Source organism: Mirounga angustirostris, unplaced genomic scaffold, assembly GCF_029215605.1.
Source record: "Mirounga angustirostris isolate CCGP_5_RB_7025 unplaced genomic scaffold, mMirAng1.0.hap1 SCAF_12, whole genome shotgun sequence".
Taxonomy (NCBI): domain Eukaryota; kingdom Metazoa; phylum Chordata; class Mammalia; order Carnivora; family Phocidae; genus Mirounga; species Mirounga angustirostris.
In genome coordinates this window covers 26,185,130-26,329,308 of record NW_026991720.1, presented here as the reverse complement: position 1 = coordinate 26,329,308, position 144,179 = coordinate 26,185,130, and the positions used below count along the sequence as shown (strand labels likewise).

Sequence of the window (144,179 nt, the reverse complement as noted above, 5' to 3'; positions counted from 1 at the left end):
TGTAAAAGTTGGGTATTCATCCTTTCTGATGGCTGAGTAATATTCCATTGTATATATGGACCATGTCTTCTTTATCCCTCATCTGTTGAAGGGCATCTCGGCTCTTTCCACAGTGTGGCTATTGCAGACATTGCTGCTATGAACATTGGGGTGCATATGGCCCTTCTTTTCACTACATCTGTGTCTTTGGGGTAAATACCCAGGAGTGCAATTGCTGGGTCATAGGGTAGCTCTATTTTTAATTTTTTGAGGCACCTCCACACTGTTTTCCAAAGTGGCTGTACCAACTTGCATTCCCACCAACAGTGTAAGAGGGTTCCCCTTTCTCCACAACCTCTCCAACATTTGTTGTTTCTTTCCCTGTCCATTTTTGCCATTCTAACTGGTGTAAGGTGGTATCTCAACGTGGTTTTGATTTGAATTTCCCTGATGGCGAATGATGAACATTTTTTCATGTGTCTGTTAGCCATTTGTATGTCTTCTTCAGAGAAGTGTCTTTTCATATCTTCTGCCCATTTTTTGACTTGATTATTTGTTTTTTGGGTGCTGAGTTTGAGAAGTTCTTTATAGATCTTGGATACCAGCCCTTTATTTGTAGAGTCATTTGCAAATATCTTCTTGCATTCTGTGGGTGGCTTCTTTGTTTTGTTGACTGTTTCCTTTGCTGTGCAGAAGCTTTTTATCTTGGTGAAGTCCCAAAAGCTCATTTTTGCTTTTGTTTCACTAGCTTTTGGAGATTAAACAACTTTTCTAAAGGAAAAGTGAGAAAGAACCCTATTGATTATAGTAATAGAATAATCCTTCACAAACAGAATTGAGAACTCAGATCAATTCAAATGGATTAAATAACAGCTTAATACATGCAAAATTAAGTCATTAATAATAATAATAATTTAGTTTCATTCAATCATTCCTCTGTTTTTTTGTTTGTTTTGAGAGGCAGGGGGCAGAGGGAGAAGGGCAAGCAGACTCCACACCCAGCACGGGGCCCAACACAGGGATCGATCTCACAACCCTGGGATCATGACCTGAGCTGAAATCAAGCATTGGACACTTAACCAAGTGAACCACCCAGGCGCCCCTCATTCCTCTGTTAATGGTGGTTATTCATGTTGATTTTTTGTTTTTAATTTTTTCTTCACCATTAACAGTGCTACCATATATCCTTCTACCTAGATTTTTATCTATTGCCTCTTTAATGCTTTTAGGATAGATTCCCAAGAAATGAATTCCTGGGTAGAGAATTTATGTATTTTCATTTCTAATAGATGTTGTAAGATCACTCTGCAAACATGCTACAATTTAAATTTTCACTAGCAATACATAGGTACTACCCATTCCCCAGAGTGCTCTTTTAGATTTTTACAAACTCAAGACACAAATGATATGACTGGGCTTAGGAAGCAGGCAGAACTTGCAGTAAAGGTGATTTGAAACTTAACTCAAGGTTTTTGGCTGGGAAATGTTTATATATATCCTATTTCTGATTGAGATTGGTCCTGAGAGCAGGAGGTTGAGTGTATGACCCACCTTTCCAGTCTCATCTCCAGTTAGTTACCTTAGCTCTAATCCAACCACACTGAGATGTATTCTCCTTGCCATCCTTTCATTGTTCACAGTTTGATTTTCTTCTGCCTGGAATGTTGCCTATTATCAATCTATTTTCATATTATAAGATGATGGAATCAAAGAAGTTCAAAATTTGGTGGGGGGGAGACAAGATATGCATATTTCCACCGAACCCAGTATACATTGCTTTTCTCCTGACTTGTCCTTTAATACCTAAACTTAAAACTGTGCTAGTGGGAAGCTTTCCCTCATTTCTTCAGCTGGTGTTATTTTCACCTTATTGGAATCTATAATGCTTTGCTTGTACTTTTTTTTTTTTTTTTAAAGAAGATTAGTACAGTAAGTACCTTAGAATTTAGATAGTCTTCTTCAAAATTAAAATTTAGGTAGTCTTCTAAATTAAAACATCTCTGAAGGAATGAGTTGCCCTTACATATCTTTATAAACCCCTCTTCCTCCCCAAACAGTATCTTATAATGAATAAGAGATGTAAATATTTATTGAATGAAATGTAAGCCTGTTTATAGTACAAATGTGAAACTATTAGCAGGTATGGCAAACAAAGTAAACAACAACAAAATCCCTAAATCCCACTAATATGCACTTTGAAAAATTTTCTTCTCAAAGGAAACCGTATCTGAGGCAGAGAAACCAAACCTGTAGAATCAGGAGTATATTTATCCGAAGTCAGAAATTCGAATAATTTTGAACAGTCCTAAATTCCTGTAATGAATGTGACCAGTCAGCCTATAACCATTTGTTATAGATTTAATTGCATTCTCCAAAAAGATAGGTTGAAATTCTAATTTCCACTATCTCAGAATGTGACTTTATTTGAATAGAGGATTGTTGCAGATGTAATTAGTTAAGATGCGGTCATACTAGAGTAGGGTGGGCTCTTAATCCAATACAGATAGTGTCCTTATAAGAAGAGAGGAGACATAGAGACAAAGACACACAGAGGGAACACCATGTAAAGATAAAGCAGATATCTTGGAGTGGGTGCCTCTACAAACCAGGGTCACTGAAGATTGTCAGCAACCACCAAAAGCTAAGAGAGAAGCGTGGAGCAGAGTGTCTCCCTCACAATCCCCAGTAGGAACCGAACTTGTCGATACCCTGGTTTTGGACTTCTAGCCTCCAGAACTGTGGGAGGGTGAATTTGTTTTTTGAGATCCTTCAGTTTGTGATAATTTGTTATGCAGCCCTGGAAAACTAATATGCCATTCTTCTCCCTTATCCTTTGTTCACAATAAAAATTTAAATTCAATGTTTTTAATAAGCTGATGGCCAACTGGTATTTGAGAAAAGTTGAGAAGGTGAAAACTATTATTTGTGATTACCTCTTCAGGCAGTGGGTAGAGAAGCCCCTTGAGGAACTGTAATGAGGAAAGCCAAACACAGACAGAATGCTATGTCACAGCCAGGGAAGTATCCAATGGCCAGGTAAGTAGATAAAAGGGACAAAGCAGAGGTCTAAGGTTCCCGTATTAATCAACATCAGGGAGATCTGAAGAAATTGAAGCAGCAGGTCGGCTGCTTGGGTTGGTTCCAACACTGGTGGATCAGAAGTCTTCATCAATTGAAGGAACAAGGGCAATGTAACTCAAGAACAGAAACACAGAGCCAGAGGAAAGAGAAAGAAAAGGAGTAATTCTGAAGTTAAGGCTGTTTGTTTCCCCAAACTTCAACTTCCTTTGTTCTTGCCTCACAAAGACAAGTTTCAGTCTTAAGGAACTCTGTCTTGCCTGGATGCCTATAGAGGTCTTACAATCTAAAAACAAATAGATGAGTACCGCGGGATTGCCAGAGCAGGGCAAAGACACAATTTTCTGGCGGAGGTAGTTCTTATATTGATCATTTAAGCCAGTCTCTTCATAAAATATTAACATTACAAGGCTTGTTAGAAGATGTTAACTGCTGAGAGCTCTAGTGAGGTCTGAGTTTATGTTGGACTGTAACTCCAACATAATATTTTTCTTTTAAATCAGTAAACACAAAGACACGTTTCTTTTTCGCCACAGAGGAAACTTCAGAATATTATTGTGGAACACCCTGCAGGTATTGCACAGTAGAGAAATATTCCTCATTTTAGTCTAGCATCTGAAACTTCACATAGATATAAAAGTATACAAAAATTATTGTCAACATCTCATGCCTCCAACTTTCATTTTCAGCCTTCAGAGTACAGTCAGTGTGATGTTTTGCCCAGAGACTGTTGTTATCCCAAATAAGAAGGAATGTGTGGTGCTATTAGAAATGAATACGTCAAGCTATAGTCAAGCACCAGGAGATAAATAGGGTAAGTATGAGAATTTTTCAAAGATATGTCATTGCTCTAGAGTAATACTTGGGTGCTCAAATGGCAAAGGAGACTCGTGGCAGAAGACCGCAGAGGATGTTTCCCTCCATTTATATAAAATGGGAAATCAAGGTCTGCAAAGACCTTTTGAGGTTTGGGGTTTTGTTTTTGTTTTATACAGGATATTTATTTATTTATTTATTTATTTTATCTTATTTTTTTTTTTAAGATTTTATTTATTTGAGAGAGAGAGAATGAGAGAGAGTGAGCACATGAGAGGGGGTAGGGCCAGAGGGAGAAGCAGACTCCCTGCCGAGCAGGGAGCCTGATGCGGGACTCGATCCAGGGACTCCAGGATCATGACCTGAGCCGAAGGCAGTCGCTTAACCAACTGAGCCACCCAGGCGCCCCTATACAGGATATTTAAATGAAACATTATCTGTGATGTCCTAATCTGCCAGTTAATTCACTTACAGTTGACCCTTGAGCAATGTGGGTATTAGTGGTACTGATGCCCCCCCATGCAATCAAAAATCCCCGTATAACTTGATACCCTCAAAACTAATAGCCTACTGCCAACTGGAAGCCTTATTAATAACACAGTCGATTAACACATATTTTTATTTTTTTTTATTTTTATTTTTTTTAAAGATTTTACTTATTTATTTGAGAGAGAGAGAATGAGAGACAGAGAGCATGAGAGGGAGGAAGGCCAGAGGGAGAAGCAGACTCCCCGCTGAGCAGGGAGCCCGATGCGGGACTCGATCCCGGGACTCCAGGATCATGACCTGAGCCGAAGGCAGTCGCTTAACCAACTGAGCCACCCAGGCGCCCGATTAACACATATTTTTAATGTTATATGTATTACATACTATATTCTTACAATAAAATAAGCTAGAGAAAAGAAATCTTATTGAGAAAATACATTTACAGTACTGTACTGTATTTATATTTTAAAAAACTACCTATAAATGGAACCATGCAGTACAAACCCATCTTCTTCAAGAGTCACCTGTAGTAAAATTCCACAAAACCTTTCAAATATAAATGGGATACAAAGTGATAAATATAGTTCCTGTGCTTTAGGACTATATATAGGGAAAAGACAGATGCATAAAATTAACCATAATTTATGGCAGAATGTGATAAATCAATTATAGAGTCAAATCAAAATCTGTATGTATACAAGAGAGCATAATTCCCACCAGAAAATCAGAGGCGTTTTCTTGGAAGATATGGGATTTGAGTATTTGAACAGAGCTTTAAAAGTTAGGTAAGGTTTCACCAGTCAGAGGCAGAGAGAGAGAGAGGAATTCAGACCAGAGACTAGCAGTGAAGGCTTATAGATGGTAAATGTAGAGGTCAGGTAAGAGTTCTAGTGTGTCTGGACTATAAGGAACGAGGACAGTCATTTGACATTGAGATCACAGAGTGCCTAGAATGCCAAAGTTAAAGTAGTTGTATGATATTCCTTGAGAAATGGCAAGTCATAAAAATATTTTAGTGAGTCAGAGTCTTTTTTTTTTTAAATCACCTTCCACTCAACACATCAACTATACAACTCTTTCTTGATCTCATTACTCAGATGACAGATTGCAAGTTTTAGTCTGTTTTCAGAGATTTACCCTTCTTTCCCTTTTCCCTGACAGCTTTTCTCTTCAGATTCTAACTTTTGACATTTGATACATAGGTCTCTGAACTACAGTGTTTGTGTTGAATTATTTGATCAAGCCATAAGCTTGTATTTGTAGATTATCAATATTTGTTTTGAATCTTGGTAAAACCGAGCTTACCCTGTGACAAAATTTTGGCATGAATGTTAACATTATTAGCTCAGTGCTTCAAAATCAATCTGACTCACTTTACATTAACCTGATTTTTAGCATGAGATTCACAAAGATTACCCATCTAGCATCAAAATATGATGTAGAAATAAGATAACTGAATTGACATGTATTCCTTAGAGCAACTCTATCCACTGTTTCTTTCTCCAGAAGAGTTTTGACAGCTTGTCAAACATTTTCTTACAAAGAGTCATCATATGACTACCTTCATCAAACTACCTGTCTGTTCACACCCATTCAGGCTTAAAACAGAATCAGTGTATATCCATTTGTTTCTAGCGTTGTGAATAAGAATTGCTCAATTCAACACATCCTGAGAGATAACATGGTCTAATGGATTGAGCAACAAATAGAAAGTTTAAAGTTTAGGCATCTATTTCTGGCGGGTTTTTATTTTTATTTATTTATTTATTTATCTATTTATTTATTTATTACAGATTTGTCATATACTTGAGAGGATTTTACTTCATTCTGTCTATATTCTCTTGTCCAGCTCCTAAACTTCTTTTGTGGCATTTGCCATCTGTCATTAAGAAGATGATGCTGATGTACAAGATACGATCTATAGAGGAGAGTATTATTTCTAAAAGCTCTTGGGAAGATATTTATTGAGAAAACACCCTCTCTCTTTTCTTCTCCAGTTATAAGTTCTTGCACCCTGATTCATTGTGCAGCTCCAAATTAAAAAGAGTTCTCGGGGCGCCTGGGTGGCTCAGTCGGTTAAGCGTCTGCCTTCAGCTCAGGTCATGATCCCAGAGTCCTGGGATCCAGCCCCACTTCAGGCTCCCTGCTCAGTGGGGAGTCTGCTTCTTGCTCTCTTTCCTGCCTCTCCCCTTGCTTGTGCTCTCTTTCAAGTAAATAAATAAAATCTTTAAAAAATAATAAAAATAAAAAGAGTTCTCATTCACTCTTGTTAAAATTCTTGTCACATTTTGCCTCTGTTTTTAAGATGTTAGTTCTGTCAAAGTAAAATGTTCCATATTACATTTCTATTTCTTTGGGATAAAAATGAAATCTAAGCTATTTCTAAAGGAAAAAAAAAACTTGGTTGCATGGATGCTTGTGTGCTTTCTGTCTCTCTCTCTTTCTCTGATTCTGTCTTTTTCATTCTTGAGAATGATTACAAAAATATGTGCTTTCATGAACTACCCCTACCCAATCTTGGGGCTTATATATTTTTTGATATCAATTATTATGTTGATAAACCTATTTAACAGTTCAAATTTACTTTTTGAATATGCATGAAAAGTGGAAGACGCACCCTTAATCTGCACACAACTTAATCCTTACTATCATGAAAGCAACTTCATTTAAGTTCTACATGCATCTCAACTTATCTTTAAGAAACAAAATAGTGTATGATATATCAATAAAGACTTTAAAAGGGTATCTGAAAATAAAATATCCAGTGTAAAATTATTTTTCAATTGCATGATGCCACACGTTTTCATTATTAACTATTATTTTAAATAATTCTGTTTTAAGTTTTCCCATGAGAGAAAGAAGTTTTAAACTGGCTGCCAGGATTAATTTTTTATTATTTTTTAATTTAATTTTTTTATCAGGCGTAATTTTAAAACCAGGAAGAAAAAAATAAATAAGAAAACATGAAATGTCAACAACAGTAAATATGGTCAAAGAGGCTTCTTAGTCCTCTTAACTGAATGGCAGGTGACCAATGGAAATGCTTTGCAACCTTTGATGGAATTATGCATCAGTTCCATCCTAGCCTTTTAAGAGAACTAATGGCAAACACTTTATATTTCTGTGATAATCAAATTCTTTCTTTCACTATACTATGCTTAAGCATATTGAGTCCATTTATATCTAAAGTAATACAATTGACTTTTTTTGTTTTGTTTCAAGTTTTTATTTAAATTCTAGTTAGTTAACATAGAGTGTAACACTGGTTTCAGGAATAGAATTTAGTGATTCATCACTTACATATAATATCCAATGCTCATCACAAGTGCATTCCTTAATACCCACTACCCATTTAACCATCCCCCACCCATCTCCCCTTCAGCAACCCTCAGTTTGTTCTCTGTAGTTGAAAGTCTCTTACGGTTTGCCTCCATCTCTGTTTTTTCTTTTTTTTCTTCCTTTCCCTATGTTCATCTGTTTTGTTTCTTAAATTCCACACATGAGTGAAATCATATGGTATTTGTCTTTCTCTGACTGACTAATTTCGCTTAGCATAATATATTCTAGCTCTATCTACATTGTTGCAAATGGCAAGATTTCATTCTTTTTGATGGCTGAATAATATTCCATTATATATATATATATATATACACACACACACACACACACACACATTTGTATATACATATATAATATGTGTATGTATATATATGTATATACATATATACAATATATATATACATCATATCTTCTTTATCCATTCATCAGTCAGTGGACATTTGGGATCTTTCCAAATTTAGTTATTGTTAATAATGCTGCTATAAACATCGGGGTGCATGTGCCCCTTTGAATCAGTATTTTTGTATCCTTTGGGTAAAACCTAGTGGTACAATTGCTGGGTCATAAGGCGGTTCCATTCTTAACTTTTTGAGGAGCCTCCTTACTGTTTTCCACAGTGGCTGCACCGGTTTGCATTCCCACCAACAGTGTAAGAGGGTTTCCTTTTTTCCACATCCTTGCCAAAATCTATTCTTTCCTGTGTTGTTAATTTAGCCATTCTGACTGGTGTGAGGTGATATCTCATCATGGTTTTGATTTGTACTTCCCTGATGATAAGTGATGTTGAGCATTTTTTCATGTGCCTATTGGCCATTTGTATGTCTTCTTTGGAAAAATGTCTATTCATGTCTTCTACCCATTTCTTAACTGGATTATTTGTTTTTGGGGTGTTGAGTTTGGTAAGGTTACAGATTTTGGATGCTAGCCCTTATCAGATATGTCATTTGCAGATATCTTCTCCCATTCCATATGTTACCTTTTAGTTTTGTTGATTGTTTCCTTTGCTGTACAAAAGCTTTTTATTTTGATGAGGTCCTAATAGTTCATTGCTTTTATTTCCCTTGCCTCAGAAGAGTTGTTTAGTAAAAAGTTGCTAAGGTTGATGTCAAAGAGGTTGCTGCCTGTTTCTCCTGGAGGATTCTGGTGGTTTCCTGTCTCACATTTAGGTCTTTCATCCATTTTGATTTTATTTCTGTGTATGGTATAAAAAAGTGGTCCAGTTTTTTCTGCATGTGTCTGTCCAGTTTTCCCAACACTATTTGTAAAAGAGACTATCTTTATTCCATTGGATATTTTTTCTTGCTTTGCCAAAGATTAGTTGACCATATAGCAGTGGGTCCATTTCTGTATTTTCTATTCTGTTCCATTGATCTATGTGCCTCTTTTTGTGTCAGTACCATACTGTCTCAGTGACTACAGCTTTGTAATATAGCATGAAGTTGGCATTGTGATGCTTCTAGCTTTGCTTTTCTTTTTCAGGATTTGCTTTAGGTATTTTGGGTTCCATACAAATTTTAGGATTGTTTGTTCTAGCTTTGTGATAACTTGTAACTATCCTAGAATACAGTGCCCTTTTATATCACTATTGAAAAATACTATCACTTCTGATAGATTTGGCCTATGTTTCTCAATGTCAGTTTTAAAACTTAAAAAACAATTCGATTGGTATCTGGAGAGTAGGTTTCTGAAAAGTCTAGACAGTGAGTTCTTCAGAAAATATTTAAGTCTCAGTAACAGGGAAGCTCTTGATTTTCTTGGATTTGAAGCAACTATTGTAAAATAAATGGATTGTTCACAAGATTTTTGAGCATTTCTTTTTCTGTAAGTATTTCATTCCATTGTATTATGCTTCCCTGAAAACTGGATAACTTTTTCAGATTTCAGAACCTTATCACTATTCTCTTTCAGGGATGGAAATGCATTTCTCTCAGTAAGTGAAAAAGTTGATGGCAAAAAGGTTTGTCACCTTTGAGTATGATTCACTGTCATCCTTTCTCCAAAATCTATGATAATTCAACATGAAAGATATTATTCTTTTAGGCGATGACATAATTCGTACTCACAATGATTCACCTGTATTATATTTGAAACCTGCTTATTTTTCAGCATCCTAGAATAAAAATAATTTGGTTGGTGGGATTCTTTGTGATCTCTAAAGTATTCATTTAAGCTGGTCTTTAGTTATAAAATTTCTCTATGCTTACATTTTTCTAAAGTTCCAAATAACCAAAAGTTCTCAGGGAATAGGAAGATGCCATTACAAGTAGAAAGATTAGCATATCACAAAGACCAAATAACAATACAAAGAAACTGAGATTACTGATTTTCCTCTCAAATATTCACGTAATGTTATTTGAAGACTTTTGTTTAGCAATGCTGCATACACATCAGACACTCGATTAAACCTTGTTCAATAAATGAATGAGCTCCGAATAAAACTTGGATTTAATTTTTTTAGTTAGTTTATTTAATGTGATATTAACATATTTTACTATATCATTTTGCTATGTCCAGATGATTTTATTACTTTGTCAAGGAGAATTTTTTAATAATTAATTTGATTTTATGATACATAGATTTTGAAGTAACCATACTTGGGAGATATTAGATAAATAGCAATGAATATTAAAAAAAAACAACCAACTCATCACTTTCCACAGAACATGTTTTAAACTAGTCCAGATTGTTTCCTTAAAATTTTAATATTTATTTAATTTACTATTTCAAAATTTTCATTGGTACCTAAAGAATAAATTAGGCAATATTTCTGCTATCTGTAAGGATCATAATGACAAAAGTTTGATACTAAAAATATAGAAGAATATTATATGTAAGAAGGAACCCTTCTAGTTAGCCTATATTAGAAGAGAAAGGTAACATACATCTAGGGGGATATATCAGTTATTTTCTAATCATAGATAAAATGTGTTGGCAAAATATTATTCAATATTATGTCTACTTATATATCATTTTGTTTCAGTGATATTGTTATACATACCCTTTATTTCAATAATGTTATATTACGTATTCCTATTAATGTATGACATTTAAAATTTCAGAATAAACATACTTTTCTCAAGAAAAAGGTGACCAGATTTCTCACTTCATAGAACTTAATTATTTTACACTTTAATAAAGCATAATTATTTTACACTTTAATAAGATCTTAAAGACAATATAGCTTAACTCCTATTGTCTCGTTTCCCTTTCTTCCATCCACATTTCACACATGGATATTGAGGATGGATGAAATTATATGTATTTAAGGTCATGCTATAATTATTGACAGGGAGACAACCAAGATATCTGACCTGCAATTTGTGTGTTTTTGCCCACTACACCATTCTATTTCTTCCCAAATTTTGGGCTTTTAAATAGCAATGACTTATGGTGAATCCAAGTCTTTTAAGCCCAATTTTCCATTAGTTCCTTTTAATCTGTGCATAAATAATATGACCAGCAAACCTGGTTGAGATAAGGGGCATTCACAAAGTTCAAGGGACATGTTTAAGACTGTGCATGTCCTTAGTATAAGAGCCAGTATCATAAATCAAACCTAAGACTCTTTTTCACTATATCACACAGTTTTTGGTCTAAATGTGCATTCAAGCCAGAGCATATTACCATGCTGGGGGAAAGGCAAGGGTGGTTATGGCCAAAATATGTAAATGAGCACCTGCTGAAGACCACCAGAGCCATCTGCTGCTTGGATTCTCATACCCATTTGCCGACCTCTTTATGCTAGCTTTTTCTCTCCATTTTTCAGGATGTGAAGGAAGGGCCACGTTCTGTACAGATTTTAAGGCATTAGCAATCATTGAGATTACCTCATAATGAACTTACTAAAAGTACCTGCTTGATTTAGTGTACTAGGGTCCTAAACTGCTTGAAGACTCTGTGGGTCATTCTTAGAATGCAGCTTACAAGAATACTTAAAGCTAGCCTTATAGATTCTCAGTCATTCATTCCAGTATTCATTCCAGCATTGACCATAATTGTTGATTTATGATCTAAATTTTCAATTCAAATCAATGTACTCACTAAATACTTTTCCTAGTCTTATCAGCATCTATAAAAAAGTCCTTTTGAAGATCATTCAATTGATATTAACATTAAAAAAATAAAGCATAGTCAAATGGAAAATTGGAAAAGACAGAAAAAAGAATAAAAGACACAAGTAATCACACAGGCACAACTGTTCAGTTTAGGTATATATTTTTCATTATGAGTGTGTGTATAATTTGCATGTAAATTTTAAAATATAAGTAATATCAGATCAATGTTATTTATGTATATTCAAAACATAGTTAAATCATCTCATGTGTACACATTTTACCATTTAGCAATATCCCATTAAAAATGTATCCTTTCATCCAGTATTATTCTTCAACATCATTTAAAATGGATTCATAGTGTTTCATGATTCATAGTGAATCATGATTGATTTAAACATTCCCCTCTTAAGACTTAGGTTGCTAACAAAATCTTTGTTCAAAATAATTTCTATGAAAATCATTGCATATATATCTTATTATTTCTTTAGGAAAAGCTTCTCAAGGTGGATATTGCTGTGTCAAAGAGTGTGAAACTTACTCCTAACAGATATTCTTAAAGACTTCTGTATGGTGAGACTTTTGAGGTGACTTCATTATCCTTCTTTTTTTTTTAAGATTTTATTTATTTATTTGAGAGAGAGCAAGCATGAGTGAGAGAGAGAGCAGAAGCAGAGCAGCAGAGGAAGAGGGAGAAGCAGAATTTGGGGAATGGTTAAGAAGTGCCTATAGTGAAAATCTAACATGGGGCTCAATCCCAGGACCTTGTAATCATGACCTGAACTGAAGGCAGATGCTTAACTGACTGAGCCATCCAGGCATCCCTCATTATCCTTCTTCTCACTAATTTCCATTCTTGAACATTTACTATGTGCTGAGCATAGTTCACATTACATGGATTTTCTTGTTTATTTTATACAACAAAATCCTTGCTCTTTACTATTATTTTGCACAATTTACTGATTGGGTAGAATATAGCTCAAATTTTATTATATTTTTTAACATGCTTGATCATGTCAGTATCCTTATGTTTTATGTAAGCTGGCTTTATATACCTTTACTTACTACTGTTAATATTCCCTCGTGCGTCAAAGATCTTTTATTTTTATAAGGTAGAGAGGGACAAACTAGAAAACTACCCTGCTAACTCTCATGCACTTGTGACAAAGACCTTCCTTCAATCAAATTGTGGATACAACTACTTCCTACCATTCTTTTCATCATTTCCTTCCTCTCAGGCCATTATTTCCAAGTCAGGTGGGTAATTCATAGGCATGTCTCATTAAGAACCATTGCATGGAGTCATTCTCTCTCCGAATTAGACACCAACAAACAGAACTGACTTCTAAAAATAATTAATGAGAATTAATTTTACTACCAAATAGAGATACTATGGAGGAGAATTTGGGGAATGGTTAAGAAGTGCCTATAGTGAAAAGCGTCCCACTACATATTACATTACATGTGGGTGATGTAATGTTATATATCCCATATTTTATGTAACAACAAACTTTTTGGTAATGAATTACTACACCTTAACTGGTAATTCTTTTTTGACTCATGATACAGAATTAGGCAGAAAGGGACTTCTGGAAATACGGTATTTCAATATTAAATCATTTTATGCAAATAATTTCATTCTATTTTTACTTTTTATGCTTCTAGTTAGGTGTTTAATTCTCCTGTGTTGGTATGTCAGGTTACATATCTATGCTTGTCAATGGATAATAATGCACATTTATTAGTGAGTTCTTTGCCACTAATAATGTTTTAACAAGAATAACTTAATATGCTGTCCTTTCTATATATGGATCAATAAAATTGTAGAATAGATGTAATAAATAAGATTCTTAAATATATACCTAAATTATGAAAAATAGTTAAGTCAATTTAACTTTCTCAAGAGTATTATTTGCTTATAATTTCAAAAAATTATCACTTTTTTATAGTAATTTGAAAGACAGCTAAATATAATTTTAGTCAATTCTCTTGAGGATTCATTTTTAATCATCATGCTTCTCTAATTAAAAATTAAAAAGCTTTGTAGCTCTTAGACCTATAGTTATATTTTGTGGTTTACAATGTTATTTCACTACAAAGAACACTTTTCAAGTTATTTTCAACACTTTCAATACTCTAAACTTTTAATAAGAGTAGTTTTTAGTTTGATAATCTAGATTTGTTAACCAACTGTCCCTGCAAGTGTAACAAAAAGCTTCTGTGAGCTTGGAGAGGAAGAACATGCTGGCCAAGCAATTTATCACTTAGTTTCACAAGCCAAAAAACACTTTGGCTCCCATTAAAGCACTTTTGAGAGCTACAATATTTCCCCCTTATCTGCAGGGCATCCATTCTACGCCCCCAATGGATGCCTGAAATTCCAGATAATACCAAACCCTATGTACAAAAAAACATAGTTTTTTTCCTATACATACATATCCATGATAAAGTTTCATTTATAAATTAAACATAGTAAGATATTAACAACAATAATAATAAAATAGAACAATTATAACAATATACTGTAATAAGAGTTATATGAATGTAGTCTCTCAAAATATCTTTTTTTTTTTTTTAAATATTTTATTCGCTTTCAAGATAGAGAGAAAGAGAACACAAGCAGGGGGAGGAGCAGAGGGAGAGGGACAAGCAGACTCCGGGCTGAGCACAGAGCCTGACATGGGGCTCCATCCCACGACTCTGAGATCATGACCTGAGTTGAAATCAAGAGTCAGAAGCTTACCCGACTGAGCCACCCAGTCACTCCTCTCAAAATATCTTATTGTACTGTACTCATCTTTCTCCTTTTGATGTGAGACGATAAAGCGCCTACATGATGATAAGAAGTGAGGTCAGTGACATAGACATCATGACATAATGTTAGGCTACTACTCACCTTCTGCCCATTTGTCAGGAGAAGGATCATCTTGACTGTAGGTAACTGAACCCACAGAAGGTGAAAATGTGGAGAAGGGGGGACTCCTATACATTGAAAACAACCAGTTTGTTAGTGTCATGGGTGTAGAAATCCCATCTTTTAATTCTGAAGTTTAATTTTGGTTTTCCCAAGGATTTAGCAAAATTTCCAGTTTGATCAGGCTACCTTTTTTTATTGTGGAGTGACTTAATCTCTCCCTCTTTCTTTGAAATTTTCCTGCTAGGAATTGGCACATACCAACAAACACGGTGGCCTCATTTCTTTCCCTAAACCAGTTTTTCATTAGCTTTGTAACAATCAAAACAAATTTCATTTTCACCTTTTATTATATGTGCCATTCATACATTTTTAGTTTAGTACTGAAAACCCAAGGGTACCACTTTATTTTTCACATTACTGACTTTTTAATTGTAACTAATTCATCAGAAGATTTTGGACCATGCAAAATGGCTTATCAGAGTTGAGATCAGCATGCATTCTACTGAAACCTACTGGGTTTGAAGCATCAGCTATCCAAGATCTCTCTCATGAAGCATCAGCTGTGGGCCCTATATTTTCATATTCCCAACAGTTGGTGTAGTCATGGGGAATCAGAGATAACTAAGCTGAAAGAGATTTTTAAAAATCATTTGATTCCATCCATTTGTGCTATATTCCAATGTAATTCTTCCCAATTACCATTAAACCATGCTTCTAAATTCTCCTGTTTTGTTGATCTTGCCAGTGAAATAGCTCTTGCATGTTGCCAACCTATTGTTAACTTCTCATCTTTATCCTACTTCATTTTTCAGCAGCATTAGACATAATTAACCATGATAGCCTTCTTGGGCCACTCTATTCTCTTGACTTCTCTGCTATGACACTATTCAGTGGGTGCTGCTTCTCATCTTACTTTTCTGGTTCCTTCTTTTATATCTGATTTCTAAGCATCCCTTGTGCCCCAGGGATCAGACTTAAGCCCCTTTCTCTTTTCTCCATAGATAATTTCATCTAGTCCTGTGGCTCTAAATACCATCTACATTCTGTTGACTCTCAAATTTGTATCTTTAGCCTTGAATATCCAGGAACTCCAGATCATGTGATATGTCCACTTCCGTCTATTAGACATCTAATAGACATCTGAAATTTTACATGTACAAAAATACTAGTTGGTTTCCACAATCCTTTCCCTTGCACTGTGAACTTACTCAAGCCACATACACAGTGGCAACTTTGAAGTTCTTTATTTTCCCTTAAATCCCATGTGAAGATGCACCAGCAAAACATGTTAACATTACTAGCAAAACTAATCCAAAATTGTAGCAGATTTATTATGTGTAAATTACCCCCTAAATATATCTCCAAAGAAAAGCCACATGACACTCTTTCTCTAGGCCATGGGAAATAAATGGTGAGTGGAGTGCCAACATCTTTCAGAAATGAATTGTGGAGAATTGTTTTCTCTAAAGTAGGGGTACTCATGGTCTTACTTGTTGATGGAAATGAAAATATCAACCAAAAAATATCAAAGCTACTATAGAAGGCAGATGCTTAACCGACTGAGCCCCCAGGCACCCCAACAACTCCCTGATTTCTATGAGAATCTCCGCACCCCAAGGTTGTAGAGAGCAAGGAGAAATACTTAACTAACAGAAACAAATGTAAGTGTGGGTGGCTCAATAGAAAGCAGTGTTGGTGTGGCACCTAGGATAACCTAATTTACAAACTTTTGGTGGTAGGTAATGATGGGATTATGACTGAAATAAATGGGCAGCTCCTTGAATAAAGGAAATGCCGCAACAATAATAAGTATGTCCTATGAATTTCCCTTCTAGTCTTCTGTATAGGGACCGGTGGCCATTTCCACAGAAACTCTATGATGGGAAAGAAAAATACTGAATATCCTTGGTGACTTTGGACACTGAATTTCATCTTGAATGAGCAGAAATGCCACAAAGTCGCTCGTTAGAACAGGAGATTATAGAGATAAGGAAATAAAGCGAGTGCTGACTTTAGTTCAAACATATGTTAAACCTAGTATTCATTTCTGTGCTTTTTTTCTTTTTGAGTGGATAGATGGGAAATAAATATACTGAATAGTTCAATTTGAGTCCCAAGGGCAAGCAGCACACTCAAATTAGGATAATTCTAGTTTTTATTTATTTGCTTTTAAACAAAGGGGCTAATCTCAAAGGCATATGAATGTTATAGAGGAACACAAAGTGAGGGAAACATGGGCTAACAACAGTGCAGTTTTTACCATCCCTAGGCCCAAAGAGATAAGGGGAAGGAGGGATTCCCAGAAACTGAAGGTAAGATGGGAGTTTAGACAAGAATGCTTAAGAACAGCAACTTTCTGTCAAGGGATGTAGCTAGCATGCCTTGAACTCACAGACTGGGTACCAGGGAAAGAAATACTCTGACTTCACTCCTTTGCAAAGAATCATTAGCTAAAGCTACCCAGACATCAGAGGACTCAGAATTTCATGATGTAATCCATACAGGTCAGCCTCCTGGGTAGAGATCAGGATAGAAAAGGATGGAAAGTGAATCTGGAAGGGCAATATCAGGCACATTCAAAAACTGACAAACTCCTCACATTGGTCCCCTGACTCAAGAAGAAAGGGACAGTGTGGAGCAAGGGAAGATTCTAGAGCTTTTTTTTTCTTTACGAAAACAATAGATCAAAAGTAATATTCATACTTTTAAGTTGTAGTTTTGGTGATTCTTAGCACATCCTTATTTAACCATCTGGCTTGTCAGGGGCAGAAGATGGATGCATTTTGGAGAATATTAATAGATTACCATAAATGTAGTCAACTGTTGGTCAAATTATGGTTTTCTCACTGAAGATTTTATTTCTACCTCCGGTGAATGGTAAGCAGATAATAACCTTAAAAATGATGTTTTGTCTTGCCCAACATAGCCGAAAACTCCAGACGTTTGATTACACTGAGCAGGGATAGTAATACAAATTCATAGCCTTGTCTCAAGGATTTATGCCAAATAGAGCCTTGATTATCTTATCATGCCATAGGTTATCACTGGCCCACTGGTGGCACTAAGCTGACAAGACCTAGAAAGCCAGAATTTGTTTGTGCCTTCAATGCCCACGTAGGACAAGTATGTACCGAACGAAGGGTAGGAAATCCATGGAAATACAATTTCCTGCAACCTCATTAGAGCTTTTGGGGGATCAGTGAGTAGGGTGGCTGTCTGCTCCAAGGGACAAGTTGCTTCATCATATATCACTTACTTTAAGAAAGACACACAATGCTTGTTAGACTATTTGCTATTTTGATGCTTTGTGTAATTCAAAAAGGCAAAAATTCAATAAATAAATATAAAAATGTGCATTTATCAATATTTTGAGGTAGAACAAAGGCTTTCTTTGTGCAAAAAAAATAGGCTTTGTTTTTCCTTGCTCAGATTACTAAGAGTATTTTCTTTTTTTTATAACCACATTTAAGCTTTTCTAAACTGGGTGAGAACTTAGAAACACTTGCAAAACAATGTAAGTGCAGAGATCTTTACAGACATAGTTTTTATTATTATCTCACACTTAACTGATCATAATTTTTAAGAATTTAATTTTATTAAATATTTCCATACATTTAACTTAGTTTTTAAAGAATCAACTTTTTTTCACATTCATATTTCACTAGTTTACATAATAGTTAATTAACAAGCAATTTTAGAAGCAAAATATACACAAATACACATTGTATTTATCAGAATAAATACAATGGAATTTTGGCAAGCATATAACAGCTCAATTAGTAGACATAAAAGTGTATGTGTATATAAAAGCATTTGTTAATTCTGCAAATAGGTAAAAGTTAAGTGGAGATGGGTTAAGAGGGCTTTAGTTTACCATATTTTTGTGTGTACTTACCCAAATTATCTAACAGGTGATTTGAAAGATGACTTACTTTTAGCGGGACCAAGACCAAGAGAAGGGTACTGTGTAAGCAGTTTTACTTCTTAGCCCTTATGGTCCAATAGATCCAATGGTGCTAAAATTGTGGCAGCTCAGGATACTGTATGGGCTCTTAAAGAACCCCATATTTTAGTGGTGCAACCAGCTACCTAGTGAGGCTAATTACATTGGACAACTTCTCTCATTCTCATGAGAATAGATATTTATTTTGGAATAAAACAAAACACCCAAAACAAATAGACTTACTAGTACCAATGTGCATATAGGAAAAACATGAAGTGTTGACCTAGGCTATTTAATAGAAAATAGGATATTGATACACAGTAGGAACAGAGAGGAGTATGAACAAAACCCAACTGGTTCCCTGGGGAACCTCATGGTACTTGACCCAATGGTAGAAACTAAAGAAAGACTACTATAACCCTCCAAAGTAAAACCACCAGATCATAGGAATGAAGATATGATCACTACCCTGAAGGCATCCTAATCTTACCATCTTAAAAGTACTAAAGAAGTCTAAGCATCACCCCCAAAATCTGAATTTAGAAATAGATGAACAGATATGATGCTGGCTAGGAGAGTGTAAACATATATTGGGTATATTGGGAAGTCAAAAGTATAAACTTTATTGGATCTTTTTCAAATTTGGCTACCCAACATTCAAACACCTTTTGATTTGGGAGGATCACAAACTAGGCAGAAAGAAAGGTTTTATTTATTCTTTAGTTTCTATGGAAGTTAAAGTGGGGTATATAGCTCCTGGCTTTCTGGCAGTTAAACCTACTTCAGATCTAATTCAGCTATAGAGATGCTCTAGCTTTAGATACTCAACTTTGACGTTGCTGGGAGGAGAAATTTTCTTGTACTACCCTTCAAAGATTCTTTCAGCTGGTCTGAGGATTAAGTTGACAGGAGACAGATAAACAGGAGAAAATCAAAGTTAATTTTGTATATACAGGAACCCCATATATATGAGAGGTTCAAAGACAGAAAGGTAAAATGAGGTACATGTGCCATCCTGAGTTAAGGAATGGGATGGGAGCCGGGGCTTCAAAGGGGAGGAGGGCAATTCACAGGGCACTAAGAAGAACAATATTTGGTAATTAGGTGTTTGCTCAGCCATACAGATGGGCCACTCAGGTAAAATTTATCTCTAGTAATAATCAATTCTGGGAAAGACGCTAAGTTTAGATTTTTCTATGTAGTTAAAGGAGGAGCAAAAGTTTCTCTCGAGCCTACAGGGTCTCAGTTGACTTCAGCTCAAAGTAGTCCACATGCCAATGTGGCACATTTTGGGAATACTTGCTCTGAACCCATTCAAAGTTATGAGGTAAAGACAGGGACACTTGTTAGTGTTTATTTTTATGTCAATGTCCAGTACTTTGAGGCCAATGGTGTGGCAGTGAATGTTCAGTCATTGCCACAGTGAGCAGCAGGAAGTCAGCAAGCGTCTAATTGCAGGGCTCCTTGACCTCCCATGGCCTTTACTTATTTTCCAAGCTTGCTTATTTGCATACCAGCTGATTCTTGGGGGTTTCTCTAAATCCTTTTATAAATTCCTCCTCTGGAATAGTCGGCCAGGGCCAGAACTAGATTCTTTTGTTTACAACCAAGAATTCTGATTTGGTAGTGTATTTTAAACACATACAAACATATTTTGCCTTTCGCAACAGGCATAGATTTAGCACATTTATGTGGCAGGAATGCCAACTAGGCTGAAAACTCTTTAAAGACAATTAAAGCAAGCATAGAATTGTAAGTTTATTTGAGATTTTCTTTTCTTTATTAATGATATTCACCTAGCCCATTCGTATGCTTGCACAACAAATATCTACCCTATACATTAGCTACTATTTTTACAAATGCTTAGAATTAATATTTACAAAGTTGGCTTGGAGTTTTCCCTTTTCAATATTCTGCTAGAATTAAATATATTATAACCTTAAAAATTATAGTACACCTACTATTGCAAAAATAGCATATGGCATACATTTTTTTTTTTTTTTTGCTTATTGATTTTAATTCAGCCTAATATTTGTTGAGCTACTACAGCCTTCTCTTTGGTTTAATTTGCATTGTTTTTTGTCTAGTATATGAAGCTGAACATTGAAAAAAGTTTGTTTATATTTACATTTCTTCTTTTGCAAATAATCTTTAAAGTATGGAAGATTTTGTGTTATACATATTTTCCCATTTTATTAGCCCCTTAAATTTACTTTTATAATTTTTGCCATATCATAGGAAAGTTTTAAGTTGCTATTTTCGTGAACACAGCAATCTTTTCTTGGTATTTTTCTCCTTTATTTTTGATCTGGGCCTTGGTTACACTGCCACTATTCCTTTGTCCCTTAATCACGGGGGAGTCATAACAGCTTCCTGCTGTTGCTACATTTTGCATTACCTTTTTGGTTTTTCACCAATACCATTATAGGAAAAATCAATTTTCTGTATTAAACTTTCTTTGTTTAAAATGTCTGGATGGGGGGGGTATTTTTAATTAACTGGAAAATCTCTGGAATTTGTTTCTCTAAATAGTATAAGAAATGAATTTAACTTGATCATTTTCTTAACAATTTGACCAGCTGTTACAAAAAGTTGTTTAATCATCCGATGTTATACTGAGAATTAGAAATGCCACTTAAAAAAAAAACACTGAATAAGTCTGTTTCTGTACTTACCACCTGTTCCATTAGACTTTCTCTATATGTATGCCCCTCACAGTTTGTTTATAATCTGAAATAATATCTGGAAGTTTAAGATTGTCACTATTTGATGTGGTTTTCAAAATTATCTTTGTTATTTTCTTCCATTTATATTACTTTATTATATTTTTCCATTATATTATTCTCTCAGAAAAATTGCTATCATTTTTGTTAAATTTGATAAAGAATCCTTTAGGATATTTGTAAGAGTGGCATTACTGTAGAAAGAACAAGCATCTTTATAATAATCTATTTTTGTAGCTAGGAACATGAAATGCTTTTCATTTGCTCAAGATTTGTTTTAAATATTCAGTAAAATTTTGTAATTTTAATTATATAGGTTTTGCAGTTATTCTTAGATATTTACTCTTTTTAGCTAAAAATCAAAAATACTTTATTATATCATCTATTAATATTTTAGAAAATATATTATTTTATATTATATATAATATAATATTTTAGAAAATATATATCTATATTAACAAAACACTGCATCTGCATAATTAGGTATTTATTGCAGCATAGCACAAAAACTAGCAATTTTACTAAAATTTTCACTGGTAAAGAAATGGTAAATAAAATCTGATATATATAAAACAGTTAAAAAGATGGGCTAGAAGGGTACCTGGATGGCTTAGTTGGTTAAGCAACCAACTCTCGATTTCAGCTCAGGTCATGATCTCAGGGTTTGAGATCAAGCCCCATGTCAGACTCTGCGCTCAGTGTGGCGTCCGCTGGAGATTCTCTCCCCCCTCTCCCTCTGCCCCTCTTGCTTGTGCTCTTTCTCTCTCTCTAAAATAAATAAACAAATCTTAAAAACAAAAAGATATTTTTATAGCATGGATTTAACCCAAAAACTTATACTAAGAGATATTTTATTTAAAATTTAAAATACGAAAATGTGGAACTCATATGAAAATCTAAAAAACAAAACAAACAAAGACACAAAGAAATAAACCAACTAAATAAACACTCTTCAATGCTGAGAATAAACTGGTGGTTGCCAGAGGAGCTGGGTGGAGGATGGGTGATAATAGATAAAGAGGATTAAGAGGTACAAACTTCTAGTAGTGGACTAAATAAGTCACAGAGATGAAAGGTACAGCATAGAAAATGTAGTCAGTAATATTGTAGTAACATTGTGTGGTGACAGGTGATGGCTACACTTACCATGGTGAGCACTGTGTAATGTATAGGATTATTGAATCAATATGTTGTATACCTGAAACTAATATAACACTGTGTGTTAATTGTACTTCAATTAAATTTTTTTGAACTATGGAATATATATATATACCAACATATATATATAAAATATATAAATATATAAATTTGAAAAAAATTTAAGCAAACTCATTAGCAAATTAAAAATAATACAAAAAGGTATTGAAAATAGCAAACTAACTCTTCCATATCCAGCACTCAAATTAAACAATTAGCAAGGTTTTTTTGCATTTTCCTTATCAATCCCTTTTGTTATTGTTGCCAATACTCACATTTTAAAGCAAATCCTAGACCTAATTTACCCCATGCATACCTCAGTATGCATTAATTGTTAAAAAATATGAGCATTTTCTTAATATGTATTAATGCTATTTTCACACCTAAATATGGTGTTATGTAATATGCCATCCATATTTAAATTTCCCTGACTTTTTAAAATGTCTTTTTACTGTTGATTTGCTTCAGTTAACATTAATGTGTCAAATTAGTGTTTTCTTTTTTTTTTAAGATTTATTTATTTATTTATTTGAGAGAGAGAGAGAGAGAGCATGAGGGGGAGGGGCAGAGAGAGAGGGAGACAGACTCCCTGCCGAGTGGGAAGTCCAACACAGGGCCCCATCCCAGGACCCTGAGATCATGATCTGAGCTGAAACCAAGAGTCGGATGCTCAACCGACTGAGCCACCCAGGTGCCCCCTCAAATTAGTGTTTCTTAAGACTTTTGAAAATCTGGATCAGTCCTAGTTCCCACTGCCCACATCCTCCCAACTTCTTTTTTTAAAACTTTTCTTTATACCTTTGACTTATTGTAAAAACTGAATCAGTTGCTCTTAGCAAATGGATTCTGGATTTTTGTTTTCTTCTTTGTGGCTCATTTAACTTGTTCTTCGTCTAATTATTTCTTCTTTCTTGTTAAAAATGTCTTTTAATTGTATTTTTTCTGATGTAAATATTGTGATAAAGCAATATATTGTCTTTTATTTGTTTTTAATCTGGAATATATTTTATTTAAAAATATTATATATATTTATTAAGAGTACATTTATCTTGATGAGCACTAGTAAATGTAGAATTGTTGAATCACTAGACTGTACACCTGAAACTAATGTAACACTTTAGCTATACTGGAGTTAAAAGAAAAAAGAAAAAAAAGAACCTTTCAGGAGTTGAAACAGACATTTTATTAGTAATCACTGCTGCTCCTTATGCCCTTTCCTCATAACCTGAAGAAAAGAAAATCTAACAAATAATAACAAAATGCCATGTCATTAAAATACAACCTCGGGCACCTGGGTGGCTCAGTTGGTTGGGCGACTGCCTTCGGCTTGGGTCATGATCCTGGAGTCCCTGGATCGAGTCCCGCATCGGGCTCCCTGCTCAGCAGGGAGTCTGCTTCTCCCTCTGACCCTCCCCCCTCTCATGTGCTCTCTCATTCTCTCTCAAATAAATAAATCTTTAAAAAAAAAAATACAACCTCAAATCTGTTCTCCTATCCTTCATAGAAAACTGTGTGTAATAATAGTAATAAAAATTTGTTTTGCCCATACAAAAAATATTAAGAAATTAAATATCATATATATTTATATATTTAAAGACTTTATTTTCTTGAGAGCCATTTTAGGTACATGGCAAAATTGAGAGGAAGATACAAAGATTTTCCATTTACCTTTGCCCTCACACATGCATAAGGCTCCATTATTAACATTCCCCTTCCAGAATGGTACATTGTTGCAACTGATGGGCCTACACGTCATCACCCAAAGTCCATAATTTATTTACATTATGGTTCATTCTTGGTGGTGTACACTTTGTAGTTTTGGGTGAATGTATAATGACATATATCCACAATAATAGCATCTTACTATATATTTTAAATATATAGAACACATAATTTATTCCCAAGTATGCATGAGCCAGCTCTATCAACTCTAACATTCCTCTATTTTTGACTTAAAATTTAGAATATAAAAAAATACATTATATACTACTGAAACGTCCTACAGACCATTTGTCAATCACATTTTCCTTCCTCCTCTGCTCCCAGAAATAGTAACTCACTTGAATTTGTTGTTTATCAATCCTATGCATAATTCATACCATTACTTTACATGTACTTATTCACAATGAATATATTATGTTTTGTGTTTCCACAGTTTTTATGTGACATCATACTATATGTGTCATTTGTAACCTCTGTGTCATTTCTGCTTCTTTTCATTTCAGAAGATGTATCTGCATTTAAGGGGTAATATGTTTTCATTTATGTCTGTGAATAGCTAAGTGTTGTTATTTTTAAAGTTATTATCTGATCTTTCTAATAACTTATATAGTAAATTCATGATCTGATTTTTATTTTCACAGCTGGCTTTCCTCATGAGCGTTCTGTTTTGTCTGCTGAATTATTTGATTGCATTTTTATATTTTTCTCTCTTCTCCTCCCTTCCCCTACCTGTCAGCCCATCCCCTTTCCTCTCCTTTTATCTCTCTCTTCCCTTTAGAGGATTCAGAAAATTGCCATTGCTTTTACCTGGATCTTTGCTTCAGACCAGATCCTGTTGTGCCTCCTAACAACATTTCAACCCACCCACCACCCAACAAGGAGGTATCAGTTATTATTGCTTCGGGCCTTTTGACAGAATCCCTAGAGCAAAGGCCAATGGAGCATGCCAACTACAATGATTTCATCAAAAAGAGATTAATTTTTCTCACATAAGAGAAATTCTGGACACAGGCTATCTGTGAAATCATAGATGTCCAAGCTTTTTCCAACCTTCTGCTTCCCCATTGTTAGGACGTGATTTTCATCCTCAAAGACTCCAGAGAGCTCTATGCTTCCACGCCTCCTGAGGGGGAAAGGGAAGTGAAAAGGTCAATAGAGCATACCAGCTATACTTATACTTGTACAAAAATTGCTGGAAATTCCACTAAGTATTTTCTGTTTATCTTCTTGACCCCATTATGTGTGTGTGACAACTTCATCTCCACGGGATTCTGAGGAGGCAAGTATTTTTAATTGGATATATTTTTTAGCTGAGAAAAATCAGGAACATCTTAGTAAGGAAGAAGGGGAGAGGGAACATTGGGTGGGAAGCTAGCAGTGATTTGACAGAGATGTTGGGGTTACTGCGGATTCATCCTCCAGGCCAGGGACAGCTGGCTAGGTGTCTCTGCTCACTTGGCTATGTCCCCATCCTCTCACCTCTTCCAGGCCTACAGCTTCTTCTTCTTTTCTTTTCTTTTCTTTTCTTTTTTTTTAAGATTTTATTTATTTATTTAAGGGGGAGAGTGAGTGAGAGTGAGTGAGCACCAGCTGGGGAAAGGGCAAAGGGAGAGGGACAAGCAGACTCCCTGCTGAGCTGGGAGCCTGACATGGGGCTGGACGTGGGGCTGGACACGGGGCTAGATCCCAGGACCCTGAAATCATGACCGGAGCTGAAGGCAGACGCTTAACCTACTGAGCCACGCAGGCGCCCCTGGACCTATAGCTTCGTATAAAGGAGGATTGGTAACTCCTGCTGGCAGGATTTTACATTTTTTCAAAGGATTGCTCAAAAATAAAAGAAGAATATGTGATAGAGACCCTCAAAGCCTAAAATATTTACTATTTAGCTCTTTGTAAGAAAATTTCGTGTCCCTGTTTTAAAGCTCCAGGCTCAGGCTCCAGCAGGCTTTCCCCTCATCTTCCTTTTTAGTTAACTCTAGCTACTAGATATTGTGGAACGTTTTCACTTTCCCATTACTCTATAGGATTTATGTTTCCTACTCTCACTTTCTGCTTTAGTTTGGAAGCCCAACATCCTTGCAACTTCATCCCACTCATTATATTATACACACACATACACATCTACACATATATGTGTTTATGACTATATATATATATACACACACACATATATATATAGTAATGACAGTGAATGACTCATGTATCCCAGTTTTGAGTCAATCAGCAGATGGCATTTTGCTAGCTACAGGAACTGCTTTAGTAGGTTCAGGGAACATGAGCTCAAGCTTTTGGTTAATTAAGGTGGGAAGTGTTCTCCCCAGCTAGACATACAAGAGGAAATATAAAGCTCAAATACCTCTTGCAGACCTCCCATGATCAGGGTGAAATCAGTCTTAGAGCAAAACTGACATTGTGAGGGGCAGAGGAGGCGGCGGAGAAAACAGAGGAAACCAATCACAAATTCTTTCCTGCCTCTGGATTTCCGTTTACGTCCTTACTGTTTTAAGTTTTGCCACTCAGAGTGGTCCATGGACCAGCAGCCTTACTATCGTTTGGGAGCTTGTTAGAAGTGAAGACTCTAAGACCCTATCCTAGACCAACAAAATCACAATCTGTATTTTATCAGAATCTCCGAGTGATTAGCAGACATCAAAATTTCAGAAGTATTTCTATAGCCGTGGCTCTCTAGATGTGTTTTGTGGGTTCCTGAGGACTTCCAAGGCCTTTCTGAAGAGTCTGGGAAGTCAAACTGATTTCATAATGATAAGACATGATTTTCCCTATCTACAGTACCAGCTACTAGAGTCTTCATATTCTTAGTGAGAAATAATGCAGAGGGAGTTTTTCTCCCTCTTTACTTTATAGTGGACTTAGCAGTTCCTGATTTTTTAGCTCATTTGTCTCTTTCTTCTTATGCCAGTGATGTGATTATATGTGGAAGAACCCACTCTTAGTCCATGGAGTTTAGGTGTGGATGACTGCCTGCCCTTACTGTTCTCTCTCTGAGTAAGGTAAGGAGAGATAACCTAAGTTTGGCCAATTAACTCATTTAATTCTTTTGGCCAGTGATTGAATCAGAAATTGGAATATGACTCATGTTGGTGCATTCAGAAGAAATCTCAACACTTGTTTTTTTTTTTCTGGCAATATTGGGAACAAGAAGCTCTCTTTACCTTATTTTCTTTTTAAAAAGGTAGTATAGGCTAGCATTGCCAGGAGTTCCCTTTAGAGATGACTTCTCTGTTATAGCCAGGTATAGAATTTAGGTCTAAAATAACTTGGCTTAGAATGTTGAAGCATATGCTTATGTTACTGAAGTCCAAGTCTATTTTGTGAAACAAAGGTAAGGTAGAACATTAACTAAAACTTGAAAATTTACCAGTTCTCATTCATTTCCTTCTAGATACTGGTATTGATTTTTACTCATCTCTGTAATTGATGATATTGAAAACATTATTTCCCCCTCTATTTTCATGAGTTTTTGAATAAAGTTTGGGTAGGCTTCATGAATATCAAATCCAGGTATGTTTTGAATTGAAGGTTCTAGCAACCTTTTTTTTTTTCTCTTTCAATTCTCAGTATCTAGCACACTGCCTACTTCAGAGTCATTGCTGAAATGAAGCAGGAGTTTTGAATATAGGTACTGCAACTTCAAATCCTTCTTTGGCTACAATGTTAATTTTGTAAGGAGTCAAAAACATTTTTTCAAGGTTGACATCCTATTATCCTACAAGAATCCTCAATTATATTTTGACTTCTAAAGCTTCAAAGAATATTATGAAAAACCTTATAGAAAAATGTCCCTTTAATTTAATATTTATTGTGTACCTAATATAGGCTGGGCCTTACCTTGGCTTGAATAAGATACACTCCACAATCTCCATACTCAAGAAAGACCGTGTTTAGGGACGCCTGGGTGGCTCAGTCAGTTAAGTGTCTGCCTTCGGCTCAGGTCATGATCCCAGGGTCCTGGGATCAAGCCCCACATCGGGCTCCCAGCTCAGCGGGGAACCTGCTTCTCCTTCTCCCTCTGCCTGCTGCTCATCCTGCTTGTGTGCTCTCTCTCGCTCTATCTCTGGCAAATAAATAAATAAAATCTTAAAAAAAAAAAGAAAGAAAGACTGTGTTTGCCATATCAAGGAACTTCGACATTATTCAGCTGACCACAGCTACTTACTTTGAAAAGAAATCCACTTGAAAAACATACAAATCCCTCCTAAATAATTGAGATTATAGTATCTTATATCTCCCTCCTTCTGTGGGAATTATTTATATAGACAAGGGGGATCCTTTAAAATGTCTTGCGGAGGACAGAGGCATTCTAAAAACAATGGGAGATGGATCAGATGATAGACTTGAAAGGTAGATTTCAGGAGTGGCGCTGTGAATGGGGAGGTAGATAGAGCTGAAGAATTTGAGGGGTGATAGGATCAAAGGAATTCTATAAGTCAGGGCTTTAACTAACTTATTTACTGATATTTTAGTGAGAAGAAGGAAGCTTTAAAAATAATTACCCCTTAGGGTTTCATGGACATAATCAGTCGACTTTAGATCTGATAATATATGTGATTTAACTTTACAAATATGGAGCCTATTTATAGCCCCTTTAGAGAATGATATTTATAAATGTATTACATAAAGGGGAAGGGGTTACTGCCTCATGAACTGAAATAATGAATTTATAGCTGTCTTTGAGACTTTGACAAAAGATGCCCACTTACTCCTTCACTTTAGATTCAGTGTCATACTCATGTGTAGATTTTTTAAATTAATTAATTAATTAATTAATTAATAGCAGGAGAGGGAGGGGCACAGAGAGAGGGAGAGAGAATCTCAAGCAGACTCCCCTGCTGAGTGTGGAGCCCTATGCAGGGCTCAATCTCATGACCCTGAGTTCATGACCTGAGCTGAAATCAAGAGTTGGATGCTTAACCAGCTGAGTCACCCATGCGCCCTGATGTATAGCTTTATACTCTCTGAAATAGTCTAATATCTGTTGGTTCCAATTTTACACAGATAATATTAGTTTTCATGACCCTGACTGTGACCTTTTCCTAAATTTCTTCTGCTCTTTAATTCTTTACCTTCATTGTAATTTGCATTTTTGATTTTATAACTTGGTTGGTTAGAGTAATACTTCTCAATTTCTTTTACATCATGACATACCTAAAAAATGGTATATGTATACAGTACATGAAAGGCAACAGATAAGGCTGCTTGCTTTAGGAGACCACAAGCCAGATGCTCTAGCCTACCGTACCTTATCAGACCACTCGACACTGGAGGGAATTGCTATCTGCCCACAACCCCATAGCCCATTCACACTGGTTGGAATGCTCTGGGTTATGGAATAGAACTTAAAGTGCTCATGACTATGGGATGCACACCTGCATTGTTCAGCGAGTATTGTGATAGCATTTGACATATCATATAGTACCAATGCCACCTGGCTCAAGGAACAATTGCTAGCGGTCACGTAGGGATCTTGCAACATGGTATACAAAACTCAGGACAACTTACAATCATTACAGAGAACATGACTGAAAGCACATATTTTATTGATGAATGTTCAGGAGCATTTGGTAGGATATTGTAAATACCCAATTCTTTTATTTCATAATGAGAATACTTGAGACTAAAGAAATTATGTGTCTTGACTAAAGGTTAAATGACTGGACTGTAAGCTCTATGAAGTGAGGGATATTTTGTTAACTGCTATACTCTGTTGCATAGTAGAGTTCATAGCAGATGGCAGAAGTTTTCTAAAATGTTGAGTGAATGAATGAACGAATTGGCCAGGGTCACACGGGTAATGACAGCCAAAATGAGACTTACAATCTTCCATCTCCCAGTTCAGTGATTTGATCCAGTGTGTCTAAGACTGTATGTCACATTGTTATCAATGCTTTATGAATAATTCATTATGTGGCACAAAGCACAAAAGGTCAGACACACATTCTAGAATTGAATATTTTAAGGATTACCTTCTGTTTTGTAACAGTTCCTATCCATCACATTCATAAATCAAACATGAAATATTTGGGTTGCCATAAAGCTTATATTTATCTTAATATATTTCTGTAAATAGAGTTAAAAACAACAAAGTAGGTCTTAGAAGAGCTTTCACAAATTTTTTTCTTTTTTGGTAGTACAATATTTTGCCACTTTCTTCAGTAATAGAACATATTTAGGTTTGTCTTTATTTCCCACTAACTAAATAATGAAAGGCAAAGCTTTAAATAAGTAATTATTGATGTATCCTATATGCATTAAACTCAGAGTGAGCACAGTCACTGAAAGGTTATGTCACTCATGAATTCATTAAACATTCATTAGCCTCACCTCAGGTATAGGTGTCCTTGTTTACATATTTTAGATTTGCATACACATGCCCTGAACAAGATTTTAAAAATGTTTATGACCCTATGACCACCTTAATTATGAATCCCCAGGTAGATATTTGTGAAATCCTTACCCAGTGTGGCTTTCCCCCCTCTACCAGGTTTTTAAGCAGTTCAGTATACAAGGTGACACTAAGATAAGACAAGTGAAGTTTCAGTATGGGTGCCTCCATCTTCCTCCTGTGATTCTTGATCTCATGGCTGCCAAAGCCAGAAGAGACCTGGGGTAAAATGCTTGGTCATGGGGAAGGCTGTTATGGTTGGCCTGGCAGTTGGGGAAAGAAGGCTTCAAGTTTTCACAATGAATGACATTCTCATTCTCTAATGTATGGTCTTAACCCACTGTTTGAGAATTGTGTTTCACAGAGAGACCCCCGCCCCCCAGACCGAAAGATATTTAATTCTTTGATAAGGTTTTTGTGAATATTCGTGTAGAAATCCTCCATGTGATCCTGGGATAAGGCTGCACCACTGGAGGTATGTAATCTGTCACCTGGCCTTTGGGCTTGGTGAAATCTTCACTAGTTTTGTTAGTACCAATAGGTCACCAAAATTCCAGCAGTGATAGGCAGAGATGGATGCACAGGGAGGAACCTTATAGATGATATCCAATTCTTCAGTGGAGATCTGATCAATCTTATTTAACACATAGACACAAAGGATATAGATTCTGTTTCCTTCCACCATGTCAATGAGGTCATCTACTGTGGCATCACTATGCAGAGCCACGCCGGCATTACTAATTTTATATTCAGCTGGAATGCTCTTCACAATTTCAGCCTCCAGCTCACTTTGACGGCAAGTGACAGTGAGATTGATGACTCCCTTATCCTTCTTCTTAAAGCCAATGTTAGGGGGTTTGCTGTTCAAGTGAATGCTAAAGACTTTCAGCTTGTTTTCAATGATCTTCTCATGTCCCAATGGTTTCAGGACATCCAGAACAATCAGGATCAAGTTACACACTCAGGCCACTGCAATGACTTCCTTTACTTTTTCCATTCTTGGCACCTTCATTGATAACTGGGAGATCCAGAAGCTGAGTCTTGGCACCTTTGTATCTGATTACACCAGGAACTCTGGTGAGAGTAGTGAACTCAGGCTGTCATGTTGAAATACACCACTGCCAGGTTACTGAGCAGTGTTGACTTCTCTAAAGATGGAAAATCCACAAACCCAGTATTTGAACATCACCTGCTTGGCCACATCAAAATCTCCTAGCCCACTACCACCACCTTCTGGAGTAATGAGTTCTCTGCAAAGCTTAGAAAGGCAAGCCTTAATCAGGCTTATGTGGTGTGCAGTGGCCTTGTTTTTCTTGAGTCTGAGCCATCTCAGCTTCAATCTCTGTGATCTTGGTTAAAGTGCCACTCCTGGTGGCGAATCCCAGGGGGTGCAGTGGTCTCTATACCGTTTCCTGTCACACACCTGATGCAGATTAGCCAGTTCCATCAGGTGCTAATGCAATGCACAGACGAGGTACTTTCTCCTTCTAGTGAGAGTTCCACCTGTGACGCTCACGGAGACACATGGTGTGGAGCATTCTCCTCCCCCCTCCCCCCAGCCAACTCCCCATTTTTTTTTTATTGTTTTTTGTTTTTTTGTCATTTCTTTATTGGGGAAGGGGATGCATCATTCACTATGGAGCTTGGTGCTGGCCCCTATGTGCACACAGATTTGTATTGCTGAACTCTGCACACTGAATAAAACAAAGCAGAAAGATGAGTTTATTACAAGGGTTTTGACCTGCAAACTGGGAAACTCAGGCTATGGGAGCTGTGAGTTCCCAGTTGCTCACAGACTAAAGGGGTTTAAAAAAAAAATGTATTTATTTGAGAGAGCGAGAGAGCACGTGAGTGGGGGGAGGGGTAGAGAAAGAGAGAGAGACTCCTGGAGGAGCAGGGAGGCAGTGTGGGCTCCATCCCAGGACCCTGAGGTCATGAGCTGAGGCAAAATCAAAAATTGGTCGCTTAACTGACTGAGCCACCCAGGCGCCCCCAGACTAATGGGTTTTAATAAGGCAAATGCAGAATATATTTGACTTTTTCAGCTGACTGCCTAGTGGTCTTCTTCCTTATTTGGATCAGGGTAGCCCAATCAGTGGAACAAGGAAGTCCCAAGATGACAAAACAGACTTGGTGTTTGGGGATTGGCTGGCGTCCTTCGCTGATTTTTGAGAAGATCTGTAAATTTCTGTAACTTAGGTAAGTTTGTTTTGTTTTTCTTTAATGGGACTGTACTGGCCAACTTCATCTTGTCCTTAATATATGTGACTCCACTTTTGTTTTAGTTCTACAGTATACACACGTGTGTATACACATCTGCAGGAGGCCGGAGCTCTGACGGGTTGAGGAGCTCTAGCTCTTTTGTAAATGAGGGTATTGGAAAGAGGCTGATTCTAACAGATGGGTGGCTGTACCCCTACCCTGATGGGAAGCCAGCTCTGTCTGCATGACTGGATAAAGCACTGGGGGTTGGGTGGGAGTGGGGGTAACTAGATGGTGAGAGGAGCTCAGGTGGACGTAGCCTCCATCCCTCCCACCCCCTCGTGGAATGGGTGGCCAGGTCTAGCCCTGCCCCTGACGTAGGTCACTGGGCTCTGTGGGGACTGGGCCTGAAGACTCCAAGGGCTCCATGGGAGCTCTTCACCATGCCGTACTTGTCAGAGTCCATGACTCTTCATCTTTCATAATTTATATTAATCAAATGTTTGGGGGAGAGAAATGAGAAATTGAATCATTTATTATAAATAATTAATAGCAACTTGGCAGAGTGATGTGAATTATACTGCTGTCCCTTTCACTCTTTCTCCTATAGGCTGTAGTGTATAGAAAGCAGACACTAAAGTGGTGATTTAGCAACTGCCACATTATGTGATTTGAGATATGTTGGAAAAAGGAAAGGTTACAGAATTTAAAGTAGGGAAACACTAACAATTTGGGTTTTTTAAAGAAGTTTTTATTCTAAAAATTGTGGGGTTTTAAATTTGTAGTTAATACTAGAGAAGAGTTTGAATTTTGTTATGAAAGGGACAGTTTATTCACATAGACAAAAGGGTGTATTGATTAGTAGGAGTTACTATGTGGTGATTTAGAATAAATTTTGCCAAAAAAACCCCCTTAATTTCAGGATTTGGAAGGGTTTGGCTGAAGGGTTACCAGAAACAATGTAACGTGTTCTTAACTAATCACTTAACAGTTTTTTAAGACATGCTTGAGGGCAAAATAGAGACATGCAGACAAGATGATTCTAAAGATGAGCAAACTTTTAGTTGTTACAAAAATGTAACTGAAGATTCCTACATAGCAGTTGCACAAATAATTGACACAATTCTGTTTGAAATTTAGTAATGGCTTAGAACACAGAGGCATACTTATAAAACTAATTAACATTCATCTAGCAGTGCTAAATTAATAGCTAATGTAATCTGGAGTAGAATCAGAATTCAGAAATATCTCTAAGAGTTGGAAATAATGGGCTCAGTTTGATAAGAAAGTATATCAAATGTCTAGAATAGACAAATTCATAGAGACAGAAAGTAGATTAATTGTTACTAGGGCCTGGGGGAAGTGGGCAATGGAGGGTGATTACTAATGAATAGTTTCTATTGGAGTGATGACATGTTCTGGAATTAGTTAAGGGTAATGGTTGCATAATTTTGTGAATATTCTAAAACGTACTAAATGTACACCTTAAAAGGGTGAATTTTATGGTAAGTGAATTATATCTCAATAAAAAGTTTAAAAAGACATTTATGGCTAATAAACTAGGAATAGAACAAAAACTTATGAAAAACAGAAGGAAACTGAACACAGTAAAGAGTTTTTATCTTGCACAGGTAACCAGGTAAGACTAGTTGCATTCAAAGTAACTTATGACTGAAAAAATGATAAAAATAAAAGTAGTTATTATCTCCATTATTGTTTGGCATTGTTTTAGATATTCTAACCAGGACATATGTTTTAAATATTCTAACATGATATATATCATATTTAAATACTGGAAAAGAGAAGGCAATGCTATATTTAGTGCAGATGATTTGATTATCTGCGAAGAACACACAAAGGATTTAAAATGAAAACATTTATTTTTATTTTATTTTATTTAAGCATAGTTGACACACAATGTTACATTAGTTTCAGGTGTACAACATAGTGATTTGACAAGTCTGTACATTATGCTATGCTCACCAGAAGTGTAGCTACCATTTGTCACCTTGCAACACTATTACAATACCGTTGACTATATCCCTTATGTTGCAGCTTTCATCCCCAACACTTATTCGTTCAAAATGAAAACATTTAAATTTGAAATTGAAAGAATTCAAAAAGGTGGACGGATAGAAAAAGAATTGTTTTTAAAAAAAATCAACAACTTTCCTATATGTTATAAACAAACCAGCATAACAGAATATCAAATGGAAAAGAGAGCTCATTCACAATAACTGTCTAATAATAAAATACTCAGGAGTTAAATTCATAAGATATGTGCAAAGATGAAACCCTTATATGGGTCTCAGAGATGGATAATTGTAGGAAATTGATTGAAAACAATTTCAATCAGAAGTTGTTACAGAATTTTTGGTACAGAATTGGTACAGAATTTTTCTAGGTAGAGAAAATATTTTTTAGGTAGAGAATCCAAAACTTCTATCTGATTTATAAATGGCTTTAAGAAACAAGAAAGTTTACATAACCCTGTCCAGTAAGCAGCAGTGTCTATAATAGTTTAATAAGAATACATTGAGAAAGAGGTAGAAGAATAGGTTGATAGATAAACAAGTGGCAATAGACAGATAAATGGAGGCATATAGAAAATCAAAAACTCAGGAACTAGTATATTTAAGTATTTGGTTTGTGATAAAGGTGACATCTCAAATAGTAGAAAAAATGAATTATTAAATGATTTCCAAGAAAATTATTTAGAAAAAAAATAAATGTATTTTCTATTTCTTCTATACACCAAATTTCAGATTTATTTAAGAGTTTCTATAAAAATTAAATCTTAAAAAAGTATTGGAAGAAAATATAGGTTAATTTTTATGTAATGTATGTCTTGAAGAAGGCCTCCAGCCATTATTAAGAAATGAATATTCTTTTGAATACAGGAAAATACAGGAAATTTACATAGGGTATAAAAGGCAAAAAAAAAAAACAAGTTGGAAAAGCACTGCAATATATATGACAAGGTTTAATGTCCTCAATACAGAATATTCTCTAAAACATTTCAAAGAGAGAGATCAAAAGAAAAATGATCAAAGGCCAAGAAAAAGCAATTTCTAAGAATACAAATAACCAGTAGACATATAAAATGTTCAAATGTACTAGTAATTGAAGAAATTTGAATTTAAATAACAATAATATATTGGCTAATACTAAGAAGTCTGATAATACCCAGTTTTTAAGCTGGAGTTAGGAACAGACTTTTCCATTCATAGACTGGTGTTCAGGGTCTAAATTGCCATCATGTTTCTGAATGACAATTTGCTAGTATCTATCAAAAGCCTTAGAAATGTGGGTACACTTTGACCCAGTAATCACTGTTCTCAGAATATACCCTAGGGAAATCATTATGTAAATGCCCACAAATGAATATTTGAGAAATATTTCTGCAGGATTTTTTATAATGGGGGAAATTTTAAACAGTATCAAGTAGGTTAAATGAATTATGGCCATAGTAATTTCCCCAAATCATCATAAAAATATTTCCAGTCCCACATGCTTTTCCTTAACCTTGTCCCTCCCCTGTTTGCAGTTGGAGTCCTCCCCCTGGACCTGGGAGGACTTTGTGGCTTTCTCATTGAATAGAATATGCTGAAAGTGATGTTTAAAGGCAATATGACTTTCCATCTGGTTCTGTCTCTTAGAATTTTTCTCCCTCAAAACCCTGTTTGTTGTGTTTCCATGTTGTGAGGAATCCCAGACTACATGGCAAGGTCACCTGTAGGGGTTCTAATAGAAAGTCAGAATCTAGTATTCATGTAAGTGATTGAGATTTCAGATAAAACCAGCCTCCAGCCTTTGAGCCACTACAGCTGATTCTAAGTAGAGCAGAGACAAGTCTGTTGAGTTCTTCCAAACCATAGATTTGAGAGCAAAAGAAAGACTGTTGTTTTAAGTCACTACATTTTGAAGTGGTTTCTTACATGGCCATAGTACCTTGAACATTGTTGTTATATCTAAAACCGGAATATTATGAAGCCATTTCACACAAAAATATAGATGAATAAATATGTATCTTAAAAATTTAAAGACATTTACAAAGTTACAGCTTGGAAAATGTTCATAAGATCATAGAATATATATAATTACATATTGTATGTGTGCACAAAAAATGCACATAAATATCCAACAGCCAGCATATGTATGCATAGAAAAAGAGGTTGACAAAATATTTACCAAAATGGAAATGCTGGTTATCTTCAAATGTTTGGAATAAAGGGATGATTTATACTTAATTTTTATTCTTGCTCATTTTGCTTACTTGCTGTATTTTCTAATTTTTCTTAAAGTGGACATTGATCATTTGTTCAATAAGGATGAAACAAATTTGGACTTAAATTAATCAACTGATGAAATACAAAATATGGATGAACCTGGCTCAGTAGTTGTTCTTAGAAAAAGACAGGAGTTTTAGTTGATTACAAGTTCAGCCAAAAGTGCTCTGTAACTGCCTAAGTGTTAATGCAAAATTAGGTAGCAATTACAAAATTCAAGAGTCCAAAGCACTGGAGGCCATAGTCCTATTATATGACACACTGAACAGATTAGACTTTGAGGTATCAACAGTTTAAGAAGAACTGCAACTGCATTTCTTCCAGAAGGGAAGATGGTGATGGTGGTAAGGTCTGAAAGAGGGTTATGAGGCATAGTAGAAACATCAGGGAATCCTGTCGTGTTAGGAAAGAAAAAAAAGACTAACAGATACAGGTATGGAGAAGTAGGGTTAGACTTCATCTGGATAATTTTAGAAAGCAAGAATTAAACAATAAATGAAAACCTCAAAGAGATAGATTCAGCTCAGTTGAAGACGATACTTTCAGTTAAATTGAGATATTAAAAAATTAACCAAAGAACGTAGTGAATCCTCCTCTCCTCCAGGTTCCTGGATGTCAGGATGTTTAGATGAGAACTCTATACTTCATGAGGGGGTCTTCTGGGGTATCATTTAAAGTCCTGTTCCTGCTCAAATCTACAAGAGTCTCAGTCATAGGATCAGAGCCCCAACAATACACTCTCTGGGCAGGATTCTGTAAAGTCACTCCTTAGCATAACTTTTTCTAACAGGATGGCTTTCTGAATTCCCAGTCTCTGCTAATTAGTACAGCTGAGCTAAGTTTGGTGGTGATTTTTCTCAGAATTAAGGACTCCTATTTCTGAAGATGATGTGTGTTTTTAATTAAGTCTCCTCATTAAAACTTTCTAGCTTTGATTGTCAGTGTCTGTCTCCATGCAGCACATAATAGATATTTGGCCATTTCTTATTTAATCTGATTAATGCAGAAAGCTCATCTTAGTCATTCAGCCCCACAAAGTGAATTTAAAGCTTTTGTTTCCCAGATAGGCTGAGTGTAGATCTGTTTCTTATGTACTTCTTTTAAGTGGGGTTCGTGACACACCTTAAAATTCTGGTTAGCTACAGAGAGAAGATTTTATCAAGTTGTTTGAAGAAAAAAGATATATATTTTTTCTCTACCAGAAATTATGAGAAAACAATTTAAATGGAGCATTTGAAAGAAAAATAATTTTTTATTAAAAAAGGAAGAAGAAAATAAACTCTATGAGTTTTGTTAAGACCCATGCAATTTTCCTATCATGAGAATCCTCGCCCCTGGACCTGCCCTCTCACTCATGTTTAGCTAGCACTAATGGATTTCACGAGGTCTGTATTTATAATAAAACACCACCCTACCTTATCTTGCTAAAGCATAGGCACAGGTCTCTAAACACTTGATATTTGGACCAAATGGTCTGCCTCCATTACCTCCTTCCATAGCTCTCCTTTGGTCTTGCAAACAGGAGGTGATATTGGGTTATGAAATAAGAGCATATTTCCAGAAAATACATGGTCCCCTTCTTTTGGCTTTCATCTAGATGCATTCAAATAACTGGACCCAGCATGTGGCATTGAAAGGGGGATTTTATGGTACTTACAAAATAATCAAATTTGATTTGTTAACTGTACCTAAAATGAACATAGGCAGTTCCTAATAATACAATTCAAACAAAATCTTCCATAATAATAATAGCAGAGAAACTCTGTGTATAAAATTCAGGAGAAGATAAAGTTATGTTATAGATATTTAAATATTCCATTTGCTAGAAATGATGTCTCTTTGGAATACATCTAATAAAGCATTTTCTGAGGAAATTTAAAAAGACAAATCCCCATTTAGAAGATAAATAATACGCAAAAAGAAGAGATATATAAATGTATGATATAACTGTCTTTACTAATCATTTGGAAAGCCTTTTCAGCAAAAAATCCCAGTGTAGACTATGTGCAGATGATCTGTACTATTTACTATCAGTCAAGATACAGATCACTTTTTTTTTTTTTGAAGATTTTATTTATTTGTCAGAGAGAGAGAGTGAGCACAAGCAGGGGGAGCTGCAGAGGGGCAGCGGGAGAGGGAGAAGCAGGCTCCCCGTTGAGCAGGGAGATGATGCGGGGCTTGATCCCAGGACCCTGGGACCATGACCTGAGCTGAAGGCAGACGCTTAACCGACTGAGCCACCCAGGTGCCCCCAGATCACTTTCAAGTAAAATTAGTCCTAGGAATAATCCATATTTGGCTAACTTTTGCTTTACTAGTTGTAAAAATTCCTGAACTACTTGCCAAATTGGTGAAATGTTCTTTTCCTTGTGGGAAGATCCATATAATGGTATGTGGAAGAGGAGGACTTACACTGATTCTTCTCTGCCCTTTGGAAAAGGACCCACTCAATTGGACTTATCACTCAATTCCCACCGGTGAACTCTGTCCATTTGGTGGGCAGTCCTTGAATACTATGACTTTTCATTGGTCAAGCACCTGAGAAATTTTATCTCATTGACAGATATGATTATATAGAAACAAAAACAAACAATCCTCCCCCTAAATAAAGGAAAAAACACCTCCATTTTAGCTTAATAATATTCTCTATGTGTAAAGGATTAGAAGATGTAGAGAGTAATAGATCATGAGGTTCCCTTCATTTCCCTCTGAGAGTGGTTGCATATTTACCTGAATTAGGCATTGATTGCCGGGTTTGGGCGCATCTCAAGTTTGGAAGACAAATTCATAGTCATTACTAAACATATGTTGAGAAATCATAACCACGTTTTCAGATCTGATCACCTTCTCTGCCTTTGCTCTGCCTCTACTCTTCTTCTAGCTCAGCTTGTAGGAGTGGTTGAATATATGGGTTTTGGGTTATGATTACCTGGTCCCATCCCAGCTCTATCACTTACCAGCATGTGAGATGGACAAGTCGCTTAACATTCTTATGTTCTGGATTCTTTATCTTTAAAGTAGGGATAGTACTTCTGCCTCATGATTTTGTGCAGATTAATAGACTAATGCTAGTAACAAGCTTAGTGAAAAGTCTTGTGGAGGCTATGGTGTAGGACTCAATGACTATAGCTATTATTGCTATTATCTTAACGGTGTTTGGTATACACAAAGGAAAGAAATAGCAAACTTGCTCTTTGCGCTGATTCTGTTTTCCACTAGTGTATGTGTTATTGAGCAGGAATTTTCTCTTCTGTGTGCTCTGTTTTTCTTTCATTCTTTTTCATTCTTATACATTTTAGCATTCTTTTCAGGAGAATAATGTACCCATCTTGAAGATTCAATACATATAAGTGGCATCTGCCAGCCATATCCCAAAGAAGCCAAATATAATTTACAGGAGCCAGGTGTCAGAAATCTGAGAAGTATACCACTACTATAGGAATTTCTTTACAGGCATACCTCAGAGATATTGTGGGTTTGGTTCCGGACCACCACAATAAAGTGAACATTGCAATAAAGTGAGTCAAATGAATTTTTTGGTTTCCCAGTAGGTATAAAAGTTACATTTATACTATACTGTAGTCTGTTAAGTGTGCATTAGCACTAGGTTTAAAACACAATGTACATACCTTAATTAAAAACTTTATTGCTGAAAATTGCTAACCATCATCTGAGCTTTCAGCGAGTCATAATTCACTGACCACAGAGATCATCATAAAAATATAGTAATCATGAAAAAGTTTGAAATGTTGTGAGAATTACCAAAATGTATTACAGAGACATGAACCAAGCAAATGCTTGGAAAAATGGTTCCGGTAGTCTTGCTCAACACAGGGTCGTCACACGCCTTCCATTTGTGAAAAATGGAATATCTGTCAAACACAGTAAAGACAAGCACAAGAAAATGACATACCCTTGTATTTAGTGACACAAAATTCTCTTTGTCTAGTAAAAGTATTTCAAAGAAAACAAAAGAATAATTTCTCTTCTTAGGAAATAATTTATACATTATGATTTCTTCAGGTTCCAAGAAAACACAAATGCTATTTGCAGCAAGATTAAATGATGAATCTAGGTTCATCTATAAACTTGATAATATCAGTGATTCCTAAAACTGGTAGCTCATCAAGACCCTCTGGGAATTTTTTTTTTTTTTTTAAGACTTCTGTAAAATCTGGATCCATTGGTTGCTGATCAGGTGCAGGAGGAGGTGGGGATGTGGTTGAAGTGTAGACTAGTGGCGAGAGGGCATGGGAGTACCAGACAAGGACTAAAGCTAGGAACATTTCAGATTATGGCACATCCTTCCTATTGCTCTGACACTCTGAATTTCATCCTGACTTCTTTGAATTCCCTTAGAAAGAAAATTTGGCAAAAAAATAAAAAATAAAAAAGGCAAAGCTATAAACAGTTAGTTAGTGGTGCAGTTGTGGTCATTAATTTTGCAACTTCCATCACCATGTCTCCCAAAGGGTAAGAATCCTTAGGCTGTGAAAGTATTTTGCCCAAGAGGCCACATGAGAGACCAGGAGGCATAGGACCAAGAACTAGGCAGACATCTTCTATGTTTGACCACTGTACTCAGCGAATGTACCTGATGTAAGCATCTACTTTAAAGATACCAACTTAATTCTGAGAATGTGGATGTGTTAGGGAGGGTTTAAAGGATTATTCTAGCACAGAGGACCCATCTGTATACCCTCCAGACGCTTAACTCTCTTTGGTGTTTTGAAGTCCTGACATCCTTCCAAAGGAGATGTTTTCATAATTCTAAGACTTCCTGAAGTCTCAGGGCAGTAGAATCGCCTTTGTTTTGTGGTACTTGGAAAGAAGCTGTACTTCCTTCAGTTCTCCTCATTTCGGTAAATGCAGCGTGAGCATACATCCCACTGTGCCTGGTGTTAGAGTGTGCAAAGTGGCCACAATACTTAGCAGTAGCTCTCACCAAAAGGTGGAGTCCGGTTCCCCACTCCTTACGAGAACTGAGGATTGATTTTGTGCCCTTCTTTGACACACTGAATGTAGTAGAAATGATGAGTTGCAAGTCATGTGATTTATGAGCCTAGGCCTCGAGAGGTCTTGTAGCTTCAAATTTTGTTGCTTGTAAAACCCTGTTGCGACCCTGTGAGTGAGCCAGCCTGATCGATGATGAGAGACCAGAGGCACATTTGCTCCAATATCCCTGGTTGACAACAACCAGACATATGAGTCCATAGTGATTCAAAGACCATCTTAGATTCTGTAGCCACCTTCAGACTGGCCTTCTCCAGTCTGCCTGTGAGCCCAGAGGAAATCCTCCAAGCAGGATCAGACCACAAAATGCTTCTACCTAACTCACTCAGTTAAATAAATGTTGTTTAAATCCAATGAGTAGTATGTTATAGCAAAAGCCAGCTAATACACCTGGGACAGTCCTGGTGTAGACCCGTTGTCATACAGTAACCATCAGTAATGCCTCCTTTTATTCTCAAAACTATCTTTGTTTGAGTAAAAGTTATAAAGTCTGCTTAAGCAAGTAGTACCATCAACTACTTACTTGCCAGGCAAATTTTACACTGAAAAACATAAATTAGATAGTTTCTTTCTGGTTTAAACTCCTCAAGTGAATTCCAATGTTATTTAGAATAAAATGCAAACTCTTCCAGCCTCTATAAGGTCTTATATAATCTGTCCCCATTCCCACCTTTGTAGATTTCACTCATGCCATTCTCCCTCTGCTTCTACCGTCCAGTGCACAGGCCTCCTTTTTGCTCCACGAACAGCAGGAGTTCTTTCTTAAAACCTCAGGGACTATGTTTTTCTTTCTATTTCTAAGTTCTTCCTTCTGCTCTACACAAGCTGCTTCTTCTGATCCTTTAGTGCTGGGCTCATCCCTCCACTCAGAGAGGCCCAACCTGAGTCTTAAAAACAGCACACTCTTCATTTACATCATATAATTTATCACAAAATGTTATTTGAAAAAATAAGGTAGTCCACATGATACTATCAGCCTCTCCCAGTAACAAATAAGCTCCTCGGGAGGATGGCATTCCAGCGTCTTTGAGGAACACCCAGCAGAGAGGAGCTAAATACATATTTGGTGAATAAATGCTATATGCTCAACTCTGAACTTAGAATGTTCAGATCCTGGATTGGAGGGTCTCCTCTTCTGTTTCGAGAGTGTTTTGTTTTGACAAAGTCACTTACCCTGGCGGCATTTGTTTCACCATCTTGAACATTAAAAAAAAATGGGATATTAAATGTGATAATGGAAGAATGCAAGGTCAGCTGGAAGGTGTTGGGAAATGTCAGCTCTTATTGTTCGCCTTTATCTCTCCAAATGAGGTGATGCTTTTTATATCAGATATATACTTATTTAAAACGTGTTTTTGGTAGGGATTAAGTGCTTTCCATACAGTTCAGCGTTGCCTGTACTTCTTATCTCAAAAGTGAAAAAAGCACTGCCAATCCCATCCTATCCCCTTCTGCATCCGTGAATTACTATTTCTTTGGTGAGTCTGATTGAACTGAAGGCAAAATGAGCAGTTGTGGCTCATCTTATTGTAAGTCTACTCTCATGTATTTCTTGTCCATCAGATTACAGCTTTTTAAAAAAAAAACATTTTGAAACAGACAAGTAGATTCATTTTTTTTTGTTATAGGTGTTTTTCCCCTTTCAACTGAAATAATATCTTGAACTGATATCTCATCATCCCACCTCAGTATAGTTTGAAAGTGATGAGACTTGCTCCTGATTTGATGTTGAATGATTGTAAAACTGGAATTATGGGGATCAAAAAGCTGGTGCTGTTTTCAAAGAAATACTGAATATCAGTAGTTGTAGATAGAGCACAATGCAGCTTTCTATTAATAAAGTGACTAGTGAACAGTTATATATTACAGTGAGAATACATTTCACAAGGGCCTTTTAAAATGAATATGTAAAATAATTCAAAAAAGGAAACAAACTATATTTTTGTAATATATTTTTCCCAAAAGCATATTCATAACACTTATAAAATACATATTTTTTTGTGCGTTTATAAATGACCCTAAATATTCTGTTCAAACGGGACTGACCGTGAGCAAGACTGTGGTATTGACAGTTTGGTCCTTGGCTTTACTCCTTTCAGTTGGTATTCCTTGCCAAATGGAGCATAAGTAACACACATTCAGGATAGGTAATATTTTTCCTCTTTTTTTTTTTTTTTTAACAGGAAGTGTAACAATATGTACATAACAAACCTTTCAGAAAGTACAAATGTGTTTATAGTAAAATATCAACTCTCCTCTCACTATAGATTCTTCATTCCCCCTGGAAGTAACCTCTGCTGAGTTTCTTTTTATGTATCTGTTCTGTGCATATGCATATATATTTTATATACATGTAAATGATATTTATCTTAAGTATTATGAAGAATCTCTTGTCCCCCAGGTGGTTCTCTCCTTTGGAAACTGTCTTAACCTTTGTTGATCTCAGATGCCTCATCTATATAATTAACCCAACTTCAGAGAGTTAATTTGGGATTAACTGGTTATTCTTCATGAAGCCCCTGGAAGAGTTCTGGCACAAGGGAGCCATTCTGCGTTAGCTGGTATTGTATTCACATTTTGCCCAAGATCTTGCATCACTGATTGACATAATTACATCTTTTTTTTTTTAAAAGATTTTATTTATTTATTTGCGAGAGAGAATGAGAGACAGAGAGCACGAGAGGGAGGAGGGTCAGAGGGAGAAGCAGACTCCCCGCTGAGCAGGGAGCCTGATGTGGGACTCGATCTCGGGACTCCAGGATCATGACCTGAGCCAAAGGCAGTCGCTTAACCGACTGAGCCACCCAGGCGCCCCCGACATAATTACATCTTAATAAGGGTATTTAAATTTTGAATCCAAACGATTTCATCTCAAAAAAAAAAAAAAGTTCCATGGTACAGACTATAAGAAGCTTCACACATAGACAAATTCTTACCAAATTCAAAAGAGGATTAAAAATCGTTTAAGCATGAGCTTAGAATATGCAGTTTATTTACTACAGAGCAAAGTTTACCTTTCTTTAGATGCCTTTGTTTTAATGCTAAATGTCGGAGGAAGATGAAGTAATATAGATAAGGACTTTCTTTGTCTTTACTCGTTTGTTTATTTATTCATTTAAAAATATATGTCCTGTATACTTACTCTGTATCTACACAAACCTAGGTGACTCAAAGGCAAATAAAATAATCACAGTCCCTATTACTGTGGGGTTTCCAGGGTGGTGGGGACGAAGTTTATCAGTGAAATAATTATGTATATAATATTAGTAACAAAATGTGAAATACAAGATGTATTTGTGTGGGGGGGTATAACCTAGTCCTGTATAGGGTGTGAAGGAGGCCCTTTCGGTGGAATTTTGAAGGAAAAAGGTTTTGATCTAATAATTTTATTTCAAGCCAGTTTCAGTTTGTCATTCAATTCTGAAGGCAACTGAGAGTTATTTTCTGTTATTGAAAGGATTATAAAATATAACTCTCATATACTTCCCTAAAACATATTGTTAGATGATATATTCCAACAGGCTCTCTTTCTCATTCTCCCTTTTTCTTGACAAAGCTCTTCTTCTTCCTGTCCATATAGAAATCTGCAAAATCAATGTGGAATACTTAAACAAATTTCTATTAACTTTACCCGATTTCTTATGAATTAGAATTTGTGTTAGTTTATGCCACTGTGCTTTTAGTTTTAGTGCATATTATTAATAATTATTTTAATTTTATTGGGCTTCTAGTATTTCTATGAAAATAAAAACAATGATTATAGTCCTCATACCATAATTTATTTGCTCTTTCTCCTATTGTTACTTATTTTGATATTATAAATGTAAACTCTTTCTGTTAGACAATATGCTGCAATGAATAAATGTGTGCATCTATATAATTTTTCACCTGTGCAAATGTATCTGAAAAATGTTATATGTTGGATAGTTGTATCAGAGGTTTCTGTAATTGTTAGTTATTGCCAAAATTTTTTTTTAAAGATTTTATTTATTTATTTGAGAGAGAGAATGAGATAGAGCACATGAGAGGGGGGAGGGTCAGAGGGAGAAGCAGGCTCCTTGCCGAGTAGGGAGCCCAATGCGGGACTCGATCCCGGGACTCCAGGATCATGACCTGAGCCGAAGGCAGTCGCTCAACCGACTGAGCCACCCAGGTGCCCGAAATACTGACATTTTAAGTGTACATTAACAGTTGAAGTTAGAGATAGGAGCAATGAATAGGGATTTAAAAAGCAGAGAAGTTAACATGAATTCTTTTTTTTTTTTTAAGATTTTATTTATTTATTTGAGAGAGAGAGAATGAGAGACAAAGAGCATGAGAGGGAAGAGGGTCAGAGGGAGAAGCAGACTCCCTGCCGAGCAGGAAGCCCTATGCGGGACTCGATCCCGGGACTCCAGGATCATGACCTGAGCCGAAGGCAGTGGCTTAACCAACTGAGCCACCCAGGCGCCCCAGTTATTACCAAATTTTTGTTCATAGTAATTGCACTAATATATATTCCAATCAGCAATGTGTGAAGATGCCTGTTTTCCCATCATCTTACTAATGGAGTGTTTTCTCAAACTTTCCAGTTTTTACAAATATGATAAGATAAAGTGGCATCTCAAAGTAGTTTAATTATATTTTTCATTATAGATGATTTTGAACATCTGTTTATGTGTTTAAAAGTTACTTGCATTTCCTTTTCATGACCTTTGCCTATTTTTCATTTTTTAAATTTATTTTTAGTCACTGATATATTCTAGTAAGAGTAGTTCTTTGTGATAAAATTACAAATATTTTTCCCGGGTTGCCTTTTGGGTTTATTTATGGTATTTCTTTCTTTCTTTTTTTTTTTTTTAAAGATTTTATTTATTTATTTGAGAGAGAGAATGAGAGAGAGAGCATGAGAGGGGGGAGGGTCAGAGGGAGAAGCAGACTCCCCGCCGAGCAGGGAGCCCGATGCGGGACTCGATCCCAGGACTCCAGGATCATGACCTGAGCCGAAGGCAGTCGCTTAACCAACTGAGCCACCCAGGCGCCCTATTTATGGTATTTCTTGACTTGTAGAATGTTTGTTTGTTTGTTTTTTTAATGTAGTGAAAGTTATCTTTGAGAACTCTGGATTCTGAGTGATGGTTAGAACATCCTTTCCTATTCCAGGTTTATATGTGAAGTTTATATATGAAACTCCGTAGCTTCCTCCACTACTTTTATAGTTTCTTCTTCTTTTTTTTTACAGTTAAATTTTTGCTTATAATTATTACTTATGAAATATGTCAGAAAAGAATCCACCCTAATTTTACTCCAGACTTCTGGGGGAGCAGAAATTGGAGTCCAAGTTCTATGAAGTAAATTGGGCTCTGGTAGATGCCTGTAGCTTTGAAGAAAGACCCAGAGGATACAACCCCAGAGTGCGGGTGAAGTGTATATAAAGAGGCCTTCAAAGAGACTGAAGTTAGCTCTGAAACATTTCCGTTTCTGGGAGTGGATGAAGATAATCCCATGTTCATAGTGCCCCCAGCAGAAACAAAAAATAAATCACTTCTGGAAGAAGCTGATGTCATTTTAGGCCCCAACTGAAATTATTTATACAATCAATTTTGCAAATACAATGTCTGGAACAAAATTAAAAATCTCCAAGATATCAAGGCACATGAAGAGAAAAGACTGATTTGAAAGAAACCCAAAGAAACACGCAATAAAAAAGACTCATCAAAGACCCTGAAATAACAAGTTTATTGGGCTAAAGGAGATAAAATATGAACTTAAACATTTGGCAGAGAATTGGGGCGCCTGGGTGCCTCAGTCTGTTGAGCATCCAACTCTTGATTTCAGCTCAGGTTGTGATCTCAGGGTCATGAGATGGAGCCCTGCGTTGGGCTCCATGCTCAGCGAGGAGTCTGCTTCTCTCCCTCTTCCTTTCCCTCTGCCCCTCCCCCCCAACCATGGGTGCTCTCTTTCTCTCTCAAAATAAATAAATAAAATCTTTAAAAAAATTGGAGAGAATTGGACACTATACAAAATTGAAATTTTAAGACTAACAAATATAATAACCAAATTTATAGATAAATGGTAAAGATTTAACAGCATATTAGGTACAGATGAAGACAGCATTTGTGAATAGCTCAGAAGAAACTATCAGAATGAGCATGGACAAGTTGACTGAAATAAGAGAGTGTAAGGTACATAAGTGGGGCATTCTAATGTAAATAAGATTATTGAGAGAAAGAGAAAAGAGGGAATATAATATTAAGAAAAATGTAAGAAAATGTTAAGTGTATAGCTGACAAAAAAAAGATGAAAGCAGCGATGATCACAGGCAGGTGACTTTCGCTAGAAAATTATGTGATCTGAAAGATGATGAAATAGTAACTTCAAAATGCCAACAAGTATCCTTTATTGAGAGAAAAATATCATTGAGAATGAAAATGAAGTAAATAAATTTTGAATGAACAATAACTGCACGTTTGCCATTAGTAGCCCGGCCCCAAAGAAAATGCTAAAAGGGTTTTATTCAGGCAAAGGAAAACCCTTTTCTGATGGAAACTCAAAAATGCATGAGGAAATAAAGAGCAATGGAAATAGAAACTATATGGTCAAACCCCTTTAATCTCCATTTTTACTTTAGCCAAAGTTCTATAATAGATGATTTCAGTCTGACTGACTTTTTTTTTTCATGATTTCTCCAGCAATTTCCGAAGTAGATCCTCAAGGAAGTTCATGGAAACAATATCTTGACCAGGATATTGCTCAGTGTTGATCATTCTGGGTCACTTTTACTAGGTGACCCTGTGCTTTTCTAGTATGTGTATTCAGCAAACAGTCTTTGGAATTGCATCCTTAAATATTATAGGTTTTTTCTTTCCATGTTTTGCTTTGGAGGCTCCAGTTATGTACATATTGGCTCATTTTGCTTGTCTTCTGTACTTATTACATCTAATTCTCCTCAACTTTAACTCCCTTCTTTATGTTGGATACTTACATTTGTACTCTTTATGTCACTATATTTTCACCAGTTTCTCTTTTCCTTTGTATTTCTTCAAAATCTGTCATTTCTGTGATTGTTTCTATTCCTTCTACTTCTTTCCCAAGTTCTAACAGCTCACACATTAGTTTCCCTGTTGTGTCACCATCTTGCCCTGAGTTCTTATATTTCTCCTTGGGTGACTTCCTTCACAAAAGAGATGGCTTCATTAAGTTGTTTTTTTTTTTAAATTGTGACAAAATAACTGGTACCATTTTCATCTTGTTTATGGTGAATAGTCTTTGTCTATTGGTAGGTTGTGCTACTATGTCTCACACATTTTATAGTATCCTCTAAATACTTGATTAAATATACCTACAATCCCTCCCTGATTTCTGGCGATTTTGTTGGCTTATTCTTATTTTACATGCTGTCCAAAACTCATATATTTGTCCTGAGTCAAAACTTCACTATGTGAAATTCTGTGTAGGCTTTATTTGAATTTATCATTTCCTCTCCCGTATTTATGGGGTTCGCATTGTGTGTCAGGCTTTGCACTAAGCTCTGGGGATAGAACAGTGAACGGTAAAGGCAGGTTTTCTGTTTTCATAGGGCTTATAAGGTTAGTAGAGGAAAAAAATTAAATAAGCAGATTCAATACGGTGCATGCTAAGTACTGTAAGAGAAGAAATATAGGATACTATGGAAACACATTTTGGTAACATTAAATGTTTATATTCTTCTAATGTGTCTTGCATAAGTCCTGTATTTTGGGGAGAGTCAAAGATTCTCCCGTTAAGTGTTTAACATTTGAAAAGAGTCATGAAATGATTCCTAGAGGAAGGAAGGTTTAAACTGAGATTCATATCTAACTCAGAGTGGTCTAAGCTAGTCTCCCTGTTCATAATAATATATAAAGATCAGAGAAAGAGCAAAAGAATATAACATGGCAGATGAAGGAATTTCATTGCTTTGTTTTCATTTTATGAATCTATCAATAGAGGAAATCTCTGAAACTCCTCATTTTAGAAACACAATTTGGATTTTATTTATTTATAAAGATTATTTATTTGAGAGAGAAAGAGAGAGAGGGAGCAGGGAGAGGGGCAGATAGAAAGGGAGAGGCAGAGAAACTCAAGCAGACTCTGCACTGAGCAAGGAGCCTCACATAGAGTTGATTCCCTGACTCTGAGATCATGACCTGAGCAGAAACCAAGAGTCCCACGCTTAACTGACTGAACCTCCCAGGCGCCCCAACAATTTGGATTTTAAATAGGATTTACTAGCCCCCTGTAGGACTGTCTTCAGAAATAGGAAAAACCGAGAAGGGCATTAAAAAAAATTATTCCCTCTCTCTGTGAGAAACCTTAGATTAAAGAGTTAATCCTCAGAGACAGCAGATTTCGAGTAAAATATAATCCTTTGGCTGATGTTCCAATGAGGATTTGGAATATTCTTTCTTTGGAAAATCCTTGTTGGTTAATGTCGCTGCTGTTATTCTTAATAACTATCGCATTGTGAATCATTTCCCAAGATCCTTCTACTCTTTGTCTTCCTAGCACCTTCCCCCAGCCGGACTTTGAAGTTTAAAATACAGGTATTCCGGGGGCCTGGGTGGCTCAGTCATTAAGCATCTGCCTTTGGCTTGGGTCATGATCTCAGGATCCCGGGATCGAGCCCCGCATCCGGCTCCCTGCTCTGCAGGAAGCCTGCTTCTCCCTCTCCCACTCCCCCTGCTTGTGTTCCCTCTCTCGCTGTGTCTCCCTCTCTCAAATAAATAAATAAATACATACATACATACATACATACATACATACATACATACATACATACATACCTAAAAACAACAACAACAACAAAAAAAAACAGGTATTCCCTGCGCTTCCAAAGTTTGTATTACACCACTTTGCTTTTATGAAAGACCTACATCAGTACCTGTTTTTGCTACCCAATGGAAATCCGAAGAGGATTTTTGCTTTTACGGGAAAAAGCGAAAATGGCGTTCAGCATTTGTTTTGCAGTGAGCAGTTAGTTATAGAGGCCACGTGCACCCCAGCAGCAAGAGTGGCGCCACCCAGCGCCTTTCCCAGGAACTACACACAGCATCTCAGCATCAAGCTGCTATGGCTTTGAACCACATCGGTGAACCTCTGTGTTTATCTCAATTTATTTTCTTCATCTGTTAGCAAGATGTATCCAAGGTATCAACAAAACCTATAAGAAGTTATTTTGTGGGCCTGGGAATGCTTAAGATTTTTTCCATATACAGTTGATCCTTGAATAGCACAGGAGCTAGGGGTACTGAGCCCCATGCAGGCGAAAATTTGCATGTAAGGGTTGACTTCCCCAAAACTTAAATAATAGACGGCTATTGACGGATAGCCTTGCTGATAACGTACTTTTTGTATGTTGTATGTATTATATCCTGTCTTCTCACAATAAAGTGAGCTTGAGAAAAAATGTTAAGAAAATCATAATAGAAAATATATTTACACTACTGTACTATATTTATTGAAAAGCAAAATCTGCCTACAAGTGGCCCTGCACAGTTCAAATCCTTGTTCAAAGGTCAACTGTAAATTAATGATAGTTGCTTCCTCACATTAGGGCCACTTCAGTTTACAAAAGATTTCATAGGAACCTACCTTCAGATAGCGGGGGGGCCCCTATATCTAATGTGATCTAGACTACTGTGAAGCAGCTTTGGGGAGTCTTCAGGATTCTCCCTTTGAAAGCGATATTTTAGGCCTTATCTGTGGATTCCTGCAGCTTCATGACAAAGACTGCTCTTGACCTTTTTTTTTCTTTAACAGTTATCACCTCCATAAGACTATATTAATTTTTCCAATATTTCTACTCTGCACAGCAGAATTCTATAAGGAATAACAGCATTTTTTGTCCAAGAGCTGACAGCTAATTGCAACTATGATAGTATCCATATGGCAAATTTCCAGCCTGTCAGCTGTGATACAGCATCCAGGCTGGCTTGCTGGATCCTTCCGTTTGTTTTTGTGTTTAGAGAAAGCACACAAACATTAACTAACCTATCCTACTGATGTCACAAATGTCAAAGTCTTGTTACAATTAAATCCTCTGAGTATTTCCTTTTATGTATGAAAATGAAAACATATTTGGGCAACTGTAAATGCATGTTTTCTATTTTTAGGATGGAAACTACAGCTTGTTTACTTAATTGATTTGGCAAGGAAAAAAACTGTTAGGAGAAAAACAGAACAACTAATCTCTGGTCTCTTCTCATTTATCCTGTGTTTCCAAATAGAAGCATTTGGTCCTTTTTGTGAGGACACATACCCAGCGAGACTAGAAATTTGCAAATTATAATGAGCTGCAAGTAATAGTGTGAATTCTTCTTAGAGTAAGAGAATAATCTGACAAATACGAGTTAAGCTGTTTTTTAAAACTGTGATTCTGTAAAAAAAAAAAAAAAATGTGTGGGTGAACAATGGAAACCTAAAGAAGGTAATATTTTATTCCCAGAAATGTAAGTTCCAAATCTCTCTGTGGTCAAAATGTGAAAATGGAGAGATACAAGGGGTCCAATTAACTTTACTCTTTTGATATTGCTAAGTTCGCTTTCTGGTTTTGAGCCTGGTAGGTGTTAAAGTTATTTCTCTCTTAGGTTCCTGTGATATAGGGACATAATGTTCTCTGACTAGCTCCTACCCTTCCTCCTACTTGTCCCCAGTTTTCTGGAAGTCTACTTTATCTAGGTTTTTCTGTTTATGTTACATAGGGTGGTGCTAAAGGAACTCTGGAACTTGACTACCTGAGTTCAAATCCTGGTTCTTCCACTTACTGTTGTGTAACTTTAGGCAGGTTACTTAATATTTTTTGCTTCAGTATCCTCATCTGAAAGTGGGATGATAATAAATAGAACTAACTTCATAGAGTTGCTAAGAGGAAATTGTATTTATCTACCATCCATCCATCCATCCATCCATACCACAGATGGATGTAATATTCATTACCATTATCATCATTTTCCCTGTGAGAAAATGTTTGTCTACTGACCCACAGGGAAGGCTCATGTCTTTTACCATGGACAACCTCTGAAGACTTAAATGATGCCCTCCCTACATGCAGCAAGTTCTTCATTGCTGATTTTGCACCTTTGGCACAGTTATCTGGTGTCTCCGCCTTTTAGACTTTCTAGTCAACTGTGTCCCCATCCAACCTCAGGAGACACATATTGTTAGGATTGTTATATCTGTCAGGTGAATTAATCTTTTCATTATTGTGGTGATGAATTTTACCTGTCAACTTGACTGGGCCATAGGTGCCCAGTTATTTGGTCAAACATTATTCTAGGTGTGTCTGTGAAGGTGTTTCGGATGAGACTAGCATTTCAGTTGACAGACTGAGTAAAGCACATGCTTTTCCTCAATGTGGGTGGTTCTCATCCAGTCAGCTGAAGGTCTGAGTAGACCAGAAAGCTGACCCCCTGGGAGCAATAGGGAACAGCTTCTGCCTAATTGTCTTGGACCTGGAAGATGAGGTTTTTTTGTTTTATTTTGTTTTTTTGTTTGTTTTGTTTTCCTGCTATTGGCTTTCAGAATGGAACTACACCACTGTCAACTGTAGATCTGGAGACTTGTTACCCTTCATAATTAAATGAACTAATTTCCTTATAATAAGTCTATAGATAGATAGATCGATCCTATTGGTTCTGTTTCCCTGGAGATCCCTGTTTCTCTGGAGAACCCTGAATCATTAGGAGGTATATGTCGTTTTCCTCCTTACCTTGATGTGTATATTGTCTGATATTAGTATTAACAGTTTTTGTTTTTTTGGTAGTTGTGTAGCATATGTTTTCATCCTTTCTTTCAAACTTCCTGTGTCTTTTCATCTGTAATGTATATCCATTTTAAGCAGTATTCAGTTTGGTTTTGTTTTTCTATCCAGCCTGACAATCTTTTAAAGAAATTTGGAGTATTTAATTGATTTCAATTTCATATAATTAATGTACTGATGCATGTGGAATTTAAATCTGTTAGCTTACTTTTTTTCCCCCCTTTTTTCTATTTGGTTTTGTTTATTTTTTTCTCCATTCTTATTCTCTTTTGGAGTAATCATATAATTTTTAAAATATTTTAATCCTTCTATTATCTTTTTCATTATATACTTATATTTATTATTCTTTAAGTGAAATCTCTAGAGGTTTCAGCAGACTACTTCTTATTAATGTTTTTACCATTTCCTGGACAATACACTAAGCTTACACATTTTAAGTTCATTTTTCTATGTCCTGAGCTTTGTGCTATTGTTGTCATGTTGTATATATAAACATAGACATGCATATTATATATGTATATTTGTATATATATGCAAATACATATACATATGTAGGATATGAATATGTGTGTATACATACACACACACAAATACATATACATACATAGATACATACACACACACACACACACATCAAGCTCAGGACAGTCAGTCAGTCTTCATTTAGATTTACCTTCATTTTTACACTTTCCAAAATTATTCATCCTTTTGCATTATTATGCTTCTACTTCCAAAGGACTACTTTGTTATATCTTTTAGCACAGTTGTCCTTGGAATGACTTTTCTCAGATGTTATTTATTTGAAAATTTATTCATCACACCATCATTTTAAGGATGTCTTCACTGGCTGAAGGAATCTAGGTTGGCATTTATTTTTTTCAGTACTTTGAATCTGTCACTTCCTTGTCTACTGACTTGCATCATGTCTGCTCAGTGAGCTGTCAGTCTTATTGTCTGTCGCTCCTTTGAAGGTAAAATGTCCTTTTTGTCCTTCTATCTTCTTTTAAGTTTTTCTCTTTTTCTTTTTAGCAGGTAGACAGCTCACATGCCTAGGATGTTTTTTCTTTATCCTCTTTGACCTCGGGGCTTTTTGATGTCTTTTATGTTTGATGTTGCTGGCTAGTTTTTATCCATCTTGGAAAATTCCCTAATATATCTTCAAGTATACTTTCTTTCCATTCTTTCTTGGATTCCAATTTCATGCATGTTAAATATTTTCAGTGTTCTCATATGACTCATTCTCTGTTACATATTTAAAATTTTTTTCCAACTGTGTATTTCAAACCATTAATTTTTTTACTCATCTGTTTCCTAGTTATTAATCTTCTTTTATGTGGTATCTAATCATTTGTTAAAATATCTGTTAAGTTTATAATTTAATTTATTGTATACTTTCTAGAATTTTCAATAGATTGTTTTTAATAAATTCAGTTTGCTAGTAAAATTCCCCATCTTATCTATTTTCCTGGACACATTAATTGTAGTTATTTTAAAGTCCTTGTCTGATTCTTGCAGTATCTAAATGGACTACCTTTTTTCTATCATCTGGCTTTTGATGTGTGTGTGTGTGTGTGTGTGCATGAGAGAGAGAGAGAGATTTGGTTAATGCCACCATTTTGTAGGAAAAGTTATAGAGGTACTAGGTGATGTTTTCTTCCTCCAGAGAGGATATAATTTCCTTCCTATTGGAAGGAAAAGGCAAAGAAATCACCTTTATCCATACATGGATTGAAACAATTTCAGAATTTCTGAGTGCTGTTCTGGTTCCAGTTTATCTTTACAAACTGTAGCCCTTTGGGAATTCCAACCGAAAGCCTTAAATATTTCTCATAGACTGTCCTCCTTGGAGAATCTTGAACTCCCAATTTTTATAACCTCAGAAGTGAGACTGCCATGATTCCTGCATAGTTTTCGAGCCTTTTAACAAAAGCTTTTTCTTATTTTCTTGATTTTTCTCTTCTGCCTGCTCAGATTAGTTCTAAACAAATGTTTCAAGGGAAAAATGTAGGGAAGAAGTATGTTAGACTTGTTTCTTTGTGGTTCCTAGATCTTGGTCTTTCAAGTAATGGCTGCCTTATAATCCTGTTACCAGATAGCTTCCCAATTGACTATAAATGTGAGAAGATTCACGTAAATTTTTAATTCCAGCTACCACACAGGAAACACTATAGGCAAGGCACCAGGTAAGCTCTCTTTAAGAAATTATTATATTTAGAAGGAAAAGACTGATAGCTAGCTATTCATGGACAAAATAAACACATAATGTCCTAAAACTGAACTTTGGGGTTATTTTACTCTACCAAAAACAGTAGTAACAACTTTACTATAAATACCTAGGATAGTTTTTCTTAAAATAAAATTAATATTAGCTACTAAGTGCCTACTCTATGCCCCCATGGCCATGCATATTTTTCTTGGAGTTTATCTGCCACACAAGTATTATGTGCAATGTATTATTATCCATAATTTACATAAGAGGAAGAGAAGCTCAGAGAATTTAAGTCATTTGCTCAAAGTCACACAGGAAGTGACAGAACTAAGTTTCTTGTTTGTTTGTTTTGTTTTGTTTTTTAGACAGAGAGGGAGGGGAGGGACTGAGGGAGAGGGAGAGAGAGAACCTTAAGCAGGCTCTACACCTGGCATGGAGCCTGATGTGGGGCTTGATCTCAGGACCCTGATATCATGCATGACCTGAGCTGAAATCAAGAGTCAAACACTTAACTGACTAAGCCACCCAGGGGACCAACAGAACTAAGTTTTGATTCTAATTCTATGGTCTGTTTCCTTTCTTCATGTGATTTTGCTAATCAACTAGAACAATTTTTAATCATTTCTAATTTATTTTATAAGTATTTCAGTATAATGAAACTTATAATTGTGTGTTATATATTTAAGTATAAATGGAGATCTTTGGAAAAAATTTTTAAATGTTATATTTTAGATTAGGAAATGTTACTATGAAATTTCAAAGAAATAGATTTTGAAGTCCTCCTTAGGCAGTCTCCTTATTGTGTGTTCTTTTTTTTATTTTTTATTTTTTTTAAAGATTTTATTTATTTATTTGACAGAGACACAGCGAGAGAGGGAACACAAGCAGGGGGAGCAGGAGAGGGAGAAGCAGGCTTCCCGCAGAGCAGGGAGCCCGATGCGGGGCTCGATCCCAGGATCCTGAGATCATGACCTGAGCCGAAGGCAGACGCTTAACGACTGAGCCACCCAGGCACCCCTTCTATTTTTTTTTTTTTTTTAAGATTTTTATTTATTTGACAGAGAGAGAGACAGCGAGAGGGGGAACACAAGCAGGGGGAGGGCAAGCAGAGGGAGAAGCAGGCTCTGCTGAGCAGGGAGCCTGATGCGGGGCTTGATCCCAGGCCCCTGGGATCATGACCTGAGCCAAAGGCAGATGCTTAATGACTGAGCCACCCAGGCACCCCTCCTTATTGTGTGTTCTTATGCAAATCTCCTAAGCTTTCAGAACATCAGTCTCTACATATTTAAATGTGGGAATATTAACTACTTCATAGAATTTTTCTGAGGACTAGATGACTTACATGCCTGTGAAATTTTAAGGAAAACTCCATGTCTTAATTAGTTTCTTAATTGATGTTATATTTTTTATCATGATTTTTATTATTATGCATTTAAAATCAAAAGGCCAATGAGTTTATAGGAGATCTACTAAGATAAGAGCTTAGAGAAATGCTTACCTAAGAGTTGTGTTATTACACTTTTAATAAAAACAATTACTCAACTTCCTTTTTGGTTCAATTCCCTGCATAGTTTAGACTGAAGCTTTTTCCACTCTGGAAAGAGTATGGTTCAAAAGTCTAGAAAGTTTTCACAAAGTTGAGTTAAATGATTTACAGACTGATTTAAATTTATGACCCAAGAAATACTATTGCTATATAAACACTAAAAAGTGGTCAGTATCACAAATTTATTAAAGAAAGCTTATAAAAAACTACTCTTATCTTCTTCTTTAATGCAATGATGGATTTATTAGATAAGGGAATACTGGGGATCAATGAGCTATATATTATAGATTCAATAAATTGTTTGATGAAATGTCACATAGCACAGTACCAAAAACATCAATTTTAAAATACCAGGACTTAAATGGTATTTATTTAAAAGGCAAGCAGGGTCAGAAGGAAGAATGATCGGATATAAAGTTACTCTAAGTTTGTTTGGTGTAGTCTGTCCAGCTTCTGAGCTTTCTGGCATATCACACGCACCTCTATTACAACATCAGTATAGTAAGTTATGGTTATTTGTCATTTTGCCTTCCCCACTATACTACAAGATCTTTCAGATCAGAGAACCATATTTATTCATCTTTGGATCCTCAATGTCTAATAAAAGACCTGGCATAGATTAGAAATTCCTTTATTACCTGAAAATGGTCAGTTTCATAATTAGCAAAACGTATTAATTTTAATCTTAAGCTAGGTCAAAATTCTCAAACTTTCCCAAGGTGTGCAAGGTTGAAAAATATTCCTCTGAGAAAAGAGACATTGTACATGAACAGATCTTGTTTAAAATGTTTTTCCTTAGTTGAAGAGAAAACAATAGAACAGAAGTCACGGCAGTGATCTTCAGTTCCTCATCTGTAAAACAGGTGATTGAAGGAGTCAATGCTTCTAAAGTACTTTGTTTTGCTTTGAAAATATTTCTATGAGATCAGCTTTCCCCACTGTAGCATCATAGGTACAGTGCTCAGGGACAGGAATGTAGAAATGGATTCCTCACAGCCAGCCCACCTCGCCAGTGTGAGGAATCTGCTAAGAATTTAGCAGATTAAGTTTACCTGAGAGTGTGCCATTGTAAATCTGACCATACGAAATGTGCTATTATCGTTTAAAAGAAAAAGATATGCATTTGAAACAAAATGTTGTTGTCTTCTTGGTATGGGACTTCCTTAAAGTTAAAAGTTCTCTTATACAGCAATTAATTGATCTAGAAGGATTCATGATGAATAAATATATTTAATAAAACCTATCAGTGTAATTTAGTATTAATTGCAAAGTTCCTTCAAATATAACAGCTTCAGGTATATAACTAACTTGACTGCCAGCTAACAACAGTTTATTATGTATTTTCGGAAACATTAGCAGCTCCCTGCTGAGAATATAAATATGGAGAAAGTAGAGCAGGAACCATGGCGCTAGGTGAATATACAATATAACCTCTTTATGAGACAATTTTGGAGAATCTTGAAAAGAGCTAATATAAAGAAAATTTTCACTAATCTTTCTGAAAGTAGATGTTTTGTACTGAGAAATTAATCACACAAAAATAATTGTAGGAACTCTAGTAATCATGCACATCAGAAAAATGCATTTGAGGTATTTCATTTTTCAGTCTACTTATTGAAATTTCTTTCCTAAAACTAATTATTAGACAAAATTCTGCCTGTTTTGAAATACTGAAAATAAAACAAAAAAATGCAGATGTTGTTTTTTAAAAAAAAAATTGTAACTATAAATTTTCACATATCTTTTTTTCTACATTCTCAATATAGAGTTAAAATATGGAAAATGTGGAATTTAAAATAGGGATAAAGAAAATGCAGACATTTATTTACCAACGTATAAGAAGTAGTACAAAACCCAAAAAAGAAGTCAAAAATTTCAATGTGAAGTTGAGATGAGCTGTTTGCAGATCCATTTCCTGCATGATGTGTGTAGATGGGGTTGGGGGGAAGGGAGGAAATCCTTAACTAACATGTTGCTTAAAATTGTCACCAAACAGTGTCTAACTTGTACCTGAGATCCTGATTACTGTAGAAGATTTAAAGTGGTAGCTCTTTGAAAAACTAATTCAGGGACCCATAAATGACAAATAAGAATTTTTGCTCATCTAAACTAATTTTAAACAGATACTGAAACGTCTAGAATTTTGTAACTCGTTGAATGAAAGCTAACTGTGTTATATATTAATAGAAAAGCTTAGGTGAGTGGAGATTTAAGAGAAACACGTTTTAGTTTTTCCCAATATAGGGGTAAGAACTTAAAGGCCAAATTGGGGTTTATTGTCTGCATACTGGATTTTCTTTTTTTCTTTTTTAAAGATTATTTATTTATTTATTTATTTGAGAGAGAATGAGAGAGGGCACATGAGAGGGGGGAGGGGCAGAGGGAGAAGCAGACTCCCTGCCAAGCAGGGAGCCCGATGCGGGACTCAATCCAGGGACTCCAGGATCATGACCTGAGCTGAAGGCAGTCGCTTAACCAACTGAGCCACCCAGGCGCCCTGCATACTGGATTTTCTTGCAAAGCTTGAGGTGAGAGGACAAAATAATTGGGAGGTCTTCTATGCATTGGTTAACAAAACAGCTATTCAGTGATAGGGACTTTGAGCACAATAGAAAAAAAGTAGAAGAAAAAGAAAAAGTAAGGGTAAGAGAAGTGGTAGGGGATACAACACAGGGAAATAGAGTCAATGGTGTTGTAATAATGTTGTCTCGTGACAGATGGTGGCAACACTTGTGGGGAACACAGCATAACGTATAGACTCCTCTGATCACTATGTTGTACACCCGAAACAAATGTAACATTGTGTGTCAACTGTACTTCAATTTAAAAGAAAAGAAATGATTTTAAAAAGAGCAGTAGTAGGGAAAGAAAAATGAGAGGGAAAGATGAACAAATGAAAAACAGTGAGCATTAAATAGGAGCCCTTTGAAGCAGATTGTGTATATTAATAAGTAGCTTTTACACCTTCTCAGAAACATGAAATATAGCTTCAGCTTCCCACAGGATTTATGTGTTATTTATATTCTCTTCAACTTCAGCCACCATTATCGAGTTCTCTTATTCACTGCTGGTGCTCTGAACTGTCACATTGTAGGGTCTCCTACAAGAGATCAACCAAACTACCTCTTCACAAAGTATGGGTATGTAGGAAATGAATATATATTGAGTACCCATTAAATACTATGCATTTGTGCTGTCTCTCTTTTTTTTTCAGATTTTATTTTAATTCTAGTGCTATCTCTTTTAATTCTTACACTTTACAACTAAAAAAAATCAAATTTGAGAAAAGGTGAGCCAAATTCAACTGCAAGGTTTATGATATTTTTATTACTGTCTACTCTGATCTTTGCTTGGTTGTTAAAGGTAAGTGGATAATATTTAAAAACAAGAAATAAATTTCTGCACTAAGTAACTTACATGAACCTTGCTCAGATGGTTAACAGAGTAAGGCTATAATTGTAAGAGAGGACACACAGAGAATGTTGCAAGTTATTCAAGCAGTGATGAATTTTCTTGGGACAAGGTTGGCAGTGACAGTTGTGTCTGAGCTGAATACAGAAATGTTCTCAGAAGCACTTTATAAGTGAGATTAGAATGCAGATATGTTCTATTTACCCACTTAAGCTCAAACGTAGCTCCTCATTTTCCCCTCAGTTAAAATTCCGAGAAGCATCGAACATTGTGTCTTACATCATAGAGGACAAAGTAATAATAAGCAATAGATATTAAATTAGTATTTTCTTAATTACACTCATAACTATAGCAACTACATTCTTCTGAATTTAATGACTGTGCATAGTCTAATTCTTCAATAGCACAAGTATTTAAATTATAGCTTTCCACACCAGTTTAAGCAATCATCTAGCAATTTTAATAATCTTCATTAAATGGTGAAGCAGCTGAAGTTAGTGTTTAGTGATACTCGAAAATCTATATTATTTTACTTTCTTCATATTCAAAGTGTCTACACTATTTTGTCAATTTTAAGTGGTGCATTTTTCACATTTTAACATCTCTGAAATTAAGATGTAACTTTAAGTTAATGTGATAAAAAAAAGCATTATCACTGTCATGGAGAATTGGCATTTTTTCTTAGCGGTAGGTACACCAAAAGGTGCATTTTACAATTAATGGCATCTTAGATTTAGTGAAATTAAACATAAGGCAATAAAGGCATACAGGCAATGTATTCCTGTAGAGATTTCTGAATGTCCAATAATATTTAGATGAAAATCTTTAGGCATTACTTCTTTTAGGGCCACACATATGTTTAAAAATCTTCTAAAGTGAAAAAAAATAAAGTCAAGTAGAATAACTTTAGGACTCCAAAGGATGATTTGCTAAGAGTGGACTTTGAATCATGGTGCCAGGTGCTGGCAGATATGTGTCTGGTCACAGTCTATTTCTGGCACCACTGATATCTGTTCCAGTTGCTCCAATCTTAGCTTTTTATCCTCACAAATCATGTGACCACAGCCAAAGACTTACCCTCTTTTAATCTCAACAAATGGGAATATAAAATCTAACTCCCAGAACCATAAACTACATGAGATGGCAGATGTAAATAAGTAGCACAATTCCTAGCACATAAATATTAATTATTTTTCTTAAAGAATGGGCCTTGAAATAAACTCCATTTTGAAAATTGAAATCTGTCACAGGTGGTAGAAAGTATTCCTGATTGCTGGCTTAGTCTGACTGCAGACTGGAATGACAGTGTGTTTGAACTAGACCCTGTTAAAGCAGAATCTTGAGATTGAATATCCTCTTCTCTTTTTAGTACATGATTAGCAGGACACAACAGGATGAAGGATGGGAAGAAAAAAACTCCTGTTATGAAGTGATTATACTCATCAATCAAAGGTTTACACCTAAGTTTCTAAAACAGAAGGTGTGAGCATCATATTGGGAGCATCTTACTGTGAGATGAGCGATGCAATTATTTGTGAGAGAGAGAATGAGAGACAGAGAGCATGAGAGGGAGGAGGGTCAGAGGGAGAAGCAGACTCCCCGCCGAGCAGGGAGCCCGATGCGGGACTCGATCCCGGGACTCCAGGATCATGACCTGAGCCGAAGGCAGTCGCTTAACCAGCTGAGCCACCCAGGCGCCCCGAGCGATGCAATTAAATAACAAAATACTTTTCACATTTTACACCAGGTGGCTATAAGCATAATCCCTGCATGGGTATATAGGTAACTACTTATGAATTCAGTCCAATCATCTCCTCAAACTGTCTATCTCAGAGTTTGAAATCCCTATCATTAGAGTTACTTTGGTTTAACTACATGATCTCTAGAAGGACATTGTATACATGCACAACTATCACACAGAAGGGGAGAGAGATTTTGATTCATTGGCATATAGTAGTATGTCAGGTTAGATAGGGAAGGAAATAGAAATCAAGCCAAATAAGTTTGATGAAGATGAGAGAATTTTAGATATTCTCAGGAGAATGGCAGACTAACAGCAGGAAAACAAAGTGAATAATCTGTCCAGATGGGAGGCTTTAGGAGCTTTGTTATTGGGAAAAGAATAAACATAAAAATTATAGTTTTGAGAAAACTATAGAAATACACTGATATCTCACTGCTGTCTCTAGTTACTGGCATAGAATGTGGCAAGGAATAAGCCCTGAATAAATATTTGTTGAATAAAAGAATGAGTGAATGAATGAATGAGACATTTTTAAATGAAATATACTTTTACTGTCTGTATATTGCTAAAATATCACAGAGTCTAAAGTGAATTACATCTTTATGTGCTTGTGTGAGGCAAGAACATCACAGAGCATAGACAAATCATGTTGGATCAGGCTTTTGTTGATTTTTAAGAAATGTAAGATGATCTATAAAACATCTAAACTTATGCAGTAAAGAAATGACTTAATTAAGATGGCAGGATCTTGCGTGTGTGGACCATGAGTTTTTTCATCTTTGTAATCCCAGTGTTTATCATAATGCATGAAATATGATAGGTATTAGTAGGCTAAATAAATGGGATTCTAATATATACAGTTAATTGTCCAAAAGCTTTGTGCATATTTTGTCTAATAAGCCAGAAAATTGATTGTATACTTACCATGCAGGCCTGGTCAATGGCATGCCTCTCTCATCTATTGATGGGTTATAATTTGGTTCATTTAATTGTGTTTATGTTTTACTGTGTTGTATTTTCTTTGTGAGGATGCTTGTTCTTCTGCCAAATTTTTGCTTAGCCACATTTACATGTGTACTGACAAATTAATATATTTCAGTGGCCTTATGTTTCTGTTGAACAGCCATGAGATATTTTATTTGCAGCATCTGTGTATTTTAAAATATCATTCTGCCTAGGAGATGCCAATTTTTCATGTAAACGAAGATGAAAAATTAGAATGAAATATTGATAAAATAAAAGTGAATCTGTACAGTTTTCTCAAGATGTGTACCCTTCCTGAATTTTCTGATTTAGTTCCATAAGGGAAAGGGGTGAGGGGTAGAGAAATTGGAATGTACTAGTTGGTTACGGTCTTTGAATTTACAAATACCTTATATTCACCCCTATTTTGAGACTTTGAATTTTATCAGGGTGGGGCTACTCAGAATCTGGGAAAGGTACCCCTGCTTCAAAAATTTCCACCATATCACCCATATTGATTTAACCCATTACCTTCCATTCTCATGCCAATGGAGAATTCTCAATCTCTTAATATTTACAAATATTTACTTGCGATCTGAAAATCTTTGGAAATGGCAGTTAATCCCATATTAATTGTTATTGAGCCTTCTCAAGGAGATTGCTTCTGCTTTCATTATCTTGTTTCCAAATTCATTTGAAATGTATCCAATGAATTTAAGGGAAGAAATAATGAGAAGAGGTTCAAAATTTAGAAGCCAGAGTGAATTGGTGCAGGTCTAACTGGGAAATCTGGGTTAACAAACTTCCCTTTAACCTAGTTATGTCCTCTTGGTTAAAAATTCTCAGACTTTCCTCTTCCAAGTTGTTATACAGGAAGAAAATGTTACATGACTGAGAAATAGTGCTTTTCAAATTACCAGAGAACGGGGCGCCTGGGTGGCTCAGTTGATTAAGCATCTGCCTTTGCCTCAGGTCATGATTTCAGGGTCCTTGGCTCCCTGCTCAGCGGGGAGTCTGCTTCTCCTTCTGCCCTCCCCTGCTTATGCTCTCTCAAATAAATAAATAAATAAATAAATAAATAAATAAATAAATAAATAAATAAAAATTATCACAGAACAAAGACCTTTTTGGCAAAGTCAGTCAACAAAACTGACTCCTTTAGAATATTGACTACAACCCATACTAACTGGCTCTTGTTTTCTATTCTACAAAAGCCAGGAAAAATTAAGTGGTAAGAGCAACAGTGTTATCTAAAAACTGCTAATAGTTGAGTTTTTTTTTTTTTTAAAGATTTTATTTATTTGACAGAGAGAGAGAGAGCACAAGTAGGTAGAGAGGCAGGCAGAGGGAGAGGGAGAAGCAGGCTCTCCACTGAGCAGGGAGCCCGACGTGGGGCTCGATCCCAGGACCCTGGGATCATGACCTGAGCTGAAGGCAGCTGCTTAACCGACTGAGCCACCCAGGTGCCCGAGTTTTTTTTTTTTTAAGAAGAAAATTGCTCAGTTATTTATTACATCAGGGAACTAAGATGGTCATTGTTGTAGCAAAGATATTCACAATATTATAATAGATGATCCTTGATCTTTGCAAATTTAGAGAACAAGGGTAGACATTACCTTTTTATAGGATATGTGGGGTATGACTGACATTGCAAAATATAATATGGAAAAATTTGGTATTATCACACTTACTGAGAATATAAACTTATGTAAGGTTCTGGATTTTAAATAATATTTTAAAGATAGGCAAAAATGGAAGTGATAACTCCAATGTCTAGAAAAGTGTCAATTAACAGTGATCAATATATATTTGTTGAATGAGTGAATTTATAATAGAGTATTTTTGGCAGGTTATAAACATTGTAGACAGATACAATGGCATTGAAAATCCAACATTCTTTATCCTTCATATTTTGTAGCCTGTACAAACCTTTTTTATTTTTCAACACTTTACTTTTTTTGTCTAAATATTAATGAGAAATGAAATTGAGACATAAGAAATTTGATATTTCTATAATGATTTCAGTGCTAATATTTTGATATGAGGTAATTTTGGAGCCAGTATTCTTTTTCCTCTAGGGAAGTTGTGTCAATTCTGATGGTGATAGTTTAGAAGGTTTCTTCAATTACAGATGAGACATAGTCGGGGGTGGGGTGGGGTGGGGAGAGAGATAAATGAGCATATCCATTTACGAATCCAGTATGAGCAGGATCGTTTTGTCTGATCTAGCTTGCTGAGAGGAATTTATCTCACTATTCCAAATTCATTATTCCCAAAGTTTACAAACATCTAGGATATATATGTGCACCAAGTTTGAGCATAGCTTCTCTGAAAATCAAGGATCAAGACTGGTGCTTGTGGAAGTTGCAGTCATGCATGATTAGTCATTGATTTTTTTTTGGATGCCCTTAAATGAATGTTTTTCAACTAAAGTGGAATGATTGGAAGGTAGAGTATAGGTTAGGTATATATCAGAATGACTCAGCAATTTGAGAATTTTGCAAAAATTCCTGGGTGATTGTGATGAACCTCCCATGGGGGAGCCCAACAGGGGAGATTTGCATATGATGTATGTTTTTGCTGTCTTTTTCAAATTACAATGCCCCACTCACAACCCATTCTGATTTCAAAGACATAATTCCAAGGTGAGAGGATTGTTTTTTTATTTTATTAAGTTTTTAATTTTAATTCCAGTATAGTTAACATACAGTGTTATATTAGTTTCAGATGTACAGTGTAGTGATTCAACCATTCTATACATTGCTCAGTGCTCATCATGATAAGTGTACTCTTAATCCCCCTCACCTATTTCACCCATCCCCCCACCCACCTCCTCTGTGTAAACATGAGTTTGCTCTCTCTAGTTAAGAGTCTCCTTTTTTTCCCCTTGTTTGTTTCTTAAATTCCACATATGAGTGACATCATATGGAATTTGTCTTGCTCTGTTTGACTTATTTCACTTAGCATTATACTCTCTAGGTCCAACCATGTTGTTGCAAATGGCAAGATTTTATTCTTTTTTTTAAGATTTTATTTATTTATTTGAGACAGAGAATGAGAGAGAGAGAGCACATGAGAGGGGGGAGGGTCAGAGGGAGAAGCAGACTCCCTGCCGAGCAGGAAGCCCGATGCGGGACTCGATCCCGGGACTCCAGGATCATGACCTGAGCCGAAGGCAGTCGCTTAACCAACTGAGCCACCCAGGCGCCCAAGATTTTATTCTTTTTTATGGCTGAATAACATTCCATTGTGTATACGTACAACATCTTCTTTATTCATTCATCTTTTGAAGGACACTTGGGCTGCTTCCATAATTTGGCTATTGTAAACAATGCTGCAATAAACATGGGAGTGCATATGTCCTCTCAAATTAGTGTTTTTGTATCCTTTGGGTAAATACTCAGTAGTGCAATTATTGGATTGTAGGATAATTCTATTTTTAACTTTTTGAGGAAACTCCATACTGTTTTTCACAGTGGTGGCACCAGTTTGCATTACCACCCACAGTGCACAAGGATTCATTTTTCTCCACCTCCTCACCAGCACTTGTTGTTTCTTGTGTTTTTAATTTTAGCCATTCTGACAGATGTGAGATGATATCTCATTGTGCTTTTGATTTGCATTTCCCTGATGATTAGTATGTTGAGTATCCATTCATGTATCTATTGGCCACCTGTATGTCTTCCTTGGAGAAATGTTTGTTCATGTCTTTTGCCCATTTTTAATTGGATTATTCATTTTTTTGGTGTTGAGTTGTATCTATTCTTTATATATTTTAGATACTAACCCTTTATTGGATATGTCATTTTCAAATATCTCCTACTGTTCCGTAGGTTGTCTTTTAGTTTTGCTGACTGTTTCAGGAGGGTGTTTTTTAGAAAAATTCCAATTGGTTCAGAAATAAGACTGCTTATTTCCCTCTCTTGGGAGATACTGCTTCCATATTTACAAGGCTTCAGGAAGGTGTTGTATGGGTGGTTTTATGCACAGTACATATTTGGTAAGGTACTGACATTTTTCCATTATCCAAAGTTAAGAAAGACTCTGGGCCTTAATTAGTGGGGTGATTTTCTAGCTCATTTTCAGATAAACAGAGAACTTAAAACCAAATTTATGATTCTTAGGAAGGAAATAGAATATGATGAAAAGATTTCATCCTATGTAATGTAAATGTATATAATTTGCAGAATGAATAGTCTTATGATAGGATGTGGCAATAAATACATGAGATAGATTTTATTGTCTGGTTTTTAGAGATTATTTTTTTCTCTTTACTTTATGGTTGTAACTCTGTAGCTTTCAATACTCATGGGTATAAAATCACTTTTCCCTGTCCTTAACAGTTTTCAGTACACACACAAATTGAAGAAATCATGCCATTTTCATACCTTAATTCCCATTTTATTGTTGTTTATGCTAGAGTCTGACATTGTCTATCATTTTTACTTTACATCTATAGAAATGTGCCTGAGCATGAATAGCTGCCTCTGTTAAAAAAAAATAGAGTGGTTTTGCTCCATTACCCTCCCTTTCCCTCATTTATATCTTATTGCTTATTATTTATGTCTTTCTGATGCACTATAAGGCTCACATAGGCCACCCTCTATATTCGTGCTTTCCAAGTATCTAACAGCAGAAGTTGAAATGTTACTATAACATATTAATTGAAGTTGTCGTCTAGGTAACATTTAAAATATAAGTATTCCTCTTATAAAACTGGACAACCACTGATATCAGGACCTAATTTTACCTTTTAGTATCTCTAGTACCTAACACATCACAGATTTTCATTAGATATTTGCCAAATAAACTGATTGTGAGCAAATATTTAATAACCATCACTTTCCATCTTGTTTAATTTTGTGCTGGGTTAAGGTAAGAAAATACCTATTTATGTAGACATTGCAGCATTTAGAGTTGCAGAGATATTTCTCTATCACTGAAGCTACTTTACTATGGAAATGCTGTTCCAGTTAACAAGTATTTCCTAAGTGTCCACTCTTTCCTTAACCCCAGACTAGGTGTTGCTAGATTAGCAAGGAGAGCCTGTGAAGCATTTTATTTTTCTTTACTGCCTCCAAGTAAAATCTGTAATAAAACTATGGCCATACTTGAGTTATTTCAGAGAAAAACTATTCAGAAGGACAGTTCCATATTTTTCAGGCAACTTAGCAGGTCAGATGCCTTTGGGTTCTTTGCATGACTGAGTTAAAGAGCTAGAATGTATATAAAAGCCTAGTGAATTGTATTTGCAGTTTCACTGAACAGCCATAGGTAAAACTGGACTTTTGGGGTTTCAAGTGTAACCACTGAAGTGGTTGCATGTGATTGAATAGCAACTCTGTTGAAAAACATCAGTGAAGACACACAAGTTGCTGGTAGGACATTTGGGGGTTACAGTTTTGTTTTGCTCTTTGTCCATATGAAGACTCTCTATTCATATATATCACCCTCAAATGAAAAATTAAGCTAGGAAATAAGATTAACTTGTTTTGAAGAAGGAAACTAATTGCTAATAAAACAAAACTACCTATGACAAATCTCAAACCATTATTTCTGGGTAGAAAATTTTCCTTAAAAATCAAAGCTTTTAAATTTATAATACTGATAAACTGGGTCTGTTAAAATAATCAATAAGAAACTTTTTTTTATTAACCACTGCAAGTATTTAAGGATGTCAGTGAAAGTGAAAATTTTTAAGGCATAAATTCCCTAATTACTGCTGAAATCCAAATTAGCATGAAATTATTAAAGTCTAAATAGCATTTGCCAATGTATCATCTGGGACACATTTTCTCCTGGCTGTGCTTCCTACCACTGCTGGATGAATAGTCAATAATTATTATTCGGTATCACACATTTCATAGAAACTGTCAGAACATGCAATTAGTCAGGAATGATAAAATGGCACTAAAAGAGTTAGGAATAATGAATTGGCAATATAAGTCACCAATGTATGATACATACATTTCTTAAAATGTTTTATAGCCTACTGGTTATTAAATGTAATCATGACTGGTAAAAGCAGATGAAATTTGATTTAGGGACTCAAATGTTTAACTCTCACTTCAAAGTGGACCATGTTTGCTTGATTTTCTTGGCCCTCACTATACAGTAAACCACTGTAGAATTCTCTGTACTGAAATCTTCTTGAGATCCAGGGCCATTCTCTGAAGGCATTTATTATAGAAATTTGTACAAATACCTCAGCTATAATACGATTTCACAGCATGAATGCCATGAATATTAAGCCTCCAGAGAAACTATAAAATGTTTGCAACAGCTGAACTCTAAGGTTAGAGTTTAAGACAGAATTGATTACAGAACTTTAACTTTTGATATAACTTTTAACTTTTCAGCACACAACCTAAGTGGTCAAAGAATGCTAAATATACAGCCTTATTTTTTAGTTCCTGCAAATAAACATGGGTTTAAGGTGACCTTAAACATCCCTATTATCACTGGTACCTTTCATATTTTACTTTGTGAAATCACACATACAGATATATAGTATAGTCCCCCTTATATATCAGGAGATAGTACTGAACCCTACATACATTATGTTTTTTCCTATTCATACCTACCTATGATAAAGTTTAATTTATTAATTAGGTACAGTAAGAGATGAACAATAATAGCTAATAATAAAATAGAACAGTTGTAAAGTGTACTGTAATAGAAGTTATGTGAATGTGGTCTCTTTCTCTCTCTCAAAATACCTGATTGTAGTGTATTCATCTTTCTTGTGATGATTTGAGATGATAAAAGCCCGCGTGAAGAGACGAAGCAGGGTGGATGGCGTAGGCACTGAGACTTAGCATGAGGCTGCTATTGACCTTCTAATGATACATCAGCAGGAGAATCATCTGCTTCTGGACCGTGGTTGGGCATGGGTCACTAAAACTAAGGGAAGTGAAACTGCAGTTTAGGGGGTGCTACTGCATAGTTTTGTAATTTAGACTGTACTGCTCCTAAAAACAGGCCATGGCAATTCTAATTCGGAAGATGCTTAAGCTTACCAGGCATAATAACTTAAATCATTAATTAGTAAGAAGTGATGATCTGTTATGCTCCATTTCACCTTTGATTGTTGAAATTACACCCTAGAGGTAACTACATTATAGTGATGGATGAAGTATTTGGAAAATTTCTGTGATCCCAGAGTTTCTGGGATGCAAAAGAATATTTTACAGGTGTGTAACCAAAAAAGAGTAGTTTAACATAATATTTCTTACCCTATAATTCATATTGAACTGCTCATTTATGAATTCTTGAAGGTGGTGACATCTGACATATATCTGAAATGGGAGACTGAATTTAATATCCATAATTGTCAACATTCATGTTTCATTCTCATACTTGGCAATATTATACTGACATTACAGAAGAGTGGTATAGAACCTGCTGTTATGTAGCAGATTTTTTTTTTTTAAAGATTTTATTTATTTATTTGAGAGAGAGAGGATGAGAGACAGAGAGCATGAGAGGGAGGAGGGTCAAGGGAGAAGCAGACTCCCTGCCAAGCAGGGAGCCTGATGCGGGACTCGATCCTGGGACTCCAGGATCATGACCTGAGCCGAAGGCAGTCGCTTAACCAACTGAGCCACCCAGGCGCCCTGTAGCAGATTTTTTAATGATTTTTATTTTATTTAATTAATTAGTATTTTTATGACTTTCATTTTATTTTTTATTAAAGTATAATTGGCATGTGACATATTGGTTTTAGGTTACAACATAATAATTTAGTATTTGCATACATTGCAAAATGACACCATAATAAGTCTAGTTGCCATCCATCACCATACAGAGTTACAAATTTTTTTATGATAAAAATTTTCAAGATCTACTCTCTTAGCAACTTTCAAATATAGAATATTGTTGGCTATAATCATCATACTATACATTAGCACCCCAGAACTTATTTGTTTTATAGTTGGAAGTTTGTACCTCTTGATCCTCTTCACCCATTTTGCCCAACTCCTATCCCCCTCCCTTCTGGAAACCACCAATCTGTTCCTTGTATCTATGGGTTTTTTCTTTTGTTTGTTCATTTGTTTTGTTTTTTAGATTCCACATATAAGTGAAATCATATGGTGTTTGTCTTTTACAATATGACTTATTTCACTTAGCATAATATCCCCAAGGTACATCCATGTTGTCACAAATGGCAAGATTTCATTTTCTTTTATGGCTGAATAGTATTCCATATATCACATATATATCATATCTTCTTTATCCATTTATCCATTTATCCACCAATAAACACTTAGGTTATTTTCATATCCAAGCTATTATAAGTAATGCTGCAATGAATATAGGGATACATATATCTTTTCAAATTGGTTTTTGTTTTCTTTGGATAAATACCCAGCAGTGGAATTACTGGATCATATGTTCAACGTTTTGAAGAACCGCCATACTGTTTTTTATAGTGGCTACACCAATTTACATTCTCACCAACAGTGTGTCCCTTTTCTCTATGTACTTGCCAACACTTGTTATTTCTTTTTTTTTTTTAAAGATTTTATTTATTTATTTGACAGAGAGAGACAGCGAGAGAGGGAACACAAGCAGGGGGAGCAGGGGAGGGAGAAGCAGCCTTCGCGCCGAGCAGGGAGCCCAATGCGGGGCTCGATCCCAGGACCCTGGGATCATGACCTGAGCCGAAGGCAGTCGCTTAATGACTGAGCCACCCAGGCACCCAATTTCTTTTGATACTAGTCATTCTGACAGGCATAAAGTAATATCTCATTGTGGTTTTGATTTGCATTCCCTGATGGTTAGTGATATTGAGCCTCTTTTCATGTGCCTTGTGGTTTTGATTTGCATTCCCTGATGGTTAGTGATGTTGAGCCTCTTTACATGTGCCTGTTGACTACTTGTATGTCTTTTTTGGAAAAATATCTATTTAGATCTTCTGCCCATGTTAAAATTTGATTATTTTTGTTATTGAGTTGTATTAGTTCTATACCCATTATGCATATATGACATATATTGTAAATATCTTCTCCCATTAAGTAGGTAGCTTTTCATTTCATTGATGGTTTCATTTGCTGTACAGAAGCTTTAAATTTGATATAGTGCCATTCCTTTATTTTTGCTTTTGTTGCCCTTGCCTTTGGAGTCAGGTTCAAAAAATTATTGCCAAGACTGATGTCAAAGAACTTACTGCCTATGTTTTCTTCTAAGAGTTTTATGGTTTCAGGTCTTACATTCAAGTCTTTAATCCATTTTAATTTTTGTGTATGGCGTAAAGTAGTGGTCCAGTTTCATTCTTTTGAATGTAGCTCCAGTTTTTCCAACACCCCTTAGTGAAGAGACACCATCATATATTCTTGTCTCCTTTGTCATAAATTAATTGATCCTATAGGCATAAATTTACTTCTGGGATCCCTATTCTGTTCCATTGATCTATGTCTATGTTTTTATGCCAATACCATACTGTTTTAATTACTATAGTTTTGTAATACAGTTTGAAATCAGGATGTGTGATGCTTCCAGCTTTGTTCTGTCTCAATATTGCTTTAGCTATTCAGGATTTTTTGTGGTACTGCATGAATTTTAGAATTTTTCTTTTCTATTTCTGTGAAAAATGCTGTTGGAATTTTGATAGAGATTGCATTGAATCTGTAGATTGCTTTGGGTAATATGGATATTTTAACAACATTAATTCTTCCAATCCATGAATATAAAATATCTTTCCACTTATTTGTTTCATTAGTTTATCTTATGATTTTCAGTGTATAGGTGTTTCACATATTTGGTTATATTTATTCTTAGGTACTTTATTCTTTTTGATGCAATTATAAATGAAATTGTTTTCTCAATTTCTCTGTAGTCATTAGTATGTAAAAATGTGACAGATTTTTGTATATTGATTTTGTACCCTGCAACTGTACTGAAATTTTCTAACAGTTTTTTGAAGGAGTCTTTAGGGTTTTATATATATAAATGCATGCTGTCTGTGAATAATGATGGTTTTACTTCTTCCTTTCTAATTGGGATGTCTTTTTTTTCCCTACATAATTGCTCTGGCTAGAACTTCCAATGCTGTGTTGGATGAAAGTGGTGAGAGTGGGCATTCTTGTCTCGTTCCTGATCTTAGAGGAAAAGCTTTAAGTTTTTCACCATTTCCTTTGATATTAGTTGTGGGTTTCTATTATTAGCTTTTTATTTTGTTTATCCCATATGGCCTTTATTATGTTCAGGTATGTTCCTTCTACAACCAGTTTGTTGAGAGTTTTTATAAATAGATGTTGAATTTTGTCAATGCTTTTTCTGTATCTATTATGATGATCATATGATTTTATCTTTCATTTTGTTAATGTGGTATATCCCGTTAATTGATTTGTGGATGTTGAACCATTCTTGTATTCCTGGAGTAAATCCCACTTGATCATGTGGTATGATCCTTTCAAAGTATTTCTCCCTTTAAGTCTGTTAATATTTGATTTATACATTTAACTGCTCTTATGGTGGATGTGTAAATATTTACAAATATTATATATCCTTGTTGGATTGTCACCTTTATCATTATGTAATGCAAATGTTTGTATTTTATTACAGTCTTTGTTTCAATGTCTATTTTGTCTGATATGTTTAGCTACCACAGCTTTTGATTTTCATTGCACAGAACATCTTTTTCCGTCCTTTCACTTTTAGTCTCTGTGTGTCCTTACATCTGAAGTGAGTCTCCTTAGGCAGCTAATAGATGGATCTGTTTCTTTTTTAATCCATTCTGCTAGTCTATGTCTTTTAATTTAAGAATTTAGTCCATTTACATTTAAAGTAATTATTGATACATATGTACTTATTGCCATTTTGTTAATTATTTGTTACTTGTTGCCATGAGTCTCACATATAGCAGCATACGTATGTAAAACAGTCTATTTTAAGTTGATACCAAGTTAAGTTTGAATGTATTTTAAAACTTTACATTTTTACTCATCGTAAGTCCTATGTTTTATGAGTTTGATGTTACTTTTTACATCTTTTTATTTTGTGTATCCCTAAGAAATTATTATAGTTATAGTTATTTTTACTACTTTTGTCTTTTAACCTTCATACTAGCTTTATAGGTGATCCACTACTGTTACTATATATTCACCTTCACCAGTGAGATTTTTACTTTCAAATGTTTCCTTGTTACTAATCAGTGTCCCTTTTTTCAGCTTAAAGAAGTACTTTTAATATTTCTTGTAACTTCAGGATAGTAGTGATGAACTACTTTAGCTTTTGCTTGTCTGGAAACTTCTTCATCTCTCTTTCAATTCTGAGTAATGATCTTGCCAGGTGGAGTATTCTTGGTTGGAAGTTTTTTCTTTCAGCACTTTGAATATATCATGCCACTCTCTTCTGGCCTGCAAAGTTTCTGCTGAGAAATCTGTTGATAGTCTTATGGAGGTTACCGTGTATGTAACAAGTTGTTTTACTCTTGCTTTTAAGACTCTCCCTTTATCTTTAACTTCTGACATTTTAATTATAATATATCTTAGTGTGGGTATCTTTGGATTCATCTTGTTTAGAACTCTTTGAGCTTTCTGGATCTGGATTTCTGTTTTCTTCCCCAAGTTAGGGAAGTTTTCAGGTATTTTTTCTTTGAATAAGTTTTCTGTTCTTTTCTCTCTCTTTTCTCCTCTATAATCTATTACTCTGTTTGATGTTGTTTTATAGGTCCCTTAAGCTATTTTCTCTTTAAGACTTTTCCTGTTGTTGTTGCTCTGTTTAGATGAGTTTTACTGCCATATCCTCCACAACACTGATTTTTTTTCCCTCTGTTTCATCTAGTTTCCTGTTAACCCCTCTAGTGTATTTTTCAGTTAAGCTATTACATTCTTCAGCTTTGTGACTTATTTTCTTATATTTTCCTTCTCTTTATTGAAGTTCTCACTGTGTTTATCCATTCTTCTCCCAAGTTTGGTGAACATCTTAATGACCATCACTTTGAACTCTTTGTCAGGTAAATTACTTATATCCATTTCATTAAGGTTTTTTTCCTGAGGTTTTATTTTGTTCTTTCATTTAGAACATATTCCCTGGTTTCCTCATTTTCTTGACTCTCTGTATTTGTTTCTATTTATTAAGCAAAATAGCTATCTCCTCCAGCTTGAAAGAGTGGACTCGTGTAGGAGATGAGACTTATTTTGACCTCTGCCCTCACTCTTGGTTGTCTCTTAAACCTTTGTGATTGTCTAAGCAACTTGATTTAGATTTGATAGGTCCTAATTGTTGAAGGTGTGTTAAGACCTGCAAGTGTTCCAGACAGAGAGATCTAGTCAATGCCTAGTTTCAGGTTCATTGGAAGTTAGTCCCTCAGGCAGCAGCTTTTAAGTTATGCAAATATATACAGTCCTGTGGGACCACAGGTGTATAATCTGCTGGCTGCCAGACCAGGCAATCTGGAGCTGAATCTCCTGTTCCCTTCATAACAGTTGCAAAAAATTGGGGTTCCAGACAAGCTCCTTTCTGGGAGGTATCAGTGGGCTGTAGGAAGGCCAAGGATATGTTCCCTGAGAGTACTTCTGTGGCCTCTAGATAGTAAACCTGAAGCCTTCCCCCAAGCTGAAGCTCTCAGACAATAGACTTTTTCACAGGAAAACTGGTGGTGTGTTTCAGTCTTTGCAGTGCTCTGGGGGTGGTAGCCTGCCAAGAACTGTCTCTCCAATTGTTTCAGACCTCTGGGCCCAGAAATGTAATCCCCCTGCCACCAGAGCCAAGTGCTCAATGTGTGGGCTGTGCAAGCTTGCCAGCTTTGGCAGGACCCTGGGAGCCATGGCAGCAAGGGCACTTGCCTGTTAGCTTTGGTGGGACTGTGGGATTGCTGTGAGAGCAGGGTGTGACCGCCAGCACTAGGAAGTCAGAGGGAGAGTGCAAAAATGGTGCCTGCCAGCACCCCTATCCTTGCAGAGAGTCCCAACAGGCTCCTGCACCTTTGGCAGATGCTTTAAGTTAGCAAATGAATGTCCTTCACATATGGTATAGGTGCATTTCAAACTGCTGCTTTTACAATGGGTCCCAGGGTGAGTGAGTCTCTGTGCAAGCTCTTTAAGAGTGGACTCTCTGTTCTCTATAGCCTTATGGTTCTTCTGGATATAAGCTCTACTGGTTTTCAAAGCCAGATATTTTGGAGGCTCATCTCTCCTGTGCAGATCTCAAGGGCTGGAGTATGTGATGAGGGGCACAAACCCCTTGCTCCTCAGGGAGCAGCTTCATATTTGTGAGATCTCTTCTAATTATGGGTTGCCATACTAAGGGTGAGGATTTTGATGAGACTGTTTCTCTGACTCTTCTACCCATCTTGATGTGGCCCTTTCTTTTCTTCCTTTCTTTCTTTCTTTCTTTCTTTCTTTCTTTCTTTCTTTCTTTCTTTCTTTCTTTCTTTCTTTCTTTGTGTGCGTGTGCGAGAGAGCACTTGCACATGCATGAGAGGGGGGAGGAGCAGAGGGAGAGGGAGAAAGAATCTTAGGTAGGCTCTGTGGAACCTGGTGTGGGGCTTGATCTCACAACCCTGAAATCATGACCTCAATTGAAATCAAAAGCTGGTTACTTAACTGACAGAGCCACCCAGGTGCCCCCTGATGTGGCCCTTTTATCCTTTGTTGTGGAAGAGTTGTTCAGCTAGTTTTTAGGTCTTTTTCAGAGGGAATTGTTCCATATGTAGCTGTAGATTTGTTGTGTCTGTGGGAGGAGTAAGTTCAGGATCTTCCTATGCTGCCCTCTTGAACTTCATCCAGCAGATTTTTTTTTTAAAGATTTTATTTATTTATTTGAGAGAGAGAGAGAATGAGAGAGAGCACATGAGAAGGGGGAGGGTCAGAGGGAGAAGCAGACTCCCTGCCGAGCAGGGAGCCCGATGCGGGACTCGATCCAGGGACTCCAGGATCATGACCTGAGCCGAAGGCAGTCGCTTAACCAACTGAGCCACCCAGGCGCCCCATCCAGCAGATTTTTAAAGGAGCGTATTTCAAACTCCCTATGAAGTAACGAATTAGAAATTCATTTCTAATGAGTTTGAGTTCACCTTGGTTGGCTTTGAGTTCAGCTTGGTTGGCAGCTATTATTTGGTACATAGATCTCATGAGAGAGTAGAGTGCATTTATATAATAGCTACTCTGAATTCTGCATAGCATTACATGGTCATAGTAAAGATAATTCTTAGGCTTTCCATCCATATCAAAAATGTTTGAGGGTTTACTTTCACATTTATGATGTAAGACTGGAGCCTTATAACACTACTGTGGAGAATGCAGAATTCAGGATAAAGTGGATGTGTTTCTGATCCTATCCAAGGGGATTTATTACTGGAAATACCAAAAGGATCTCATTGTACCAAGGTTTCATTTATAATAAAGTTGCATGGCATGGATCTTGTGGATAGCATTACAGTATAGTTCCAGGTTTCCAGGACAGATAAAAGCAATTACATATAAAAGAAAAACAATCTCTTTCTTATAAGCTTCCAGTGAGTTGCACTATGGTATTTAAGTACTTATTATTTGTTTTGAACAAAATTCTGTGCCATATCCTGCTCCTTTTCAAAGCTTTGTGGTTAGCAGTGACAGAGACCTTTTTCTTGACCAAATTTTGGTCAGACTCCTTGGAGCCCACTTGTCAGCTAGGTCCCATCCTCAGTCTCATCCATCTTCAGCCTACCTAGTCTAGTTGTAGCAGGAATTCTGCTAAGTCAGTTTATTGAGAATCTCCCAATCCTTGATATCTGATTATCTTGGCCTGTCTTCAGCAAGAAATCTGTGAATTGGATTTGGCAAGAATTCCTCTATGTTTGATGTCTTCTCTTCATAATTTTTTATCCAGTGACTCCCTCACTCTGCTTGTTGACTCTAAATCCCAGCTGTCTTTGCTATATTGAGTTGAGCCCCAGTCTCTCTCCCCTATTGTGGTTGTCTTGATACCTATCACAATAGTCTCGAATAAAGTCTTCCTTACTATTTTAACAAGTGATAGAATCTTTTTTTTTTTTTTAACAGTGGGAAGTACCAATCATGTTAACCCACACCCTGGACTATATTCAACCAGTCAGAATATTTTTTTAAACTGCAGTTCTCTTAATGGAGTTATACGGGTATGAGCCCTAAGCTGCTTAGGACCATTTCCTGCAACCACCACATGAAGAAGGTGCCATTAGACAATAATATCACACAGACAGGAACAGGGTCCAGGTTTAGCTGCTTTTAAGTCCTTCTTTACAGCCATCCTTAAAATCGTCTCTACTTCTGCCCTTCCCAGTTGTGAAAGCAAATAATTTCCTTCTTTCTTTCTTTCTTTCTTTCTTTCTTTCTTTCTTTCTTTCTTTCTTTCTTTCTTTCTTTCTTTCTTTCTTTTTTCTTTCTTTCTTTCTTCTTTCTTTCTTTCTCTCTCTCTCTCTTTCTTTCTTTCTTTCTTTCTTTCTTTCTTTCTTTCTTTCTTTCTCTCTCTCTCTCTCTTTCTTTCTTTCGCTTAAGAACATTCAACAAGGTTTCAGTTTCTTAAAGCAAAAATGTCCTGACTGATTTATTCACTCATACAGTACTTTTTTTCTATCCTATTATATTATTGATTTGTAATCTTAATTTCTCAATTATGCTATGTATAATTATACTTTGTATAACTCCACAAAACACAGGCTCTTAAGATTTACTGATTTTTCTCATTTTTTATGTTCTTGAAAAGTAAAGATTTACAACTTGACATTTTTAGAAGTCTATGTTCTAAATAGTAAATTATTATTTAATAAAATGTATAAAATAAATAAGTTTATTATTTAGAACATAGAATATATGGATTAATATGAAGGTTAACTTATCTATAATTTCAATATGCAGAGATGACCTGTGAATAATCAGTGTACACCCATCCATCATTTTCCATGGGATCATAATATACATATTACTTTGTTTTATTTTCATTTTATATTTTTTTCTGAACAATATATTGTGGACATCATTCCATGAATTAATAGCATACACAAAGGCAATGCGCTTTAAATATATATAAAATATATTTAAAATATATTTAAAAATCTCCTATTTTAAGACATCTAGATTCTTTCCAAAAATTCCCTATATTTAATACAAACAAACCAAACAAAACTCAAATTTTTAAGCATTCTTTTTACATGTTTCTCACATGTTTGACTATTTCCTGAGGAGATATATACATTTAAAAAAAACTTTTGGTACTTATTGCCAAATAACCCTTCAGAAATATGGTATAAATTTATATCATAAAGTAATAAATTAACAGCCTTATTTTTTTTCTCAAATTGTAGCTAAAAACTCTTGCTTTGTTGTTTTTAGCTTATAGTTCATTGTGTTTGAGGGTAAAGGTATTTTTTGGTTTATTTCTTTAACTTTTTCTTTGTTCAATTCTTATCCCTTATTTACAAAATTTAATTAATCTCATTTTTTTATTGTGATTGCCGTTTATTCTTACTGATTCGTTAGAACTTTTAACATATTAAGGAGGTTAGCATTTATCACTGATGATGATTATAACGATTATATTTTAGAGTTATTGGCTCTTTTTCTTTTATACATTAAGAAGTTTTGTTTAATTTTTTGTTTGCATTTTAATTTTTGGTAAGGTATATTTAGAAAAGCACCAATTTTTGATGTTTCACTTTGTTATTCCTGTAAAGGCTGGCCTATTTGTAGATCTTGGGTCTTATATATATAGAATTTTGGATTATATATATATGTGTATATAATTATATTTATATTAAATAACTCTACTTTTTAAAAGTGATGATCTGAATATGTTTTGCATTTTATATTTGTATGTATTTTATATTACATACAAAATATGTTATATATAAAGTTACATATTATATGTAAAAGGCAAATAGCATATATAACTTCATCTTACAATTTGGCTTAATGGAATTTATGCCATGTTGTAGCAATTTGACAATAACTTTAAACTTGGTAAAGGTTAGAAGTCAAGATTAACAAGTAGCATATTAACATAACACTAAAATGTTAAGAATGTCCTGTAGAATGCAATTCTAGATGTTTGTTACAATGGGTCAATTTTTCATTAAATTCTTTAAACGATTTCAATACTGTCTTGGTACAAAACCAACTGCCCTTCTTAATATTTGCCAGAAGATGGCGCTATATTAATAAACTAAGATCTCTCTATATTTTAGGAATTGCGGATAAATTTTGTCCAAGTATTAAAATCAAAACAATTCCGAGGGCTTGACAAATAAATCTCTAATGATATGCTCACCTTATCTTAAAATGATAAGTTTTCTATGTATTTGTAGGGAAGGCCTTAGCATATTTTACTCAGTATAATTTTTTTTTTCTTACATTTTCATTCTTCTTCCTTTTCAAGTTATAAGATAAATTTGGGTATAAAAAGGCAGCTAATTAGTGGATTTTAAAGTTACACTCACACTCACAGGCACAACTACTTCTGTGCTGAGACTGAAAACATTGACTGAAAGAAACTAAAGCCAAAGCTTAACATTGTGATGATTCCATGGGACTAATCACAAAATAGTAGCTTTTGTATTTATAGTTATTACATTTAACAACAGTCCACTAAAATTTAGCTTAGGGGAATGTTTACACTGTATTTTACTTATATCAGGACTCAGTCATTCATCAGAGGTTCTGTAACAGAGCAAGGATTCCTTTAACCACTGCTTTTATTTAATGCCTTTAAATATAGGTGTCTTTTAAAAGGCAGCTAATTTAGTGTAAGCTGAAATGCCTCAATATGTGCTAATAATGGAACCTTTGTTTAGCATAAAAAGTGAACCTTAATAATCCCCTTTCTTTCTGTATTGCTCCTGGCTCCAGAATTTTCTAATGAGTAGTAACGGGAGCTCAGCAACCACTATGTGATTTCTTAACTTGACAGTAATTGTGTCTAATAAGTAGACCAGAGTATTCAGCAGAAGTTCCATTGTGTTCAGTATTACCTAGCTAATTCATACTAAGAACTGGGAAACAAATTGTATGCATTAAGATTGTCCATGAAGCCCTGGTGCAGAAGAAAGAACCATGGAGATAATGTAAAACTTTATTAATGAGCACAAATATCATCAGTAAATGTGTTATTTTGTTGTGTCTTTGGTATGTGCTTTCCGAATCCACATAAATAAATAGATCAGCAGTGTCTCACTCCTTTCTTTAAAATATGTAGCTCAATAGTTATCACTACCTTTATTGAGTTCCTTCTATGGGCAGAGTGTCTTCCAAATATTCAGAACTGAAGGGCACATTAAAAAAGAAAAAGAAAGCAATGCTTTTTGGTAACAGTCATTTAATTAGGGAGATAGAAAACCATATTCATGCAGAAAATAGCAAAATAGTTTATAGCACTAGGTAATATAGTGTAAAATGATTGTGGGATTAATTAGTACCTACCTTGATTTTTGATTAATGCTTTTATTAGACTCTGAAGAAAAGGTCTAAATATGTGTTTCATACTCATCACAGTCCTACTATGTAGATATTTTTATCTCCCCTTTTTGATAAATGAAGACACTAAGTCATCCAGAGGCTGACTGATTTTCCCACTCACACAGCTAAGAGGCCATGGGACAGGATGCGGACTCATCTGCTCTATGTCCAGAGCTTGAGCTCTCTCCAACATGCCAGACCCTTTCAGTGCATGCCTGGCACCCAGCTTAGCCCCACACTCATTTTGTCTGCCTCCTAATGTGACATTTTAGGTCACCTGTCTTTACTCTCTTCAAATAAAAATCCCACAGAAGATTTTTCGGCGTCAAAGTTGAGATTGATTTCTGTGATTCATTTGTCACTGTGAAAAGAGATTAGAGATGAAAGAAAAGTGACTCATAGGATGGCTCATGTTCACTGCTGCATGACAGGCAGCTTCTAGAACAGAAAAACAAACTTTTCCTTTCCTTTGGGGGTAAGCAGCACAAGGACATTTCACTCAGTCAAGCTGATGAAATTTTGCTTTAAATTGGATACCCTATTTCTCCCAGGATCACTGTACAGTAATATTCCTGTGTCCATAAAGTTTCAAGTTCATTCTCTTTTCACAACTGTTTACACTGTGTACTTCTCTTCTAATAATTTTCACAAAATTATCTTATGTATTTAGGCCTTTAGAAAAGAGAAGTTGCTTTCTGAAAGCTCCAAAAGCAGAACAGTTAAATATTCCTTCATGCAATTTGCCCCATTCCCTCTCAACCTACTGCTTTGATCGGTTTATTCTAAATTGTCCTCAGATTGTCTATGTGCTTTGAAACTCTTTAGAATTTATTACTTTGCTAACTATAAAAAAAAGAGGGATGCCTGGGTGGCTCAGTCGGTTAAGTACCCACCTTCTGCTCAGGTCATGATCCCGGGGTGGGGGTGGGGGGCTGCTTAGCAGGGGGGAGTCATCTTCTCCCTCTGCCTCTCCCCACCTTTCCCCTCTCATGCTGTCCCTATTGTGCTCTCTCTCTCTCTCAAATAAATAAATAAAATCTTTTTTAAAAAAGGATACATCTATCCTAGAAAGTGTTTTGCCTTATTTGTACTTAGATTACTGATTTTGATTCCTGGTTTTTAGTAAATGGAGCCCAAAACAGTCTGGGGTAATAATTCATAATTACCCTAGAAAATTCATCTCTAAGTCATTGATAAAACTATTTATTAATCAAGCTCTAGTCAACAATGCAGAGGCTTTGTGAGTTATAAATAAATCTATACTGGAAGACAGTATCACAGAGGCATTGAAATATGCCCTTGGAGTCAGACAAACCTGAGCAGGAATTTCAGTGAAAGCTTGGATAAGTTACCTAAATTCCCTCAGCTTTGATTTCTTCTGACTTGTTTCTTCAAAAGCTTCTCATAAGAATTAAATGAAATCACATATGTGTATGTATTATATGTTTATATATACATATATTTATTTATTTTTAAAGATTTTATTTATTTGAGAAAAAGAGAGATGAGCAAGAGAGAGAGAGAGCATGAGCGGGGAGAGGGGCAAAGGGGGGAGGGAGAAGCTGACTCAGCTGAGATGAAAGAAAAGTGACTCATAGGATCCATCCCAGGCTGCATCCCAGGACCGCAGGATCATGACCTCAGCCAAAGGCAGAGGCTTAACTGACTGAGCCACCCAGGTGCCCCTATATACTTATGGTATTTAGCATGCTCTCTGGCACTTAGTCCTTAAGTGGTAATTTAAATTACTATGTCTTGCTTTTCTCTTTCATGGTTTTTAAGCCTTTATTCACAAACCAGACATTTTTTTCCCCCACTCCTTTTGCCAAAGATGCATTCAGTTTCTTAATTTCAAAGAGAATGACCAATAATCTATTGCCACAATAATGCTGTATAACAAGCAAGTAAAATCCTGTTGGCATACAACAATAAGCACTTGTTTTTGTTTACAAGTCCACGGTTTGGTGTTTTTGCTGATCTGGGTTGGGCTGTGCCAGTTTCCACTGTGTCTGTGGTCATCAGCAAATCAGCTGGTGGCTAGCTTGTCTAGGATTTTCGCAGCTGGGTTATCTACTGTCTGGTCCACATGATCTCTCATCCTCCAGCAGACCAGTTTGGGCTGGTTCTTTTTCAAGAAACAGCATGAGGAGGTATATAAGATTATGAACAGTTCCAAGTTCTCCTGGAACTGGCACACGGTCACCTCTGCTTTATTCTTCTGGCCAGAGTGTCTACCTTCTAAAGGAAGGAACTGCAGAGTTATACGGCAAAAGATGTGGATATAGGAAAAGGTGGAGAATGTTTTTTTTTTTTTTTTGTCTTTTTTTATAATTAACCTATCATAAAGACAAGCTGGCTAGAAAAAAGAGACTTCAAAAACCTGCTAATCTGTTTTTGGCCATTTTTATATCTGTTGCTTTCCACTTCTCATGATTTTTACGTTCATAGCTTATATCAGTGCAAAATACTCTTTTATACAAATAATAATAATAGCTGGCCATTATTGACTATATACTAAGTGCCAGGCATATTGGTATTTTGCATTCCCTTTCTTATTTAAATTTCATAATTACCCTTCAAGGAAGATACTATTATTATTTTATTATTATCATCTCTATCTTGGAGGATAGAGAACTTTAGAGAAATAATTTGTTCATGGTCAGGATGCTAATAAGCAGCAGAGCCAGAATCTGAATTCAGGCTGGTTGGAGTATAGAATTTGTATTGCAATACTGCCTTTCTCCCCTCTTCCATCAATCCTGTTTATTGATTCTGGAATGTGTTAGCCAAAATAAAGAAACAAACACTGACCACTTAGGTGGTTTTTACTTCGTATTAAATACAGATGAATTAATTCATGCCAGAAGCTATGGTTTTGAGACATAGCTCTTTTATATATAATTATTACTACAAGAGGCAAGCTAGAGAATACCTCAGAGGTTCCTTTTCCACCTGCAGTGTAGCAGAACTTAACACTTTCAGAGCCTATATTCTAATTGGTGGCCATGTTCCCATAGCAGAATGAACCAATTAACTAAGTTTCCATCCAGCTTCTTGCTAAAATGTCAAGACTAAAACAGGATTCATTTAAAAGGCGTACAATAATAAATGGGGTCCATTTAAAACAAGACACCCTAGGCTGTATTCCTAATTAGAAGATTGAAATGATCTCTATTCCAGAAATTGTAACATGTTCTCAGTATTTGCGTAGTTTTATTAGATGTTCTGATGTCTAATATCACCTGAGTCACTGAGACATTTTTTGGAAAGTTTTCTACTACATGAAATAACCTTCACACAGAATAAAACTAATTGGCTTGGATGCATATGAACTATACAAATTGACAGGATAACTGTTAACCTAGGTCTCTTACAAACCTCAACATCATCCTTGGTTTCTCTCTTCCTTCTGCTTCCGTCATTCCCACTTCTGCCCCCTCCCCCTGCCAATTTTCCAGTATATGCTTGCAAATCTGTAGATGAAATCTTTTCCATTTTCCTCTTCTCTCCATGGTCCCTGCCCCTGCCCTGGTCCTGACTCGTCATCTTTCTTTTGGAATGCAGAACAGCCTTCTAATATATTTTCTTACCGTTCGTGTCTCTTTCATCCACACCGATTCCAGTTAACATTTCAAGATAAATATCCCAAAATTCTTTATTTTAACATGGCCTTAAGTACTCTTATTATTGATTACCCTCACCTCTGTAGAATTGTCTTTCAGATTATTGGATGTATTGGAGAGATCTGTATGTCTGATGGAAAAATCTCTATCTCATGCCAATCATTGTTGGGTGACAATTGGACAGGGCTGGGGATATAGAGCTAGGAAAGGGAAGAATGGCCTGACATGTCACTCTAATCATCGGTACAGGGTATTGACTGCTGCTTACAATTTTGATCAGGTGTACAGGGTATTGATGAAGGGATCAGATGACTACTGTAGATTAGGGAAGCTGGAGACTAAATGTAGGGAAATAGGTTAACATTTGGAAGGCAAGTACCAGAAAATGTAGTTCTATGCAGGAATCATGCAATGGTCTGGGATGGGTCAGCTAGAGAGGCACTAGGCAGTCAGTACTAAAGCTGAGCTTCCCAAAACCACAATGAAGAGTTAAGAATCTCTCTAGAGATCACAGGAAAGGTGTAGGGAGCTGGTGCTAAATGATGCTGGATGGTACTGTGCTGTTGTGTGGGCAGGTCTCCATTCATCACTGGCTTCTTAGGGTGGTTCACTCACAGATTCTTCCTCTCTGATTTCAGTCGAAGAGAATTGTATGTGGAATTTCTTTCCCATTCTTATTGGGCTGAGCCCCATTGGGCTTAACTTCATAGAAAATGACAGAAAGCAGAGGAAAAAACATGATGCAAAGAAGTTATTTAAATGATCATTATATGTGAAAAATGCTCAAGCTTAATAATAAACAAAGAACTATAATTTGAAATGAGGTAAATTTTTATTGATAAAATTGACAAATATGAAAATATACTCGATGTTGCTAAGAATGGATGCAGGTATAGATTTCCTGTGAGTTTTGAAGAGAATTCCTAACTATCCTTTGAAATTTTGGGGAGCCCAGGCTGGAGTATTGGTGATGATTTTGGTGCAAAATGTTAGAATTTGGTTTGGTGATATATATTTGAAGCTTAAAAAAAATATCTACATTGTTTGACCTATCAATCTACTTCTAATAATTTTTCCTACCAAAATCATTGAAGATGTTTCCAAATATGTACAAATAAGCATCTTGGACAAAATTTTATAAATTTTGGGAAATAGCTTAAATATACAGCAATATGGAGTTGGCTAAGCGAATGCTGGTCCGCTGATACAGCAGACACCCATTAAAACTTATGCCATAGAATATTTAATAACATGGGCAAAATAATCATGATGTTTTATTATGAATATAACAGCACATTAAACAACTGTGTTTTTGTAGAAATTCAAATGTGTATGTATATACATGAAGAATCCTGTTAGGCTATAAACAAAAATGCTCTTAGTGATTATCATTGAGGGTGAGATTACTAAGGTTATTTGTTTTCTTTGTGTTCTTATACTTTAAGACATTCTTTAATGTTTATTTTGCAATCAGAATAAAACCTATACATTTTATTTTTTTAGAAGTGTTGACTAATATGTTTTATATTTGCTCTTATTATTGAAATATGCATTTTTTCCCTTTTTGTTGGTGCTTATCTAGGGATGATTTCTATGAGGTCCATATTAGTTTAAAATATATCTATATGGGGTGCCTGGGTGGCTCAGTTGGTTAAACGACTGCCTTCGGCTCAGGTCATGATCCTGGAGTCCCGGGATCGAGTCCCGCATCGGGCTCTCTGCTCAGCAGGGGGTCTGCTTCTCCCTCTGCCCTCTTCCCTCTCATGCTCTCTGTCTCTCATTCTCTCTCTCTCAAATAAATAAATAAAATCTTTAAAAAAATATATATATATCTATATGTTGCTAGTACTTAAGTGAATGAAGTGTCACTATTAACACAATACATTTTAGCAGCATTAGCACATAACACTTACTTAAATAGTAACATTATATTGGGAATTCTTCACAGAACAACAAAGATATGGCAAGGAAAGGCAAGGAAAGAGAGGCTACAAAGGGAGTCATAATCACTCGGCCAACGGCTTCTTAAGCTAACCTCCCAAGTCTCCCATCAATATCTGAAAAATCAATTTTCTTCTCTCAGATTTCTTCCCAGTCTTAAAGCTAAGGCTAGCTTTAAACTGGATGAGTTTGAGGTTTGCGGGGATTACTCTATCAGGATAAGTTTATTGAGGTGGTGATATGTGAAATTTTGCAAAAATATATGGGTAAACTTACAACTCAAAAACTAAGTAAAAATGTTTGATGTTTATTAATTTAATGAAAGAGAGGTTATTTCACACCTCTGTTTATGCTATTAAAGTATTCATACAGGTAAAGTATCTGAAATACTTGCAGTCCTTTGCAGAACATTCCATTCAAGTGACATCTTCTATGCCTCTAGAGAAGCTTTATCTACCAAGAAACAATAGCAAGGTAATTTTATCAGGTTGTGATTATAGTTTCATCTGTGGGTGTATCAGGCTTTGAAACAAGGTCCAATCTGATCTTGCAGAGAATGCACATTTGCTTGCAGCACTGCTTTTGGGGGTTTATAAGAGGAATCTGGAGGTCAGAATGTGAGATTTGGAAGCAGCGAGAGATAGCACGGTAGCTGAGAATGCTGTTAAGCATTACTGACAGTTGGGCACCTGGGTGGCTCAGTTGGTTGGGCGACTGCCTTTGGCTCAGGTCATGATCCTGGAGTCCCGGGGTCGAGTCCCGTGTCAGGCTCCCTGCTCAGCAGGGGGTCTGCTTCTCCCTCTGACCCTCCCCCCTCTCATACTCTCTCTCTCATTCTCTCTCTCAAATAAATAAATAAAAATCTTTAAAAAAAAAAAGCATTACTGACAGTTAAGAGCCAGTTAAGAAAGTTTCAAGATAACTATCAGATATGCAAAGCCATAGAAGCCACAGCTATTGATGGTACCTTCATATCAAAATATTTTAAAAATAGAGAGGTCAAATTAATAGAAGTAAACTCTGAAACAGGTTAAACCAAAGTATAACTGAACATTATTATCAAATTGAAGTCAAAATCCTAACTTGGTACTTAAGAAGACTTTATTAACTTTTGATAGTATCTTATCATCCCTGGTTAACTTATCACAATAAAGCATTCAAACATATAATTATGCTAAATACATACAATGCCGGGCAAGTTCACTTATTTGTTATTTTTCAATACTAAAACACAGATGAAAGAAAATAAAAATATGTTCTATTCTGAATATATCAAGGTACATATTAATTTTTCTGGAATTTTTTGAAAACTCCATCATTGAAATGTAATAAATAAGGAAATAATTATGGGTATTTAAACAGATTTTATGGTTAAAATACATATTTTTACATTATATTATAAATGAACAAACTTCTCTAGATATCTGACCCACTGAAGACATTATACCATGATATTCAAAGAAGTCTTTACTTGCGCAGTATTAGAAAGCTAACAAAAAATACCATGTTTGTTCTTACCCACAAGGTAAGATCCAGCAGTCCTTCCCAAACTTCTCAAGATCAAGCTATTCTATTACTTGTTGAAGAAGGAAATCATGAACTTCCAGTTTCTTCTTTATCTGGGGTAGTGGCTATTTAATGGAGTCAAAAATTGCAGTGGACTCTAATCAAATAATACAAATTGCTAAAGATTTTATAATGGGGGTCAGAAGTCCTCTCACAGTCATTTTCCCTTTTAAGCTATTATGTTATAATAGTCTTTACTAGTTAGTGTCCTGCTAACAAGAGCAAAAATTTGTGAGATGAGTATGCATCCAGTAGAGCTGGGCTTAGACAAGCCTCTATGGCCGGCAGCCCTCTCCGTTATTTCAGAGCTTGCTCTACCAAATCAGATGGTCAGCTTTGCCCTGCACTGTCTGTGCTGCTCTCCTGGGCTCTCAGTGCATGCCACATTTCAATATGCTTGGAGGGGCATTGCCATACTCTGTCACCTATCATTCAATTAAAATGTAATCGAATGAGCCACCTGGACTGATAGGGCCTAATAAGTTGCCTATATAGACAGGAAAAGCTTCTAGATAATATTTCATATGTTAGCTGGGAGCAAATGGACAAAATCTTTATTTCATTTGCATAATCATTAATGATTATAATTTTGGAACTTTCAACCCAAATGGTAGACTATGAGGCAAGATATTTTCATATATTCATCCATTTAACACATACACACATATATAGATATTAACATAGATACACAGATTTAGTACCCACTGGATTGTCAGGCATGGTGTGACTATCAGAAATGTGTTGGTGAACAAAAACACACTATTGCCTGTAGGAAATTCACTCTCTGGGGCCACGGAGGCATTTATTTGATAATATAATAATGAATATATACAAGTGGGATAAGCGCAATAAAAAACAGCTTAGTGGTGTTATGAGAGGATATAATTGGGGATTGGACCTAATTAGTTGTGATGACTGAACCCAGAGAAAAAGAAGGTATCGATATTAACCAGGCAAAGAAAGGAGCGGGGTGAACATGCTCCAGGCAAAGACAACAGAAAGGGTGGAGTTTCCTTGAGGAATGTGTGTCTTAATGAATCACCTCCACTTCTTGCTGTCTGAGACTTAAAGGCAGAGACCAAGGTGGCTGTCCTTTCCATCCCCCAGTTTTTCCAACAATGGCACCAACTCTCAGCTCAGTTCCCAAGTCTGTGCTGTAAGACTGAGGGACACAATGGAAAAAACAAAACAAACAAAATCAGCCAAATTATTTGTGAAGTAACTAAGACAGGGAACTAAAAACACAATTTGCTAGCTTCTTTAGGTAAAGATCTTTAACAGTTTAAATCTCTGTAATCTGATGCTGATTATTTCTGATGATTTAACAGTAAATCAATCAAATGATGCCCCATAAAAGATTTTAAACTTATGAAGCAAAGATCCATTCAACCTATATGGAAGTTAGATATTTATCAACAATATCATGATTAGCATAAATCTATTTGGATACTTACTGCTTTGACATTTTTCACATATCAATTTTTTTTGAATAAACAAACGAGTTATAGAGAGAGCATAAAGAAAAAAGGTTCTAGGTCTTTAGTCACAGAAATTTGTTAATTCTCTGGCAACATAGTTTGCTTTATAACTGTCAAATTCATTTTCCCTTTTGAAATAATACTACATCCCAAACAAATAATAGTGGTTACCCTTTCATGTCATACCTGCAACAGCTCCATATCACAACTACAGGTGAGATTCTCTCTGAGTTCAAGTCAAGAAGCAGTGTGTTTCAGAGTCTTGAAGAATAGGTAGGTGCTGAAAAAAGAGGAATCAGTAGTGATTCTTTAGGTAAGATAAAGAAGGTAAGGGAAAGAAATAAGAAAAAATAAAATAACATGTCTACGATGGAAATCACTCTGGTGGACAGAGAGATGGTGAATCTCTCTGGTGAATATATATACATTCACTTCTATCTACCACTGTGTGTGTGTGTGTGTGTGTGTATCTGTCCACTAGAGAGATAAACACACATACATGTACAATTATATGTGTGTGTATATATGTATATGTATATATATAATTACAGTGAGAAATAACATGGAAGATTGTCAATACTACCTATGTTATCATTACTTGAAGAAGAACTTATTATCAAGATAAAAGTGATAAACACAAGTTTTTGCACCCCAGTATATATTTCTCCAAGACTATGAGACTATCTATTCCTTTTAGAAGAAACCTCACATTAGACAACTAGTTTGTGTGGTTTAGTTCTGTGTTCCTAATGAGACAGTCCCATAAAAGTCCTGGCCAACCAGCCTTAAAGAACACCATGTGTGGTCATCACAGCCCAGGCCAGGTGGGGATTCTCATTAAAGGTTAAAAATGTGTTAGAATTATAGTAAATAGTTTTTTGACATATATGCTACAATGGGTCACAAATTTAGGTGTCTGCAGGGCTCGGCAAATAAAGTAAATGCAGAAGTAGTGTAGGACAATGGTTGTCAAAATGCAGTCCTGGGATCAGGAGCATAAGCATCAAATAGGGAACTCGTAACTAATACAAATACTTGGGTTTCACTGAAGACCTAGCTAATCAAAAACTTGAGAGCTTGTGTTTTAACAAGCTCTGCAGGTAATTCTGACTCATGCTCAAGTTTGAGAAGACCACTGTAGAATAATGGGGAGTTGTGGGCTATAGTGAATTTTGAAAATGAAAGTCCTAAAGCATTCAAATCCAAGGTCAACAAACAGAGCTGACCAAAACAAAGTATAAACACCGTATAGGAATGAAGAATTTAACCCATGGTGCACCCATTTAAGAAAGAATAGATGTAGGAGTGGTTATGTTATAGTAATGGTGGTGAGGAAGAGTCAAATGCAGGTATACCACACCCTGAGAAAGCTGAATTCTTTTTGAAATAAATATCCATGTTTATAAATTATTAATATATAACATGTAGGAAACAAAAATTTTCAGTGAGAAGACACCTATAAATGTATAATCAAGACCAGTGTGAGAATGATTCAATATTTGCTTCATGAAGGAGTGGTGTGAGAATTCTTAAGTATTCTTATTATAATTAATACACTTAAATATGTGCAGCATGTGGCAAAACAAAATAACTCGATTTTATTTACTCTGATTCTTCTATCCATGGATCATTGGTTAGAGTGCCATATATACTTGGAGTTCCCTTCACTAAATGAAAAATTTATTAAGAGAGAGGTTCTTGTTTGCCAAGTTTCTGTTGTATCCTATTTTCCAGATTCTTGGCACACTGTTGGTACTCAGTAAATATTTGTTGAATAGATGAAAGTGAAGATAAAGTATTTTAATTTTCCTGCCTACTCACATCCTTTTTTTCTGAAATTATTCTTCCATAACTCGAACTCTGTGTACCGTGGGGCCTAATTACCACCCTTTCACCATGGCTGATGGACTGTATAACTGCGAGATCAGAATGAATCTGGCCATTTTCTTCTTTGTTCTGGAGATATCGAATTGGGACACGAAGACTTCGTGAAACTGTATTCTGGGTGGTACTAGGTTGGCTATTTTCTGTGAATCTTTCAATGGGCAAGTAATGATTGTCTACCTATTATCCCTAGGATGACAAGAATACTTCAGTCAATAAACATGCTTAATTTGTTGGGATGTGTAGATTGTTAAAATAATTACATAAATTGGGGCACCTGGGTGGCTCAGTCAGTTAAGCATCTGCCTTTAGCTCAGTCATGATCTCAGGGTCCTAGGATCCAGTCCCACATCAGGCTCCTTGCTCAGAAGGGAGTCTGCTTCTCCCTCTACCCCTCCCCCTGCTCAGGCTCTCTATCTATATATCTCCCTTGTGCATGCATCTTTTCTCTCAAATAAATAAATAATCTAAAAAAAAAAACCCATAAATAATGTTAAGAAATTAGTGTTGTGAAGAAAATTAAAGCAGAGCAAGGTGATAGATAGCAAAGGGGGGTTATTATTTTAAATTGTCAGGGACTGACTCTAACCTGGTGCCATTTGATCAAAGACTGGCATTAAGTAAGGAGCAAATCTTTTGGCTATCTTGGAGAATAATGACCCAAGCAGGGAAAACAGCAAGCAGGAAAGCCCAAAAGCAAGAAGACCAGTTTGGTTGGACTAATGTGAGTGAGATAAGAGATGAAACTAGAGATAGAGTCAGGAGCCAAATCCTTTGTCAGGATAAGCTCTATGAATTTTTTCTAATGACACTGTTAAAACTTCTTAAGAGTTTTAAGTAGGGGAGTGATTTATGTTGTCAAAAGATCATCTTGGGTGACAAAGAGTGGAAACAGGGAAACCATTTAAGGTGCTGGTCAAGCAGTAAGGTGGTAGTGGATGGGCTGATGGTTAGATTTAAAATATGTTTTGAAAGTAAGCTTAGAGGATTTACTGTTGGTTTGGATATGAGGTATTAAATAAAGAGCAGATTTACTGGGTGAATCTCCTAAGTGAATGTGGTGACCTTTATGGAAATAGGAACACTCGTGGGGGAAGCAAGTTAGTTTAGGGTTATAGTGGCAACAGAATCAAGAGTGTGGTTGTAAGCATCTGAAATTTGGGATTCCTATTAGACATGGAAGTGAATACACTCAGTGGACTTCAGGTTATATGTCTAGAGTTCAGCACAGTGATTGACAAGGGCAGTTTTACTGGATTAGTGGGGACAAGAAGATGTGCAAGGTGAACTCAAGAGTGAATAAGAAGCAAGGAAGTATAAAGACAGCAGATGTAGACAATTGTTACAATGAGGGTTTTTTAAAAAAAAAAAAAGAGTGAAGAAATAGAGTACAAACTGTAAGGGGATTGTAGATCAAAGTTTTTTTTATTAAGATGGATATTTTAAAATATTATAACTTAAAGGTATGTATGACTATGGAATGATCTAGCAGAGAGTGGAAAAAATGAGGGTAATTGTAGAAAAGAGAGGGTAATTATAGAACTGACATCTTTGAGCAGTTGTGAGGGGGCAGTGTTCTAGTCCACTAATGAAAGTGTTGGCCATAGACAGGGAACAATTTCTCTATTATAAGAAGGATGAAAGCAGAGTGTCTGAAGATAGACACAGGTCATTTGGTAGGTATGATGGTAGGGAGAATGTGTAAGTGCTTTTCTGGTTACTTCTACTTTTCAGTGACTATGAGGTAAGGTTCTCCGTTGAGCGTAATATGTGCGAAGGGGTGTTGGAGATTTTGAGAGAGAAGAGGTGCAAAATTATCTTTCAAAGTATGTAAGAGTGAGTTAATTAGGGAAATATTTTGTGCATGAAAGAAGAGTGAAGGAAAAATGAATCTGAAATCTAGACAGAAGACCAAATGGTAAAATGGAAACAGAGAGAGTGATTTTGAGTCTAGTCTCACAAAAAGCTCAGCTATTCCTCTTGCCCCTGGGCATGTCTCTTTTCCATAAACCCATCTCTCCTCCCAGCCATTTGTTTGTTTGTTTGTTTGTTTGTTTGTTTGTATTGTTTTGTGTTGCTGAAGCAATTTGAAAACATTATAGTTATTTTTTAACTATCATTGATTCTTTTTTTATTATTATGTAATATTAGTCACCATACAGTACATCATTAGTTTTTGATGTAGTGTTCCATGATTCATTGTTTGCATATAACACCCAGTGCTCCATCATTGATTCTTGATGAAAACCCTGTGTAAATATAGAAAGGTATTATTGTGATATACTAACCAACATCTTTTTGATCCTGGGAGTTTCTCCAAAGGCTTTTCCCATTCTGTCAGCAACAGTCATTGTCTCATAAAAGCAGATGACAAAAGAGATAAATTTTTAGTATTAGGACTACTAAATAAAGCCCTGAGGGACACAGAGAATGAAGTTTATGCCATTAGAAGATAATTTTGAAGAACATGAGATCAGTTAGTGTCAGTCTGTTTGTTTTCACTGGTTCAGGAAGATGGAGACGGTTGGGTATAACCGTGCTTCCTTTTATAAGTCATGAAATTCATAAAAATTTATAATATTTGTAGAGGCAGCTAACTGTGGGCATCTCATACCAGGCCATAGCCAGCTATCCTAAGAAAGGAGAGGATCAAACCTCATCACGCCCGGACCCATTTACAGCACACGTGTGCTGTGGTACACCCACCAGGAAAACTGGTAGAGCCAAGAGGAGAACACAGACATTGGTGCCTATGCATTAGGGGTTTTAAAAAATTGAGTTACGATTCTTCTACACTTAGGTTTTGGATTGAATATTGTATTTTTTTTTTTTAAGGGAGAAAGAGCACTGTATGAATTTATGGAGAGCTGAGACAATCTGGTTTCTTGTTCTTGTTTCCCTTTCCAGCTGCCTCTATTTCAGGATCAGACAACAGAATTTCTCCTTCCTTTCCGGATGTTGGGTATTGATATATACAGTCCTGTGCCACTGGAAGCAGAGAATTGAGAGTTGTAGATAATGTATGAAAGCAGCTAGCCCACAGGCTTGGGATAATATCTGCTTTAGAAATCTGTTGAATGAATTGAATGACTAAAACTTTAATGAGTAGAGTAGCTTAAACATTCTGATTGGGAGTGTCCTGAATCTTTGGATTGATTCTATTAACATGGATTTGAGCCTCATCTTGTTGAGTATGGCTTTTTATTTCTGGGTAATTTAAAAGTGTGATTAAATGAAATCATAGAACTATTGAGGATCCAAAAGCAAGTTAATTATTTTAAAGTAGAAATTTCTGGGTCTTTTTTCCCCCGGAAATGTTTTCTCTGCTCTATGAAGTAATTTGGGTGAAAATTATGAACATTAAAAAAGTTAAGTGCACATTGATGTCACTAGCTCTAGAAATAAACTTCCTTCAAGGCCCATAATCAGTGAAGGAGAGCATGAGATTCCCTGAATGACTTATACTGGGTAGCCAGAAGTAAATAATTTCACTTGACTGTATGGGATTTAAGTAAGAAAGAAACATAATTGGTTCAATACAATATTGGTCCCAACTTGGGGATGATAGCTCTCCTAAGAATTATAATCTACTTAGTATACGAATTCCTCAGAGGAAGTAGAAAAAAAAAAAAAAAAAAGAACAAGATTAGCAAGTCAATAGGAAAAAGAAATCTATATATATAATTTTGTATTGATTTTTTTCATGGTATGTAAATTAGAAAACTTGACTGACTCTGTATGTGAAAAAATTAAAAAACAAAACTGGTAGAGCTTGTGAAGAACATAATTATGATTCCCAGAGGTGTGGGACCCACAGCCAGGGCTCAGATACACATGCTGGTGTAGAGTCAGATGATTATAGGGAGAAAAGGCGTAAGTATTTGCATTTGTGGATACATGCAGAAGCTGAAATAAGATTAGATTTTAGGGAAATCTTCAAGATTTGTACATCTTGCTCTTAAAAATATATTCAATTTCTTGAGAAAATTGAGGAAGTTTTTGTCATATTTTCCCATTAATAATCAAAATAAGATGAGACTTACAAATATTTTTATATACAGTCCGCCCAGATAAACTGCAATAACTTAACTGTTTTGCTAAACTGCAAACAATCTGTTGTTGCTTGTCTTGTGTTCTGTTTGTTTAATGTGAAAATGCAGACAGCCTTCTGTTCTTTCATTTACAGGGTCTCTTAATTCTCTGGCTCTCCTGGCACTGAGTCTTTTTTTTTTTTTTTTCTTTTTTTTCCTAAAAGGTAACAGAGTTATAAGTACAAGACATTTATTTCATTTGTTTAAATTTATGAAATCATGCCCATTCTCTAGGCCTTTGGGGGCATGAACTAAATAAGAACATATGGCATAATCTATTATTTTCTCAACTCTGGTTATGTTGTAAGGCATTGTTTAAATGTCAGTGAGGAAAGGCATTGTTTAAATGTCAGTGAGGAAACCTCGGATTGCTCTCCTTGGAACAGTGATTTCTTGGATAATGTTCACTTAAATTTAATAAAGGGGCATTTTATTTTCTTTAAGTAATCCACCAAGGCCATTGTTTTCAATCTTTTAAGAATAATGGCTGTAATCATTGCATTCACTGCATTCAGAATTCCTTTCTACTCCTGGAAGTCCAACTAACCTGATTAGTCATTGTCATAGGGCATATTATCTGAAAAAATATCTTTGTAGTGTGTACTGTAAGTAAATTTACAATGTATTCAGATGGCTAACAGTCATAACATTTATTTTTTAGTACTTATAGTCTTAATTCCTAATTTAAAAGAAGCTTAAAAATGTGGCAAGTCAGGGAATATCCTTTTTTTTTAATTTTTTTTTTTTTTTTTTTTTTAAGATTTTATTTATTTGTCAGAGAGAGAGAGAGAGTGCACAGGCAGGGGGCAGGCAGAGGGAGAAGCAGGCTCCCCGCTGAGCAAGGAGCCAGACATGGGGCTCCATCCCAGGACCCTGGGATCATGACCTGAGGCGAAGAATATTATTTTATTCACAATAAGTTTATATTTCCATGAGTAATGTTGACAGAATGGTTATAATTATTTCAGACAGGATAAAAATGACTATGCTGACCACAGAAAGAATGGATAGGTCATGCCAGGCCAAAGTTTCCAAAAGCCAAAAGTTTGTGTTTGTTTGTTTGCTTGTTTTACCAGAAGCCAAATCAGAAAACATGGATTTAAAGTCTACCTAAATGGCCAGCACAAGAGGCAAAAAGGATGTTCCGCTTCTCTGGAGGGTTCTACTTTGATCCTATCAGTAAGTAGTTGAGAACAATTCTGAAACACTGACCACCTTTTCTCAGTTTCTTTCTACTGCTTTCTTCCCAATTTTCTACCGGTGTCTCATATATATACACATGCACATGCACATCCTGCCAGGTTACTACTCTCTGATGGTAGGGTGGGTGAATAATTGCTTTCTCTACCAATTTACATCTTGGCTTTTATTAACATTTTTATCTGAAAGGTTTTGCTGAACCTCATAATGCTCATATGTTAGAGATTTGCACCTATTTTGGCTGGAAACATTTAATGTCATCAAGAATTTCACATGTATTAGATTTACATTATTCTTCCTTTGCTTTTTTGGATAGGACCAAATGGCCTATTAAAAATCTTTTTTTTTTTAAAGATTTTATTTATTTAAGAGAGAGAGAGTGTGAGAGAGAGCACAAGCAGGGGGAGCGGCAGAGGGAGAGGGAGAGGCAGGCTTCCCACTGAGCAGGGAACCCGATGCAGGGCTCCATCCCAGGACCCCGAGATCATGACCTGAGCCAAAGGCAGACGCTTAACCGACTGAACCACCCAGGCCTATTAAAAATCTTTGAAGAGATCCTATAGTTGGAGAAAACTCCATGTCATATACTATTAACATAGAGCTTGTCAAGAACTGTGATACAACTTGGCTAAATAGAGCATCAACCCCTTGAATATTGCCCTACAGACATTTTTCTCATTTCATAACCAGGACTATTAACATTCATAAAATAAAATTTGGTTGAAGTTAGGAGATCAAAATAGCAAAGAAAATATAAGGATATTTTTTTCCAAAGAAACTGGAATAGATGTTTACTATTTTTAGTGGTTCATCTGTGTTTTTTAATTTCTCACTAATGAATTTTAATCTATTTATTTGGAAAATAGATTTCATGAGAGATCATGACCCTATCTAACATTTAATAATGAATTTCCTGTAGGCTCAAAAGATTTTATACCTAAAGAGATATTTACCCAATATTTCACAACAAAAAGAGATCCACGTGCTGATGCTTTACCAAGCACTCTCCTTAAGCCAGATCTCCTTCTCGGGCTCCAGATCCTTGCTGATCATTTCAACTTGTCCATTACATGGAGAACTAACACTCAATAAATCAACAGTGGAGCTAATCATCTTCTTGAATCTGCTCTTACTCTTGTATTCCCTGTCTAATAAAATATGCACTTAACTTCTTCCTACCATACCATGATAAAAAAGTTAACGGTGCTGTTCTATCTCACCATGCTATGGCTCTTTGAAACCTGTTTGTTTGAAAATGATTGTTTGAAAACATTCATTATGTGCCATCATTTGCTGTGTTGCCTCTGAACATTGGCTTCCAATGACTCCCTCAGAAGTGGTTGCTGTATTTCATTGATGACCATGATAAGTGTTAGTCTTACCCAGAGTATGCAAGTTAAATCAGAATAATCATTTCCTGTTAAATTTATCATTCAAAATTTTGTAGCCTAAAAGTAGAATAACACATCTTTCAACTATGTTATTCTTTGGCTGTAATCATTGCATTCACTGCATTTCTAGAAGGTGATCTTTCAGTGTTAACTGCTTCTCCTCCTTCCACATACTGTCTCCTAGATAGGAGCAGTGACCCATGGGCAGGATAGGCAAGAGACTCACGGACAGAGCAAGATTAGTTTCATTAGTTCGAAGAATATCTATCCCTGTCTGGCATAGCTTAAGACTGGCCCAGGAGATTATAATATTACTACACTGATCAGAAAAGAGAGGACCATTCAGAAAGATTGGTGTTGTAAGCAAGAGTCTTCTAAAGCTTTCACGGGAGATAGCGCCTGACATATACCACAAAGCCTGCTAAGGGGGTGGAGTGTCATATAGCCGCACTCCTGCAGACTCTAAGCCAAGGTTGAGCAACGACCCAGTGAGACTGAAGAAAAGACCCAGAGACAGAGAAGGGGGCATCGGATTAATGCAGGAACTAATGTACAGGGTTTCTGGGAAAGGCAGACTGGATGAAGCATCTGCTGCTGGAATCTACATGCAGGAGGCTTTATAGGATAGCTACTAGCCTAGCAACTCTCCGTAGCTTTCCCTCTCCTTTCACAGCCAACATTCCAAGATCAAAACCCACTACCTAAACATTCTGTGTTACCAATGAGATGCCCCAGGTTGGCCACCCCTGAAGCCCCTGACTTGAAACATTGAACAACATGCTTTTCTACATATCTTGTTTGCAGGAAATAACAGAGAGAGAATGAGATCTGTACATTCTCCAGATAATGATTAACAGGGGCATTCAGAGTGTGCCTGTATAAACCAGCCATCTGCCACTTATCATTCAGTTGATCTCCCTGGCTATCAGCAGCAAGGGCACACATAGTAAAAGTCACCTACCACCGACCCTGGCACCATTTTGTGCTATAGACTAGAGGTAGCACTATGGTTGGAACAAGGGGAAGGGTTAATGCATGGGCCCATACATATGACTCAATGGCAAGGGTCAGTGGTTTTCCATCAGTAGCCAGAACCCTGAACTCACTCTATGTCCAATATGAGTGAAAGTCACTCAAGTCAGTGTGGTGGTTCAGTTTTCTGAGATCCTGCAAAAGCAATACCTTGCTGAGCAACTGGAGCAAACTTCTTGCTAGACTGTCTTCCCAGACCTGGAGCTCAACTGTGAAGAACTAGGAAGACTATGTAGGTTGAGTGAGTCTGCTCCTTGGGGCATCCAGTTGAGCCCATGTACCAGATAGAGTGTCAGAGAATGCCCCAAGTAGAGAAATGGGCACCAGGGCTCATCTGGCCCCCTGTCTGGCCTATGGGACTTTGCCCAGATGGCATTATAGGCCATGGACCATCCCAGGGACAGGATGACTTAGAACATTTTGAAGAAAGCTCTTAGAGGCATGCATCCTCTGAGGTGGACAGCCTAGGGCAGAGGCCCCACTTGTCTAGGTCTAAAGGCAGTACTGGGTCAGCCCTTGAGTTAAAAATACCCAGGACATCAAACTTTCGAAGTGGTTGAATAGAATAATTTTGTTAAATGGAGATAAGCCAAGCTGAATTAAGTGTGAATGGTAATTTTTGAGTATTCAATGTCAGATACTTAGGTATTCACAATAATTTAAGAATTAATTAAGCTGTATATATGAACATACAAATTGTCCCTTTTACCTGAAGCTTTGTAAATTTGTGACATTGTCTCCTGAAGGGAAGGAAAGAAAGAACACCAAGGGATATTATGTGTGAAGACATGTTTTCCCTCCATAATATTACCTGCAAAAGTTGTATGGCATGACACATAACATTCATGTATTCATCCTAAGTAAATGCCCTTGAGGTTGAAGAAATAAGAAAAAAGTTCTAGTATTCCTAAATTTGTGCAACAAATAATGTAGTTATATTATCCATGTGAGCCCTATATTTTCAGAAGTTTCAAGGAGCTTCAGTCATCCAGAACCATTCATAACTCCTTACAATGTCCATTTGTCTCTATATACTGGCATAATTATTTGTTAATGTTACTAAAACAATTTTACAAAACTCTTGATTTTTAATCATTTCTTTAATATTAGAGATTGCATGCTGCAAAGTAAGAAAACTTCTCATAATTTACAATATGACTAAAGTATAAAACTTTTCTAATTTAAAGTCTTTCAATTTTAGAAAAATGGAGGAGTCTGAAATCTTTAGTTAACTTTGAAATACAGGGTTTCTTGGGTTTGTAGTTAACATTCAAATAATCTGAAGTCACATAAATCCTGCATCTGTAAAATGCCACTAAAAGAACTGGCAAAAGTGAAAAGTTCAGCAAATCCAATTAAATACTGCTAACAGACCCAAACTGACACAAGACAAACAAAAATATATCTAGGCACCGATAGATATTTTAAAATGTTAAACCTCCTCAGCCCTGCTTGAAGAGGATAAATTGAGTGAAATTGGGGGTGTAGTTGGCCATAGATTAAGATGAACTGAAATTTTCAAGGTGACTAACTCCTCAGTCTAAATGAATTTGATGCTTGTCAGAAGTTGTTGAGAAAATCTGACTCACTCTAGTGATCTCTTGAAACCTTAAAAAATATTACAAAAACTCTACCCAGTACCCCTGAGATATGCAATATAAATGTCTATAGAAAATGTAAGCAAATAACTGGCAGTGATTATGAATTAGAAAATGCAAGAAACTTTTCACGTAAAGGAATTACCCCATTAAATAATTACTGAGCTCAAGAAAGGAGCAACACTCCTGGACCCACACCTGTTGGTTATATATCCAGAGAGCTAATTCATCAGAAATTTTCTAAATATATTTTTATTAGTAAAACTTAAGTTCCCTAATCATTACATGGTAACCCAGAAAATGGGAAATACATAAAAATGGATTAATTTAGCCTGCTACAATAACATTCCAGTTTGAGTATGTAGACTGTTTATTTTAGCGTGCTTAACCCCTTTTGGAATTAATCTCCAACTCTTTAGTTAAAGGATATGAAAGTAAGTAAAAATGGAAAAGTCTAAGGAAGATAAAAATAAAGACTGATTTACCATTAAAAAATCACTGAAAAAATAGATTGTTATTTTGGCTATCCATTATTAGTAATTATAGTAAACTGAACATCTAAATAGAACAGCATGAGCTCTAAACATGGTGGAAGAATCAAAGACTTTAAAACACCTCAGCTTAAGGAAGAGAAAAATAAATAATAGGAATGATTTTTCCTTCTTCCTGTTCTTCTTTTTCTAAAATATTTCTACCATGAGGGGTAATAAGAATAATAAAATTGAGATAAAACACTCTATTCCAGATTGGTTTTGACCGATGGAGAAGTGGAATAAAATTAAAACACTCGACACTGGGATCCATTCCTCTCTTATCCTACACCTCTTAAGTCCTCTCATACCTCTTTATGAATATTTTTAAAAGGTTTTTCTCATACATTAAGCTTCCATGAGAATTTTAGGAAGTATTAAGAATATCGGTGATATTGTAAGCCTGAATTTCTTAAACTCAGTCCTATTGACATTTAGGGCCAGATAAGTCTTTGCTGTGGAACTGTCCTGTGCATCTTAAGATGATTTTTTTTTTTAAGATTTTATTTACTTATGTGAGAGAGAGAGAGAAAGAGAGAGAGAGAGCATGAGAGGGGGGAGGGTCAGAGGGGGAAGCATACTCCCTGCTGAGCAGGGAGTCCCATGTGGGACTCGATCCTGGGACTCCAGGATCATGTCCAGGATCATGACCTGAGCTGAAGGCAGTTGCTTAACCAACTGAACCACCCAGGCGCCTTTTTTTTTTTTTTAAAGATTTTGTTTATTTATGTGGCATCTTAAGATGATTAATGGCATCCCTAGATTCTTCTACTCACTAGACATCAGTAGCACATCCATTCCCCATTGTGACAACCAAAAATGTCCCAAGACATTGCCAAATGTCCCCTAACAGGCAAAATGACTCCTAGTTGGGAACCAAGGCTATAAAGTAACATGATACAGGATTTAAAATTTTCTTGTCAACAGGTAGAAACTGAGGGGTTTTTCTGCTTTATCAGAAAAACAAACATCTTAATATGTAGGAAGAGACAAAGAATGACATGATTGCATACATTTCACTGCTTATGTCTGTATAGCACAGAAGAATTTGAACACTGACTGCATCAACAAATGCATATTATTTAATTCAACAGATATGATCCTGCATACTATAGTTGTTTGTTTCTTGTTGAATTGGAATTAGTTGCTAGAATTTAAAATTGAAATTATTTCGCTAAAATACCTCGATTATGACTTCTGAAAAATCAGAAGTTCTAGGAAATTATCCTTAATTCCCCTAAATATAATTCTCTGGATGTTGCCTTCTTTGGATACGACATGTGCCCTCTATTTTATCACAAATTTTAATTCACAATACATTATCTACATAGTCCCTATAATCATTTGTAATCTAGTCTTTAATCAAAAGCCAAATTAACTTTAAGGAATGAATTATAAGTCCAAAAATTAGGAAGAAAAGAAGCATTAGTGGAGAAGGGCTCTTGGTGAGAGGAGAAGAAAGGAATGATTTCTTATTTTCTTCAATGTAATGTACCTGGGCATTAAGTATTATTATAGCTCTCTAGCATATTAGCTTATTAGGAAATCTTTTGAGCTTTTTTTTTTTTTTAAGATCTTATTTATTCATTAGAGAGAGGGAGAGCGCACGTACAAGTTGGCGGGGGGAGTGGCAGGCAGAGGGAGAGGGGGAAGCAGGCTCCCCACTGAGCAGGGAGCTAATGTAGGGCTTGATCCCAGGACTCTGATCATGACCTGAGCCAAAGGCAGACACTTAACCAACTGAGCCACCCAGGCAACCCCTCTTTTGGGCTTTTCAATAACTCTTTATTTTTAAACTTGTGGTAGAATAACCAAAACAGTATACAGTGGGCTGCAATCATAATACTTAAAAGATCAGATGAATAAGCCATGGGCAAGAGTCACATTTTAGAGGTCTTTATCTTTGTCAAATAAAAAGAAACTATGGGCCAATCCTTTCACATCACTCAAGGGAACTATTTCTCTCTGAAAAATTAATAATGAAGATTTATACTATGAATGTATATTCGCTAACTGGTAAAAATGGTATTAATCACCACCAGCAATAGGTTATCGCTTTTATTTTATTTTTTTATTTTATATGGCAATTGTGGAAAATTGTGCTTAAATAATATACTCTCTCTAGGACTCTTTTGAAACTAATCACAGGTGTTGGTATTGAGCTGAGTGTAGAGTAGATAGAGAAGTTTAGAGTTCAATTTCTTAGTACTACTCTGAAAAACTGCCTTCTGAGTCATAATAAACAATGATCTTTTATTGACTCAAGTTGAGACAGGGTGGTTCCGTATAAGCATGAAATGGTACTTAGAGAAATTTTAAAAATGGATCCAAGAATTCTGAGAAAAGAATTCTTTGTCCAGGAGTGGTGACTCTGGTGTAACTTTTAAAATAAATATAAGTTCTTATCTATAAACTACATATTAATCATCCTTAGACATATTTTACTTTTGATTTAGCAGATGCCTGTCCTGCTTCAGAAAAGAAAGCCAAATAAGGTGCTATTTGAAATTACTTAAAAAATACCTTGTTATTTGCATCTAGTTATGAAATGTAAGCAAATAAAAGATAGTTTGGAATGTTTCAAAATGTTAATACTTTCAAATCATTTGAAGGCAAAGGTAGTCATTTATAGTTGAAAAACCATTAACTCAATGAGCAAATATTTAAAGTAAAACCATTGTTTACCAACCATTAGCTTTTTGCTTTAGTTGTCTTAATCAAACAGCCATTGGGAATAACCCCTGTAACTTTTAGTGAGGAGAAGAGGGTATTATAGCTCCTTTTTGGGGGACAAACAAAACATTATTCTACCTTAAGAATTGACATTTTTAAAAGTTTTAATGCATACAGATTTTACACATAATCAAGAAAAATAATATTATTGCTTAGATGACATCTTTAATATTTATAATTTATAGTAGACTGAAAGCTTCCTAATTAATTTTTGATAAGCATTTTTAGTTATTACTGACTTCCTACATGGAAAGAAGGCACAGTATTCTAATCTGGTGCTTTTTCCTTTTTAAAAAATACATTAATATTTCTTAGCAGTGGTTTCTGCTATGAGAAACAGAAAACTAATAGTAACTTAAGTAAATGAGTTCATTTTTCCAGGCAAATAGCTTGAAAGTAGGCAGCAACTGGCTTAAGTTCATTTTAGTTGGTAATTTCTTTGGATAGTGATGTATTTAAGGTAAAAGAAAGAAGAAAATGTACCAGTCACATTTCCCTCCTTTTATTAAGAGTATACAAGCCTCTTTAGTCTTCCTTTTGTGTCCCATAAGCCAGAACTATGTCACATGGCATTCTCAGCTGTAAAGGACACTTGGAAATTGAATACTTGTATTTCCAAACCTTTACAGTTATAGTCAAACAAGGATGTTGGGAGAGAGTATTGGCCACAATCCATGCCTAACTAATAATTTGATCATGGAATGACATATGTCAATGAAATTGAAGTATCAATATCTTAAAGAAGTAAATTTCCCCAGTAGACTCCAATCAAATTTCTGGCAGGTTTTTCTGGTGAAAATCAACAAGCTATTTCTGTTTTCATGGAAAATCAAGGGCCATGAATAAACAAAGCAATCTTGGATAAGAACAAAGGTGGAGGATTTATAAACCAGATGCAAATTTTATTATTTAACAATAGCAGTTAAGACTGAGGTATTAACAGAAAGATAGACAAATACAGGGATGAAGCAGAATAGCTTTCAGAAAGTAACCACACTTATATTATCTGCTGATTCATGACAAAGGCGACATGATAATGCAGAGAGAGAAGGATGGTCATTCAACACATTGTTCTGGGTTAGTTAAAAATCTGAAATAAAAATAAACTGTGATTTCTACTTTATACCTCATACAGAATCAGCACAAGATAGAGTGTAAATTTAATATGAAATCTAAAACAATAAAACTTTGGAAACTTTTAGGATCTCTACCTCTGTCTCTTGCCTTTCTTTAAGAATGACCTAAAAATTCAAGTCCCTAGCCATTTTGTTAGCAGGGGCTACATTTAGTTTCTTGGAAGTTGCATAATTAATTGCTTGTGTTATGAGAGTTGGGTAGATTTGAGAAAAATGAGTGTAAGTGGGTCTCTAAAGTTATTGTATTGATTGCATGCCTGCCACCTCCGTGCTTTTATTCTCATTGCATATCCAGGAACCTATAAAGGTATTTTATAGGAACCAAAAAGGAACCTATTTGTGGTATTTGTGTGGCCTCACCTGGTGGCAGATGTCTGGAACTGCTCAGGTTTGTTTAGACCATCTAAGGTTTGATGATTGACTGCTTAATTCAAAAATTATGTTGAAAGAAATCTTTCTTATTTATTTTTGTCTGTTGCTTTTCATGGCCAGGATAAAAATGTATAGGTGTTTCAGGTTCATGTTTTCCTAGAGATTATCTTAAGCAAATGTCATTCATTTGTCCCTGCAATAAATACTTTTTGTTTAAATATACAAATAACTAAAGCTCTTTCTTTGAAGAAAGATTCTGAGACAGACAAGTCACTATAGTACAGGATGAAAACTGGTGAGTGCTGTTTTCAGGGTGATGGAGATGCAGTGCTGTGGGAGTTTAGGGATGGGGGAATTCCTTCCAGCTGAGGCATCAGGGGTATTTTTATGGAGAAACTCACAGAGATAAGTAGTTAAGGGATCTAGGGATAGGTTGCTAAGATTTGGAACCACAGAGATGTAGTATGAGGCATTTCTGATGATGGGAAGACCATGAACAGAGTGATAGAGGCATGAAATAGACATACTCCAATCACTAGGTATAATTTAAGTAATTTGCATCGTTCACAATTGCTAAAACATGACAAACTGTTTAGAAATTATTCTTTTACATCCTGCCTATTAAATATAATCTTCAATGCAAAAAGGCAGTACTTAAATATCACAATAAAAATTGCACATATTCTTCTATAGCACATGTACTAAAACTAGTGTGACTACATGCTCTAGTTTCACAGCAAAAGTAGGTTGCATAGGATGAATAAGTATTTCATATTGCCTGATATTCTCTCTTGCAGTAAATTAATTTTATTTTATATGAAGTAGGTCATTTTGTACAGATAAAACTTTCTGTTGTGCACAATTCTCCCTTGACATCCATGTCATATTAATTGCTTATTGTAATATTTTTTTCTCTAGTTCTCAGCAATTTGTCTACCATCTCAATGTGTAGAACCAAGTTTTACCTGTGTTACATATTACAGATTGGTACCAGCAATGATTACCTACCTGTAATTGTCGATTTTTAATACTCAAAGACATCAAAAGGAATTTTTCTTTCTGTATTTCATTCAGAGCATATTAAAACAACATATTTATTTATAGAATGATATCAATTTCACTTTATGTGAAAATTTATGAAGTAGGTCAAAGAGGAAAGAAAAACAACTTGATAAGTTTGAAGATAATAATTAGTTTAGCAAAGGATAAATTGTATAGAATTGACTGAACCTCTTCTATTTCACTGTCAACTTTTTTTTTTAGTTTTTCCCATCATTGTTAGATAAATATAATCAGGACAGAAAGATTCTGCTATTGACATCTGATACCCAAGCCAGATGGATGCAGCTTATTTGAACTGTGTGGGAAAATGGAGTTTGTGAGAGTTTATCTTGAAAGGAGAGTCTTGATAGAATAAGATGCCATTTGGAGTTTAAGATTTGCACACTCTCTTTTTATTCCTTCTCTTTTGGAGAAGCCATAACAGGTCAGAAACACAGGTGTAATAAGGAAATCAGCTGGACGAGGACAGTAAGTAGGTAGAATTTGTATATATATAGGAATAAGTCACATCAGAGCTCCTGAAATTGTTACATTCTTGTATAGCGCTTTTTTTTTTGCCTTGAGTTCAATAATTGTTTTTTCTTTGCATAATTTTCAATGTAAATATTACTTAACTGCCTCTAAACTTTTCTCCAGGACTATAATTTCTTCTAAACGTGCTTTAACTTTCAGCTTATGTCCTTGGAGCCTCCCTTTCTCATCATCCTGGAATTTGGGTTTTTTACCCTACCTTGTGGCATCTTTAGTTTTCTGGATCTTCTCTTATTTCATTTCTTCATTTCACCGAAACATATTCCTTGAGCGATCCTGAGAAAAGGCACAAGGGCAATAAATCTTTTGAAAGTATGAGAACTATATGTTTAAAGATGTATATATCCTACTCTATGTATTTTGAGAGCACGGTTCAGCATAGAATTCTAAATTGAAAGTTATTTTCTTTCAGTGATTGAGAGGGTCCTCCATTGTCTTGCTTCTAGTGTGGCTGCCAAAGAATTCAATGCCATTTCTTTCTTGAACTTTCAGAACAACGTGCTTTGCAGTGGATCATTTTTCCATCTCTTTTCCTGAACATTTGGTGAATTTTATAATCAGAAATCTCATGTCCTTCAGATATCCTTCTAGAATCTTCTTGGAACTATTTTCTTGATAATATACTATTCTTATTTTTTCTGTTCCCTCTTTCTAAAACTGCTCTTAATCAGATGTTGCATGTTCTGAACTGACCCACTTGCCATTCTGTTTGCCATCTTTCTTTTCCCCCCAGTTTCTCAAAGATTTCCCAAACTATATCTCCTAAATACCATTTTTCTTTAATCATGACTTTTAGATTTAGTCAGAGATACTGTATTTCTAAAAAAGTCTTTTTGTTTTAATTTGTTTTAGGTATTTTCTTTTGACCATTCCTACAACAAAAATAGAACAAATCATTAAATTGTGATATATCCATACAGGTGAGTACTATGTAATAATAGAATGAGTAAACAGTAGCCAACATAGCTATCATGTGAAGGCTTGGAGATTTAATAACCTGGACCTATCCCATAAATTTGTTGTATAAAAGACATATTCACAGAAGAAAGCATACAGTATAATTTCATGTGTATAAATTTCAAGAAGGAACAAAAGTTGAACAGTAGATTAGTTTGATAATTATTCATAAGTGGTATAATTAAAAACTGGATAGGAATCATAGGTACAAGGGTGGTGGTGGCTACTTCTGAGGGAATAAGGCAGGAATAGGTACACGAGGAGCTTTCAATTACTGTTCACCAGGAGATTATTACTTAAGTATCATCATATTCTTTTTGAGATGAACAGAAATAGTCTAAATATTCTTTTGTTTATATGATTTTTTTCCAAATTAAAGAAAACAAAGCAGCTGAGCGGCCAGGTTGTTGAATGTTTCATGTGTGAGATATAGATATAAATGAGTGAGGGCAGGCTATGATAGAGGAACATAAGGAAGGAAGATGAGAAGGAAACTTCCAGAAGAAATGAAATACGAAGTAGGAGAGGCTTTATATGCAATGGTCTGCACAATTAAATAGAAAGCAAGAACATTGACTCCATCACCTGATATAAGGTGAAAGGGAATAAATACCCATGTGAAAATGCTACAGGAAAAGCTGTGTCAGTGGGGTAAGTTATGAAAGCTTCATCGGTCATATGACTGGGCAAAACAGGAGGGTAATATGTTGAGAGATAATAGATAGGAGGTACTAGAATGAGGTAAACAGGGCTAGTCCTTAAAATCTGCACCAGGATGGTATGCAGTTGGCTCTAAAAGAGTTTAGTTCATGACTGACAATGTAGCTTGTGTTTACGTTGTGGGGAAGGTAAACAGTTCTTTCTCTTGTGGTCAGCTTGATGGGAGCAACTGGTAGCAAAGCAACCTCTAATTAGGTGGCTCTTTCTATGGGGAAGGATGAGTTTTATAGTTCAATTTCAAAGCTGATGAGTTTGGCCCTTTGACTTAGGTATTTATTATTTATTCCTTGTAGTCCCAATGGCCTGGTGATGCTAGTGGGTTTCTATTTCTGACACTGGGTATCTCTCAGAATTTGTAACCAATGTACATACAGTGACCTGTAATGATTTCTGTTGTCACAGTTCTGATATAGGCTACCTGGATATTTCTAAGAGCCAGTTGATTTGGTCACTTTTCTGCCCTCTCATAACTTTTTACTTGAGAACAGAGGGAGGGATCATCAATAAAAGTATTTCCCTTACCTCTCTACTTGGCTAAATCCTGTTCACCCTTCAGATTGTAGTTTTTACATGACTACATTGGGGAAACTCACCTTAGTCTCTCATATCTGATTCAGATCTTCCCCTTATCTTCCCCTTCAGTGCCCTATCTTTTTTCCTTCACAAATCTTCCTATACTGTCATTACTGGCTCCGCTGAAATTTCAATGTTAAGTCAATTTCTTCCAAATAACTTAAAATATCTTTTGCCAGTAGCCATGGCCTGCAGCAGTCTCAGGAAACACTATTATCAAACATTTTATTAATGCTCATCTCTGCACAATGCTCTATTAGGACAACTTTATCACATACCACTTGAAAAGTTTTTTTGTCACGATTGGCAGCTAAAATGGACAAGGGTCAACCAGTCAACAGTGGCTTTTGAAAGAATAACTTCATCTTGAACTGCTGAGAAGAGGTGACAGGAGTGTTTTTCCATACTGTTAATACGTTAAGAGAAGGTAAGGATGATTTTCTTCCCAGCTAAGGCAATACAACGGAAATACTGAACCTGTCGGGCTAAGCTAAGCAGGAGTAGGCTGGGTCAGTATTTGGTGATGTCTCTGAGGAACACCTTCTGTAGAATAGCTATTTTAAGTAATAATTCAGCAATAGGACTATCTTTGAGTCAGTTCCAAACCAGCCTTCTGACCAGAGGTTCAGACAATTCTTCACCAGTGGAAATGCTATCTTAATGATGGTCTCTTTTACTTGTGATTATTATTCATCATGGGAGACTTGACTTTCCCAAGCAAGGTGAGTCAGCCACTGCAGTCCTAGAAGCAGGAGGAACTCAAACTGAAACCTGTCAAGGGAACACAGTTTATAATTTAGTCAGTCAGGGCACAATTTATACTTCATTTTTTTCCTCTACACTCCCAATGCCTGAGGTCTTCTGAAGAAAAGAGGACAGGCAGAAGATGCTACTGGCTTTATGCCAGAATGGAAGAGGTATTATATAAAAATCATAAACAAATGCTAACAGGGGAAAAAATCCACTAAACTGCATATTTGATATCTCAAGGGAAAAATGTAAAGTAGAAGTAAGCTTTGTTCTGAAGAGTGTAAATGGAACAGTTTTTAAAAGAGCCAAATATTTAGTAATATACTGTTAATGATCTTATAGAAAATGACCTACTGTGTTAAGTAGTGATTTATATTTGTGTGTGTGTGGGCAAATATTATATATAACTATTTAAAACTTCCATCCTCCTCACTCAGGAAGGTTTTTGTATTTGTTTCCTTGACTCCTGGAGTTTTGTTGTTGGCCTAGGTGATGGATGAAGATACAACATGATTAGATCTGGAGCAGTATTGATAAGCACCTTTTAAGGAGTGTGAAGACATGTTGGCACAGATTCTAAGCCAAAAAAGACTCCACTGGTGGATATTAAGAAAAGAGAGTCTCTGCATGGTGAGTATAGTGGGCGGGAGTGGAGTGACAGTATATGCATGGACATGGAAGAGTAAGAGTATGTGAATGGGCAGAAAGTTATGGAGAAAGCAACAGAAGATTTGAGATTTGGGAGTAATGAGTAAATACTTTGAGAGATGGGTGATTAATATCTTCACTGTAGACTGAAGTTAATGGTGACTTTTTAATACATTTCGGATGTCAAACTGGGAGGTAAGCTTATTTGTTTGTTGTTCTTAAAACGACATGAATATTTTTATTTTATATATCACCCACTCCATATTACCAATTCTCATAGTCAATCACTAGGAATTTAAGACCACAGAATTAAATAAAACTGTATTAAACCTCAGGTGCTATGTTAGAGAACTTCATATAATTGAGAACAAATTTCAAAGAATCTGAAAACACAGATAATCAGGCTTAAATTTTTATAGCTTGAATTTTTATAATTCTGATTATTTTTCCAGATATCAAAAATATAAAAGATTAAAAAGTGATTATTGAAAAGGTCATTAATAGACCAGTGAAGATTTTCTGATTTTTCTTTGCTATTTTAAAAAAGTTCTAATAGTCCCTAAATAAGGAAAAGGTGTTTTTTATTGGGCTTAAATAATAGTTTAGAAGAAAAGAATTATTTTCCAATTATTAACTCATATATCAATCTGATCATCTTTAAAATTTAAATTATTTTGAATGAAAACTTTCCATGTGGTATTGCAACAGGTTTTCTAATGCTTAAAAATTTAATATTAATAAGAAGTTTTTGAGAAGTAAATGGAACGGAATATTGTTCTGGAAGAAACTTGTAAAATTAATATTATAATAAAATTGGAGTAACCACTAAATTAGTGAAAAAATTCTAAATACATGGTCATTCAGAACAAAACTTTGTTTCTTTTTGAAAGACACTTAGTTCTGTGGATTTAAGCATAGAATTTGGGGCTTGCATTGTTATTAAATTTTACTAAAATTTATTTAAGCAAACAAATAAACAAAAATATTAAAATATGGAACTTTTTTTGTAAGACAGTGGAAAACATTGATAAGAAATATTTTATGGTAAGTTAAAGTGAGAGCGGGGCATTTTTTTAAGGGAAAATGTAATATTGTGGAAAGCAATTTAATATTTTGGGGTCTCTATTTACATTTCTGAGCTTTAAAATTCTGTGGATACATAAAGTAGCCCTAAGTGCTAATCGATCATCATAAAAGATTGGTAAGCAAAGGAAAACAAATTTTGACCTTTGCTAACATTTATGTAGGTTTGATCATTTTGCCAAATCCCACAATTTGTTCTAATTTCAAGCATCCAATAACCGAAGTTTGAGCAAGCCATCACTCGATGGTGTGTGTGTGTAGAGATGTGTGTGTAGAGTGTTAGATATAGCAGAGAGAGCAGTTTTCCCATAAGCCAGCTTTAATAGGTTAAGGTAAACTAATTCATTAAAGTGAACTCTGATATTCACAATTAGTTCTAAAAGCAAATTTCCTTTTAGGGAAAGAATACAAGACACACAATTTGTTCTTTGACATTTGTACTCACCTTCTCTTATTCTTATGTATATGAACAGTAATGAAAGCCATATAAAATTCTGATTAAATTCTTGATTCTTTCCTAAGCCACAGTAAAGTGTAGACTGTTGAACAGTTTTTTGTTTTTTTTTTAAGATTTTGTTTATTTGAGAGAGAGAGAGAGAGCTTGAGAGAGAAAGAGTATTATTTCTTTTTGAAAGTCCTTAAGGTATTGTTAGCCTAAGAAATAGCCACAGATAAAGCCAGGTATATGGAGAGTCTGGAAGCTAGAGGTTGGTTGTATGATCCTCTTTGCAATGGGACAACATGGAAAAGCTAGAGATATTGTTAAAATCGGGGGGGGGGGGGGTAGAGGAAGAAGCAGACTTCCTGCTGAGCAGGGAGCCGGATGCAGGACTCCATCCCAGGACTCTGGGATCATGACCTGAGCTGAAAGCAGACACTTAATGCCACCCAGGCACCCTAAAATCAATTCCAAAAGAAGTGTGATGGACTCCATAAAGTCAGATTTCTAAGAATAATAATATTTCCAAATATCTAACTTCAGTTCCAATATTCTCTTCTATCTCAATCTTAAATCAAATTCTAACTTTAAACCAAACCCTAATCTTATGGTTTTATGAAATAAACAAAGTAGCAGGGAGATTCCTTGATCATCAGTTCAAACTGGGTTCTTTTGGAGCATGACTTGGGAACTTTGGGTGAAGTGGGAGCTCCTAGGATAGGGTCTGGTCTTATTCTGTAGGTTATGCAGAGAACTCAACATCCCCTTTCCTTCCTAGAATATTTTTCCACCCTGTCAAAATTCTGCCTCACTCCCCCACTGCCATTGCTTTCAATGGGAAGGTTTGGCCTCATATATCTTTGAATGTAGACTGCATGGTTTTTGATCCCCAAATGAGAGGAAATAGCTCTTGTTACTGTGACTACTTCCTGCCTCTTTTTGTAAGAAATAATAGTTAAAGAAAGAGTGCTTTGTTCTTCCCACCGCCTTTCACACCATTTCCTTCTTTCTCAATGCATTCGATATTTGAGGAATCCATTCTCCCCTTAATTCTCACGTGCTGCCAGAGGCAATAGAAGATTATTGCAAGAGTTGATCACTGGCCTCTCTTTTGTAATATAGTTCTCAGATTAGGTTTTCTTGCCAGAAAAAATGAACTAAACTCACTTCCTACTGAGAAAAAGACTTTCACTTATTTCTTAGAGCTGACATGAATACAAATATTCTCTACCCTATAATGAGCTGTAATCTTGTACACATGATTAGTAATTCTGCCACCTATTAAACAATATAGGAAGCATATGCATACATCCAATATACTCCAAAAATATGAAGGAATGGTTACCGCTGAAAATAGAAATTATGTACTAGCATAATGCCAAATAGGTTTTACATTGCATATCAGGGAGACCTGTTCAGGAAAAACCACTTCTGAATGTGATTGTGCGGGCATAGTTAGGAATAGCTAGGAAAAAGTCAGAATTGATTCAAAATGAGAGAAGGTGGGCAGGGTTGTAGAATAAGTCTAGAAAGAGGATCTGCTGCGACTATTGGAGCTGGGGCAAGACATACTGTAGGCCTTCAAATATGTGAAAATGCTCTCTTTCTAGAAATCCTGGATTGGTCCTTAAGTAGCTGCCATTGCAAAGAGATTCTTTTCCTATAAAAGCTTTTGCTAGGGTTAGTCCTCTTTCATTAAAAACATTTTCATTTAAATATGCTCATTCTAATATATTCATTTAAATACATGTAAAGAAGGTAAGTTTACCTTGGCCAAATATGTGTGCAGCCATTAGGAAGATTATCATTGAAACATTTCTCATACCAAACTGTTGCTTATTTGCATAGAATTTATCTATATATACATTGCTGAATTACTTCTAGGGGTTAGTACCTCAAATATTTCTAACTAAATGGACAATATATCTTGAACAGCTTAATATTGAAATCATTTTTAGACAATAACAAAAGAGTATTATTTCTTTTTGAAAGTCCTTAAGGTATGTTAGGACTGTAGCCTAAGAAATAGCCACAGATAAAGCCAGATATATGGAGAGTCTGGAAGCTAGAGGTTGGTTGTATAATCCTCTTTGCAATGGGACAACATAGAAAAGCTAGAGATATTGTTAAAAGAAATGGGTTTAAAAAAAAAATCCCTACGCAAATACTTAGGCAATTTGCTATGAAGGAGATTCATTGGCCCCAGCAGGATCCAGTTGTAAAATGTTGCCTATTGGATCCTGCAGCTGTGAACAGGTGAGCCAGAATAAAGAAATAAGTCTGGGTGGCAGAACTAGAAATAAGGAGGTAGAACTAGAACTAGAAAAGGAGGTAACTGAGTACCCTTAGATAGGACCAAGGAAAATTAAAGGGAAAAGGACAGATTAAATAGCAAGGCCAGAAGATGAGTGTTAGTAGCCACAGTCTGTATCTGTACTGAGCAAACTAAGAATTCTGCATGAATACTTGTCACTGAAGCCCTTTATTCTTCCTCATTCATCACTAAGTCTGTAAATACAGCCGCAGTAACCTGTCTTGGTGATGAATAGCTGTTCTATTGATTCTCACAGATTCCTTTTCTGGATAGACGACATCAACATATTTGGCCATGTCCAGATCTAATATTATGATATCAAATCAACCAATAAAATAACAAATATTTTAGTCAAATTGACCTTTTAACATTGACTACATCAGTGATTCTGTAGCTCTTTAAATCTGTAACACATATAAGAATTTCTTAGAGTTAGCCCTGGATGATCACCAGAGCAAGCAAGTGGCATGCAATTGTGAAAAGATCTTTTTTTTGAGAGAGAGAGAGAGAGAGCACACCGCATGAGCATGGGAGGAGGGGAGGGGGCAGAGGGAAAGGGAGAGAGAGAATCTTAGGCAGGTCCCATGCCCAGTGTGGAGCCGACCTCGGAGCTCGATCTCACAACCCTGAGATCATGACTTGAGCAGAAATCAGGAGATGGACATTTAACTGACTGAGCCACCCAGGTGCCCCTATGAAAAGATCTTTTTTTTTTTTTTTTTTTTTTTTTTTTATTCATGAGAGACAGAGCGAGAGAGAAAGGCAGAGGGAGAAGCAGGCTCCCAAGGAGCAGGGAGCCTGATGCGGGACTCGATCCCAGGACCCTGAGATCATGACCTGAGCCGAAGGCAGACGCTTAACCATCTGAGCCACCCAGGCGCCCTGAAAAGATCTTTTAAATATATACATAAATACATCCTAACCATCATCCCCTCTTTTCACACTAAGCAACTGTATTGCTTTTTATTATTTTTATTATTTTTTAGCCTTTTCTCTATTTTCCCAGTCAAAATTGACAGATAGGGGTGTAAAATTTTAGGGGCATTATGATTGTGTTTTGTCAAGGACATTTTTGTAGGGAACCAGCCTTGTGTTCTTGGGAAACTTTGAGCCCAAAACTGCTAGAGCCCAGAGTTGGAGATAATCAAAGATTAACTGGTCTAGTTCTTAGATTATTGGTGCCCATCCTCCCCCCAACACACACAACTTCATCATCTTTGCAATTATTGCCTACAACCTGCAGACCCTTGTGGCACTATGAAGAATACATTCATTCCCTAACAAGCAACAGACCTTCAAATAACTCCTGATTTTATTTCATTAAATTTATATACATTTCAGCCATATCCCCAAAGATCTCAAGCAGTTACAACATACTCTGGATAGTTTTATTTTCTCCTTATAGATAAACATACAATTTTGTTATTTCAGTATTTTAAAAATTTATGTCATGAAACGGTTAAACCAGTCCTGGGGTATGGAACAGTAGAATGCTACATGCTTTGAATAGTACCCAGTTTATTATTATTATTTTTAATGATTAAAATATCATAATAACATTAAAATAAGTATATTTGCTTAAATGAAGAATATAAAAAATAGTTGTGAAAAATCTGCATTTGGTGTTATTGAAAGTAAAAAATACGGCTGTGAAATAAAAAAAACTTATAGGATAAAAATATTCACAGCAAATGAAGTGTAATAAAGAGTAACCTAAAATGAGTACAAATCAGTGTTTTTAAAATTTTTTAGTTTTTTAAAAAGATTTTATTTATTTATTTGAGAGAGAGAGAGCAAGAGCGAGCACAAGTAGGGAGGAGAGGAAGAAAGAGGTTCCTTGCAAGCAGAGAGCCCTATGCTGGGCTCAATCCCAGGACCCTGAGATCATGACCTGAGCCGAAGGCAGACCCTTAAGTGACTGAGCCACCCAGGTGCCCTGAGTACAAATCAATGTTAAAACTGAAAACCATCTGAATGAGATAACTCAAGAATCAAGAAATTACTTCAGATGTTTGTAGAGTTGGACAAAATTACATACCCATATACACCTGGTCAATATTCATTATTTAATGTCTATTAGTAATTCAATTAATTTTATTATTAGAAACAATTAGAAATTTAAAAGTAATAATGGAGAAGAGATGAGAGAGAAAAAGAGGAGTGGAGCAGGGAGGGGAGGGGGAAAGAAAGGCAGAAAGGGAGAGAGGAAGAAGGGGAGAGAAAGATTGTGGGTCAAGATGTCAAATAACTTGGTTTATACTCAGCCAAATCTGTTTAGAAAAGAATAATAAAAATAATAAATAAAACAAAACAAAAGTCTAATGAATGTTTGAATTTTTTACTTCTCAAGTTTGTGTTCTTGGGTTTTGCAGGCATGCCCAGAGGAAGATCAAAGAAAGCAGAACCAGCTATTCCTAAAATAAAATCTTGAGAAGACATCAGACTATGAACTCAGGGAATTGTTCTATTATTTTATCTTCATTTATTCTTTCATACTCTTCCTTTCTTTACATAGATCTGCATTTCTGACCTATATTGTTTTTCTTCTCTTTAAAGAACTCTTAACATTTCTTGCAAGGCAGGACTACAAGCAACAGATTATCTCAATTTTAGTTTATCTGAGAAAGACTTTATTTCTCCTTCACTTTTGAAGGAAGATTTCATAGAATTCAGAATTGTAGGTTGGTGGTTTTTTTCTCTCAATATTTTAAATATTCCACTTTGCTTTCTCCTTGCTTGCATTGTTTCTGAGAAGTTGGATATAAACTTTGTTCCTGTATAGATGAGATGTTTTCCCCTCTGGCTTCTTTCAAGGCTTTTTTTTTTTTTTAATCTTTGATTTTCTGTGGTTTGAAAACAATATGCCAAGGTGGAGCTTTGGGGGCATTTATAACTGCTTGGTGTTCTCTGAGCTTCCTAGATCTGTGATTTGGTGTCTCACATTAATTTGAGGGAAATTCTCAGTCATTATTGTTTTAAATATTTCTTCTGTTCCCTTCCTTCTTTCTTCTCCTTCTGGTATTCCCCTTAGGCATATGTTACACTTTTTGTAGTTGTCCCAGAGTCCTTGAATATTCTGTTCTGATTTTTTTTCAGTCTTTGATTTCTGTTTGCTTTCCAGTTTTGGTGGTTTCTATTGAGATATTCTCAATATCTCAGAGATTCTTTCCTCAACTGTGTCTGATCTATTTATTAGTAGTATTAGTAGAATGAAAGTCATTCCTTATTTCTGTTATAGTGTTTTTGATCTCTAGTTTTTTTTTGTTTTTTTGTTTGTTTTGTTTTCATTAGGATTTTCATCTCTCTACTTACATGGTCCATTTGTTCTTATATGCTGTCTATTTCATCCATTAGAGCCCTTAGAGTATTTATTATAGTTGTTTTAAATTCCTAGACTGGTAATTCCAACATTCCTGTCACATCTCATTCTGATGCTTGCAGTAGCTCTTCAAATTGTTGGGTAGTTTTGTTTTGTTTTGCCATTAGGAATGCCTTTTAATGATTTCTGGATAGTCAGAAATGATGTACTGGCTAAAAGGAACTGCTGTAAATAGGCCTTTAGTTAGTATGGTGATAAGGTGTGGGGTAGGGCAAGGGTTCTATAGTCCTGTGATTAGGTTTAGTCCTTAGTGCGCTTATGCCTCTGATCTGTGAGCTCCACAAGTGTTCTCAATATTTTTTCCTTCTCCCTTAGGTGGGAGAGGATGGCTGTAGTGGGCTGGTGTTGGGTGTTTCCCTTCTCCCACATGGAAGGCTAGAGGGGGCTGCAGTTTGGTGTTTCTTTTTCCCCCAGAGCAGTTAGGCTCTGATAATAATAATCGGCTGGTTAGGCTTGGTTAACTAGTTTCCCCTGAGGCCAGTCCTTATTAAGAATAACAGAGGGCTCTGGTATATTTCAAAATGGTTCCTTTCTCCCTCTCCCTGCCAGGATCCCAAGATTATCCCCAATATTTACTGTGAGAATCTAGTCAAGCTCCTGGAGGTAAGTCACAAAATTGTGTGTTTCTCTATGATTGGGTCCTCCTGTAGTTTTTAAGTCTCAAATTTATCTACACTGAGTCTCCAGCAGCTCCTGAATTGCAGTTCAGACTTTCCTACCCAGCACTGGGTCTTGGGGATCCACTCCTGAGTCTCTGCTCTGGTAAGCCAGGACTGCCTGTTTCACCTGCTGGACTCTTCAGTCTTGGGGACAGTGGTTTGCCCTGTATCCTCACCTCTCATGGATCCTGGATGAGTTGTTAATTTTTAGTCTGTTAAGCTTTTCACTTGTTGTTAGGACAGAATGAGGACTTCAAGCTCCTTACATATAGAACCAAAACTGGTTATTGATCTCTTATTTTACACTTTTTCTTTGCTCATTTTAGTGTTGAATTAACATTTTATTGAACTGCTATGTGTTAGTGCTTTCTGCTATATAACCATGGCCCAAAGTTAAGTGGACTAAAGTTGTTCTCCATAATTGGTTCTGCTGCTTCTCTCTTTTCCCTTAATTGGGATCTCCTCTCCCTGCTACAAGGTGTTGCTCAGATGCTTCCATGGCCATTCTACACCTCTCTTAGAGCACTAATCTCACTCCAGTGTATTATCTGCCTCTGTCTGTCAGTCTTACTAGGCTGTGAGCTCATGGAGAATAGTACCTACTTATTTATGATTGTCTTCAACGTCTTTAAACATTACCAAATGAAGGTGAAGTCTCTCCCAGCACCTTTCAGCTACGGTTAGAATTCTTCTGGTATGAAGGTTACAGCACACAATAGCTGAGTATCAGTAGACTTTTCACAAATTAACTTGCCCCAGCCCAACTTGTGCCAACCTGATAGTTCATTAAGTATTTATTGAGCATCTACTTGGGTCAAGCACTTTTCCAGGAACTGGAAATAGATTTGTGAACAAAATTAGTCATGGTCCTGACCTCATGGCACTTGAATTCTACTAGGATATATAAAGGATATATAAAGATACGAGTACAAGAATAAACATAAAGCAGGATAGGAACATAGATTGTGATGAAGGTGATATTTTAGTTGGACAGTCAAATAAGGTTGAATGATCATTTTTAGAATACTTGCTTTTTTAAAAATAGATTTATCTTGGGGCACCTGGGTGGCTCAGTCGTTGGGTGTTTGCCTTCAGCCCAGGTCGTGGTCCTGGGATCCAGCACTGTGTCAGGCTCCCTGCTCAGCGCAAAACCTGCTTCTCCCTCTCCCACTCCCCCTGCTTGTGTTCCCTCTCTCGCTGTCTCTCTCTCTGTCAAATAAATAAAATCTTAAAAAAATAGATTTATCTTCCCATTTAATGTCTCGCCTTTCCTGCCTTATTAGATGATCAGTCACATGATTTTGGCCCTTTGTTACTGCTTTCTTTTGACTCTCCTCTGGCTATTTAGCCTTAAGCTCTAGGAGAAGCCACCATCACATCTAGTTGGAGCTGTCGTTAGGACACCATACTTCTAAATGGAAGAAGTTGGGGCTCTAATGATAGGGTGCATAGTGACAATTTATTTGTGAATCTACCTAGTACCTAGCTTTTTTTTTAATGCTCATGTCCCCTTCAGGGACATGCTGTCCTTTCAATTTAAGTATGGCTTCTCCAAAGAATGACTTTATTACATCGGACTTCCCCAGGCCAGTCACCAGGCAATTACACAGGTTGAGCTAATCATGAAAAGCCATCTTTCTGGTTACAGTGACTGGTATGGGAGTGGGCATTTAGCCCAAGTTGGGTCAGAATCTTTATTCAGGATTTTAAAACTAGAACCAGTTGGTAAGATTTTTTTCTCTGATTATAAAACCATAGGGATATTATAACTTAGGATTTAGTCAAAGAAACAATGCATTTTATATATTCCTGGTGTTAAGGGTTTTAATATAGAGAATTAGGAGCTTACACCTGTTGGAAGAGCTAAAGATTTAAAAGTCAGAGAACCACCACTGACTTTCTCAGCTATGGCTCTGCAGCTTACCCAGAAGCTGCTGTAATTATGGAGATTCTGGGAATTTCACTCCAATTGCTATAGATGGCTGCAGTGGAGTGGCAAACCAGGATGCCAAGGTGTCTTACTCTGTTCATGTGCGTCTTCTCTTCCACCTTCCAAATTTGTGTGTGTCTCCCTATTGACAAATTACAACTCTTAATATACAGCAAAGGGATTCTTGAAAATGTATTTCCTTTTTTTTTCTGTGATCGCAGAGTCCTTATAAAAAGGTAGTGGTAATGTAAAGTTGACAACAGAATCCAGCACAACTGATTCTTTTATTTAATCTTTTTAAAACATTTTTTGAAGTTTTTATTTTAATCACCAAATGCTCATCAGAAGTGCATTCCTGAATCCTCCTCACTTATTTCACCCATCCCCTCATCCATCTCCCCTCTGGTAACCATCAGTTTTTTCTGTATAGTTAAGAGTCTGTTTCTTGGTTTGTCTCATTATCTTTTTTATCCGCCTTTGCTCATTTGTTTTGTTAAATTTCATATGAGTGAAATCATATGGTATTTGTCTTTCTCTGACTTACTTCAGTTAGCATTACACTCTCTAGCCCCAATCATGTAATTGCAAATGGCAAGATTTCACTTATTTCATACATCTTCTTTATCCAGTCACCAGTCAATGGACATTGGAATACTTTAATATCTTGGCTATTGTAAATAATGTTGCAATAAACATAGGGTTGCATGTATCCTTTTGAACTAGTGTTTTTGTATTTTGGGGTAAATACCTAGTAGTGCAATTGCTGGATCATAGGGTAGTTCTATTTTAACTTTTTGAGGAACCTCCATTTTCTACACTGGCTGCACCAGTTTGCATTCCCACAAAGACTGCAAGAGGGTTCCCCTTTCTTCACATCCTTGCCAACATTTGTTGTTTCTTGAGTTGTTGATTTTTTTTTTTTTTTAATTTGACAGAAAAAGAGACAGCGAGAGAGGGAACACAAGCAGGGAGAGTGGGAAAGGGCGAAGCAGGTTTCCTGCAGAGCACGGAGCCCAATGTGGGGCTTGATCCCAGGACCCTGGGATCATGACCTGAGCCAAAGGCAGACGCTTAACAACTGAGCCACCCAGGCACCCCTTGAGTTGATTTTATAACAGTTGTGAGGTGATAGCTCATTTTAGTTTTGATTTGCATTTCCCTGATAAATGATAAATGAGGAGTATCTTTCTGTTGGCCATCTGTATGTCTTCTTTGGAAAAAATTCTCAAGTCCTCTGCCTATTTTTAAATGTGATTATTTAAAAAAAATTTTTGGGGGGTATTGAGTTGTATAAATTCTTTATATCTTTTGGATACTAACCCTTTATTGGATATGTCATTTGCAAATATCTTCTCCCATTCATTATGTTGCCTTTTAGTTTTGTTGACTCTTTCCTTTGCTGTACAGAAGCTTTTTATTATGATGTAATCCCAATAGTCTATTTTTTGTTTCCATTGCCTCAGGAGACTTATCTAGAAAAAAGTTGCTATAGTTCAGGTCAGAAAAATTACTGCCTGTGCTCTTTCCTAGCATATTTATGGTTTCAGGTCTCACAGTTAGGTCTTTAATCCATTTTGAATTTATTTTTGTGTAAGGTGTAAGAAAGTGGTCCAATTTCATTCTTTTGCATGTAGCTCTCCAGGTTTCCCAACACCATTTGTTGAAAAGTCTATTTTATTCCCATTGCAAGTTCTTGCCCCCTTTGTAGAAGATTAATTGACCATACAATTGTGGGCTCTTTCTGGATTTTTCTATTCTGTTCCATTGATCTATGGGTTTATTTTTGTGCCGCTACCATACTGTTGTCATTACTACTGCTTTATAATATGACTTGAAGTCTGGAATTGTGATGTCCCCAGCTTTGCTTTTCTTTTTCAAGATTGCTTTGGCCATTTGGGGTCTTCTCTGGTTCCACGCAAATTTTAGAATTGTTTGTTCAAGTTCTGTGAAAAATGCTGTTGCTATTTTGATAGAGTTTGCATTAAATGTGTAGATTGCTTTGGGTAGTACAGATATTTTAATGGTATTTGTTCTTCCAATCCATGAACATGGAATGTCTTTCCATTTCTTTGCATTGTCTTCAATGTCTTTCATCAGTGTTTTGTAGTTTTAAGATTACAGGTCTTTCACTTCTTTGGTTAAGTTTATTCCTAGGTATCTTATTCTTTTTGGTGCATTTATATATGGAATTGTTTTCTTAATTTCTCTTCCTGCTGTTTCATTATTAGTGTATACAAATCCAATAGATTTCTGTACGTTGATTTTATGTCCTGTGACCTTACTGAATTCATTTATTAGTTCTAGTAGTTTTTTTGGTGGAGTCTTTAGGGTTTCTATATATAGTATCATGTCATCTGCAAATAGTGAAAGTTTTACTTCTTCCTTACTAACTTGGATGCCTTTTGTTTTTGTTTTCTGATTGCTATGGCTGGGACTTCCCGTACTATGTTGAATAAAAGTAGTGAGAGTGGAAATCTTTGTCTTGTTCCTGACCTTAGGGGAAAATCTCTCAATTTTTCCCCATGGAGTATGGTGTTATCTGTAGGTTTTTCATTTAAGGCCTTCATTATGTTGCGGTATGTTTCCTCTAAATCTACTTTGTTGAGGGCTTTTATCATGAATGGATGTTGTACTTTGTCAAATGCCTTTATCTGCATCTGTTGAAATGTTTGTATGGTTCTTATCCCTTCTCTTATTGATGTACTGTATCACATTGACTTATGAATATTGAACCACCCTTGCAACCCAGGAATAAATCCTACTTGATTGTGGTGGATGACTTTTGATGTATTGTTGGATTCAGTTTCCTAGTGTTTTGTTGACAATTTTTGCATCTCTGTTCATCAGAGATACTGAATTGTAGGGGTACCTGGGAGGCTCAGTCCATTAAGCATCTGACTCTTGATTTCAGCTCAGGTCATGATCTTCAGGGTCGTGGGACTGAGCCCCAAGTCAGGCTCCATGCTCAGCAGGAAATCTGCTTGAGGATTCTCTCTCCTTCTCCACCCCCCCCACCACATTCCCTCTCTCTCTCTCAAATAAGTAAATCTTTTAAAAAATGACCTGTAGTTCTCTCTCTTTTTTTTTTTTTTTTTGTGTTATCTTTATCTGGTTTTGATATCAGGGTAATGCTGGCCTCATAGAATGAATTTGGAAGTTTTTTTTCTATTTTTTGGAATAGTTTGAGAAGAATAGGTGTTAACTCTTCTTTAAATGTTTGGTAGAATTTACCTGTAGAGCCATCTGGTCCTGGACTTTTGTTTGTTGGGAGTTTTTTGATTACTGAGTCAGTTTCTTTGCTGGTTATCAGTCTCTTCAAATTTTCTATTCCTGGTTCAGTTTTAATAGTTTCTATGTTTTTAGGAATTTACCTGTTTCTTCTAGGTTGTCCAATTTGTTGACATACAGTTTTTCATAATATTCTCTTATAATTGTTTCTATTTCTGTGGTGTTTATTTCTCATTTGTGATTTTTGAGTCTTTTCTCTTTTTTTTTTTCTTGATAAGTCTGTCTAGAGGTTTATCAATTTTATGGTTTTGTTTTGTTTGTTTTTAGAACCAGCTCCTGGTTTCATTGGTCTGTTCTGTTTTCTAAGTTTCTGTATCATTTATTTCTGCTCCAATTATTTCCTTCCTTCTGCTGGTTTTAGGTTTTGTTCTTATTCTTTTTCTAGCTCCTTTAGGTGTAAGGTTGTTTGAGATTTTTCTCTTCTTGAGGTAGGCCTGCATTGCTAAAAACTTCCCTCTTAGAACTTAGCAGGTGTGTAAGGTTGTTTGAGATTTTTCTCTTCTTGAGGTAGGCCTGCATTGCTAAAAACTTCCCTCTTAGACCTGCTTTTGCTGCATCCTATAGGTTTTGAACCTTTGTGTTTTCATTTTCATTTGTTTCCATGTACTTTATTTTATTTCCTGGTTGACCCATTCATTGGGTCAACTAAACAATGACCACCCCATTGTTTAGTAGCATGTTATTTAGTCTCCATGTATTTTTGGTCTTTCCAGAATTTTTGTTATTGGTGACTTCTAGTTTCATAGCATTGTGGTCAGAAAAGATGCATGTTATGACTGCAATGTTTTGGAATATGTTGAGGCTGTTCTATGACCTAATACGTGATCTATTCTGGCGAATGTTCCATGTGCACGTGGAATGCGTATTCTGCTGTTTTAGGATAGAATGTTCTGAAGATATCTGTTAAATACATCTTGTCCAGTATGTCATTCCAAGCTGCTGATTTTCTATTTAGATGATCTATCCATTGATGTTAGTGGGGTGTTTAAGTCCCCTACTATTATCATATTGCTATTGATTAGCTCTTTTTTGTTTGTTAACTGTTTTGTGTATTTGGGTGCTCCCATATTGGATGCAAAAATCTTTACAATTGTTATATTTTCTTCTTTGATTGTGCCCTTTGTAGTTATATAATGTCCTTCTTTGTTACACTGTTTAAGTGTATTCTGTCTCATATAAATGGTGCTACTCCAGCTTTCTTTTGACCTCCATTTGCTTGATGTTTCTCCATCCCCTCACTCTCAATCTGCAGGTGTGTTTAAGTCTAAAATGTATATAGATGAGTCTTCCTTTTTTTTTTTTAAGATTTGATTTATTTATTTGACAGAGAGAGCACAAGTAGGCGGAGCAGCAGGCAGAGGGAAAGGGAGAAGCAGGCTTCTGTGGAGCAGGGAGCCCAATGCAGGGCTCCATCCCAGGACCCGGGTATCATGACCTGAGCCGAAGGCAGACGCTTAACCACTGAGCCACCCAGGTGTCCCGAATCTTGCTTTTTTTTTTTTATCCATTCTGACACCCTATGCCTTTTGATTGGAGCATTTAGTCCATTTATATTCAAAGTAATTGTTGGTAGATATGTGCTTATTGCCATTTTACTGTTTTATGGTTGTTTTAGAAGATTTTCTCTGATCCTTTCTTGCCCTTCTCTCTTTCATTGTCCTTCTTCTCATTTCATCTTGCTGGTTTTCTTTAGTGATATATTTGGATTTCTTTGTGTTTACTCCTTGGATATTACTGGTGGTTTTTGATTTGTGGTTACCATTAGGTTTGCATATAACATCTGCATATAGCAGTCTATATACTAAATTAATGGTCATTTAAGTTTGAACCCATTCTTTACTCTTCCCCTCCCCACGTTTTAGGTATGGTGTCATATTTTACACCCTTCTATTTTGTGAGTTCCTTGACTGATTTTTTTCCACAGAAATATTCATTTTTTTTCTGCTTTTGTGCTTCCTGCCTTCATACTGTCATTTTTGGTCTCTCCTTTTCATTCAAAGAGTCCCCTTTAATATTTCTTGCAGAGCTGGTTTAGTGGTGAACTCCTTTAGTTTTTGTTTGGGTAACTCTTTGTCTATTCTGAATGATAGCCTTGCTGGATTGAGTGTTCTTGGCTGCAGGTTTTTCCTATTCAGCACTTTGAATACATCATGCCATTCCTTTCTGGCTTGGAAAGTTTCTGCTAAAAAATCACCTCATTGCCTTGTGGTGTTTCTTTTGCATGTAACTGTCTTTTGTCTTGATGTTTTTAATATTTTTTCTGTATCACTGTATTTTGCCTTTTTAATGACAATATATCTTGGTTTGGATCTGCTTTTGTGGATTTTGTTGAGGGTTCTTTGTGCCTCCTGGATCTGGATATCCATTTGCTTCCCCAGAGTAAGGAAGCTTTCAGATATTATTTCTTCAAATAAATCCTTTGCCCCCTTTTTCTCTCTCTTCTTTTTCTGGGACTCCTATAACACAAGTGTTATTACTCAGTCACTGAGTTCCCTAAGTCTATTCTCATGTTGCATAATTCTTTTTTCTCTTTTGTTCAGCTTGATTACTTTCTATTACTCTGTTTTCTCAGTCAGAAATTCATTCCTCTGCTTCTTCCAGCCTGCTGTTCATTACATCAAACATGTTTCTCATTTCATTTATTAAGCCCTTTATCTCTGTTATTTCTTATCTCTGTGTTACTGTTCTCACTGATGTCTTCCACTCTTTTCTCAAGTCTAGTGAGTATCCTTATGATCGTTGCTTTAAATTCTCCATCAGGCTTGTGACTTCTATCTGTTTTGTTTAGATCTCCAGCCATGGCCTTGTCCTATTCTTTCATTTGGGACAAATTTCTGTCCTCTCATTTTAAGTGTCTGTGCCTGTTTCTGTATGTTAAAGTCAGCTACATCTCCTGTTCTTGAGGTTAATGGCCTTAAGAGTTCCTATAGTGCCCTACCATTTGGTGTATCCTATTCCCTATGGCCTGGCACTTCTGGGAGTGTCTCCAATGTGTGCTGTATGGACTCTGCTATTTTGTCCCAGCCACTTTATCCTTTAGGCCAGTCATCTGCAGAGGCTCTCTTTGCCTGTTGTAGGCAGTGTTTTGTCGCTGGATTGAAGGTGGCACATATTAACTATGTGTGCTCTGGTCTGCTTGTGAAATGAGACCTGAGGCCTCACAAAACTCCCAAGTTGGGTGAGGTGGTGTGGGCAGGGGTTTGTGCTGATCTTCTGGGTGCAGGGGCCCATAGTAGTAGAACTGAGGCAAGCATGATGGGGAAGGACATTTCCTCTGGAGCATGGGAAATTAGGGCTTGGTGTAAGCAGCCTCAGTAGCAAGTGTGGGTATTGCCCTGGTTCCCACAGTTAGCCCTGTGCTTATACTGAGGGGTGGGAGAGGGAAATGGTACTGGCTAGTTTCTTTGTTCCTGAAGGTGTGTCTCTGTGAACATGCCTTTGGGGGATAGGCTCTGAGATGAGCAACTGACCTCTCCACTGTGTGCCCCAGGTGCTCTTCAGATCACTGTTTCCATGCTTTATGTCCACAGGCTATTTGCTCTGCCTTTTCTCCAAGAGCAGCCCCAATGTCCTCTGAGCTCTCCCAGAGTCAAGCATCCTAACTTAAAACTCCAGGCTTTAAGCCCTGCTGTTTGCAAGAACTTATGAAATTTGGGCCTTCTCACTTCCCAAGCCAATTGCTATGGGGATTTGTCTTCCTTGTGTGCTTCTCTGTGTACTAGTCTCTCACCCTTCTCTGTGACCCTGGTTGCCTCCCCACCAGAGCGTTCACAATCAGTTTCTCTCCCAAACTGTGTCTCTGTCCTTCCTACCTCCTTCAATGTGGCCTCTTCTCTACTTTTAGTTGTGGGGTTTGTTCTGCCAGTCTTCAGATTGATTTCTGGGGTATTTAAGATTAATAGTTAGATTTATGGGACAAGGTGAGCATAGGGTCCTACTCTGCTGTCATCTTCCCCCTCGCCCTGAAGCCACAACTGTGATTCTTATGTGTTGTCTGGCTTTTATTCATCCACTTGAGAATGGGGTGGCAGGGAGGGAAACAAGCTGAAGGAAGTAATGAAAAAGGAATGGGGAGGGAGTTAATGAGTGTGCATATCTAATCAGGACAAATATCCTGTTAATTTACAGGGGGTATTTAAGTCTTTGGCATCTCTTTTAATGTACAGATTGCCTCCACTTCTCTTTTTTTCTTAAAATCTATTTATTGAAGAAACCCAATAGATTTTGACCTGAGGATTTTCCAGTCTGCTTGTGCTTATTGCATCTCTATGGGATATTTTAACATGCTCCCCTATAATCTAGAGGCTGACTCTACTCATGTTAAATTTATTTGCCAAGACATCTTCATAGGTCTATTGTATTCTTTTTTCAGGAGGCATAAAGTCTTTTGTTGTCTCTCTCTTTGGGATGTATTAGGCATAGATGCTCAAGGTCTATGACATTTACCTCATTAAGGATATTTGTTAGTGTAATACTTAAAGGGAAACCCCTCTCATGTAGGAATGGCAGAATAAATATTTGATAACTAAAAAAAAAAATATTTTGAAAAAGTATTGGTCTCCTTTGGAGGAAGACAGGAAACCAATTTTTTAAAGTATGACTTTTTAAAGAAATATCTCAAGAGAAATTTTGTATACATTCATATACAAAATGCATGTTTAAGACCAGATCAGAAAACGTATAAATAAATCTATTTCATTACTCTCTCATTAACTATTTATTTGACCTTTATTTTCACAATCCAAATATTTGTTCCTAAATCACTAACAGTGAATCTATGATGGGAAATTCTCTGAAAGATATAATAAAAATGATATCCTAGGGGGGAAATTTTTTTCTCATTATAAACATTTCATGTATTCAAAAGTCTAAAAAAATGTTGAATACACTTGAATATATAGAACATTTTTATATTCAATAAAGATATATTTTATTAAATAGTCCAACAAAGTAGAAATCTTAATTAAAGGAACAGCATTGTGCTTCACTACTAAAAGCAATGTGACCAATATAAAGAATTTTGCCTATTAATGATATGGAATTTAATTTGGAGGGAAGTTCTAATGGATAATTTATTGCAAACTACACAGTACACAGACCATGTTTCTTTTTGTTACTCTGTGACATTCAATCATCTCAGATCATCCTTAGATTAGGAATTTGGAGGAAGTCAACGATGATGACTAAAAGCAAGGATTCTACTTTCAGAAGAACAGCATCAAGTACAACTCTGAAAGTCTGTGTTTTTCTATTTTGTTTTATCAGTCTAGGATTTTTTTTATGACTATTGCATGTTTATATCCTTAAATCATTCCCAAGTGTTCTTAGGAAACAACTCTGCCACATAGTGTCTCTTGTAGCCTTATTTTATTCTGTCAACACTGCAGGATGCAAGGTAGATGAGAGGACATATTATCTGTTGTTATCCAGAGCAGCAAAGCTTAGAGAGGGTTTTAAAAAGGATGTTAGAAAATTAGCACACAGGATAATTAACCTGTATAGTTTACTACCTATTGCCTAAAAGTATATTGAAGTATTTAGAAGAGAGTTGGTTTTATTTAACTTGTTAAGTATTTCCATAAATCAAAGATTTTAACCTGTAAGAAAATAATTTTACTTCTCAATGATCCGTATTTATAAAGAAGAGAAATAGCACATTTAAGAACTTGTAAATTTAGATTCTTTTCAGATGTGAAGTTGACAATAAACTATGATTAAGTGATCACATTACAGGCATGCTGTGTTTCAGATATTTAAGTCAACTATTTATTTTAAACACTTGAATATTAGCAATTCTTGACCATAAAATTACTTTATTTCAGAATAATTTGAATCCTAAACATGTGATTTTTTTTAATGCTTTTTTTTCCTTTTTGATGAAAACACAAAACATGGATTGATTTATGTTTAAAAGCTTAAAATAACACCTAGATAGGTGCTAATAAGCAGGCTTTGCTTTATACTTCTTGTAAACAAGAAAAGAAAGTGTTAGTTTTAACTTAGCACCTGAATATTTCTGGCTGGTGGATTGTTCACTAGGCTAGAGCTTCATGTTCTGGTTGAGCTGGCATTTCAGTAAACCTCTCCAGGGAATTGTGCTTTCCAGAAAGGGGAGATTTATGTAAGTGCACTACAATGTGAGATGTGTAAGTGCAACTTCACGTGCCCATGTGTGGGTACTATTCATTTAAGTTAAATAGTTTTATACCATAGAAGTGGGCGCCTGGGTGGCTCAGTTGGTTAAGCGACTGCCTTCGGCTCAGGTCATGATCCTGGAGTCCCTGGATCGAGTCCCGCATCGGGCTCCCTGCTCGGCAGGGAGTCTGCTTCTCCCTCTCCCGCTCCTCCCTCTTGTGCTCTCTCTCTCTCTCACTCTCTCTCTCAAATAAATAAATAAAATCTTAAAAAAAAAAGTGTTTACTGCCTTGTGAATGCAAAACAAGACACTCTCAGTCAGGTGAAAATATTTGTGCATCATAAACAAAATTTGAAGCTACATGGGGTAACAAATGTGTCTAAAACTGAATCAAGTCTTTGGGTAGAGGAGTCTAATTTTTTAATCTTTATTTTTTTAATAGGTAATGTTTGTTTCTATCCTTAGATTTCAGGGTTTTTGTTTTTGTTTTGTTTTTTTTGAAGATTTTATTTATTTGAGACAGAGAGAGAGAGAACAAGCAGGGGGGAGGGGCAGAAAGAGAGAGAGAGAGAGAAGCAGACTCCCTGCTTAGCAGGGAGCCCAACATGGAGCTTGATCCCAAGACCCAGAGATCATGACCTAAGCAGAAGGCAGATGCTTAACCAACTGAGCCATCCTGGCGCCCCTAGATTTCAGTTTATTATATGGTTTGCTTAATAGAGTTCCAAATACTTTTTATAGTATAAGCTAAATCTTTTAAAGAGAAATGTCATAAAATAAAAAAAATAATGGAGATGATCATTTACTTTTTTAGCATTAAGAATGGTTTGCCTTCAAATAACTTATTTTCCTATTAATGTTTAAGGTAATATAATTTACTGAAATTCAAGTTGAATATTACCTTTCAGGAATTCAACTAATATATTAAGCAAAGTAGCCAACTAATATAATGCAGACCATCAACTTAAATCATTTTTCAACTTTTTGAATTTCTTGTTTATACATTGCAGGTTGACATACTCAGTTAAAAAATTATCAGTAAATCAAACCAACTCCTTGTCAGATACAAATTTAGTCATAAGCATACTTTTAAACATGCATCATACAAAACTATAATTTATTAATGAAGTCTGTTACCATATATTATCCCAGAATTTCCATATAAATTTTCAAATCTTAAATTGATAAGACTATTTCTTACCTATCACCATGTTTGTGACAATTAATAGAGAATAAAATGATACAGGTTTTTATTAAAAGCTTAGCCATAGAGATTATGAAAACAGGAAATATGTGACTGCTTTATAATATACACATGTCAGAGGATTTTCAGCAGAGAGTATGCCTGAGTTTCAAAATATTTCAGCAGAGTAACAAAGGAGTGAATGGAATCATAAATTATGTTTTAGGAGTAAAACCATTACTCCATTGCATTATATTGCTTCCCTGTGGTGCTTATCACAGAAAGAACTTGGGTTTTGGTGAGTTTTGTGTCCACTCTTCCCTGAAACAAAGATTCTTATTTAATGGATTTTACTAGATTGATGAAACAAGCAAAGAATAATCTAGAATATCAACTCCAGTCACACATCAAGTCCTCAATAAATGGTAGCCATGAGCAGTTGCTAAATAATGTAATTTTCCTTAACAGAAGTTATCATGGGGAAGGTCAGCTCGGTTATAGAATGGAAGGATAAAAATTAAGAACTGGAAGAATGTATGTATGCTGCTCTGAGATACAGAGTACAGGAAAAAGCTGCAATTATTTTCCAGTTTCTCAGCTTCACCTGACAAAACCATCTAACCTGGAGAGGAGAAATTGAGGGAGATGAGGGGGATGATTTATTGTAATAGTCTGTTCACTCCCAACAGTCAAAAATGAAAATAGCAATTTTAGTCCCTTGTAATTTTGAATAGTATACTAGTATACTTTATTTTTCTCTATGTAATAGATTTTCTGCATTCACTAGAACTTGAACAATACCATTGGGGAAAAACATTGAAAATAAGCTGAATAAATTACATATTATTCCTATATTTATGCTAATAGTTATTTATTGTGGATTCTTTTTTTTTTTTTTTCTTTTTGGTCCATGACTATAATCATGGATGATTTCTTTCTTTTTGACAAAAGGCCAAGGACAATTCGATACCACCATTTCTTTTGGATCAGTTACCATTAGTGACCTATAAATATAGTGGAATAAGTTACTATTACCCTGAGGCCACAAGGATTTTTATGATTCAGACTCTTTCTTTCTGCCCTTTGTCCTATCTCACCTGAGTGGAACGGAATGCCTCAGTACATTTTGTGACAACTTATATAGCTTGATGGGTTAGTTTGCTCACTGGGTAATACAGTTGCAATAATTTATACTTCATATTGTCCTATAAACGTCCTGGCCTTGGACTCCATTTTACACATAATTCTTCCTATGAACTTCCAAGGCCAAAATCTATCTTCAGATATTCATAAGCAGTCCCCACCAAACAGTATTAACCAAATACTCATTTGGGGTAAAGAAGTATCTAGACATCTGTTCACCTTTTTGGGGTGGGGGGGATTGATTGTGGTGAATTTGCAAGTTGTTACCTAGTCAGTGCCAGGTGTCACACTGAAAAGATTTTATTTTTGCCCTAGATTATTTCCATTCAAATAAATAAATTAACAAACACCTTTTGGTGCCTCTGTCTTTAAGTAGCATGCCACAGTATTAGTACTAAGGTTGCTTAGCAACTGCAAATAGTGAGATAGCAGGATTGAAGAGCCCAATAAAAGAAGTTGTTATATTTACATACTTACAGTAAGAGGAATACTGCTGGTTTGGTCAGCCTTCAGACCTATGAAATTTACAGCATTCATTGTTAAAATTGTGGGCCAGTTTTACAATAGTATCTTTAGTCCTCATGTCCAGTTGTATTATAGCTCTGAGGAATGCCATCTGCTGATTTCCTGTGTAGTTATTCATTATACTACTTCCCACTCTTTATAAAGATTTCAAAAAGCAGTTCACTGTTAAAATAGATAGTGTATAAGAAAGGTTCAGATAGATTTCCCAAGTAACTTTTTTCAACCATGTAACATTTTACAGTTACAGGCGGGATTTGGTAGGTGGGCGTGTTTTTTTTTTTTTTTCCTTGTTTCATGAATTCTGTCTCAATGGGTTTAAATGGAAAATACTTAATGATATATGTTTTAACAGACACAAGTAAAGTTTGTGTTATATGGGCAAGAAATAAAATATCCCAGCTTACTTGAAGTAGCAAGTGTTCAATAAATGTTAATTTAATAGATAGGTTTAATTACATTTGATCAGAAAATTATCTCCCATTGACATTAGGGAATACACATCTGGGGACTTTATAAGAACAGAATCTAGATGCTATATAGGAGTTTGCTTTCTGGATAGCTAATAAATTCATTCATCCATTAAATGCTATTGTATGCTATTATGCACTAAGCGAGGCCCTAGGGCAGGAGAAAGGTCTCTGCCATCCAGAAACTCACAATAGAGTAAGAGTTCTAGTTTCAATATATAAAGAGATGCTAATGTGGAGGTACAGCTAACAGTTTGAAAATGTAGAGGAAGAAATAGCCCTTTCTGGAGGAATCTGGGTAGACCTCCTAGAGGAGCTCTCATTTGTTCTGGATGTTGGACACTGACTAGGATTTAGTAGGCAGGGAAAGAGGAGAGGGTATGTCATTAAGTGTATTTGCATGGGGATAGACAATGTGGAGGTGAACTCAAAAGCAGGCACTTCCAGAGAACGACCAATGTGAGCCGGTATGTCTGAAACTTAGAATTGGGTCATGTGGAGTGGGAAAACACACCACTGGAAAGGTAGATTCCGTCCAGCCAGTCTTATAGAGAAACTAATTCTGAAAAAGCAATGTTAAATAGGGTGTAATAACATCAAGAATGGGTCAAAGGGGCTTGACTTTTCTCAAAGCCTTTATCCAATGGTGGGCTTTCCTGACATCCCTTATTTGTCCCTCACCAGCTATACCAAATATGCTGAGCACATACACAAAGTGATTCATACTTGATACAATTTCTGAAATTTAATTAGCAAAGAACTGTCCATAATGAAGGTCAGCCTTAGTGTTTCCACAGCTGTCATCACCTCCAGCAAGGAATATTTCTAAAATCTGTCTACGTCCACATCCCACATTTCTATCTCTACAAGTTTCCCATTGCTGCTAGTTCAAGAAATCTGTAGCAAACAGCATATTAGAAGCTTGGCAAGATTTGAAAATCTTTTCTTATTAATTTCACACAAATTCCCTGAACTGATGATAGAAAATAATGTTTGATTTTTGTTTGGGTATCAGATCTCAGCAGGAAATAATAGCACAATCAAATTGGAGAGAGTTGAGATGAATGTAATGAAGGGCTGATACAAACATTTGGACAGGATACAGGGAAAACACAGGAATAGTTTGGTACCCAGGGGATAGTGGGAAAAGGATGCCAACCCCATGCCTGAAGTGTTGAGGAGGGAGGGTGATTAACAATTCATGGAGAGAAACCCTAGGAAGGGGCTACCTCACGGGAGCCGCTGGGACCACCAACTTAAGAGGACTTCCCAGGATGGAGGCTCAGGAAATAAACTCCAAACATACTTTGCTCCTTCCTTCTAATTTCTGCTAACCAGAAGCCAGAATATATAGGAGTCTGGAATGCAGACATTCAGGGCCCAGAGTAATGTGGGAAGGGTGGAGAGTATATCCTCAGGGGCAAATGGAAGATGTCCAGCAGAATTTGTTTAGGTTAGTTTAGCTTTCACTCACATTGTTACCACAACACTAAAATGGTGATCTAAGGTGATTTGGGAGGACATAAATCATGATCTGACATGATCCCCCTACTAACTCCCAGAGTGCTAAACCTGAAATACCACACCATTTTCAAAAAGCTAAAGGTGTGTGGAACAGGAAATGAGTTAGGACAAAAGGCAGCAGTGTGGTGGATAACTATGCTAACAATTTTAGATTTGGAATTTTATACTACGTGACCTTAGTCTGCCATAGACCCCCAATTTTTTTTTTTAAATTTTATTTATTTATTTTGAGAGAGAGAGAAACCACATGAGAGGGGGGAGGGTCAGAGGGCGAAGCAGACTCCCTGCCAAGCAGGGAACCCGATGAGGGACTCCATCCAGGGACTCCAGGATCATGACTTGAGCTGAAGGCAGTCGCTTAACCAACTGAGCCACCCAGGCACCCTAGACCCCAAATTTTCCATAGGTTTTAATCAAAATGGAAATCATTTGTTATGTCCTTTAGTGATTAGAATTAAATTCTTAATTCTCAAAAATGGTAGTTTTTTCAGTGTTTCTTGCTAAGACCTATATAGTGATATTATCTTTATTCATACTTAAATATTAAAAGTTTCTTTTTTTTTTTTTGAAGATTTTATTTATTTATTTGAGAGAGAGAATGAGATAGAGCATGAGAGGGGGGAGGGTCAGAGGGAGAAGCAGGCTCCCTGCCGAGCAGGGAGCCCAATGCGGGACTCGATCCTGGGACTCCAGGATCACGACCTGAGCCAAAGGCAGTCGCTCAACCAACTGAGCCACCCAGGCGTCCTTAAATATTAAAAGTTTATGCAGCCTCTTTCCCAGTTTAATTTTTCCTATATAATAAGTAACCAAATTTTTTTTATACCAACATTGCCAGGATCATTGTTTGCATTAATTTCTTAGTATTTGTCCTGTTACAGTGTTTTCAGTGATTACAAATATTCTATATAGCTTATCTTGCATTATGTATGTCATTATCTTTTTGTATTGAACACCTTTGTTACTTGTTATTCCATTAACATGACTTACAGTCCCTCCCTTTTAAGACCAATTGTGCAATCCTTAATTAAATTCCAAATTTCAATATCTGTAGTGAGATTGCATTTAATGTGCCGTATAAGGCTCCTGGGTACATTCTTTAGAAGAATAGATGGCCATTTCAAAGAAACAAAATAGTGAATAAAGCAGTCATTTTGACATTTTAACAGAGCAAATCTATTTGTTTCAGTGGTCTTAAATTTATTCATTAGTGTCATGGATTCACAGAACATGAAGAACTTGGAAGGCACATACCAGAAGATGCTACCTAGGAATAGCTGAGGTGGGGAACACACTTGAGGAAAATCCTAGATGCAGGTAATCCAGTCAGGCAGGTGATTTGAGTGTCAGTTGACAGACTGTCCAGAGAAGAGATTCCTTTCAGCAGGAAGGGAGGTGGAGATTTAGGAAGTTAGGCAGGCGGCCAAGACTGAGGATATCAATGAGTGCACACGCGAAACCTAACCAGGGACTGGAGTTACAGAGAAAGGCTGTGAGTGGGGGAAACAGGTGAAGACTTAAGAAGAGAGGAGCGTTCTAAGCTCAAAGTCCTGTTTATGGGAAGGTGCCTAAGGAAAGGAATCAAAGCTGTGGAAATCTGGATGGAAAAGTACTCTTTCAAAAAGACATTCATGTCACTGTCTGCCAGTTTTGTCACACTCATTCCAATAGCTCTGCTGTTAACCTTGCTTTATGTTGTTTATTTCTCTCTACTCCTCCAAATCTCATATTTATAGTCTTATCTCCAATCACACAACTTCCATAGACGTGTCTCCATTCTATTGTGGTCCTTTTTGATTGCTGGCCTGTCAAGAGTGTTTTTCTTAGTGAAGTACACTTTAATTCTTTATTATATTTTTATCTATTACTTGTAAATTTTCCTGTGACAAAATGCATTTTTTTAACAACTAAATTGCAAAGCTACTCAAAGTTGGGGTCCCTGTTGTTGGAATCTCCCATATTATCCACCGTGCTTAGAGAAGCATTAAACTCATACAGTAAAGATTCCATGAAAATTTGTAGAATTATGTAAATATAATATTTATCATTTATCTTTGAAAAAGCTAGGTACTAATTAAAATGTTTCTTTAAAAAAAAATTTTTTTTTTTAAAGATTTTATTTATTTATTTGACAGAGAGAGAGACAGCGAGAGCAGGAACACAAGCAGGGGGAGTGGGAGAGGGAGAAGCAGGCTTCCCGCCGAGCAGGGAGCCCGATGTGGGACTCGATCCCAGGACCCCAGGATCATGACCTGAGCCGAAGGCAGACGCTTAACGACTGAGCCACCCAGGCGCCCCAATTAAAATGTTTCTAAGATAGGTTAGAAATCATGTTCTATATTTCTTCTACTTATACTAATTATATTCCCCACTGCTTGATGCCATGTACCTCTGCCCCAATCAAGCTGATCTCTCAATGTCAGGATTTTCTTTGGGGTTCTTTACCATAACATACAGGGATGGGCACATATATAGTACTCTACAAATACTTGCATTTTTACTTTTTAAAATGGGTTTGAGCGCCTTGACATAGCCAGAGTTTAGGGAGCCACTTCACTTACATACACAACCCAACTTGGAACGTAAGGTTTAATTCTCCTGTTGTTGTTTGATTTTTCCAGGTTGACTATGTCACATGTTCCATTAAAGTTTTGAAGTGGGATCGCGGCACTGAAACTGTATTCAGAGTGACTTAGTTCTGCCAAGCTGAACATATGAAAAATCAAATAGAGAAGAACCACGTAAGACAGAAGGGTAGTCTGAAAGCTATTGACATGGCAAAGCACAGACCGGCAACTGCATGCAATTGAGCTGAACAAAATAGATGACAAGTATACCATGAAATACTTCACTGCTAGTCTCCAAGTGACATTACCATTTATTCCTAGGGAGTGACAGAAACAGGTGGATCACGGGGTCCCTCAGGTAAATATATCATGAAGCTAGAGAATCAAGAAAGAGTCATAAACAATAGGAGTGCAGACCACACAAGGGTTATTTTTGCCTCACTCCTATACCATGGAGGCCCTTTTAGCATCAACAGTAATTTTGTAAATTTGATAGCAAAGGTCAGAAAGAGTGTTGGCATACTCCTAATAAATTCTAAAAGAGGGGGTTTAGGAAGAAAGCAGGTGGCTTTATAGATGACTCTAAGTAATTCATCTTCCTTAGTTTGAATCCTGCGTTTAAGACCTAAATGAAATAGCATCTGTTCCCTCTTATGTTAAATTTTTAAATTAAACTTCTTATTTTGAAATAATTATAGATTTAAATGCAATAAGAAAAAATAATACAGAGATCTCCTGTACTCTTTCCCTGGTTTTCCCCAATGGTAACATCTTGCAAAGGTGTAGTAGGACATCACAGCCATGATACTGAAGTTGATACGGTCAAGACAGAGAACACTTTTATCACCACAGGTGTCTTTATGTTGCCCATTTATAGCTAGACCCACTTCCCTTCTATCCCTACCCCCACCCCACCTTAACCCCTGACAACCACTAATCTGTTTTCTATTTTTATAATTTGTCATTAATCAATGTTATGAAATCAGAGTATGTATGGATTTTTTATTTGGCATAATTATCCAGGTTGTTGCATTTATAAATACAATGTGGTATCAGTGTAACATAGTTTAGTTAAGCATTCACTCATTGAAGGACATCTGGATCATTTCCAGTTTGGGACTATTATGAATGAAGCACCATAAACATTTATGTACAGGGTTTATGTCTTTATTTTAAGCCTTCATTTCTCTGGGATAAATCCTCAGGAGTGTAATTGCTGGGTCATATGGTAGTTGCAGGTTTACTTTTTTAAAGAAATGGCCATATGGTTTTTCAGGGTGGCTTACCATTTTACATTTTCAGTAACAATGTATTTGTGATGCATTTCTTCCATATCCTTGCCAGCATTTGGTCTTACTATTTTTTCCTTTAGCCATTCTAATAGGTATATAGTGATATTTTATGAAAATATTTTGGACATCTTTTCATGTGATTTTTTGACATCTGTATATCCTCTGATGAAGTGTCTCTTCACATCTTCTTACCTATTTTCTAATTAGATTATTGTTTTCTTTTCCTGTTGAGTTTTGAGAATTCTTATAAATTCTAGATACTAGTTGTTTGTGATATGCAAATATGTTTTTCTCTGTAGCTTGTGTTTTCATCCTTAACATGGTCTTTCACAGAGTAAAAACCACTTATTTTATTGAAGTATAATTTGTTAATATCTCCTTTTATGGATAATACTTTGATTTCAAGTTTAAGGACTCTTTGTCTAGCCCTAATTCTTGAAGGTTTTTAAATGTTTTTTTTTTTTCTGTAAGTTTTGTTTAGTGTTATTTTTTCATATGAATGTCCAATTCCCAGTTGCTCTAGGACCATTGTTTAAAAGGCATTTTATGTCCATTTTAATGCTATCAATTTCCTCTAAATAACTGTAGCACACACATTATGATATGTTATTTTTATTTTCATTCAGTTTAATGTATTTTTTATTTCCTTTAAGACTTACTCTTTTACCTATGGATTTTTAGAAGTGTTTAATTTTTAAGCATTGAAAGATTTTCTTGCTACCTTCCTGTTATTGTTTCTACTTTGATTCCACTGTGTATGATTTCAAGTTTTGTAAAATTTGTTGAGATTTTGCTTTTTGGTCCAGGATATGGTCTATATTAATATATGTTCTGTGGGTGCTTGAAGAGAATGTATATTCTGTTGTTTGGGTGGACTATTCCATAAATGTTGAATGAATCCTTGTATTTGGCAGAATTATTGGGTTCTATATCCTGTTGATTTTCTGTCTCGTTCTATCAATTGTTGAGAGAAGGGTGTTGAACTCCCCAGCCATAATTGTGGATTTATTATTTTTTCAGTTCTATCAGTTTTTGCTTCACACATTTTGCAGCTCTGGGTTTGGCGCATACACATTTAGGATTGCTATGTGTTCTTGGTGAATTAACCCATTTATCATTTTTAATGTTTTTCTATTCTGATATGAGATTTTGGATCTTATTTAAACTTTCTATTTTATTTTTTTAATTGACTTTATTTTTTAGGGCAGTTTTAGATTTACATAAAAATAAAGTACACAGATAATCCTCTTTCCCCTACCTAGTTTTCCCTATTATTAATACCTTGCATTAGCATGGTGTACTTGCTACGCATGGTGAGCCAGTATTAATATATTATTATTAATGAAGTCCTTAGTTTACATTAGGATTCACTCCTTTTATTTATGTGGTTGGCAGATATGTAATGACATCTATCCCCCATTATAGTACCATGAAGAATATTTTGACTGCCCTAACAATTCTATGTGCTGAACTTATCAATCTCTCCCTCCCAACCTAGAAACCCTGGTAATGACTGAGCTTTTTACTGTCTCCATAGTTTTGCCTTTTCCAGAATGTCGTATAGTTGGAATCATGTAGTATGTAACCTTTTAAGATTGGCTTCTTTCACTTTGCAATATGCATTTAAGTTTCCTCCATGTCTTTTTGTGACTTGATAGCTCATTTCTCTTTGTCTCTGAATAATATTTCATTATCTGGATGTACTATAGTTTACCCATTCATCTATTGAAGGACGTTTTGGTTGCTTTCAAATTTTGGCAATTATGAATAAAGCTGCTATAGACATTTGTGTACAGAGTGTTGTGTGGACATAATTTTTCAGCTCATTCAGGTAGATACCAAAGAGTGCAATTGCTGGATCACACGGTAAGAATATGTTCAGTTTTGTAAACTGCCTTCCACAGAGGCTGTGACATTTTGTATTCTCATCAACAATGAAAGAGCATTTCTGTTCCTCCAATCTTCACAAACATTTGGTAATGTCAATATTTTTATTTAGGCATTCTAGTAGATATATAGTAGTATCTTGTTTTAATTTGCAATTCCAAATGACCTATGATATTGGCCATCTTTTTATATGCTTTTTTGTCATCTGGTTCTCTTTTGTGAGATGTTCAGATCTTTTGACCATTTTCTTCATTGGGTTTTTTTTTTTATTGTTGAGTTTAAGAGTTCTTTGTATACTTTGGAAGGTAGTTTTTTTTTTTAATAAGATACTGGTTTTGCAAAAGATTTCTCACAATGCGTGGTTTGTCTTTTCATCCTTTTAACTGTGTCTTTTGCAGAGCAGGGTTTTTAATTTTAATAAAGTCCAGCTTATCAATTATTTCTTTCATGGATTGTGCCTTTGCCTAAAAAAACTCACGATGAAACCCAAGGTCATTTAGGTTTTCTATTTCCTAGGAATTTATAGTTTTGCATTTTACATTTTGGTCTGTAATCCATTTTGAGTTAATTTTTGTGAAAGGTATAAGGTCTGTGTCTAAACTCACTTTTTGTCATGTGGATGTCCAGTTGTTCCTGCACCATTTGTTGAAAAAGACTGTCTTTGCTTCATTGAATTACCTTTGCTCACTTGTCAAAGATCAATTGATTCTATTTGCATGGGCCTATTTCTGGGTTCTCTCTTCCATTCCATTGATCTTTGTCTATTCTTTCACCAATACGACACTGTGTCTATTGTAGCTTTCTAGTAAGTCTTGAAATCATGTAGTATTAATCTGATTTTTTTCCTTCAGTATTATGTGGGGAATTCTGGGTGTTTTGCCTTCCACATTTACTTTAGAATTAGTTTGTCAATATCTACAAAATTACTAAACCTTCTGTTTTATCTTATTTTCTTTGATACCATTCTACTACCTTTTTACTGCCTAGTTGATATAGAAGTCCAGGCTTATCACTAGGGCTTTATTGACATCTGAAGTTTGGTCTCTTTGTTACTGCTATTTGTGGGTGAGAGCTTTGTTCTTCATTTGGTCTCCACTGGCATCATTGTGGTATGTGGCCTGGCTTTCAACTTTGACCTCATTCTGGCAGGAGTGCCAAGGTATCTTATTACAGCCTCATGAATTTGGAAGTGTAAGCTTTCCATTCAGCCTTTCTTGGCATGGAAAAGGGTGAATCCACAATTTTTTTCTGTGGTATTTGGCGGGATAATGCAGTTACTGTCTGAAATTTCTGCCTTGGTAGGTTGACCTTTTCAACAAGGCTTTTCTTGGGGATCCCCCCCCCATGACTGTAGGTGTTCTCAGGTTTCTGGTTTATTTAGCTGTAAGTCTGGGCTTTATGAGGCAAAAAGAAATCAGGGGATCTCACCACCATGTTGTTCCTTGAGTCCTGAGGTCCCTAGGTATCCACCTTTCAGGGTCCTCTTCTGTTTGTTTTATATGTCCTACTTAGTCGGAGGAATAAGGAAATGTACATCTACTCAATCTCCTCCTATAAATAGAATTAACTCCCCAGCTATATTTAAAATGCTACATGATCATTAGTTGCTAGGCAAAGATGAGCTAGGTGAGGGGGGATATTTTTATGTCAGGAAGTCTCAAATAAATTTAAAAAATAATAGAACCCACTGTAGAATTTGGAAAAGAGAACTGATGTGACCAAGTAGTATTTTGTAATTTTTTTTTCTTGGCTGCCATATTTAGTCTATAGGACTAATTATAAGGGGCCCCAATAGGAGGCCAGGAGGCCAATTAAAGAGCTGTTAGAGTAACCAGTTCATGAAGCCTTAGATTAGGATAGTGGAGGTGGTAAAGTGGGGGGAAAAGTGAACTCAAGTAATATTTTATCATTAATGGCAACAAACATGTGTCATACATCTATTATGACCAAGGTAATGATAGAGATAATGGACATGAAAAGAAGACAGGGAGTCCTTTTTTTCAAGGAATTTTAAACTAGTAGAGAAAATATGTATGTAAGAATAATGGACAAATTGGTGATAGGACGATAGATCGAATTGTGAAGTGAAAGAAAAAAAGGAAAAGTGGTGCCATGGGGAAGAAAAGAGTTATGGTAAAAGAGTAGCCTTTGAGAGAGAAATCAAGTTTTGGATATGTTGAATTTGGTGTCCTGTGAGATATCTAAGTGGAGATACTCTGAAAGCAGTTACTTGAAAAAAGACTGAAATTTAAGTTAGATATAATTATTAGAATTAAAGTATAGTTTGTTTTTTTTTTAAAGATTTTATTTATTTATTCATGATAGACAGAGAGAGAGAGAG

At 36.0% G+C, this 144,179-nt stretch overlaps 2 long non-coding RNA genes and 1 pseudogene across 2 annotated transcripts; 2 read left to right on the top strand and 1 right to left on the bottom strand.

The window, feature by feature from the left end:
- Window positions 1-30,810: 30,810 nt before the first annotated feature.
- Window positions 30,811-32,184, bottom strand: LOC123836115 (developmentally-regulated GTP-binding protein 1-like; annotated as a pseudogene).
- A 500-nt stretch (window positions 32,185-32,684) lies between these two features.
- On the top strand, window positions 32,685-109,294 carry LOC135362184 (uncharacterized). Its single transcript, XR_010406658.1, has 3 exons — window positions 32,685-32,857; window positions 97,866-97,968; window positions 109,227-109,294. It is a non-coding gene; the product is annotated as an uncharacterized LOC135362184 (long non-coding RNA).
- Window positions 109,295-110,934: 1,640 nt separating this feature from the next.
- LOC135362183 (uncharacterized) lies at window positions 110,935-139,703 on the top strand. The gene is made up of 3 exons (XR_010406657.1): window positions 110,935-111,051; window positions 111,864-112,004; window positions 138,714-139,703. It is a non-coding gene; the product is annotated as an uncharacterized LOC135362183 (long non-coding RNA).
- Window positions 139,704-144,179: the final 4,476 nt, after the last annotated feature.